Here is a 113,678-nt window from a genome sequence, read left to right on the forward strand (position 1 = left end):
TAATGATTCATTTTTTAAGAAGAACTAAGGACAATGTATAGGCTTTGTCCTCACGATGTCATTTAAAGACCAATATTTAGCAATTAAGGTTTCAGTTATCTGTGACGTCTCTGATAGAATTCTAAATGAATATTTACACTATCGTAGATCTAATATTATATCCATTCATATTATCTATTCACTGCAAATGAAAAAATGACCATTTCCATTCTTCTTTTAAATATCAAATATTTATTACTGTACAACAACTCAACTTTAAACAAGCCGATTACCTATTAAGAATATGTAAGTAAGTAAGGTACATCTATAAAAAAAAAAATTCTTCAATAATGACCTCTCCGATAAATAGCGCACAATGTTCAATTTTAACAAAAAAAATCACATTTGAATAATTTATGTTCACTTAAGAATACTAGTCATGTTAACCACAATTACAACAGTAAAGTATGTAAGCATTGCATTCTAGAAGTTGTCAACATTTGATATGCAACAATTTACATTGTTTATATTACTTAATGTCAACTATTAAAATTTGGAGACAAAAATAAAAGCCAAAATCGTATGGGCAAAAGTTGTAAGTTTCGGTCAATCAATTCAATCAATTCCCCTCTACGCTGCTATAACTGAATATTCAATACCTCTTTCTTGCTGCTGTTATGGATATATAACGATACAGTTCGCGTGCCCCCTGGAGTATCCTGGATGATGTCACTGTATTTAGTATTCCAATAACTGTAGTCGTCCCATTTCATGAAAAAAAACATTTTGTGCTATACTTTGAACCAAGTAATATTTCAACTAAATTCTCAATAGTAAACAATAGCAAACTCATATTAAACCGGTCACTATGGTCACTAGGGGTCAACAGGACATCTGCCGCATTCCTGTGTACCGTAACGCCATCATACTAACTGTACGGACAGCTGTCAGGTGTTATCGCCCTTTATCTGTAACTTCTGTCAAGTGTTACGATAGAACTGCTGACTTACACCATTTGTTAGTAGTCCTAAAACCTGTGACAATTTTCCTGTACAGTGCGGGAGTTATTTTGAACTATGATAAAAATAATGAAAGTTCTTTCATGATTTTGTTTCTACAGTAGAATAGATTGAACTATAAATGGTGTTTCAATTTCAACAAATTTTTATTTCAAATAAATTGAAATGGGATCACACAGCAGGCAGTGTCTACGTAAGTTCTCTCCCTGGTAACAAAATGTATATATACAAATGACATGAAAGAGTATTTGAAAGCATTTGAAAGTATATGTTTCAGAAGTCATGACAGTATATGAAATATTATTAATGAGTTTACAGATAGTAATTTAGTTTTTCAAAAAGTATAATTTATAAAGAAATGAGAATGCAGCAGCCATGAAGAAATTACCTTCACCCACCAGATACAGGCAAGAAAGTCGATGTGGCTAATAAGCCGATGGTGTTTCTGAAATATATCCAATGGTAAAATTTAGGTATGCATGGATATCGCATCGTACAAATGCCCATGCAAGATATTAAGTTTAAATAAATTTAAGTTTGTTACTTTATGGAAATGACAATCTGGCTATGAAATTAAATTATTTCTTTGAATTTGTGCAGTCATGCATTAAGTCCAACAGAATATTTTGAATATAATATTTAAGGATTAACTTGTATTCATATGTTTATATTATGGAGAAATAACACAAAAGATGTTAATGTATTCTGCATACAGCGAGAACACTCAGTTTTGTTATAATCTAATTTATTAAGTTAATTTCATCAAAATTCAATTCCGAATTTATTTTAGCACATATTTTTTCTATGAAATTGTTACAGTGTTATATAGCCAGTTAATTGTAAGACAATTAATATATTCATTACAAGCAAACTTGAATTATAATTGAATATCTTTTTCATACACAGATTCAATTGCATTCTCCAGTCTTCCCTCCCTAAATACATGTACGTATAAATTGTAAAAACCTGTGCCGTATGCTAATGTTTCGTACAGACAAAGAAATATGTTTAAAGTTTGACAAAGTTGTATTTTTCGTTAACTTTTCGTTATAATCTAATATATCATATCCAAATATATTTTGTATAATTTAAACAATTGACTATATCTATTTGAAGATTTAGGTAATACGGTATCAAATTTTAAAGGTTGTTTGATAATATATTTGTATTTGCAACATATTTTTCGCTTTCACTTTTGTTTTTTAATTTTATCTGATTTTCTCATTTCCACATATGCCTTTTGTACACAATATTCTGAAATGAATAATTAAACTTGAATCAGATTTGAACTTTAGGATAAAGATTAATAAAAGTTTTAAACATGTTTCAAAATCCTATTTCTTTGTTGTTTATACTTGAAGATACTTTTGTAAATAATTGTACGGACAAAGAAACAAAATAAAAGAAAGCTTATATTAAAATTGAAATTACCAACAAACCATAATAATCTAATTCATAATTTCACAACTCTAGTTATTTTTTTTTTTATTTTCAATACTTTTACGAAGAATATATTCATCATTGTCAGTTATTTTCTAAATTTTGTGGAAGATGTAAATCGGTAAAACATTCTATTGCTTAAAATGATTATATTTTTTCTAGCCTTCATATAATTATAGAGAATTTTCTATGCATATTTATATAGATTTGATTAAATATAACCATACATTGTTTCAATGTAGGTACAGAAAAAATAAATTCATTTTCCAAAGTATTCAATGTATAAGCTTATAATCAATGTATGCATTTTGGTTACTTTCCGTAAATGTCAAGCCCTAACTACATTCGGAGGTATTATGTGTATTAGTACATGATTTATCGTTCCGAGGTGATTACGGAACTCTGCATTCCTCACTGACAACATGTAAACTGAGTATTAGCGAGATTTGACGGTACGGTGACAGTCACTGTGATGGCTGAGTGTCTGGATGTGGGTCAGTGTGTTTCGGTCTGGGGCAGACATTGTCGGCTCGAACTTTTCCTTCTTCATTCAAAACTATAATTTAATCGCCATTCATTCAAATGGCCTAAAGTGTCAGTGTGTACACACGATCGCACTGATTCAATAAAAGGAGCAGTTCTAGAAACATCTCCTAGGATAATAAATGTCATTACATCCACGTCACAATGAGTAGAAATTAAAGAAATTGTTATGTATTTCTTTTTATTTAAAATATTTTGACGACTCTTGAATCGCTGATGATCTATAAAAATGATAAAACAAATTTAAGGCGGTTTATACCACAACGCTTAACTAGCCGTGCGCGTATTGTTGAATTGTTTCTTAAAGATTAATGTTGTCCATTATGTATTATCAGTCATACCTAATAGTGAGAGGTAACGTAAGATAATAAAAACTGAGTATCTTCGCGTCAATTGTTTTTTCTTCAATTGCCTTTTATTTCTGCTTTCACGGAAACATTTATTTTCATTTAACGGGAAACGTCGACCGATAACGCAAAACGTCAACCAGAAATGTAGCTCTGACATTTATGATAACATGTAAAATAACACGACCAACCATCTAAGTCGTCTAAAAATCGTTAAACCTATGTTCACTTAACCTGCTCGTCTTTAGCCAGTCTGACCACAGTCCAGCGCCCGAGGGAATCCGAGTCCTGTCGGCGTTTGTCATCAGTGCCCTCTGACATAAGTGTTACGAAGAGGACTGATACACATAAATTGGGTTCCCTGAGGCACTGAGCTCTCGTTATATTGCATGCATTGTTTGAATTTTTGAAACTAAAAATGAATTTACTTTTGCAATAAGAAATTAAGATATACACAATTTGTATAAATAGGTTTGTATATTATAAAGTGATTCGATATTGCTTTCACAGAAAATGTAATGATCAAAATATTTACAAACAATAATTCGCATGTAGTGATTAAGAGAGAAATTAGATTCAAAGTTTTTGTTACTAGTGTTTTATAATGTTGTTATATCAAATTCAGGTAACGCTTTTGATTAACTTTCATTTGCTTTTAAATGATACCGGTATTTCAAAGTTGAAAAATCGTATTTTTCCATCGCTTTTTCAAAGAATCGGTGTGGCCGTTCACAGAACTCTTTGTTCTTTGTTAGTTTTATTTTTTTGTTCACTGAGAATACTTTACTCACATCCATTTGACCTCAAAAGACAAGAGCTGTTTGCTGGACAAACAAAAATAAATTGAATATAAAATGGGAACATTTTCTTTGTTACTTATACAGCGGCAAGTACAATCAGCTGTGAGACCGGACAAGCGGTTGCTCCCCTACTTACACGCATGCGTGGTTTTAACAGCTGACTCCCTCTGTTGCTGTATTATGTTTTGGCTGAATATATAAGTGACCAGCCGGACCGGACTGTCAGTCGGTCGCACGCTACATCGACAGCCAGCCGAACAAAATGAAAACAATCGCCATCATTGGGGCTGGTTGTAGCGGACTGACGGCCATCAAGTGCTGTCTGGATGAAGACCTGACTCCCGTTTGTTTTGAACGGGAAAATGACATTGGAGGATTATGGAATTACAAAGAAAACCCCAAAGTCGGGACTGGAAGTGTGTATCGTTCCTGTGTAATGAACACTAGTAAGGAAATGATGGCTTTCAGCGACTTCCCACCACCTGAAGATTTCCCAGTTTTCCTTCCACACAGATACGTTAATAAATATTTCCAACTTTACGCTGAAAATTTCGATTTACGGAAGCATATAAAATTCCGTACGGAAGTCACTCGAGTTGTTCCGTCTCCGGACTACGAACAATCCGGGTGCTGGGATGTGACATACTGCTCTTGTTCAGGACCGGACACTGAGAAAATTACCCAAAGATTCGACGGGATCTTGATTTGTACTGGACACCATACCTTTCCAATGATTCCGGAGTTTGAGGGAAAGGACCAGTTCCATGGTCAGACAATGCATACGCATAGTTATCGCTCCAACAGGGATCTGGCTGACAAGAAGGTTCTCGTTGTCGGTAAGTGTGATTTAAGTATTAATAGGGTGTTGTTGTTCTGCTTTATCAATATCTGCATGATTTACATAATTATGTTATTGTAAAATCTTACAACCCCGTATATGAATTTAGTCCTGTGCAATTTCACTAACATTGTGTTTAATAGGCATGAGTGTGTTTTTATATGTTCGTTTTCCTCATATTCCAATGCATGGCCAGATAGATGTACATTTTACAATGTATGATTCAGAACTGTAAAATCGCACTATTCATCTTACATTTGATTACGGTCGGTGGTTTACCCCTTTACTACGTAACACAGTTTTTGGGACTCTGACGCTACTACTTTAACAGCTCTGAACGCGAAATTCCATAATGCATAACTACAAAATATTATACATGTTCTATATATCCAATTCCAAGCTTTTAAATACGTATTCTATAGTTTTTCTCATTGTATAATATATAGCTTCTACACATGCAACCAATTTTTTTTATTATATTTTGTATGACAAACCAACTTACCAAATGCATGTACTATAGATTGTTTAATGCTTTAGAATGTGTACTGTCTTTGTGTTGTTGGACGTTAAATGCATGCACAAAATGTCTACCTAATCTCCAATATGCTGTTGTATAAGCGAGTATAGGAAACTAACTACTCCCATACAAAACGGCATGGATCCTTACATAAGCATACGTACAAACCGTTATTACTTTTATTGAGATGTTCTGTAGTTTCATACGGGTTTAGTATGTCGAAATAAAAATAAAAGGGAGTGATGTAGGTAGTTTTAAGAAACATTTTCAGGTAAATATCACATATGGATCTTAGTACTAGGTTAATCACACCCTCGATACTCCGTCACTATCACTGTCATCGTAATCACAGGGGTTCGAGTTATCTAATAAAGATGTCCCATCGCCGACCGAGTAAAACGATACTCATCATTGGAACAATAACTTGTGTTTAATCGTGTATATATATTTTAATTAAAACAGAAATAATAAAATAATTCATTTTTCTTTTGGTGCATGTGCAATCAGTACTTTATTCTATATATGACATAATGTAATTGAGTTTTTCGGACACAATTAATTATTTTGAATATTGTTATCTTGAAGTGAAATAAGAAGCTCAACCCTTTCAATGGTGGTAATGATGTAAAGTAAGTAGCTTTTGTAACCGAAGAAAAACACATTTCGCCTGCGCTTGTTTTTGATAGAGAAAAATACCATTCGTCAACACCGGAGCATGGTATTAATTTCTGAAAAAATCATTATTGCTTAAAGCGTCCAACACTTTTCAGATGTCAAAACGAAGGTAACCGCTTGTAAAAGTATAGGTTTTTTAAAATTTGGGTGTTGGCTATCATGGCTTTGCTTAGAAAGTTTCGTTTTGAATTGTAAATTTATCGCTTTATACATATTCATTATTTCTGAATAATAATTATATTCATTTCTAAGCTAAGGCCATCGGTTCTGAGATAAGATGGATGGTATAATTCATCAATTTTTAGTGTATTGTTCGAGTTTGTTTTAGTTCACTTTAAATTGTGTCAATGTTCCACATTGAAAATTAAAAAAAAATGAAAATAATAAAGACACTGTAACAAAAACAATATGTGGGATCTTCTTCTGTTTTATGTTTTAAAGACCTTTTGAAAACCGTTTACAATTCTGGTTACGAAACGTGTGGAACATTGATTTAAATGTCATTTAAGATATGAAGACGGTAAAAAATTATTGACTGTCGGAACGGAGTTTTTCTCGAAATTGAAATTTGACTTTATTTCGTTTTCTTTAAAATACTTTGCAAGTACATCTGCACTGCAATATAAATATCATCGCCAGTGAAAATGATCCCACTGTGAAAAGTAACTATAATACATTGAAAACCGAAATTAACCCAAATCATGTATTGTAATTGGATTCACCGTAGACGGTTGTTTTCGCGGAGATGATATTTAAGCAATTTCGTCCAAATTAGGTCCGCGAAAAATGATAAATTGTTGAACGATATCTACCTTGAAACCAAAATCGCGAAAATTCTAAATCAATAATATATGATTTTCTCGTTTTTAGATCAAATCGCGAAAGTTTTTGTCGCGAAAATAACCGGCAATGCGGTATTAAATTTTATGAACAGAATGCTGAACATGCGTTTAAGTACTCGCTATTGTAATGCATGTCATCACAGTGTAGGATCATGCCACTATTAATCACCAGCCACATGGTAAAGTCATGTGTTTATTTTACAAGACATTTATAACTTGAATAACACAAACTGTTATACAGGACCACATTTGTTTGTACTGTAAATAACCCACATGGGATGAGGAAATGGACATCCACCTGCAAATATGCAAGTGGAAATAACAGAATCATACAATCAAAATACCCAGTGAGTACAAACAGCTGTTTTTATGTTTTATATTGATATACTTTATGGTCAATAACACACGTAGACACACACTCGTTACATAAATTAACGCGTTATCCCTAATGTGTCGTGTGTTAAAAGTATCATGACGTTTATTAGCGATATAAAATAAAGTCATTTTTGCAGGGTTTTTTTTCGTTAAAGACTAAGTCAATATTTTTTTTAATTGAAATGATTTTTTTTTATTTCCGATACTATAAAAATAATTATGATAATCGAGTCTTAATCTGTGATCTTGCGCAGTATTCCATACCAAGCGATAAGTCACGCGCAAAAATACAACAATCGCTATAAGTAGTCAAATAGGTAAACTTAATGAAAGTAAAAATGAGGTCCAAAGTACATTAAAAACTAGATTTCGTATTTGATGACATTGTTCGAATGTTTCTATTACTGAATAATGTGATATAATGTTACGTTTTCCTGATACATTGGCGTTAACGCAATTAGCAACATCACTTTTCTATTATTGTATCGTTGTTTTTTAAGCAATATAATGTTATAATAGTTGCATTCTTTATGTGTTTATTTTTAATCGGGATGCAATATTCAAAAAATTACCTTTTATCGTTAACGTTTATGCATTTATAATATATAATAAAGACTAATGCATCACGTTTGTCATTATGAATTAGCAGTTTTAGTCTGACTAACCACCATGTGGAAAAGATGCGTATTACACATCTACTTGGACATAACAAAGGGCAAGTGTGACACAGGTGTTTTACTCGGTTAACGTAGTAAATTGTCATCCATCAATCATCAGAATAACTTACACTTGCTTTATTCTGTATTTAAATATTACAGAGTTATCTATCCTTGTGGTTAGTGTATTGATTGTGATGTCATGTGTTTGCGAGCGTAACGTCATATTATTTGTAGAAAACGACGGAAATTGCGCCCATAAAATAATGACGTCACAATGGATACAGACCCGCAAAGGAGCTAATATTCAAAGACCTATTAGACGGTTATAGGTTATGAGTTATCGTTAATTGGCAGCTTTAATTTGTGTTTTTTTTTCTTATATCTGTTTTTTTGTTTTTGTTTTAGGAATCGGGAACTCCGGAGCAGACATTGCTGTGGACATCAGCCACGCGGCATCACAGGTAGGCTTCTATTGTCTTTAATCAACGGTATATCTATGGATGGACAAGATACTTCCTTTTGAGTACGATTACAGAATTATATTTCAATCAGCTCAAACACATGTACACATTTTGTCGAACGAATATTATAATCACTTTGTCGTTTTTAAAATCAGTATATCTTTATTTTTTATCTTCGTAACTCTGAAAAAACACATTTCCATGTTAGGATTTATGACTTGGATCTGAAACAATCTAAGCCGTTGACTGGAAAAAAATCTGATCAATAAAGTATTTTTTAAGTTTTCAGATTAAAAATGAAAAAAGATAGATAGATTAGTTTCAGTTGTCTTGTTGTGCTATTATAAGGTATTTCATTAGATTTGTAGGATCACATCATCCTATTACAGTAGTCAATGTGAAATGTTCTATATTTAGAATGTAGAGTCAAAGATAGCATCCGGTTCTGTGATAAGAAAGAAATTTCAAGAAAATTGTTGTACCCAAATAGCATGTATCACATCACTTTTCTATCTTTTTTAAGGATTTCTCTGTATTATCATAACATCACGTCTTAATGGTGCTTACAAGTTAACGTAAAAGAAAATAACAAAATGGAGTATTACGTCTTAACATCTATATCGTAATAAGGACTTGACACACAACTTGTTATTGTTATTCTGTTCGGTTTGAACGCCTTGTGGTTTTCCTAGTTTTTCACTACAATGTTTTTGATGTTTTGCTTTTATTTCAACTTGTTTATGAATAGTTCTCCGATATGTGACATTGTCGGGTACTGTCATTGACAAGATACTCGGAGTATATGTAAACTAAATTTTATTTGTTTCAAGGTGTTTCTTAGCACCAGAAGAGGGGCCTGGATTATAAACAGAAAGGGGTTTTGGGGACTTCCGGCGGATGCCATGGCTAACAGTAGATTTGCGTTCATGTTACCAAAGAGCGCTCTGCAATGGGGAGTCGAGAAAATGTCCAATTTCAACTTCGATCACAAGAAATACGGCATCAAACCGACAAACAGGTGAAAATTCCCAGATCATACACGATGTATTTCCCTTATTACACAACTGCTACTTTTTAAGCCGTCAATTCAACATAATGGATTGTTTTTCTAGTCATAGAAATACACACCATCACTGTCACTGCCGTTAATATCTTGGAATTAACAATGTGCTCATAAATTGGCACATAATTCCCGAATATCACTTACCTCTGGAGCTTATTTTAAGCTTACAATTGTTTATTAATAAGGTAATGACTTTTGTTTTTATTACTATAGAGCGTTGCAGTCACATCCGACTATAAACGACGAACTCCCACTTCGCCTTCTGACCGGAAGTATCAAGATCAAACCAAACGTCCGACAATTTTCAGCCGACAAAGTCTCTTTTGAGGACGGGAGTTCAGAACAGATCGACACAGTTGTTTTTGCCACGGGTTACAACTACACTATACCAATCGTGGACGAATCCATCACGAGGGTGAAGGATAATGAAACGTGTCTCTACAAGTTTATGTACCCCCCTCACCTGAAGCACCCTACCCTTGGTATTATTGGACTCGTGCAGGCGATCGGAGCTGTTATGCCAATATCGGAGATACAGTGTCGATGGTATGCTAGAGTCATAAAAGGTAAGGTTTATTTATATTTAGACTATCATAACGAATCACAACTAAATATTAAGTCCTGTTCTCCCTTATTATATATTATTAAAGTATCCTTTTTCTACTGACTGGAACTTTACATCGGGCTATTTAATTGTTTGCCAAATACAACACAACAATTATTTACTTTAAAGTAGCGAATTGGCAGAAGAATGTAAATAATTTTCACTAATCTGAAGTTAGTAATGTAAATAATTTTCACTAATCTGAAGTTAGTACATTTCATTTTAATGGTCACTAATCTGAAGTTAGTACATTTCATTTTGATGGTCACTAATCTGAAGTTAGTACATTTCATTTTGATGGTCACTAATCTGAAGTGAGTACATTTCATTTTGATGGTCACTAATCTGAAGTTAGTACATTTCATTTTGATGGTCACTAATCTGAAGTTAGTACATTTCATTTTGATGGTCACTAATCTGAAGTTAGTACATTTCATTTTGATGGTCACTAATCTGAAGTTAGTACATTTCATTTTGATGGTCACTAATCTGAAGTTAGTACATTTCATTTTGATGGTCACTAATCTGAAGTTAGTACATTTCATTTTGATGGTCACTAATCTGAAGTTAGTACATTTCATTTGATGGTCACTAATCTGAAGTTAGTACATTTCATTTTGATGGTCACTAATCTGAAGTTAGTACACATTTTGATGGTCACTAATCTGAAGTTAGTACATTTCATTTTGATGGTCACTAATCTGAAGTTAGTACATTTCATTTTGATGGTCACTAATCTGAAGTTGTACATTTCATTTTGATGGTCACTAATCTGAAGTTAGTACATTTCATTTTGATGGTCACTAATCTGAAGTTAGTACATTTCATTTTGATGGTCACTAATCTGAAGTTAGTACATTTCATTTTGATGGTCACTAATCTGAAGTGAGTACATTTCATTTTGATGGTCACTAATCTGAATTTGATTTGTACACTAATCTTCGTTTTGATGGTCACTAATCTGAAGTTAGTACATTTCATTTGATGGTCACTAATCGAATTAGTCATTTTAGTTTGATGGTCACTTATCTGAAGTTAGTACATTTCATTTTGATGGTCACTAATCTGAAGTTAGTACATTTCATTTTGATGGTCACTAATCTGAAGTGAGTACATTTCATTTCGATGGTCACTTATCTGAAGTTAGTACATTTCATTTTGATGGTCACTAATCTGAAGTGAGTACATTTCATTTTGATGGTCACTTATCTGAAATGAGTACATTTCATTTTAATGGTCAATTTGATTTGGTCTTTCATCCCCTCCTGTGACTCGCCTACACAGGGTTATAAATTTGCATCTATTTCATGTTTATTGTATAAGCCCCTAGGTATGAAAGCCTTATTATGATGTCACAATGCTTATATGATTTTTAGTGCATTATAACGTCATTAAAAATGGCGCACTCAAGGGAGGAAAGCGGTTACATATGTTACTGACACTTCGGATGGTCTATCTAATATCCTTCATACCATCATATTAAAGTCATATACTTTTTGTGAATTGTAGAGGGAAAATGTGTAAAATTATGCACAGACTCGCAATAGACAAAGAAATCACATTTCTGTTATTCTTAGGACAATGCAAGTTACCATCAGAAGAAGAAATGATGGCTGACATCGCACGCAAAAGAGAGACGGTTGCCAGTGGTTACTATACAGCCAAACGTCACACAATCCAGGTAAGCTTACTATCTTAATATGTTATATAGGAGCCAAGTTCTTCAATCTGATTTGAGAGCTTGATGCTTAATGTTCTTCAAAGGGCGTGGTTGAAATATGTTGATATGTCATGGGTTGATGATATTGATGTTAAATAATCTTTCCAAAATAAGTCTTATGGTTATAATATGTGTGGCACTTTACTGCTTAACTAGCAGTCATTTTAATAGTTGTATGTTTTCCCATCCTTATATATAAAGATGCAAATCATTCGGCTACTTTTACCAAGCATTTATATTTCAAATTTTATTTTATATTTTAACAGACATTCTGGATAGACTATATGGACGATGTCGCTTCACAATTTGGCGCTAAACCAAACTTATGTCGGATGCTTTATGAAGACCCGTATTTGGCCATCAACTGTATATTTGGCCCCTGTCTACCAGCACAGTATCGTATTGAAGGTCCAGGGAAATGGAATGGTGCTAAATCATCCATCCTTAATGCAATGGGCCGGTACAGTGCCTCTATGAAATCAAAGGTCATGCCAAAGAACCATAACTCCGGGTCCGTAGATATAAACAGCAGTTCTACTGAAACGCAGTCCACTGACATCTGGTCCTATGTAGGGATCAGAAAAAGTTGCTCTGCGTTGACACTAAACAAGAACAATAATTCATCTCTGAGAGCAAATGTCCCTAGCGTTATTTGTATTGGTGGTCTGCCAACCTTTCTGAAATCCTTTTACACACTATTTATTGTCATGTTTCTGTTCTTTTGTATGTGTCTTGTTTGAACGCCAAGTTTTGAAATTCTTCAGAAGAAACTGTCCCTATATTTCTGTGTTTAGTGATTGTCTATGATTTGACTTGATACACAGTTGTGTTACCTATATCAACAGATATAGAATTTCGTTATACCAAGTATCGATAATTTTCGCAGGAATATATTTGCAATATCGCGGTACATTGTTGTGGTCGCGACAATTTGGTTCATAAAACAATAAGTACATACTCTTACATGTCGATAACTCAATTTGAATCGCTGAAATTAAATTTTCTAAGTTTAAATGCAAATAGTGAAATTTTACTCGAGAAAATAACCGACTGTACAATGACATTATTCCTGGATTTGATATAATGCTTGAGATATTATGATTTGATCAGCTTGAAACTCCAGCTCGTAAGCACACAAACAGTATTCATGTGCTTTTCTCAATCTTGTTAAATTCTTAAATTACTTTCCCCTTCATTAACCGTCCTTTTCATGGATTTTTTTATGAACACTATTGAAGTCCAAGAGTGCTGTATTAAAATAATTAACTGTATTCAATTTGTTTTCTTTGAATCATCCCTCTGTATTCCTTTCCCGTAAACTGACGGGTTAATTCATGTGTTCTTTCGTGTTGTAGACATTAAGCAATACAATTGCACATACCTAAAATGGGATAAATGCTCTCTGAAAAAACTCATGTGTTAAATTTCTACCTTGGTGGTGTGATGTATTCTGTAAATTGACAAACATGTCCTATGCATAATTTTACTAGGTATCTAACAACTGTCTGCTTTCAGTATTGTGTTCGAGCTTAAATGTCTTGATGTTGTTAAAGTAGGTATTTTTGATGTGCTAACTAGTGTTTTACATTGCTTAGATATAATAGTTAAAACTATTTTTTTTGTTAAGTTCGGTTATTACTTTTTGTTGATTTGGATGGTTGGTGTTTTCGTTATTGTTTTATTCCTTGGGTTAATATTGTCATTATCACACGCAATGTTGATTACTTCTTGTACTAGGGTTATTTAGGATATAAACACGTATATCGTATTCTTTCAAAAAGAGGGGAAAAAACACATACATTTTATTATCAATGGTTTTCGTATAAATTTGAGAATTGTCCCGTATCAAATACGACAGCATTCTGTACATTATTTTAATTAAAGGGGTCAATTTTTAACGTTACCTCACGCAGCATAATCGAATTTATTTTTTCAGTTCACTTTTGAAAATTTCGTTGATGTTTAAAATTCGCAGGTTTTAGTGAAAATGTGAATGTAACATGTAGTGAAAAATAAACCATCCGCGAAGTGTAACCGTTATACAGTGTATTTTAGAACACGTCGAACCTTATACAATACTCAACAGAATTAAGGCTTTTATCTCATAATGCATCATACATTAATGTTTTTTATACCTTAAAAACTAACGCTATTATTTTTTTATTATCAAACTTATGTTATAATAATTCATATATAAAACTATATTCACGATATTCCACTAGTTCTTACAATAGATATTTGATAAAGCAGCTTTGCTTTTGATACATGTTTCTATAAAGATTATTTAATCAAATTTACATTTTTATGATATTCACGATATCTCATCTGATCTTTCATTATATATCGCTTTGGAATTGTCCTCTCAAAGGAACAAGTAGCTGATGCTGTCCTATTGATTTGTATTACTAAGGTTATCGGAGTTCTCTAAGCATTTATTTCTGTAATCGCTTAAATCATATAACATATTTAACGGCAATAATTGGTGCAACTTATTATCATAACGGTGATCGATATATAACATTTTAATCGCCTTCAATTAAAAGTCTTTTTCTTTTTCGTTTTACACCAATCTATCATGCTGACAATTTGATATACTGTAAACACAAAACTTAGCGCAAAAAAGATTAGCGCGCTGATGAATTTGCGCATAATAAATTGTTCTACAATCACTATAAAAACGATTTCCAGAAAATAAAAATTGCGTATTCATATCATAGCACTAAAATACGTTTCACTAGGTTATGTACGTTAAAAAACCTTAAGTGTAAATGTTAATTAACATAATTTTACATCGCATAATCCGCATGATATCCAGTGATTGTGCCCGTATAATATTTCTGCATACATCACCAGTGCCTCTCTAGTCACTATGACCTGAAGCGATTTTCATTAGCGTTGCTGGGCAGGAAATCCATTGTTACGTCATGAGAGAAACAATAAAGTGACGTCAGAGCTTCAAGGACGCCGGGAAAAGACGACTTGTGGTGTATTTTTGCATAGATTTAATTAACATGAGAGTCATCAAATTGTAGGTTAATTTGTGTGGTTTTTTTTCATATGAAAATTTATAAAACACCTCTCGCCAAGGCTCGTAAAAAACAAAAAATTCTTTATCTCCTAACGTAAAATCATATATGAAATGAACACTCACCTAAGATCCTATGTATCCAGTATATTTTTCTAAGCTAAGTGTATCTGTATTTTACACATTGTATACTGTGCCATATTTACATTAAACTGTTATTAAATACTCATTGGTTGTCTTTTTCAACTTATGTAGATATTTATTATGCAATACAGATAAACGCAAAGCAATCCTTTTGATGTATTTTATTATGGGAATGATGGGATATATATTGTAAATATAAAAAGCACTTTTGGACGGAAAAGGAAGGTTATTTCGGAATTAAATAGTAATCCATTTGGAAAGTCGGTTAGTATTATTCAAAGGCCCTGTACTTTTTACGAAACGACTTTTAATTTTCAAAGTGAGACTGTAAAACGTGAATGATAATTTGTCGAGTTGCAAAAGCTATACTCTTACCGTTAATACTACAATTATCTATACCTTCTGAACAATTAAATCACAATAAATATAATGTCAATTTTTATAATGCGAGTCGCGTTATGTTGTCGGTCGTTGTCCTAATTACCACACGTGAGCTGACGATCACTGCGCCAGACGACAAAACAGCAAAATGAATCTCCAAATCTTGCATTTGTTTCGTGTCATAACCTCATACAAGGGGATCGATATAAGTTTTATTAAATTATATATGTACATGTAATTGCTTTTAAGAAACTTTGGATGTTTTTTTTATCGGAAAAGTAGTGGGCCTTGAAGTATATCTCCCTCATAACTACGATTTTCTACGTCGTAATTACTGTTAACCACTTTTCTCGTATTCAATAATTTCAACGTATTGGCTAACATATAAATTCATCATCAACTTACTTTTACCGATAATTGTGCATTCATGTATAGTAACGTCTTAAAAATTCACAGAACATTTGATTACGTGTTTGAGCTCTCGATAACTAAAGTGGTTTACAGAAATGCAGTAAGTACGATATGGTGAGTAAACATTACGACATATCAAGTCATAAGATACGAAATAAAAGCTACATCATGTTGCACTTACTGGCTTTCGTACTCTATAATATCGTAAGATCCGAAAAATAATATCATTATGAGGTCAGACGAATTATCGATATCATTTGAGAAAAGATCGAATGCATTAATAATAAAGAAAAATGTAACATTGCACATTAATCAACTTATCAAATTTTAAACTACATCGATGGATTATATATTGGTAGCTGCAATACGATCGACTTCATCTCATAAATACATTTATAATAAAGAATAAATGTAACATTGCACATGAATCAATTTATCAAATTGAAGACTACATATATAGGTTATAAATTGGTAGCTGCCGTACATAAAGAATATAAAATGTTATTCAATTTGTATATTATTAAGAAACCTTTCTTCAAACTCAGGTTTTGTCATAGAGGAATAACAGACTGTTTCGTAATTATTGTGATCAAAATGATGACCCTGAAAGTTAGCACTCGTAATTAAAACTTGGGCAGTTTTAGACCTGACACCAGCCGCAAACTTTCCATGAAATGTTGACTTAGGATTGGTTATTTTACTCATCACGTGATCTCTGACGTAGCTTCGATACTTTGGAGAGAATGCATCAGTGACTGCCTTAATTAATGACGCATAAGCTTCGGGATCATCAGGCTTGTAACCAGGACCAAACTTCCAGTACGGAATGAACTTCGGAGGATTTTTTTTCGGAACCTTCACGTTTGCGATTTCCCTGACGTAGATTGCATTCAAATTGGCAGTTGACTGATTGTCAAGGGCGAAAAAGCAGATTTCAAGTAGACGCTCGATGTCCATAAATGGTGTGACTATGTAGACTTCTGTAGACGACTCCGAAAACCAACGCTGGAGAAGGGACTGCCATACGGGGTATATGTCTGTTCGTCCGTTCACAAAACGACCGATAGATATTTCCTCTGGTGTCTTAATTACTCTCGTCTCCTGAAAAAGTATCGAACTGAATTAATGCGTTACGTTAGCATTTTGATGTAAATGAATTATAGTATCATTATATTTTATATTCCTGAAAAATAATCTTAAGCAGATACAAGTTTGATACAAGTGTCTCAGTCGACTAAATGATTGTGAGAAATGGCATTGCTTTTTATCTCACGATTCAAACACTTACAACTCTCAAATTATGTCGAAAAACATCATGTTCCCGATCTGAAGTCCAACGACAACAGTTTAATACTCAACAGAACTACTTAATTGAATTCAATGAATAGCAGCAGGTCGATTGAAACAATCTTCATCGACTAATGCTGATACATCCGTCATATCGAGTAATAGTTTATTGTATATACTAGCGAATCAATCTGCCTTATAAATGTGAATACAGATCTTACATTGATATGAAACGATATTGCGATAGAAGAGAGGTAACTCGTGAACATTGATATCCCGACGTAATGAATGGACATGAAACAAAACTTGATTTGATAATACAATGTAAAGTAATGGAACCTCAATAAGTGAATTGATTTGGTATGGAGAGTAGGGAACATTTCATTTGCAGGAGGCATTTACATATCAATTAATTTGTGATATGCACAATTTCTAACCAAACTTTTTCTAGGGAAAGAGTAACGCCAGGACACATTGGACATTTGTGTAAATGAAAGGAAACAACATTCTTAGTTACCTGGATGGACATATTTACGCTTCTGTTACCATCAATTCTGAAACATCCATTTGACAGACAGGTATACATTTAAACGAAACAAACTTACTTCCGAGGAGGCGTTGTCTTGTGTTTCTCTTTTCTTCGATTTAACCACCACCTTGGTGTCAGTGGTATCGTCTGCTTTCCTTTTTGGCGGCCTGATAAATTAGGTTTATCGAATTATTAAATGAGATAAATTAGCGTTATGATAACTCGTAGCTACGTAATATGGAATTTATCTATCTCATTAAATAATTCGATAAACCACTCGCCTAAAGGCTCTTGGCATATCAAATTACTGAAGTCGTTCAATAAATCTCATATAAAATAGCCACTCATGCAAGGTCCTCTATATCTATATCTTAATAATGGCGAAAGATTCTACTTCTAATTGCTGTTTCATCGAATCTTTTGTCACATGATATAATTCAAATATTTAAATAAAACGTGGTATATTTGATTTGCGTGTGAGAGAAAAAAAGGGTTAAAATCGTAATGGTAAAATGGGTGTACCATATAAAAGGCATTTAATGAATTACTGCCTTAGTATTCAAAATGTCAATTCTAAATTGATATCATGAGAAAACTGCCCCATATTCAATATTTATGTCAAACATGTATCCTTTCAAAGTCACGTATAATACCTTTTCAGCAAACCCTTATTCAGTGCCAAGTACGTTTTCAGTGTCAAAAATGTTTTCAATGGAAACGCATAAGAATATATTATACACAAAATGTAAATCAATAAGGACAACAAAACACTTTTGAACTGTGTAATACTGAAAAGAAAAGTATTTGTATGACGTAAATGCCGATGAATAGGTTGAAGTGAAAAGAAAAAAAATAGAAGTGAAAGAAAAGAGTTTCTATTGACTTGTCACTTGTTTACTGTGTTGAATATATTATGAGTGACTGTATTAAATCATTACATGATAAAACTTACCATACTTATGATAAATGCTTAACACAGACTGAAACATTATACATTGTAAATTATAAAGACATGGTATCTAGTCTATTTTAGTTCATTTTAATTTGATTCAGATATTGATGTTCGTCTTAAAGCACGAATTCATTTTCCTGTTCAAATTAAATGAACTTAACATATGAATTGATTATTGATTAGCAAGGCATACCTGTACACATGTTTCAGTGTATCTTACGGGAAAGAAATGATGTCAAGAATTTAGTAATTTTGTTTCACAGATAATCTCGAACTCTCGTTATTCTATTTTACACTGTATTACCCTGTCAGGATTTCTATTTATTTAGACAAAAAGCAAATTTGCGTTACATGCTATTATTGTCACAATAAATGTCCATTTCTTTAATATAGATACCAATTTTGTAAGATTTAAGTATTGTACTTACCCCATATTGTGATAACGTCTGCTGCCTGCCTACATTTAATAATGCAATAAACATACTCACATCTCTATACCCCTGTACAAAACAAACGATCGAACATGAATGAACATGTTTTGTTTACAAACACGGTCATATTTACTTTCAGTGGGGGCGGGGGGATGAAGAAATATTTGATATGATTTAACTTAGATCGATAAGTTAATAGTTTGCCTATTACTACACGATTCAATTCCAATACATTATATTACAGATACAGGCATCTAGTCAATCGGGTACTGACCATAGGCACATGCTGGTCAACATTTTATCAGACATTCCTTACGATGGTGTCAATGTGGATGTGAATTTGTGGTCAGTTTTGTGTAACATTTGATAACAGTAAAACATGAAAAGTATCAATATTACCGTTTATAACGGGTTAGTTTCGCCACTCGGGTGTTTTCGCAACTTGTACCCGAAATAGAATATGTAATATACGCCACATGATATTTTCGCTTAAGAGGAAAATGGATTGAAATTAAAATATGTACTATATCATATATCATATTTGGCAGGTGTTGTATTTATCTTGTTTAGTAACGTTGACGTATCGTAGTAGACGTGTTTATAACGCCTACTGACGTCAGTAATAAACGTATTACACAGGCGAGATTGTCTTTAATGATCACTGGTGAACCGCCATGCTTATTTCATACAATAAAGACAACGTAGTGATAAAAAAGTATTCGTGTTTTATTTTTTTTCATACTGTCCACAGGTAGACCCATTAAGTAATATCAGCTAATTTAGACTTACTCTTACTAAACTATATTCGCCAGTTAAAATATGTTATGATCAAAAAACGAAATTTAGACACTGGCGAATAAAAATCTTATCTTACCTCAAATCTCTAACTAAACTTTGATTGATAACAAATCTGCAAGTTCGTTTAATTGGTATTTTTTAATTTTTGTTGTGTTATAATGTAACAAACCATTAAATGATGGACAGAGTTTACATTTAATATCGATACAAAATCATCAACATAATAAGGTAATTATACATCAAAAGTTTCCACATTTATGTATAGTTTATATTGTAAATTACAGTTAAATATGAATAAACATAAGTAATTAGAACATACACATGATCATAGAATCATATATAACACAAAAAATAAAATAAAAACAATTGAAAACCGTATTCCGAAAACAACTGAAAATTGATCGTTTTAGCGTTATGATAATGACGCGATACATATGGCCGTTATGTAAGTCAGGTAGAACGTACATTCAACATAGTCGGTATCAGGTACATGTCGCTTACACCTCATAAATTACCCTGACAGTAATAAAATAAGTCAACAAAGCCCAGCGGTAATCTACACCACGGTTTAAAGGGCCAGTATGCCCCGATCCATTAGGATCAGGATTTGGGTTAAGCTCTGATATACGGTCATTAAAGTATTTTTATTACATTACGTTCCGTGCATTGCCTACTGATGATATTTACCTGATTGTATAGAACATCTATAATATATTGATACGATTATTCCTTTGTTCTAATATGCAGCTAATGTGTTTCTCCAAAAAAATCCCTTTAAGACCAAAATATACATACGTTGTAGGCATAACTAACTAAAGTCGTATGCGATTCTATATTGGATCGTGATCAATTATACAAAGAAGTGCGTTTTCTGATATTATGCTCTACAATCTTTAAAATTGCTCAACTGCCAACAGAGCATACACGATACTCATTATTTGAACAATTTATATGCCTAATTAACACAAATTTTTTTTTTAATATTTAGTTTTTTGCTTTTTGTACATGCACAATCAGTACTTCATTCCATATGTGCCACACATTTTTTCGGGATGCAATTAATTATTTTTGATATTTTAATCTTAAAGAAAAATTAGAAGCTTAAAAGTTTTAATGGTGGTAATGGTTACTTTTGTAACTGAAGAAAAATACTCATTTGTTTGCTCCTGTTTTGATGGAGAAAAATACCATTTTTCAGTAATGCAGCATTTTTAATTGTAGTCTAGTCCTTTACTCTTCACAATGAAGTTTCCTTTTAGCTAGAGCGCTGACTTGAATGGAAGGGATTTTCTAGAAACAGACATACATAGAGATTTGAAACTACATACCTCTTTATCTTTTATGACAGGAGTGGTACCTCCAGTTTATAAGCATTTTCCCTTGGCTAACTAGGTACATTATACTTGGGGAGGGTTTTGCGATCCCGAGAGTAGAATATTCCTATCCTTCATATCCACTTATAAAGAAGTATTTTTCTCTCATTTTTGACGATTTATTGCAATTTTACAACTATGATATTCCTCCATCTTGAAATAGGTTCGAAGGAAACCACGACTTCAAGTCAATTCTGCATACCTGAAAATTGTGTGAAATTGTCAACGCAAGTACCATTGATTGCAACCCCGCCTAGTTTCTGAAAAAATGATAAAATGGTACCGAGAGAGTAGTAATTGTGTTGATGCTGTAATGTCAGGCGACATGAGTGTATTGCCCTGGACCAGCCAGTGTTACACCCGTAGGTATAAAGTGTTGCAAAATAGAATATACACAAATTGGCCAATATATTAATTTAATGCAGACGATTGAGTTATCAGGTCTGCCAACCACATTCACGACTCTTATTATATTCTGATGTTCAAAACGGCCGAGGTCTAAATATAATACACTAAAGGAGAAAAGTAATTAAAATCATATAGATGACAACAATATTGTCCTCTCAGATGTCCTATTAAAAAAACTACAAAATATCTTAGGCATGAAATGAAAATGCATTTATAACTGATGTAAAAGCTAATTAACTGGTATATTAAAACAATACATACAGTACCAACAATCTGTTCTGTCATTGGGGCGGCTTAACTGTATATATAGATGTAGAACTAGAACACAAACTGATCAGTGCTTAAGAGTACAAAGTACGTACAGTACAGGCGGGAAGCCATCTCAAATCTCAACTAATATGAAGACCACCATGGTCGTAATAATTTGGGATCCAAATTTGTAAACCCGATGTCCTCAAGACGTCATATACAAAACATTTCGTGCTTTCGGTCCACTATACTGATGCCTTGTCTTACACCTTTTACTTTTATACATTTTCAATATTCATCAGTGAATACAAAATACACTTGACAAGACAGTAGAATGACATCGATCTTCATTCAAATTTACAGGATATATAAAGGTAGAAAGATAAAATGACAAACTCATCTGAAAATTACATATGTTTTGATATTTCTGCAATGGTGAAAGACATAGTGAAAAGGGAGATAAATCACTAGATATGGATCCATGGGTTGATCATGTATACATATCTGACAAGTTAACACTGTGATTTAGGCTACAACGAGCTGGCACTTGTATATATAGTGTATATTTAAAGAATCTTAGTGATCATCACAAAATCATTTACACTTCAAAAAGTGTCTTGAAAGTTTTTAAGAATAAAAAAGTAAAACAAGTATCACTTAATATCATATCAACACGCCTTTTATCACAAAATCAAAATTATCAAAGCAAATCAAACCTGTGTTGAACTCTGATGTTAGGTAAGCATATGATTTACTGCTGATCCGGATCCAACCACAGTTAGGATTTAAATGATTCTTTTTTATTGGATGCATCCTTTATCCCGTCTGCTATGACTGTTTGACCTATTTCTGTCAATGCTTCCGTCAATGTGTCAAGTCTTTCTTGAGGGTTACCACTTGCCTTCTGCAGCCAATGTAACAGGCTGAACATCTTATCAGTTTCAGCGCGATTAAGAGCCAGTCTGTCAGCATCCGCAGAAGGTATTTCTAACAACACAGCCAAATCTGTGTAATCTCCAACGGGAATTTTCCTTGCAAGTCTCATCATGCTTTTCTCGGAGAAAACTGCTGCAAAGCAAATACACACGTACGTGTCAACATACTCAATGCACACACTGACCATAAATGCAAAGTTAACGCGGATGGACTAAGTGCGTTTCAGTTGGATAAAATAGTTGGCGACCTTCGGTAAATGAAGTGCGGTTTTATAATGTGCGTTGCAAATGATACAGTGCTCGCGGATGACAGGTTACGAGGATTTGGATATTATTATGTTATATAATTATTATTTTCCTAAACGAATGTTACTGATGAACAGACATTTGCTAATTGTTATATTTGTAGGAAAAGTATGCAGATAGTCTTCATACGACCTTCTAAAATATCATTAGATACGTTCGTAAACCATAATTGGTCTACAGAAGTTGTGAAATTGTTTTGAAATAGGCGTGATATTTGCATATAGTTAAGTGGTTTGCAGACAAAAATAAACTAATAAGCAGATGTAAGTAAAATGATATGTAGTGGAATGATTTTAATCGAGGGGATAAAAAAGTGTTAAAATAGATAGTTAACAAATGTTTGGGATATCGATTTCTCATAAACTTAATAGAGATACATGTATACATATTGTAAAGTATTTCTGTATATTATTGTATTTACAATTAAATTGTGGTTTGGTTTCAATTAAGCTATTGGTTTTTATTTTCTGCTATTATCTCATATGTACCTGAATGACATGGTTGTTTTGGCTTCTTTATTTCTTTATGTACATGGAAGTCTGCTTTATGGAGTAGCCTTCGATTGCCGCTGTCCAAGTCATATTCCAGAGTTGCGTAACTTCCGGTGCCGAAATCTGTGTTTACCCTAACAAAATATGAGATGGAGTTGTCCTGGTTGTGTCGGTCATATCTTATGAATTGAGTTGCCGGTGTAGTGTGAAACACTACTGCTGTATTATTTGCCAATGAAACTCTCACTCTGTCCAAATTCTTCAATTGTATCGTAGGCGACGTACATGCAGACAAAAGATCCATTTCCATGGTATTAGCTCGTTCTGTTTCCTTTTCTTTTCTTTCATCTTGGCTTACTATTTCTGAGCGAAGACGAAGTTTCCCTTCTGGTTCTCTTTTTAAAAATAGCAGGATATTACACCTTGGGTCATCAAGTTCGTAAATATATTTGACTGCGGAAATGTTTGATGATCGACGACGACGATTCGATCGACATCTTACACAAACCACTCTGAAATCAAATATGTAAATAAACTTAGTCTATGTAACAGCAACTTCGCTATCCAATGGTATGCAGTACGATACTCTCCCTGAAACACTTGGCAGATATTGGCAGAGAAGTTTCTGTTTTCAGATTCTGATTGAATGCAGTTAGGTTCAGCCGACCAATGAAAGCTCGTTTTCTAAATTGTTATGTATGGCACTAAATACATGTAGTTATTAAATAAGGGAGATAACTCCTATAGATATATCATCAATACATCCTAATTATATATATAGGTCATATCAGTAATTTAGGTTATAGAACTTTCTAGAATATTATAATGTATAAACATAAATTTGTAAATATGTTGATTATAAGTAGGGATCTAGAATGATCTACTTTAAAAGAAAGTTCTGTGTGTTTATTTGTTTACTGGTTTTAGTTAGAGATATTTCTAGAAGTTAGTTAAAGATTCTCCAATATTTTTGAATTAGAGTTAAGCTATATATACTCTAGCTGTACAAGGCTAATTAGAACTGTAATGAGACCTGTAATTAGACATATTAAGAATTGTACAGTGCCATATTAATTTTATTGGCAGAGCTATTGTAACTTTGTCTGTTGATTGTTACAACGCATTGTGTGGATTTATTCATATTGCCTGGAACTTTAAAATTATCTGTTGACATTCATTTTCCTCATCGAATTATGAATATTATCAATTCGGAACCTGGAAGGAATAAGGATTTTACCAGGACATTCACAAAAAAATAAGTAACTCTTTAAATTCTCGTATTACTTTTGTACCACCACCAATTACTTTTGATACTGTAAACAATCTCTGTATAATATTTTATATATAATAAAATTGTGTTTTGAATTAAGCTGCTGGTTTCTCATTTCTGTTATTCTTGGTCGTAATAATGGCAGTGACTATTGCGACATGTTATGTCTGTTAACAAATGCTTCAAGCGAAGTCAAATTTACTATTCCGTAAATTATTAAATGTTAAAGATCAGCCAATTGAAGTAATTGGATACGTTTCCAAACATATAGGAAAAGTCAATACGTGCGTGGTTTCTGTTTTGCAACGTTAAACAAATTATTATGCAAAAACATACTCGATCTCATGATAAAAGTGATCTCTGAAACACGAGATACAAAACTTGGTGTCCGAACATATAAAAAATAACTCACAAAATGCTAATCTGTGGTATTTTGAATCAGTTATATACAACATGTTTTTCAAGGGGTAGTGCCATTTTTTTCAATTCAGATATCACGAATACGAGTTTTTTCATTGGTTGCTTATTACGAATTGGAAGGGGCGCAACTGTGGTCATCCAGCAGGTGGCGCATTGCGGGTACTTCAACTTTGCCGTCAAAACTGCCAAGGGTTTTAGGGAAAGTCTCGCTCGTACTGCATACCCTTGGTTAGCGAAGTTGATGTAAGAGTAACATAGCCAATAGCCAATAGTCGCAAAAATATCTAAAGAAACAAACGTCTAGTGAATTATCTAATTGAGTAAACTACTTACGAGCTGAAACGATCCGTAGTAACCTCATAGAGGTTCTCTCCTATTCCCTTGATATGCGCTGTCTCTATCTCATGTATGTCATCGTCATCTACATGCAGGGCAAGTAAAGTAGGCTGTTCGCCTTTAGGAGTAGGCTGTAGAGGTGGTATAGGCAGGGTCAGGCGGATAGGGACCAGAAATGGATGATAATGTGTTACGTTCACCAAGTCAGAGACCCCTAGTATTCCATGCTCATTTCCAAGTAATTTTGTTATTTTCTCTTTTTTTAATGAGTGATACAAAGTGGTTACCTGTAAAAAAAGAAATCTACATAAACGACAGATGGATGGTTTTGTTTCAAATCCGTTGTTTACGTTAATTATTCACTAGTTTTAAATCTAGTATTGTTTTATTAGACAATTCTATTTTGGATGTAAATTCATAATGTGATCTATATCTTACTTTACACCTTAAGTTAACTTAGCATCGAAAAAGGTGACTATTCACGGAGATATATACCCAAGTTGAGACGGAAAATAGATGTGAGACTAACTGATGTACTGGCATTGCTGTAAGATATAAATGGTGGGCATGTTTATCTTTATTAAGCAAACAACCTGGTTCGTACATATCGCCATATCCATTTCTTTCTGCTTTCAATATATTTTTATGCAACTGAGTAACTACAAATAAAATACCTGTTAGAAATCGAGATCTGGTTATTCATTTACAAGGTGTATTTCCTAATATCTCTCCACAATGACGGGTTTGTTCAAATGAATGGCCTTGACCTTGACCTTGGTCACATTTGTCAAAATCTTTTCATGATATCTTATGAATAACCAATAGGCCTACAGACCTGATATTGGGCCTGAATCATGCTGAATCAAAGGCCTACCATGTTTCTTCAGATAAATCACCTGTACCTTCATTCAAGGTCACAGGTGTTAAAAAGGCTATGAAGGTCGTTTATTGGGTAAAATGTGCTACCTTCTTCATTTCATTCCATTTATGACATCATTTCTGTGTCACCCAACTAGTTTATAATTTTATAAAATATATTTGTAGATTATATGGTTTCAATTATTATTAGATTGTTATTCATTTAAAGCATTTTTCGTCTTTCAACTCATTATTTCGTAGTAGATAATCGTAGTAATAAAGAAGGTAGTTTAGAGATACGTACCATTCATCAGATTGCAGATAGGTTCATCACACGTGCGCAATATAATGAATTTCATGAAAATACTTTTTTCAAATCGGAAAAGTCATATGATAATAATATCTCATATGAAATGAACACCCATTAAGATTCTATATTATTTTATATTCTATGTTTATATTGCTGATAAACCGACCTGGATAGTGACTTTCATTGTACTCAGTACACAGTTAGGTGGGAATACGATCTTCATGTCCTTGTTTTCTGGATCCAGATATATCGTACATCCTTCCGTCGTAACGTCAATGGCATGGGTATCCAGTTGAGACGTTACAAAGACAGCATCGATATCGAACGGGTCTGTGTCAATGCTCACGGCCTTCTCTCCATCCTATGATAATATATGAGGATACGATCATTAACAAATTTTTGTAAGAACTGACAGATCACCATCATATTTTTGAGCCCGTAATTTGTCCTGTCAGTAATATCATAAAGTAGGCGTACACTCATGAAGCATAATGTAATTTGAAAGAGTTTAAACCCACAACCGATGCCACTCTGTCTTTCAATAATTGTATTCCGCCTTTGCACATTACCGACCGCTTTTCCCTTTCTATGTATATATCGATTGTGGCATCATTCATTTGTGGGCAACAATTGCGCCGTTAACAGGACGTAACATTCAGCACTTTCCCACAAGTAGAGATACATCTATGACATGCAAATTTAGAATACAAAAAGGAACATATTTTATCTGTATTTATAACAAAATGTTAAGAAGCGCCTCTACTAAATACATTTGTTTTATTGATAGAAATTGTCTTTAGACTACCGTTATCCTAGAGGTATACTGAGCCCAGCCTTCTTTCCCTTTATGCCTCACATGGAATGTATATGTTGCAAGTCGCGTTGGAACAGTAGGTCTACAGGATATCTCTATTTGGCCAGCGGAGTTTTTCATTGTGTAATAATCTTCCTCCTTCCGACTATCCAGGCCAATAGAGGACTGATAACGTTTATCACTATCCAAACATTCTTCTTTAGAAGATGATGGACTAGTTATCTCGAGATCAAACACAGTTGATTCGACGGTCATTTTGTCACAGTGAATATCGTCTAAAGGAAATTCTGAGTTCCTTCTTTCGGAGCTCCATGGTTTGGTTTTCACAAAAATTTTGTTGTCGAAACGAATACTTCTGAAATATAATAAACAAGTTAATCATAATTTGTATGCTATTTCAAATATGATTACATTTTGATAATAAACATCAACACTAATGTATTGTGAAATATGAAAAAAAACATCTCCTACCTACACGTGTAATATGGGCTGGTCTGGGACACTACACTCATATTGCATATAATAAAGCCTTGTGACGTCACTGTGTCAACAAAATTAGTATTTTCTCGGTACTGTTTTAACAATTTGTTCAGAAACTATGCTGGGTTTATTTGAAAGATACAGGATTGGCGTTGAAAATATCTCGCAATTTTCATGCATGATTTGCAGCTGCGTTTATTCTCTCGAATTTTTCAATTTCAAAATGCCGGAAAATCATAGTAGAAAAATTGCAAAAAGTATCGAAATGTGAGAGAAATATACGCTTCAATGTGTGGATATGAAGGAAAGAGATCTTCGACCTGAGGGTCACAAAATGTTGTAAAATCCGTGGTTTTCCATACACGAAAGAGCATTTTTCTCTCATACTTCGGTACTTCTATGTTTTATTGTAATTTTAGTATCATATAGGCCAGAAATTGACTTTTGAAGTCAAGTTCTCATGCAAATGTTCCTTGTGGCATGAAAACACCATCCAACATTTGAAACAAAATTATCGAATAACACACGCTAGATCTCTTTTTACCGGAACTATATATAGTTTTTATAAGAACGTAAATGATATACACATGATATTTTAATCTCTTCCTTTCCAATGGAAGATTAAGCTATGTTGACGATACTGTCAAAATGAACATTTCCAAACTATTTTTAATTCATATTTAAGTTATGAAAACTTAAGCGCCTTTTACACATAGACAAATTGCGCTAGCAAATGTATATTGAAAGAATTCCATAAAACTGAAAATAACCAAATGGCGATACTAAAAGCCATCAAAGGGAAAGGTAATGTTTGATGTATCATGTACATGTACAACAGAATGTCGATGGAAACGGAAATTATGGGTTTAACTCCAACAATGTTAGAGGTATAGTACAACGAGATACTTTTTAAACATTACGTCGTGTCTAACCCCTAACTTCCAATCGGCGATTTATCCGAGGCTAAGGGTCACGTTTTCAAAGATGCGATTGTGACTCTATAAAGCATTTTAATGGTCGAAGGTGTCAAATGCATTCCTCTTTTTTTTTTTTAACAAATAAACAAATCTTTGGACAATTTACATCTAACGTACACTTTCATGACCGAGACAAAACATGTAGGTGATAGTGGTATGTCCGGTAATTAGAACAATAGGCCCATGGACCTTAATGGTCATCTGACAAACTAGTCATCAGTGACATAGGAAAAAAGAGACATGTCCGATGGCAATTTTGGCACATCTCTAGGATTTGAGAAAGAAGCTCAATTTGTGTTTACAAGATAGCAGCTCTTGTATTTTTGAACAAACCGTAAAAAACCATACTTGGTCGGGATACTATCAGGATAATTTCAGGCTACATCCAGTAAATGAAAAGAAATGAAAAAACTTGAGAAATATTTCAAAATATGTTTTCAATGTTGTGGCGACTTTTTGGATTTCGTATCGACCTGATTAAAAACTTGGTCAGGTCTATGTCGGGGTCATTCGAGCATGTTTCAGCTAATTCACAGCACTTGGATTTCGGATCGGCCCAAAAAATAACGAGTCATGTCAGAATCAGTTCAGGCAAGCTTCCAAAAATCACACTGGTTGAACTGAAGATGAACTTTACAAGATGGGGACCATCTTGTATTTCGAATCGACCGGAAAAATAATGACATTAGGTTGGGACCATGTCAAATATATGCCTGCTTGTTGTTGATAAATTACCGCTACTGAACTATATTCTAGTATCCAGTGCTTGTTCAGAGCTTGTATCGGAACTGGACATATTTACGAAAATTCTACTTCATCATTTCTGCTTTTACACTTGTGCTTCTACCAAAAAGTCAACGTTTTAAACAAATCATACATTCAAAGGTCTGCACTGGGCCAAATAGGCGACGTGATGTGATTGTTATAAGTTTGGACTGATAGCAAGTGGAGGATTTCAACTGAATCACCTGTTTCACGTCATTTTATACCCAATAACATCGATGTGCATAGTTCTATATGGTGTTTTTCTTCTTGTGTGACGTGGCTAAGAGAACCTTTGCATGCGAACATGTGCTTATAATTAATATTATCTTGAAAAATGCATACACAGTGGTTATATTGAAATCCTTGGGGAATGGATAATCTTTTCAAATCATCCTGATTTTAATATACCAAAGGTAAAAAAGGTAATTTCTACATCTGAACAGGAATAATAATTCATTTTAAATTAAACGTTATTTCTCTATATTCGATTTTAATTGAAGTGAGTTGCACTGTATTTCCGAAAGATATAATGTGTCTTTGCCGATAGGTAATTTTTTTCTCTAAGGTCATGCGGTACATGCATTTAAAGGCGGATCTCTGCATCAGAATATGAAGTTGACGAGGTATTTTGTGTTCGTCACTAGTCTCTTAAAAGGGGACCTTTGATGTGTCATATTTAATAAAGATTGGGCTTTTTAAACATGAAAATGGTTATTTCTAATGTATATTGAATGTTGCAAGTCATGTTTCTCAGTTCCTTTAAACAATATTCATAGTTCTGAAAGTCCGTTGCGAGTATAATTCATATATCGTGTACCTAACCAGAAAATTAAAATTGAATACTGAACAGACCTTTCAAAACAAGAGCATTGAATTCTAATCATTCATATGATTTTAAACGTTAACGGCTTCAGAGTCTTACATGATGTTCAACCTCTTTCATATCGCCTTTAAACAGAGGCCATGCTTTCTAAGGAAGTTGGTAGAAATGCTTGTATCTTAGTAACCTGTAATGGTTAAGTCGTATCAAATAGGTGTTTATTTGAACACTGAACACGCAAATGTACACAGTACCATTCCGGCCATTCCAGTGTCTGTTAATTATATTCGTAGGAACGGATACTCCAAAAGCAAAATACAGACAAGTACGTTAAAAGGAGACTTGGAAATACATTATCCTGATAGAATATAATGATGACCGTGTAAGTTTCTTAAATCACACTTTGTTTATATCACATCAGCCTGTACTGCTTTGGTACATGTATTACATGAAGTTGTCATTTATCGTTCCTTGGTACATTACTAGAGGTAACATATATAACATTTAATAAAAACAATAAAAACAGATAAGTAAAGGCTATGGTAATTACCACCTATATGCATTTAGCTGGAAACATTACTATTTTGTTTAATTAATATGTTTAACAATGGTGTTACACCAAAGTCATGTGCTCAAGTGAATCAGAACAATGATAGGTGTACAGGCCTAATTGTTAATCTGATCATCATACTTAGCGTGAACCAGAAGCGCATAGACACATTTAAATGGCCACATTTGAAAATTTGTGAAGACGTAGACCAAACTGCTCCCTTTATAATTGTTTTATTTGTTTTATTTCTAAAGACATTTCATAGGAATGCTACACAAGAAATAAACTTACATAATATAAACAGTGTCATACACATTCATCCACACAATCCAAAATGGTTTTTTAAACAGATATCATTGACATTTAAAAAAGAAAAACAAAAACAGATGATAAGAGAGAAGAGAAGAAAAGATGACGTGAACATCAGAAATAAAATGGTGATGAGGATTTATAGAAAAATATATATATGTGAACATGGTCCGGGGAGACGGGAGAAAGACTGAGTTCACTTTCTATTTCAGATGCTCATCTGATTTTCAATAAGGATTTTATAGAAATGTTCTGGTGTTAGGAAGACCCTCATGATATTGTATATCATGTGGGTCTTTGTGGCGGTTTTTGGGTCAACCCCACATAGGCTAACATAATTTTGATAAAATTTTATTCTTTAGTTGTAGTGATTTTGATTTTGTATTGATAATCGTCATTTCTTGTTTTAATCCACATGGTGGATCATTAACAATAAATTTAAATGTCACCCTTTTTGGGGTGGCCATTTCAATTTCATTTAATTGTTGAGTTGTTCTTGATATGTGTGGAGGGGCATAAAAATATATATATGTGAACATGGTCCGGGGAGACGGGAGGAAGACTGAGTTAACTTTCTATTTCAGATGCTCATCTGATTTTCAATAAGGATTTTATAGAAATGTTGGGATCACACTCGGAAGTGAACTTTATTAATAAAAATTCACTATACTAGGGTCTCTTTCAACACAGCCTACATATGATTAAAGAATTGTCGAGAGCGTAAACACACCTATAACATGAAGCAGATATCTTGAGGACAACAAACCCGACACCTTGCCATATTATAACGTTTAAACGACAAATTTACCGGTCCACATTTATTCTGAAATTTTCATAATATTTATCCAGGTAATGAGCCAACCTTTAAGAAAATATTTTTGGTGCACTCAAACCGGAACTGGGTGAATTACCATTGTTAATAATTGAAATGGCCGAAATTTCGACATTTTCTGTCTTAAAAATGTAGCCAAAATTTTATTTGTTACATTTTGCCTTCATATTTGTGATCATAATATGTAATTATTTATACTCTTCAGAAAAAAATATAGTTTTATGACATAAAACGTTATTTTGGTACCTTTTTGGATCAAAAAGGGAACCCTGTCATACACCTCTACTGGGCAACTTTAATTTGGCCATAACACAGGCCCCTGGGACCTAATTTAGTCACCGTTTTTGCAATAGGGGCAGCAGGACACACGGGTGAAAGCACTACGTACGCTACAGAATTACATCGTCGCACCCCATAATTGTTTGCACTACGCTAAAGAAATATTAAGTTAAATGTCAGGTGAAGAACATGATATGATAACACCAATAACAATAGTGTTTTTTGGAGTAAAGAATAATAAAGCATAATGGAGAATCATAATATGCGTCATCTGCATTGATTTATATGATGGCTTTGACAAATACTAGAATGAAACCAAGGGTTTTGGAAAGTATTTACGGCTTGATAAAGATAAATAAAGTCAGCACATATATAACAGTCCCATCATAGTGCCAAGGGGCAAGCTAATATGAATCACTGGACAAGTCTATTATCAATTATCCTGATAAGGCAAAATATCTGGGCGTAACAATCCAACACGATTTCAAATAGGACTCCCACATCAGCAACATCACCTGCACAGCCAATAAGACCCTTGGCTTTATTAGACGAAACCTCAAAATTAATTCAAAAAAGATTAAAGAACAAGCATACAAATCTTTAGTACGTCACACACTTGAATATGCCTGTACAGTGTGGGACCCATACCAGAAGGGAGACATTAATAAGCTAGAAATGGTCCAACGCAGAGCTGCTCGATATGTCACTAACAGATTCCATAACACCTCAAGCGTTAGTGACATGCTTGAACACCTAGAGTGGCCTAGCTTATCGGCTAGAAGAAAAAGCGCACGGCTTACTATGCTTTTCAAAATCACTCACGGCATAGTCGCTATTAAAAAAGACCAATAATTGACCTCACAGTTACGCCCTACCAGACACTCCCATACATTTGCATACCAAATACATTACTGTAGAACTGATTCTCGCAAACACTCCTTCTTTCCCCGCACTATCCAAGACTGGAACTCTATTCCGCAAGATCTTGTTATCTCAAAGTCACTTGACTCCTTCAAAACTCGTCTTTCATCTCTAATTTATTATTTTCTTCTCTTCCCCTGTTCATAGTCACACCTTCAACAATATCGACATGATCTTCAATATGATGAAGTAGGTCGATTATTTGGTAGATGTAGATGAATTTCTAAAGAGAAAAAAGTAAAATTCAAGGAAGCATCTCCGTGAAGTGGCAATCATTAAGTTCGTTTTAGTGTATAGTGTATTGGAGGAATGATTTTTAATCATGTCATTAATGATAATAACACCCTTTTGATCTAAAAAAAATTGACCCATTTCCTATCTTTATCTTATTGTTATACCAAATAGGAGTTTTGAATATAACATCCAGCTGGCCATTGAGAATTTAATTTCTTCCATGTAAAGAAGTCGTCTTTCCAAATTAAATTTGAACATCTTTGTTGACAGCTGGAAATATACCCAGTTCCACAATCAATCAGATTATCTTCATAAGCATATAAACTTAAAAAAAATACCTGCTTCATGTCGTGTAAAGTCTACGGATCTGTGTAAGTTTCAATGCATCAATGAATGGTTTTATGTTGATTCCTATTTTCATTTTCTCTAGATTCATAAACGTGTGTTTACACTGAGGTGAATACAAACACGTATTATATTTAGAACACGTTACAATCTGGTGCTACTATTGCACGATTGTAAAAGGCGACTAATTTAGGATATTACCCTTTCTCTCTAATAACTTACTACTTTGTTAACCCTAACGTCTCCGTTGACACCGCCTCACATTTGGCATTATGTTGAGCGCTCGCCCCTGTGATTTACGAGGGATGTTCCAAAATTAATGTTACTTGCGCAATATCTCGTGGAAATCGTGCTAAATGGGCTTAAAACTACCTCGTGGCGATAGCGTGATATCTGAAGCGTGATATAGGTAAATATCTCGCTCACAATTACACTGACCTTGGTGCTGTGTACATTGTTTTGTAGCGCACTCGTTACAATCGGGAGGCTGAAGTTGGTTCCGGGTTCCGAGTTCCGAGTTTCGTTTAAGGAAATTTTCTGAATGATGAATAATGTTGCCTGTTGTCATTTTTATTTTCATATGTCTTAGGCATATTGAATGATTTTATCAAAAATGATAGAAAATTTCCTTAAACGGAACTCGGAACTGGTTCCGTGTTCTGTTTTACTTAAACGGAACTGGGAAATGAAAGTCGATCGAAAACTAAATTAAAGTGGATTTTTCACTAGTAACCCATGAAAAATGACAACAAGCAACATTATTCATATGTCTTAGGCATATTGAATGATTTTATCTAAAATGATAGAAAATTTCCTTAAACGGAACTCGGAACTAGTTATGATGAATAGATGTTATTTGATAACGTATTTAAACTAGCTCTATCACAAATTATCTATGGCAAATTACAACAGAGAACATTTGCAATATGTTCAAATAGACCATTTTCAGGTACATTTGGTCCGCATCCGGATCTGTGCTTAGAATTTGCATAGTCACGTGATACCCAAAATCACTCATCATAGACCTTTTCACGGTTATTTCTGCACATGCACACAAACGCTTCCGGAAGGCAACTAATACTTCCGCATTTCTTGACAACTTATAAACAATATGGCGAGCCGCGAACATTTGAATAAACTGAGCGTTGCCGTATTGAGGTCGTTAGCTGCAGAATATGGAGTCGACGTACTAAAGAAGAAAAAAGCTTATCTGATCAACGACCTGATATCATGTAAAGCTCCTGTTTCTGTGTTAATGCCAGTAGTCAACAGATCAACTGATGAGATATCGATACAGACACCTGTGTCCCGTGAGGAAAGTTTACCCCCATTCAACCAGGTCACATATGTCAAAGATGCGCAATACCCTCTGGTTACTTTTAGTGACATATATGACTTTATGGTGGCCCGTAGGAGGGACAGTGGCGAATGTGTGAGCAATTTTAAGGGTCTGGATAGAGCTGTGAAACACTTCAGCGCAGGAGATGTGAATCTTATAGGCACAGCAAAGGTACAGTACTGTAGGCATAATTATTTTTCGTATTCCCATTTCATAGTCTGCCAAAGGCGATGTATTGTTCTTTTTTATGGTATGAGCTTCCTGGTTATGTGTTTAAACTTCACTCTGACTATAGTTTCATGAATATACATTTGTATATGCATGGCTTGCTCTCTAGTATGTTAAAAAAAATTAAACTCTATATGGTATTCTATATGCAAATCCACTAATGCCTTTGTTTGGTCCGTGTATACTAAATAGTCTATATTCTTTCTTATAGGTGACCGATAAAGTCATATACATCAAAGGAACCTGTCAAGCATCTATGAAGAAGCATGTCTATGATGTATATGTGTGTCTGTCCAGCACAGGAGCTAGCTCTGCTTCCATAGATTATGGATACTGTCAGTGTCCTGTTGGGTAAGCATTGATCTAAGGACAAAAATGGGGATTCCGAAATTATTGGTTTTAAAAGCTGACATGAGGTTATGAATTAATATTTGTAAATATTGGTTTGCTTTATGATGAAATTCAAATTAAATAATGCATTCTGTTGAAAAGCAAAAGAAACTTGAAATATTTGCTATAAAACTTATCAAAGAGGACATGTAAACTGCAGACATTTTGATTTAGTTTCTACTAGGAATATGTTATTTGTTTAATTTTAATTTAGTTAAGTTATTAAAAAGTGTTTGATATGATTCCAGTTTAGCACAGACGTGCAGTCATATGGGGAGTATGCTGTTTGCCTTAAGCAATGCAACAAGTGCAACAACTGATACATGCAGTTCAACTTCCAGGCTGTGCGAATGGAATATCCCTCGCCATTCTGTTAAACCAAAGCCAATGAGTGAACTGAAAACAGGTATGACTAATTAAAAAAAACCAATCTATTAAAAACTCAAGTTTGATCATTTTGAAATATTAAATATTGTACTACGATAGTCTTTTATTTCACATGCTTATAATAATTGCATGTGTAACATTTAATATTTTTTTTTACATAATCTCTTTGTTAAACATTTTAGTGTTGTTAAATTAAGTTCTATATCATGGCAATTTTAATTTGGTAAAATGATTTTAAATTTGTGTAAATTTCTCTGGAGAACTGTTAAAGGCCATCTACCTTTCCTGAACAAAATATAAAAGTTTCTTAAAAAAATATAAATAATATCAGAAAATACATGCCGATGGCCTAAGATGTGGTTACAACACCAAACATATGCAATATTTCTGGTGTAATATATGAAATCAGTGGTGATTTGCCGTCAGGCACAGTGATACTCAACTATCCTGTGGTATTGAGGACGATGGAGGGAAACATAAGATGACTCGCGTTATGAGAATTAACATTTGATTTATTTTACTTAAATTGTTCAGAAGGTGATAATAGGTGTAGTATTAACGGTAATTCTAAGTTAATAACTTTCGCGACTCTACAAAATTATCGATCTCGTTTTACTTTCCCATTTTAAAAATTAAAAGTCGTTGCGGAAAGCTAGTGGGCCTTTAATGGACCATAGAATTCCATAAGAAATCCACCCTATACATGTATACTGGTACAGTGGTAATTGTACACAGTTTAACACAGGATGTACCAGAAGATATTGTATGGATTCTTAAAACATGGCCTTTAATGACCTTTTTTAACTTCACAGGAAAACCAATATTGATGCCTGCAAGCATGGATCTTGTGCAAACAGATGACAGCAGTGCGTTGCCTTGCATGTCAGCATTTGACCCGAGACATACATCAACCCGTGGCAATGATGATGAAAGAACACTAAAGCACTTGACAGATTTAAAAGCTGTATTTCCAAATACTGGTATATGTCAACAAAACAACAGTAACAATAACAGTAACTTATGATAATAAATAGTATGCATTGAAATAGCTTATTGTATTAACATCAATAAAGGCCAATTAAAACTAATAATTGCACTTCTTCATTTCTCGAGATGTCAAAATCTGATAATTCAGTGTTAATATTGTTAGTTTCTAGATAAGTAAGAAAGTACTGATTAAGAATCTTAATTTGTATTTTTGTGCTGACAATACACACTGGGAAAATATGTTTTTGCATGGAAAGCGAAAGATTAATCTTAAATGGCCTCAATATTTTACAATTGCATGACTAGACAAAATCAAAATAAAAAAAAATAATACAGGTAGAAAACCTTAATTTATAAAATAAATTAGCAATATTTTGGGTAATATCTTATGTGCATATTGCCAAGAAATATCTATACACAAAATTACTACTCTTGAAAGTTATATCATAACTACGGTGGCTGGGAGCGGACATGAAATAAATAAAATTATTGCGTGGGAACGAAATATTATTGCGTGGGAACGAAATACTATTGCGTTCGAACGAAATATTATTGCGTGGGAACGAAATATTATTTCGTTCGAACGAAATATTATTGCGTGGGTACGAAAATATTATTGCGTGGGAACGAAATACTATTGCGTTCGAACGAAATATTATTGCGTTCGAACGAAATACTATTGCGTGCGAACGAAATATTATTGCGTGGGAACGAAATATTATTGCGTTCGAACGAAATATTATTGCGTGCGAACGAAATATTATTACGTTCGAACGAAATATTATTGCGTGCGAACGAAATATTATTGCGTGCGAACGAAATAATTATTTCGTGGGAACGAAATAATTATTTCGTGGGAACGAAATAATTATTGCGTGGGAACGAAATATCAGCGGTTTACCTTTGGCTATTTCAAATGTGGCAGTCTGCAATTTCATATCAATATTCTTTGTAATTGGTCATTTAAAGTGGTTTTGTGTAAACCTTCTTAATAAGGTATATTTTATAAAGTATATTTTGCTTCGAAACCATTAATTTAAAGTTTATTGCATGTATTATTTGGATTTGTATTCTATTTCAGTATTTGCCTTCAATGATTTGCATTAAAATTGTAGAGAAAGTCATGTAAATTCATTGTTTTACTTTTTAAAATAGTTGACTAAGTATTGATACAAAACAACTTTCGTTGTAACACAATTGCACACATTCAAATGGAAATATTGAAGCATAATGTATTAAAGTCATATACACAGTAATATAAAAGCACATATACTGCTTTTATTTACGGCAGCGTGTTAGGACCAATATATAGTTTTATTTATCATGTCCATACAGATTATTATCTTGTACGTTTAACTTAGTATCTTTTTAGTATCTTTTGTTACAGTATCGTGTACATTTGTACGTACGTATGCACAAACACTTATCTTGTACGTCTGTACGTACATCGTTGTATCATGTACGTACAGCCTAGTATCTTGTACCTGCAAATTATCATCTTGTACGTACAACTTCATATCTTACAAATTATAACAATATCTTGTACGTACAAGTTTATATACTAAGTTGTTCATATGTACAAGATACTATATATATATATATATGCTGTACGTACAAGATAGATACAATTATAGACATGTATAGTGTCCCCTGTACGCCATCATAGGTACGTGTATTTCATTAGATATATAAAGTATAATACAATAAACAAGACTTTAAATAGTTAAAAATAAGGAAAACATCTTTTTAGATAAGGTGCCGTTTCATAAGTTGTAGGCCATATCTTAATCATATTACTACGGTAGCATGATTACTGTCATATCATCCATGTATGATAATGAGTTCAATAGTTATTTCGTTCGCACGCAATAATTATTTCGTTCGCACGCAATAATTATTTCGTTCGCACGCAATAATTATTTCGTTCGAACGCAATAATATTTCGTTCGAACGCAATAATATTTCGTTCGAACGCAATAATATTTCGTTCGCACGCAATAGTATTTCGTTCCCACGCAATAATATTTCGTTCCCACGCAATAGTATTTCGTTCGAACGCAATAATATTTCGTTCGAACGCAATAGTATTTCGTTCCCACGCAATAATATTTCGTACGAACGCAATAGTATTTCGTTCCCACGCAATAGTATTTCGTTCGAACGCAATAATATTTCGTTCGAACGCAATAGTATTTCGTTCCCACGCAATAATATTTCGTTCGAACGCAATAATTTTATTTACTTCATGTCCGCTCCCAGCCACCGTACATAACCTTTAAAATGAATGGCTTAGCATTCCTATATTTCATCTGTGAAACAGCCAGGGAATTTTGTTTACCAAGGCTAACAACAAGAGTGACTCAAATAAAAATAAAAAATTTGTTTTAGGGTTAGCACATTTGTGGAATATACCAGACACTGCCCCAGATGCTTCTATTGAAATGGAGGTCAGTTCCACAATAGACCCAATGTTTCTGGAGATGGAAAAAAATGCTGTTTACAAATGCCTGTAAAGAAAATTGTAAGTCAAAAATTGTACATCACAAAACCTTATCAGAATCACTCAATTAAATAAATAACAACTTGAAGCTCATAATATTTTGATTTACAAATATAACTTTACTAAATACACCAATTCATATCAATTAGTGCACTTATCAAGTAACAATACTGTAATAACAGTTTGTTGTTGACAGGTATATGTACTGTACATGTACAATTGACATAATTGACATGAAATTTTTACTGAATTACAGTACCCTCGTTGAGCATAAGTGCAGAACTGGTCAGTTTCATAGAGCATCACACAAGAGACCAGAGGGTATCACAGATGTGGAAAGACCTGCATATTGGCCGCCTGACCAGTTCCATATTTAGAGATGTCTTGAGTGCAGGTGACAACCCAAAGTCTTTAGTAAAAAGGATCTTAAATGGATCAAATCTTGACAGGTAGATATTATCACAAGGGATTATGTATTATGCATGCAAGTTTACGATAAGAATTACCTTCATTCCTTAAATTTTGGTAAATTTATAGATCATTCATTTTCAAGTGTTTGTGTACTAAAATCTATGATTAATGCACAGGAGCCTCAGTAGCCATTAGTATGGTCTGACTTCAACAAACAAGTAGCACTGATTTATCTCCTCCCTCACTTTGCATTGCTCAGTGTTATTATTCTCTTGAAACACTGGTCTCCCACCACATCAAAAACTGGCATGTCCTTAAATGAAACTGAGTATTAATATTTAATAGGGCATGAAACAAAAAACTAATAAAATAACTAAATGGGGGCAAAGGGAGATAATTTAACTTCATGAAATTGGATAGGTGTATAAACCTGAATCAATTACACTTTATTCTTCAGCTATGATGCACTACCAACTGCTGTACAGTGGGGCATTGACTGCGAAAGTAAAGCTAGAGAGCAGTACACACACCTGCAGATAATGGTCAACCCCAACATCACTTTCGAGGTGGAAAATACTGGCTTGACATTGTGTGAAACTCATTCATTTCTGGGTGCATCCAGTGATGGCAGAGTAATTGAAGGTGACAGAAGTGGGGTGTTGGAAGTGAAATGTCCATACTCGGTCAAGGGGATTAAGGTTAACCAAATGGAGGTACAGGATATTGTTGCCTTGAACAGTAATGACTTCTGCCTTGAGTGTGTAGAGGAAAAGGTACAGTTAAGGCGAAAACACAAGTATTATTCCCAGGTACAGGGGGAAATGGCAATCATGTCTTTGCCATTTTGTGACTTTGTTGTGTGGACAGGTGCACAAAAGAACAACATCTTTGTTGAAAGAATTAATTTTGATATTGATTATGTCAATGCAATGATGCCCAAACTTGTGGAATTTTATAATTAGCATATTTCCCCAGTATTTTACCAGTAATTATTTTGTTAATATTCAGAAAGCAATGTGTTCAATCCTAAGTAGAGAATAATTATAATAAAGATGGCTATTGATGACATATTTTTTATGGCATTCAAAATGTTGCCTGAGTGAAGGCACTCCTTCCTAGTGAGAAAGTGGTCCTAATGTTTTTCACACAAGGAAGAATGAGCTTTTTTTATAAAAATTTAGAACTAATTCTTATTTACAAAAGTTGTCACTGTTTCCTTAATACATGGTATATTTCAACCTTCTTTTGTACCACCGGTGAGAGGAGCTTTAACTTTTCTCAAATGATACTACAATGATCCTTAATATAGAATATTGTAAGGTTTTGAGTTGATCCAAGATTAAAAAAAATCATTTTGATCTTCACCAGTTTCATTTTTACAATTCAAGTTAGGAAGAACACTTCAGACGGTAGTGGAATTCTCATAACATTAATTAACAGCTGCATAGAAATGATTATTCCTAACTGTAATTTGATCAGAAAGTACATACATATGTACACATATATAATTGACGCTTTCAAATTAAAGTAATTGAATATCAAATTTTTAAAAACTTAATAAACCTGTCTTTAATTGTATTCAATAGTTACAATATGTTTGTTTTGTATTCCCTTTTTCTTAAAAGTGAACTATTACATGTATGTATGAAGTCAAACAGGGATTTAATTTATGTAAAGGGACAATAAATGAGCTCAATATTTTCTGTAATCTGTATTGAAAATGAAATCTTTTTTGAATGAAAAAGAAATGAATATTACAGAAATAAATAAGTTTTAAAGTTTGTACTTTTTCTCATTATGTCCATTGTTTGTATGACCATTTTCTAAAACTCTTGGGTCATAGTATCAACTACAGTGGTTAAGGTGTAAGTGCCTTTATCTTGATTTTGTAACCCATGTGGACCAGTTGGAAAGTGCTGACAGTTAGTTTTAAATGACCAATAATATAAATTGAATATAAAACAATAGTTACATATACAAAACCAAAAGTATTCTTTAACCTGTTTACAAAACTTGAAAAGTCTGTATCAATGTAGCAGTAACAGGGATCACCACAGGTGAAAATTTTATGATGGATGAAACTGTGTAATGATTATTTTCACTAAAAGAATTTATACACAAGCTTTTTGCAAAAAGTTATTTAAAATTACACAATTAATGATATTTAAGTATTTTTCTTTTGCAACAAAACTACTTAAAAAAGGTTCATTTATTTCTTGTATCAGAGTTATTAGGACAAAAAACCCAACAATTGCTAATTATGATTGGTCCAGCAAAGCTTTACCATAAGTGATCACATTGAAGTCATGATTGGCATAAAATGGCAAGTCCCTAGTCATTAAACAATTATCAAGACAACAGGCATGACGATACTGTACTTAATTTTCTAAAGGGACGTCAAAATTTGTCAACCAACAGATGACTTTAAAAATGTGTGTTGATAATGGTTGCAAAGTAAGTGGCATGACTCCATCAAGAATATGGAAATTTTTTACTCTCCCAATGCTCCTTTCAACATGAATCCTCAATGATGCTATTTCTTGTGTCTCAAAAACTTCATCTGTGGAGAACTGTCCACTAGCACCTTTAAAAGGCGGTATATTCAATTTACATTTCTTTTTTTCTAATACATCTCTTATTGTAAACCCTTTGTCTGCCATGATGCTGTCATTTTCATTAAGTAAATCAATTAATCCTGATTCAATAGTTAATTGACGATCAGATGTTTTTCCTGGCCAACCATCAGAAACAAATGAAATAATACCAGATGGTGTAATACCTACTAAAAATTTGATAGTGGTATGATGCTTGTAATTGGAAAATGTCATACTTTGATTAAGAAGACTTGATGAACGCTGTATAAAAATTTCAGTACAATCGATTATTACTCGGACAGAGGGATATTTCAATCTAAAAGAAGTTGGCATAATCCTATCAATGATATCTCGTGAAGGAAAAGGATTCAAAAAATCTAGTTCTTTCCGCAGAAAGACAATCCAAGTAGAAAAGTACTTTGAAAAAGTTCCTTCTGATATGAGAAATCTATCTGACAAATCAGCAACTAAAAGACCTAACCGCAACCTCATCAGTACAGCAAACAGTTGGTCTACAAGCTCCAAGGATCCAGTAGATGGTCTTTGTCGGTCTGTTAAACTTGAGGTCTTCTGCCCTACCCAGTACCTCATCTTCTCTGCCTTTGGTTTAAGGAAACTACAAGAGAATCATTATTAATGTTATTCAAATAACCATGCTGACCAAGTTCACTGAATCAAAGATAACATGTGGAACATAATAGTACACAAGAATGAACCTTGGTTATTTTTCATAATAATTTTACTGAAACTACAAATGCATTGATAGATACTGACCTAAGAAATGTACATCTCAAAAGTAAGGTTCAGTATTAGTTCATAATATATCCACCCTAGCATTCTTGGATGTAGTTTATATGCACATACAGTATAACACAATTATGGTAATAATATATATTACATATAAAGACAACATACTTGAACAGCCACAAGAAGACAGTAAATGTAGGTAGCCCAGTATAAAAACGTGTCTTCTCATCATTATCTTGGATCTTGTGAACCCCCCATTTGGACTCCTGGACTTGTTCTTTGGTCTTTTTCAGCTCTTTCTTCAGTTTCCTGTTTTCCTCAAACAGTGGATCAGGATCACACTGAACTCCTAAAAATGAAGGAATAAAGATTGCAATAGCGTTCACTTAAAAATAGACAATTGAACTTTTATTGATATAGTGCTAAAATCAGAGTTCATACATTTCTTGTTTACAATCGAGACACTACAATGTTTGTCTGCATTTTTAAACACAATAAATGTATAGCTATGTTTAATATATGCCTAGTGGGTTAGATTATAAGTTAACAAACAAATTTAAAAGTGAGATAAGTACAAACCTTTATCAACAAAAGTCTTTGGTTCAGTTGGCTGTACCGTCTGATGTGTCTTACAGTAGTGGTGGGAAAACATGCTGAAGTTATAATTGCTTTCCTCCTCACGTCTTTTCTTAAACTCTGTCTCATTAATTTCCTACAATGAAAATACTTTCTTTTTCAATAGAACAAATTGCTCATAAAAACATACAAATTAATCCCAGCTTTCATGTTCAGATTTTTTTAAAAACATAATTCAGATATGTAGAACAGGAAAAAATACACACGATTCCAGCTGTTGAATGCTCCGACCATGAATCGAACCCGGGTCTTTGGTGTGAAGAACCAAGGATCTACCGACTGAGCCAATGAAGCATGTTACCAGCTGAGAAACCATATTAAAACTGTATAAACCACACCGACCCGCTCCTTTTACAGATAAGATATTTTCACATAACAGATGTACATATCATGTACATAATTTGAATATGATATGTTAACATAATATACAGTACTGTAGCCTATGGAACTTCAGAAATTCTTAATAAAGCATTTAACACACTTTGACTCCTTCAGTTTAGTCACAGGAGCTTGACGTTTTGTGAATAATATATGGTATACATATATAAAAAATACCCCTATATACTAGATATAGGGATATTTTTTTTTTATATATTTATACCATATATTATTCACAGAACTTCAAGCTCCTGCGGTTCAGTTGACCATGCATACACATACGTGCACAATTTGTTAAATCTGTTTTATGTTAAACAGAACTCATGTCTAAATAACAAATATTACCTGCAGCAGGCTTCTCTTTGCCTGTCTATCTGTTCTCGTCTGATCTGCCACGGACGGCGTCTTTTCTTTATACGAGAATAACGTCGGCCGGTAGTTTTCGTCTGCTGGCTCGTCACTGTGCCACCCGCAGTGAAAATGTTCAGAACATATCCGACTTTCCTCATTTGGCAACCAATTTGCTCTATTTACTGCAGTTACCCATGCCTTTCTTTTCCTCGAGTCCTTCGGAAAACGGAAAAAACTGACACCTTTTTCTTTGGCCTCCTGGTTTTGGCGATTTGAACATCGGTATACAACACAGTGATTCACCATCTTTTTGTAACTAATGTAAACAACATTGGAATGCCTTCCGGAAGCGTTTGTGCGCAGGCGCGAAAAGCAGGACCGCGGTTAATGTGAAAAGGTCTATTGTTTACATAGAAATAACATAGCGAATGCGGAAGTATCTACGAAGAAAGTACCAGAATTACAGCTGTTTCTTAAGATTAGAGGTATAACTACAACCAATTTGAAGAAAACCCATTTGATAGATCTGTGCCAAGCTGTTGAAGCTATAAACTTGCCCATAGACCCTGATTGTGTGACATATAACGGCGACAAATTGTGTACATCTGCAACGTACGGGATACCAGATCCATTTGTTTTAGACAATTATACATCGGATTTATCCAATATTCCAAACATCAGCTTATATGACGTGTTCAACTTTCTTATAAATAAGACATCAACATATGGTAAACGTAAACTGAAGGCATACAAGTCGTGTGACGAGTATATACTGTATTTTGATGGCCATGTTCAAGACCTGCAGTTCAGCGAAGTCCGACCTTCCAGCGATATTTGCGCATTTAGGGCTACAGTCAAGCCGACTCAGAAGGACGTGACTTATTTGTCCAAGTCAGCATACGACGTGTGAATTGTTTGTGGGAAGGATATTGGTGACATCAAGATGGCTTACTGTACTTGCATAGGAGGGTAAGAAATTTTATAATGTATATTTTTGTAATATATGAAATGTAAATCAACAAGTATCCCTGAATTTGAAATGTGTGGATTCATTGTGACAATGCAGTTAATATTTGGAGGTTTACTATATTCTTAACTTATATTATATCATACTGACAATTCCTTAGCATAAAGCTATTTCAGTTCCCTAAATAGGCATTGGAAGACCATTTGTTGTCAATTTTGTGTGCTTGTACCAGCAGTGTACAAACAATACAATGAAATAATTTTCTTCTGATAACAGAGCTGATGGTGCATGCAGACATATTGGGGCTACACTATATTAAATTGAGGCATTTGAAGTAAAGTCGGTAACAGATGGTGACAACATTTGGGTGAAACGTCCACGACAACATGACTGTCCAGTTCCAATAAAGCAACTGAAGGTTATGAAAGCAAGGTACATTGATCATCGCTTGATAAGTATCACAAGTTAACTGAATGTGCAATAATAATTTTACAAGTTTTATGTATAGTGGAACTCGGTTAATACGAACTCGAAGGGACCGAGATACAACTTCGAGTTATCCGAGTGTTCAAATTAAACAAATTCTCAATTAAGTCTAAAGACAATCTCTATACATGGTTTTAGATCTACTTGCAAAATTATAACAATAAAACCGAAATTATGTACTACATTTGTTGATGTATGTAAATTGTTTTTTTTTTTTTTTTTGGGAGGGGGGGACAAAAGTCTATAAAATTTGTTCTGTAAGCTAATGATAGTACAGTATAACTTACAAAAGGAAATACAATAAATGTAAATTTAAAGAGCTTTTATAGCTTAATTGTTTATCAGGTGATTTATAACTTGTTCCATTTTTATATATTACCATTATTCACTTAGTACCAAAAGTTTTTAAGCCATTCAGAGTAATTTAGTTTAGTTGATAAAGATAATCTAATATTTAATAGACTCACTTGATAATACCATATTTTATTGACAGGTATACTAGTACAGCCGATGACTATCAGCAGTCCAGTGCTCAACACTTTGACCCTCGTTGTTTGGACCATAGACAGAGTTACACAGAGACAGAAATCAGTGACATAGCTCAAAGCCTTAGAGAGGTACAAAATAAAATAAAATACTTATATTAAGACTGTATAATTTTTGTATAATCTTTACGTGTCATCTGTCCATGATTTAATTGTTCTATCTTTACTAATACATTTCATTCTAAGTTTAACATAAGTTTATGATATTCTAGTTAGTCTAGTATTATAGAGGATTATAATCCTAAGGTAATGTAGCTTCTGATCTGCAAGTAAATTAGATTCATAATAAACTACTGAGTGAGAAAACGGCTACAGTTTGTCCAGGCAATATTTCATATGTAATTTGTTAGATATGAATATGCAGTAAATGCAATCAAAATGTCTACTGTGATATTGTGGTTTAATCAATTTACCGATACCAATGTAGTCTTATTTTTATAGATACCTATATCTAGTTTATTTTCATTTTCAGATTTCCCCAGACATGCAGGTTTTGGAACTTCTAGATGTCAATACACCTAACACTGATGTTCATATGGAGGAACAATGCCACGAATGTCCATCTTTGTTTGTATCAGATATACTAAGGAATGTCAATACCGAGGAGGAGTTTGTGGAACTGCTCTCATTAACTGAGGAAAACATATCTCATGTTGAAACATGCACATTAACACAATCAGAGAACAACAACTGGAAAGAACTCAGAAAGGTCAGAATAACTGCATCCAACTTTTCCAAAGTGTGCAAGGCTGTGGATAATAGCAAGTGCCCCCCTTCCTTGATGAAGACACTCTTAGGAGACTACGAGGAATGCTCAGCTCCCCCTCTGCTATGGGGTAAGAAGAAGGAGAACACAGCTATCCAGCTATATATGAGAGTTTGTCGTAAAACTCACATACATGCTCGTTTATCCAGGAAGGGCTTACGGTTACATTCAACCATGCCATATATTGGTTGTTCTGTTGATGGGTTCATTCAGTGCAAATGTCATGGCAGTAAAATCATCGAAGTGAAGTGCCCTTTCACCAGAAGGGATGATAATCCAAAGGATGTATGTTTACAGAATGGTTGTACTTACAATGAGAATGATGAACTTATAGTTACAGAAGACTCTGAATATTATCATCAGATCCAAGGCCAAATGGGAATTTATAACTTGCAATGTTCTGACCTTATCTTGTATACTAAAAAGGGAATTTGTGTGGCTCATGCCAGTTTTGACAAGGCATTTTTCATAGAATGCTCAGCAAACTTGATCAATTCTTCAGAAATCATGTTGTCAAATCATTGTTTGAATCAAAACAGTAATTACATGCATCTACTTAGATTTGCCACCAGTCTCTAAGAATATTGAAAAACGTCACTAAATTTTGGTTTGATTGTTTTGTCTCTATACTACACATCTGATTCTAGATTTCAAACCAGGGGAGATAATCTAGTGAAGAACCTTTGCTGAGAAATTCTTATCAATAACTAAGGGTCTGGTGGCCAGTGAAGCATCTACTGAAATGTTACAGGACTTAACTGTTAAAGGATATTGATCAGTAATCATTGAACAATTTATATAAATGTCATGGTGCTATTACATTTACTATAATTATTAAGTTAATTAACTTTCATAAATGATAACACAAACATTCAGGTATATCCTCATTCAATAGTTGTTTAAAAAGAGAATGCTCACAAGTAGGTACATTGTTTAGGCTATGGCCATGGTTATTATAAATTGATTTGTTGTTACATTGTAGAATGATGCATGTCTTATCATTAGATCCGAGTCATTTGACAAAAAACTTGTCACGATATCAATTAAATACATCAAGTCAAATACTTTGCTAATATTGTTACAATTTCAAAAAAAATTGCAGTTTTGGCTTTTGAGTAATGATCTAAACCAATTGACACTTGAAGGGATATGGTCAGATACATGTATATCTGTCTTCGACAGTTATATTTAGAATTATGAATATGTGAAAGGAACATGTGTACAAGATAACAACCCATCTCAACTGCTATTCCGGGACCGTGAAATGTAATATTGGTCACCTCAGCCCAAGCACAGGGGCACGCAAATTATTCATCATGTAGAATAATTGCTATGTACGTCATGTCCACATGACTGAAAATTGCGAAAAATGAATTATATATTATGTAAATATCGGTTAGCTTGTTAACTTAAATTATATATTATAATGATAATAAAAATACTGTAAGAGGTTTCTTCATAATTCTAATTGTTCTGAAATCAGAACCATTTTTAAGTGTTCCAGCAAAATTAATTTAGTGTAACTTACTTACTTTTGGAGGAAATCGACTTTTTTTGTCCCTATTTCCCTGATGCAGATATTCACTTTTGCCATACTTGGAAGGTCTTTTTCACTACGGTGTTTATTCCCGTTGAAAACAAGCGTTCTGACGCCCTTCGCGGGTTAAGTTCATTTTAAGAATTTAAAGTCAACAAAAGAAGCGCAACAATATCAAGAAACAATGAATTTTCAGCACTAATATCGACATTAGTCGGGCATAGAACTCGATATCGGATAATAAGAATTTCCTGTAATAGTTGCAATAGGAAAATATTACGATGTCAGTAAATAAATGTTTAATTTCTTTCGTTTGATTCAATTTCTAAATTTGATGACTTGATCCTGAACATTCCAGTGACGTCACTTTTAGTAGGAGTGAATGAAACGGCAGTCAGACCCGCCAAACAGTGACGTCACAATCACTGGAATGACGTCGCTTACATATTTCCCACGGTAGTCAAAAGGAGTACACACTCATTCGGTTTAGTGAATGCATCTTTTCTTGATCATCAAAGAAGCGTTTCGCTTTGAGTGAAATCGTGTAAATAACAGGCAATTTGCTTTCGTTTTAAATACCATCTTCTGTATGTATAATGAAAAAGTTGCAGGATAAACAGAATACACGGTCACTATCTTACAATACAAGTTTTATTTTGGTGTCGACAGGGAAAACCGAGATGACTCGGCAAAACCTCTTCATCTCATCTCCTCGCATAAACGATAGCAGCATCGATATTAATTATAGCAAAATAAAAATGTCCAACGTTGGAAATATTGCAAGAACATTCATTATTTACATAAACCAGTAATTAGAATAAACATTTATTTCATCTAGACTAAATAATTTGCAAATCCCATACACCGCCTGCAAGGAGATGTCCTTGGCCTATCGCTACAAACGATACTTTCGATCGTGGTCTTATATTATCTAACTTTTAATGGGATATTAAATCTAGATATATCTGTTTTCAACAGTTAAATTTCTATGAACCCGTGTAAAACAAGTAGTCTGAACTGCTATTCCGAGACCGTAAAATGCAATCTTGGTCACCTCAGCCAAAACACAGGGGCACGAAAATTATAAAACTCGGTTAGCTCTTTAATTGTCATTATTGTTATATACACTGTATGTGATATTTAAACGAAAACACATATTTTACCTAAGAAGCCAATGATATATATAATGTTAGTATCGGTTAGCTTGTTAACTTACATAATATATACTAATAGTAATAAAAATACTGTTATAGGTATCTTCATAATTCCAACTGTTCCAAAATCAGAATGATTTTTTTAGTGTTCCAGCAAAATTAATGTATTTTATTTTTCTTACTTTTTGAGAAAATCAACTTTTTATGTCGATGCAAAAATTAACTTGGAAGGTCTTTATCACTACGGTGTTGATTCCGGTTGAAAACAAGCGTTCTGACGCCCTTCGAATTTGCGAATTCAAACCCAACAAAAGTAGCGGAATAATATCAATAAACCAGATATTTTCAGCACTAAATATCGAGATTGATCAGGCATAGAACTCGATACCAGGTAATAAGAATTTCCTCTAACAGTTGCGATATGAAAATATTGCGATGTGAGTAAATAAATGATTAATTTCTTTATTCTGATTACCATTTCTAAATTTGACGATTTGATCCCGAACATTCCAATGACGTCACTTTTTAGTCCTCTATGAGCCCGGGTGATTCGACCTTGCAAGCTGACGTTTTGAAGGATTGAATAAGCACTCATTTGCGGTTTTATGGTGGCAATTTGCACTCATATACAGCTTAATATAGTTTAAAATAATAGTGTTACTTTATCTTGGAACATTTCATTATTTAAACGTCACTTTGACAAAAAGAAACAGTAGGCCTACGTAGGCTACAATGTAAATCTTACAGCGTTTGTGGATACAAGGCTTCGTTTAGTAGATGAATTTCATGAAATATTGCATAAAAAACATCATTAACATGCTTCTGACACATATAAGTAATGAGTTGAATTGAATATTTTTGACATTGTATGTAAAAATCTATTTTGGTCTTTCGCCGTCGAAAACCGATGAAACCGCGGTACCACTGGGTTGCGAGCAGCTATCGTGATTTTTTCGTGTTTATTTTTTCTTATTAATTGAAAAAGCGATCTTTGGCTTTCTCTGAGTCCAAAAGGTTTCGGCCATAGCATTCATTTTTTATATTTGAGTTGAATGCATCAAATCGGATCTGTTCCCGACATCGACTGTGCATTGTATATACTAGGCCTACCTGTACCTGCAGTTATCGTGATTTTTCAAGCAACTTAGTAGAATTTTACGATGCATACGCAGTAGAAAGATATAATCTAAAAAAGATTGTATTGTACAATTTCTCAATGCATAATACAACTTTGATATTCCATGGTATAAAATAAAAACTGTCGTTTTCTCCGTATCAACGGAACATGAGCGTGTGCTTCGTCTCGGCGAAATCTAACTCATTACTCTCAGGGGGTGTCTTAACGACGTTCGAGCATATCAGAAAAAATCAATAAAATAACAAACAAAGATTATCGTATACCAGGTATAGTAAAGAACAACTAAAAACTGTGATCAATGTGTTATTATCCTTTTTTCACTTTTCTTCATGCTGAAACAACAGCTACATGTACATGCACATTACATTTACAATTTTTTATTTTTCCTATAAGTAAATACTCTATCATACAACAATGTTATCTGCTTCTTATAAAAAAAATCACTGTATATAAAAAAGCAGAAATCTGGTTTAGTGTTAACGTGCAGATCTTCTGATCTTTCGATTCTCACCACCGGCGGCAATTTTTTTTTTTTTTTTTTTTTTTTTTTTTATATCATGCAAACATGCCTATTCAAACTATTCACAATATCTGGCGAGGGCTACATGTATCTCTATTACTCTATTACTACAGAATGAATAATTATATATCTGAGGATTTACATCGGATATATACATGGTCAGTATCTTACAGTAGCTAGGCCAAGGACGTGTCCTTGAATAGGCCTGTTAGCTTTATTTTGGTGTTGACACGGAAAGACGAGATGACTCCTGTCTCCTGGACATTAAAACAAATCATTTATTTTATCTAGGCAAATTATAATTTGAAAATTCCATATACCGCCTGCAGGGAGACATCCTAGGCCTATCGCTAACCACAATTCACTCGATTGTGGTCTCATACATATGTATTATGTAACTTTTCATTGATTATTTGATCCAGATATATCTGTCTTCGACACTTATATTTAGAATTATGAATATGTGGAAGGAACGTGTGTACAAGAAAAAAACAACCCATCTCAACTGCTATTCCGGGACCGTGAGATGTAATATTGGTCACCTCGGCCCAAGCACAGGGGCACGCAAATTATTCATCATGTAAAATAATTGCTATGTACGTCATGTCCACATGACTGAAAATTGCGAAAAATGAATTATATATTATGTAAGTATCGGTTAGCTTGTAATAATAATAAAAAACAGAACAAAAACAATAGGTCTTTTCACCAAATGGTGAAAAGCCCTAATAATAATAATAAAAAAAAAAAAACAGAACAAAAACAATAGGTCTTTTCACCACATGGTGAAAAGCCCTAATTAAGGAACAGACGAAAACTCATCAGATAAGATGAAAATGATTCATTTCAATTTGATTATGCACAAACAATCAAAAGATACACTGTAAACCAAAATTAATTATCCTTGCATCTATATAACATATACAACATTTTATATGTAGTTAAATTGTCAGTCTATAAGTGTGACACATTAAGCTTTCAACTATCTATGCCTTTTGCCTTATTATTTCAACACTAGATTCACTATTGGATATCAAAGTCCATTTTCTGTCTCCCAGTTGATATAAATGTTCAGTCTTTTGTTGTAGGATAAAAACACTTTTTCCTACAAGTTGCTTGCCTCTTTTCATGTTTTCTTTCACTGTAAAAATCAAAATGGGAAAATATAACAAAGGGTAATATACAATAATCAATTAAATTTCACAGATGAACAATAATTACCGGTTACACAAAGGCATGATGCTTTATCCGTCAATACGATCACGTGAATTTGTTCCATATCTGACGGCACTTTTTCTAACTTGACCCAGCACTTGAACCTTCCGGTGAATGAAACGTCATTCAGTCCCGCTAAAACGTGACGTCACATTCACCGAAATGACGTCATTTTTACGATATCGAAAATCTCGTATGGCGGTGCCGTCTTTTTCTTGGCTTATGACAAAGGTATGTATTGTTAAGTAATTCTTTAATCGGTATTTATTGTTATTTGAGTATTTTCATTTCCTTTCAGTGATATATCACACTGAATAGAATTACGGTGAATGTTTGTGAATGCGCTTATTTATTTCCCACGGCAGTAAAAAGGAGTGCACTCTCATTCGGTTAAGTGAATGAATCTTTACCTCCGCATCAAAGAATCGTCTCGCTTCGAGCGAAACAAAGTAAGGAACTGTCAATTTGCTTTCGTTTTGAATGCCATAATGGTTGCAGGATAAACAGAATACACGGTTAGTATCTTACAATACAAGGTTTATTTTGGTGCTCGACACGGAAAGCCGAGATGACTCGGCAAAGCCTCGTCATCTCGGCTTTCCTAAGTCTCGCACCAAAATAAACCTTGTATTGTAAGATACTAACCGTGTATTCTCTATATATCAGACTCTAACTTAAAGGGACAATTCAGTCTTAGAGAACATTAAAATTTGTACATATATAGGAAAAAAACCCAGTTCTAATGGAAATTAGATCAGTCGGTTTTACTGTGATATGCCAGAAAAGCCCATAGTGGTGAAATGAGTGTGAAACGTTCAAACTCGCTCGCTGTCCGCCATTACACATTGTGGTTGAACATCTTGTATGCCGAACTCTGTCCCTTGCTCGCAGAGTAATGCTACTTTTGTCTAGAACTGCTCAAATTGCTCTGACAATAGTGTGTTTACCTTATTAGGTGAATTGTCTTGCCTAAAAAAATCATTTTATCACCTTCTCAGTGGTTATGTAGTTCATTTGTTTGACGTGCGTGGCTTTGTCTCTGGTATGGGTACAGCGTACATATTGTACCTGTTTAATCGTATTGATCAACGATTTGTAATTACAACGGTATCAATTGAAATACTAAACAATAACTGGAATTTGTCAATATTTTATGTTATATGTTTCATACGAAATGTAGAACAATATATTAATGCCATATTTTGATCTTGGTTATATAAAAGAATTAGCCTGAGTGAATTGTCTCTTTAAACAGGGCCCCATTTACCAGTTAGGCCTGATTAATTCTGGCTCCAGATTTATCTCATGTAATCATGGTATTGTATTACTTCCTAAACATTTTGAGCATAAAAGTTTTATTTTGCATGCCTATATTTATTTTGTAATGTTGCAACGACACCCTCTATTTTTTAGTTTAACTGATGCCGATCGCGAGTGACAGTGGCTTATCACTGACTGCATGTTCTGATCACCATGGTGGTAAATTATAAAAAAACAAGCATCGTGATTCTAATTAAAAACTGTAAAGCTGACGTACAACGGGTTAGGCCCTATATGCCTTAAGCACAACTTACCATGTATTGTTCAGCTGTTATTCAACTGCTGTCAACATTCGTCAAGTCTGTTTGTCAGCGTCCTTCGGTACCGGGATGGTGTAATTTCCAAAACGACATAATCCGGATAGGACATTACGTGAAGATATACCGACATTCTTCAATTATTAGATTAAAAAATATTAATCCTTTGCTTCTCATCTTAAAGAATTATTTAAAAAAAAAAACAACCTAACTTTATTGGCTGAAATAAAATCAGCGAGTATTAGTTTTTGCTGTAAATAGATATGTACGGAATACACTTGTTGTTAGAATGTATAGTGACGTTATATGTCCTTCTGATGGAGAGATCCGCTTATATATGAAGGTATCTTTAAGGTACCTTCACATAAAAGCGGATCTCTCCATCAATGACAAAGATTTTGACAAAGATTTAATTCTCGTAAACATACAAACAGTAGTGTAGAGAATATATATAAACAGGACATATACATGTAAACAGCATTAACAATGAAATAGTGCAGTACATATTACACATCTACTAGAATATACATATATAATATACTGGTTATATTAATGAACTGAATTAAGTCTGTCTTGTATAATAATTATAAATTTTGTAAGTGAAATAAGTTCATTGTTAACTACATAATTAAATAGAGTTTCAAATTTAAAAGTATTTGGTCTTTCATAATAATATCTAGACATAAATTTCTTTCTATTGGATACTAAGTGATCATCAGTACAGTTAAATAAATAATGGAACTCATCTCCAATTTCGTTTAAGTTACACATGTTACAAAATCGTTGTTGTCTTGGTATATTAATCCATCTGCCACATTCAACCGCTAGTTTTACATTACATGTTCTAAATTTACAATAAGCCTTCGCCAGACGTGGAGGAAGAACAATCAAATAGTTTTCAAAAATCACATCATGCTTATAAATTCTATAATTGGTACCTTTCGGAGAGTTGAAAACATCATTTTTCCAACTATATATAAAATTACATCAGAATCTGAAGTTAAAGGGGTATATTGTTCACTTACCAGGTCTATTAAATTAACAATTTTCTTTTTATTCAATTGTTAACCACTAACCGTTTGATTGACATCTTTAATAAAAAATATGTTTTAGAAACCAAGAGAATGAACATTTGTCAATGTTTGAAAATATGAAAGTCCGTAGTGAGTATAATTAATTCAAATATCGTATACCTGACCAGACATTACAATGAAATACAAAACAAACCCTTTCAAATCAGAAGTATTGCATCCTGATAATTTAAATCATACATTTTTAACGTTAACGACTACACACAAGCTTATATAATGAAGAACAATTACAAAAAAAAATAAAAAAAATAAAAAAATAAATAAATAAAAATAGAAAATAAAAAAAGACAATGGGATACTTACTCCGCCATTTCGGTGTCTGTTATTAAAAAACAAATACTGCAAAATCAAAATGCAATCAGGGACGTTGAAAACAGACTTGTTGATATTATCCAGATATAAGTAATTGACGATCGCGTAAGCTCCTAAAATCAAACAATGTTTTGTTAGATAAGTCATTCATTTAGTTTGGTACACAACTATAGATAATTTGGGTACTTTATCAATTTGGGTACAGCACCAATGTTGGTAAAAAGACGTTACAAACATAGCATTTAATGAAAACACACATATATATATAATAAGCTTAATCAGTAAAGGATACTTAATGCATCTATACATTTAGTTGGAAAGATAGTATTTGTTTAGTTATTAATTGTAATAAAATCAAGATACTTAAGGAAAACATTTTCATTTTGTTGAGGTCATAAGGGTTACACGTGCTCCATTATCATTATACCCTCATAATCTCAACAAAATAAGATATTTTTCTATATTATTTTGATTTTATCACAAGTAATAATTAAACAAATAAATCTTTCTAACAAAATGTATTAGAGGCAACCCAGTCGTAGCCGGGTTACATAACACTGGCTCCATTATCATTTCACACTCATAACCTTAACAAAATAAAAATATATTCCTTATGTTTACAGTTTTTAACGCAAATAAATATTATCTATTCTCACGACAGCTGCATATTTTTTTTAAAATACCCATATGCCTAGTGAGGAGAAACACTCCGATACCTGTGGGAAATATTTGTATGTGTATGGATATAACATTGGTTTTAAAAGATAACCTTGTCAGGTGCGTAATATCTAGGTGTAAAAATTAGTGTGTTGTTATTAATTCAACAAATACAATTATGACACGTGACGTTTTGTTTAGATGAAGTGTAATGTGAATGACTGTTACATGAAAAGTTAGGAAGGACAGTGAGAATTACGATGAAGGATTAGGAAGATATGTTGTGTGAAACTTGTTATCATTTTACTGTAAATAAAGTGGATTTACTCTAAAAGTTTCACGAAATATCATAGTCAAGATTTCTTCTGAGGATTTCATAGGCTGATTTCATGAACATTGGGAGAAGTGATTTGTTGTATTTTTTAGTTCTCATGACTAAGTGTAATTCTCGTTTAAGTGATTGTTCTAGATTTATTGCTTTTTGTTTACAATTACTTGAGTAATAGACTTTATCAATGACGTAGCATATATATATATATGTAAGTAAAAAAACAACTCCGCCATATTTTCCATAGTCAATGTTATAGCCTCACACTATATCGCTGACATGCGCAAAAAATAATTTTACATATTTACATTCTACAAAAAAGTGTTCGTTATTTTCTTCAACTCTGCATGCACATGTATTACATGGGCTACCTTTTATTATCCATTTATAAAGTAGGTTATTATTTGCCAGAACTCTGTTAATCAGCTTCCATTTAAATATTTTATTCTATTGTCTTCAAATTTTTTAAAAGTGAACTGAAGGGATTTTGTTTTCTATCTCAGAAATGTTTTAAATGTTTAAATGTGTGTTCCCATTATAAATACGAAATAGGATTGAATTATATTTTTACAATCAGGTTGTTGTATTTTATTTTATTTGTATCAATAGATATTGTTTTAGTGAGGGCGTCATAACATCTGACCGTTCATACTATTTTCCATTTATGTTGTATTTTGATATATCTGATTTAAATTTTTTTCCTGACATATTTTAGGTATAACATTATTTAAGTTTATATATTTGTGATATCCAATTGTTTTTAATTGTTAATATGATCATCATACTAAACGTAAAACAAACGCACATAGACACATCTAAACGCACACTTTTAAAAAATAATTGAAGAGAAACAGGCCAAACTGCTTCCTAAATGGTTTTTTTAATTTTTTTTAAAGACCATCTTTAAAGACAATTCATATCAATGTTTTACAAAGAATATTACAAATAAACATAATCAATATAGGCAATGTCATACACGTTCATCCACATATCCACATTTAAAAAAATAGAGATAGCATTGCCCTTCTAACGAAAGACACAAAAAGACGAGAAGCAAGAATAAAGAAGATGAAGTGCATATTAATAGAATCTTACATAGGTCTGTCTCAAACAGAATGGAAGATTTTTGCCAATTTTTTTATAAGGTTTGGGATATCCCTGTCATCTTAAGAGAACCATTTTTGATTATATGCTCTCACATTCAGCTCTTTAGAGTTATCTTATAGCGGCGACATCACAGAGACATCGACATGCATTTAAGTTAATGAATCGATGACATCAATGTCAAGCCCGCGTTAGCTGTCTTTTCCCTATCAAGGTAAAATACATGTACTAATAGGATCTTTCCTACCTTGAGAGTAGGGCTGAACAATCTCTCTTCGAGAAGATTCACGACTGTCCTACCGTGAATCACTTCCCGAAGAGGACAGTACAATTGTTAACTGAGAATTTTAACACAGCCATTTAATCAATAATAATTTGTTCCATGATTTAAGATATATTTGAATTTTTTTTTTAAATCTTTTCCTTACAACGTTTCAGTACTAACTGCCATACTTGGCCAATAGACGAAAATATTGATATTTAGTTTATGTACTATAATTTTGTTTCTTACTGATTTCTTATTCGTTATGACCACATACAGTATGAAAAATTTAAAGTATACACAGCAGCTAAATTCAAAATACAATATAATTATATATACAATACTATACATAGATAGCTTACAATATCTAAAGTAATCGGTGGTGGTACAAGAGTAATACAGGAATATAATTTATTACTTATACAATTACACGCATGTGACATGCATCACAATTGATATATGTCACTAAGTAAACCATGTTCAGGCCACCATTCAAATATCATCTGGTAATTACATTTCTATGATTTTTTTAAATGCCACTATTCCACAAAACAATTGAAAAGGATTGAGTTCATCCGGATTGGGTAAAGAAATAAAAGGTGATTCGACTAACCCCGATATATTTTACTCAAGACTGCTTTCATGCTACATGCAATTGACCAAGAAGAAATTTTATTTAACAGTATCTAGTAAACAAATAAGTCACCAATCTCTTAATAAAGCTAAAACATTCAAGTATTTCGAATTCAACATTATTAATGACAGCTTTGCCTGTCCGGTTTGATTTAAACGAAATACAATAACATTTGTAACCCATTTTATTACACATCAAATCTTCATTTTTTACGAGCCACGTATGTATCTTGTAAGCAATAAACACGTTTTTTAAGATGTGCAAAAATGTCTATGCTTTTAATTGTATCTGCTAAACCTTGATCATTTTTTCGTTAATATGCTAATTTTATGCCTTCTCATAATAGATATAAAATCATGAAAATAAGGAAAATATATGATGAAGAGAAGAAGTAGGAGTAAAGTCATACGAAATTGTCTGTGTAGACCATAACCTACCATATAAGCTATCATAGTTTCTAAATCTCCATAATGCATTCATTGTGCGTACAATATACCACATGACATTCAGAAAACAATGCGACAAACACCTGACCTTTCAATACAAAATAGTTCTCAGATAGAAAAGGTCATTCAAATGTCTGTACACTTTATTATTATTAGCTAAAAGTTATCTGAATTACAGTTGTGTTTGTACAAGTTATATTGTTTTTTTACCAAACAAAACTCGGATACCAAGGCTATGAATATTCTACCCGAGGGTAACACACTGTAGTAATACACGAGGCTTGCCGAGGGATTTACAATATTTTGTTAACCCGAAATTAGATCATCTCTATTCCTCATATCCGCACACAAAAGAGATTCTTTTCTCCTATTTCTACGTTTTAAACACAATTTTAAACGCGTTAGTGTTCAATGCTTGTTTGATTTACGATTTAAGATAACTTTTGTGAACGCAGTGACGTCACGAAGCTATATTGCATGGATAGCCATGTAGTGTACGAGTACTACACATGTAGGTATGAGATGGTAGTAAAATTAAGCTAACTTGCATAACACCGAATTATTGACGATGGTCAATATCGACTGATGACCAACCCTCACTAAAGAGCTTGTTGCTCAGATTGGCCCAGAGTAATATAATCAGTTTTTCAAAAATGGGATATTGTAATGACTTTAAAAAAATTTGATGTACCGCACAGAAAATCTAAATTTCATTAAAAAGTAAAACTTAAATAAATTACATACCTCAAGACTACCAAAAAATGTAATATCTTCAAGACCGCTATATCAACCAAATGATATACAATCCCTTTGTGTATATGGATGCTTAGTGATTTTATCACGTGATTTTTCACAAGGGACATTAATCCGTCATATTAGATAACAAGGACGTAAATGTTAGAATAAACCTAATTCTACTTCTTTAATTTCAGTGATATTCATATTAGCATTCTCTAAGAATTAATGTGTTAATAATGTATTAAAAATGATGGTAACATTTCTTCTGACGTTAAATAGGATACGATTCATGTAGCAGATGTTCATGGGATTTCCAAAATGGTCAGAAATTAGAACGAAGAAAAATTTAAAATCGGTGTGGTACGTATTGGATCTTTAAAAATCAATACAATTTTTTTTGCGTACCACATTCTCAAATAGCGCTTGTTGACTACGCAACTATGCAATGTGATAGGGACGCCACTGTATCTATTTTTTTGAGTGAATGCTTTTATCAATTTGATGTCAGAAATGAAGGCTTTTCCTGGGATATAATTACCATTCAGTCAATTTCACAATCAATGTAATAGCTATTTTAAGTTTCAGTAGAGGCCAGGTCGTTTCCTTTGGCCAACCGACTGAGTGTACATTGAGTGGACAGGGTTGTCGACTATTACCAATTACCGTTCATGGAAATCTCTCAGGGTACACGTGGCAATGATATCGTTTGGTGTTTAAGGGGTTCCGGGTGCCCCCACCCCGGGAAAATACGATTTAGAATGGCTGAAATGAGTTTTACGATATATTCCGATGATTTTAACTACGCATTGTTAAAAGTTTTATGCACAAATAGGACTACATGGAAAATTAAATAATCAAATATAGTCTTTATTTGCACACTTATTTTACATTATCAAAGTTCAGTGTTGTAACATATCCTGTGCTTAGCCCATCGAATATGTCAATAGCGGTATTCACGTCAGTAGTATAAGAGTCTCTTTAGACCCAAACGTGACCTACATTTTACCGAGGGCGCGACCTACTTTCGCAACTGTGTGGCCTAGGCCTTTGGACACTAACATAACCTACATCTTTAGTCATACGTAACCTACTTTCGCACCTGTGCGACATCTGCTTGACCTACGCGGTACTCTCTTTAAAGCAAACGCAACCTTGACACCAGAGCAGGAACACTCTAAACCCCAACCCCCACCAAACACCTGTGTGACCTACTTTACATCCCAACAGGACCTACTTTACCTAATAAACGACACGGGATTTATGTGTTTCAGCATCACATCTCTTCGAAGCATAGAACAGTACAGATAGTAAAAAATAAAAAATAAAAAGTTTTCATTTGTATTTTGTATTGTATGGATAGCCATGTAGTATAGCCTCAGACGACACGATCGTATTTTACGAGTACTACACCTGTAGGTATGAGATGGTAGTAAAATTAAGCTAACTTGTATAACACTGAATGTATTGACGATAATCAATAGCGACTGATGACCAACCCTCACTAAAGAGCTTGTTGCTCATATTGGCCCAGAGTAATATAATCAGTTTATCAAAAATGGGATATTTTTATGACTTTAAATAAATTTGATGTACCGCACAGAAAATCTAAATTTCATTAAAAAGCAAAACTTAGATAAATTACATACCTCAAGACTACCAAAAAATGTAACATCTTCAAGACCGCTATATCAACCAAATGATATACAATCCCTTTGTGTATATGGTTGCTTAGTGATTTTATCACGTGATTTTTCACAAGGGACATTAATCCGTCATATTAGATAACAAGGACGTAAATGTTAGGATAAACCTAATTCTATTTCTTTAATTTCAGTGATATTCATATTAGCATTCTCTAAGGATTAATGTGTTAATAATGTATTAAAAATGATGGTAACATTTCTTCTGACGTTAAATAGGGTACGATTCATGTAGCAGATATTCATGGGATTTCCAAAATGGTCAGAAATTAGAACGAAGAAAAATTTAAAATCGGGGTGGTACGTATTGGATCTTTAAAAATCAATACAAATTGTTTAGCGTACCACATTCTCAAATATCTCTTGTTGACTACGCAACTATGCATTGTGATAGGGACGCCACTTAATCATCTATTCTTTTTGAGTGAATGTTTTTATCAATTTGATGTCAGAAATGAAGGACAGGGTTGTCGACTAATACCCTAAATCTCTCGTCTCTCTCGCAATGATATCGTTTGATGTTTAAGGGGGTCCAGTTGCGCCCCCCCCCCCTCATCACCCCCCCCCCCCCCCGGGAAAAATACGATTTAGCATGGCTGAAATGAGTTTACCAAATATTCCGATGATTTTAGCTACACATTGTTAAAAAGGTGTATGCACAAAAAGGACTACATGGAAATTAAATAATCAAATATAGTCTTTATTTGCACACGTATTTTACATTATCAAAGTTCAGTGCTGTAACATATCCTGTGCTTAGCCAATCGAATATGGCAATAGCGGTATTCACGTCAGTAGTATAAGGGTCTCTTTAGACCTAAACGTGACCTACATTTTACCGAGGGCGTGACCTACTTTCGCAACTGTGTGGCCTAAGTCTTTGGACACTAACATGACCTACATCTGAAATCATACGTAACCTACTTTCGCACCTGTGTGGCATCTGCATCACCTACGCGGTACTCTCTTTAAAACAAACGCAACCTTGACACCAGAGCAGGAACACTCTAAACCCCAACCCCCACCAAACACCTGTGTGACCTACTTTACATCCTAACAGGACCTACTTTACCTAATAAGCGACACGGGATTTATGTGTTTCAGCATTACATTTCTTCGAAGCATATAAAATTACAGATCGTAAAAAAAAAATAAAAAATAAAAAAATTTTCATTTGTATTGTGATTTCTCGAAAATTGTACACACTGGTGTACGAATAGATAATTGACGACTTTATGCCATTACTCGTTGGTATGAAGTGGTCAATTGTGGGAAGCATTATTTCATTTTTGAATTAAACATACGAACCCCTTTTTTATAAAACAGTTGTATTCTTACCTTATGAATCAATAAAGGACTATACTATACTTCTAAGATGGATTTAATACTACAAATGGTATGTCTGCATAACAAATGTTATGAAGTTTAAAATTCAGATTTTCATAATCGGTTGACTGCAGAGCAGCACGCGATGCAACTTTGCATAATGAAATGGTTGACAGATAATTGTAACAATCGATACATTTGTATACATCTAACGTGTATACATGTTAATAAGATATCTAACGAAGAACACAGGGATGTGAGAATTAGTTTTTACAGTATAATTATGGACCCACGAGAGTGCCCACAACCATTTTAGAAGTATTAGGGGTCTAGCTCAAAAATCGGTTAATATCATAAATAAATAGTATTATACAAGTGAAGGATGAAACGCTCCCCCACCTAGCTTAAGCGACTAAAACACATTTATTGCAAGTCTTCACAAAAATGATTACTACGTTTGGAAAGAACGATAATTTTCATTTCAAAATCATCCAACACAACTATACAAAATGTTGTCACTAAGACGACAAAAACACATGTCAATGCAAGATAATCCATTACACGCCATACTAGCATTGACAGAATCCGCCACTTTTACGGTGCTTTACTACTGCTGCCATCTGGTGGCAAACATTTTCATTACAGTTCCTTTACTGGTCGATGACGACATACAGACAGATAGACGTAAATTCTGACCAATCAGAACTCTTTTTTCCGGATAATTCTAGCTAATTTTAGAGCTACTTCTGCTTTCAGACAGCCACTCTGTTAATTTGTAACGGGCACTCTGATTTCGCTGTCGATTCTCACTGCAGCCAATCAGCGCTTTGGTTTCCCAGGCACCGGCAAAGCGGGTCAAAAGGCCAATAGATCATCGACGTGTGTCGGTATCTCTTGTTAGGCGAAGTTGCTAAGACGATAGCAGTTCAATTTGGGAAATAGTTATGTTTTAGTTATCACCAATATTGTACCCCCGTCGCCCACATCATGAAAGAATACGACAGATATTTCCTATTACATTACCTGATAGACAAATCCATACGACCAAACAACACCATATGAAATTGTTCCTAAAAGTTGCTTGCATGTGCAATAATGTAGTGACGGACTTGGACATCGGAGCCGTAGACAATCTTTTCACCCAAGGAATTGTCTGCATTATCAATTTTTTTGGATTGAAAGAGCTAAAGAAGGCTGGTTTCTACACTTAAGAAAAACCAAATATATGGAGAACCTTATCTTTCATTCAAGCCATTGGAAGTCGTTCATGGAATTATACACTACTACAAAGGGAGAACATTTTGTCTTTCCTGAACAGATATTGTCTTACTCTCGTAATGATGTTGACATACATGTATCTTGCACCTCGAAATTCAGAGACCTTTTTGAAGGGTCGAACGACGACGGACAGAAGAAAAGACAATTAATTGGCGCCATCGATCCGTTAGAGTGCGTAACCATTCCTTTAGTGTGTATGGGAGTCTATAAAAACATCTATGGAAGGGATTTAGCGCATAAAATTAAACGATGGTGACGTCATATCGGACTGAATGAAGAAAAGTTATTGGATGACACACTTTCATGTACAGTACTTAATGCGTCTAACATTCCCTCGAAACGAGCGCGAAACGCAAAACGCAAACGAAATGTTAAACGAAAACGAACGAAAACGCAAACGAAAAACGAAAACGAAAAACGAAAAACGCAAACGAAAAACGAAAAACGCGTTTCGTCAAGCGCTAAACGCAAAACGAAAAACGCAAACGAAAAACGAAAAACGTAAACGAAGTGAAAGCGTGACCGGAAGACTAGAATGCAATCATAAATGTCGATCGGGACTCCGGTAGCTTAGTGATCCGGATTCTGAAAGCGATGTCTATTTTACGTTCTATACGGATTCTGAAAGCGATGCATATTTTTCGTTCGCAATTTTGATTTAGCACTATTTATCATTATGAAAAATATATCTTGTCTTAGAAAATATGCTATTGTTATAAATATATTACCAATAAGTATGTGATTACGTATATATATCCAAGCATTAATACATTTTTTTTAACTTAAAGAGAGATTTTAAAAATAATTATAAAACATACATGTGTACAAATAGTCTTCATTCAATGCTAGGATATATAAGTCTGCTCTGAATTTGTCACATATACTATTACTGTTTTATAGAAATTATCAGTTTCAGAAAAGACAACACTTCAGAAGAATTTCTTATTTTAGTGTAGGTATTGTGAACATGTACATTTGACTACTGCAAGTATAAACCCTAGGTCTAGCGGTTAGGTAGTCATATATTTAAATACATAAATATATATGACTCCAGAGGAGGTCCCCGTACCCGTTATATAGATATCAATGTGGACACTCACCTGTAGCATTTACCCGACCCATTTGGAGGTCTTATATAAATTTGCTTTATAATTCACGGACAACGCATGTACAACACTCTACCCCTCTCCATCCCCACTCCCCCTCTCGATTTACCTGCTTTCATTTATACCATTTGTTATTTGACAGCGGCATATTTTGATTTTGAGTCAACTTGTATCACACCTGGTCAAGTGCAGTCACCCATGAACAATGGCTCACTGATAGCGGCCCCTCACATGTTTGTTTAGGCTACGAGATGTATAATACGCATACGTGACCCCGTGCATGTACATGTACCAAAGCATACCACAAAAACAACAATGTTGTGTTATTCTAGTCATTACAGAAAACCAGCTCTATGGTGATTTTATTCCTCGTGTGTTTAGTTACATCAACATACCAATAAAATACATGATCAATTATATCAATGGCGAATACGTGTAAATCATATACGTCCTTGGTGTAAATACAGAGATACAGTTCAAATTCAAATTCTTTATTTGCATTAAGTTTTTCAACTTATTTGCTTTTTACAAAGAATACTATCAAAATACAATTTGCATACATACAGGATAAGTGGAGAATGGACAAAGCATGAATGCATCAACTGTCAGTTATGGCAAGCCGTTTTGATATTTAATACATAATAGCTTAAGTTAAAAAGTTATTTAGCTTAAGTTAAAACGATTTTAGCTTAAGCTAAAAAGATTTCAACTTAAGTTAAACAAGTTTTTTTGCATTATCACTTTTTTTCACTTAAGTCAAAAAAAATCTTTTTGACTTAAGCTGAAAAAAGTGATAATGCAAATAAACCTTATTCAACTTCAGCTAAAAAAATCCGGTTGTAGATAAGTATATCGTATTTCCAATATTCCACCTGCCATCCCCTTCTATTTATAATGGGTTAGGCTAGTCCATTTGTACGTTCCCGACAAGCTTAAACAGCCATATTGCATAAAACAAAATGGCCGACGACGTACTATCTGCAATTCAGATTAATATTTGAACGGTTTCAAATCAACTACTTCAAGGTAACCCCAACAAGAAATGTTTTCTGCCTAGAAGACATTGTAAATATGGCGCCTTCCATTATTTTTCAAGATATCCATCTTGCTAGTAAGAAAATAAAGGTGCTGGATTTGAATAATGTCTTATAAATAATTTTTCGTTAAAAAAACCTGGTGTATATTAAATAATCTTTTCAGCTTAAGTAAAAAAAACTTTTCAGCTTAAGTTAAAAAACTTTTCTACTTAAGTTAAAAAAACTTTTCAGCTTAAGTTAAAAAAAAACTTTTCTGCTTAAGTTGAAAAAAAAAATTTTCAGCTTAAGTTAAAAAACTTTTCTACTTAAGTTAAAAAAAACTTTTCGGCTTAAGTTAAAAAAAAAACTTTTCTGCTTAAGTTGAAAAAAAACTTTTCAGCTTAAGTTAAAAAACTTTTCTACTTAAGTTAAAAAAACTTTTCAGCTTAAGTTAAAAAACTTTTCTACTTAAGTTAAAAAAACTTTTCAGCTTAACTTAAAATCTTTTCAGCTTAATTTAAAAAAACGTTTCTACTTAAGTTAAAAAAACTTTTCAGCTTAAGTTAAACAACTTTTCTGCTTAAGTTGAAAAAACTTTTCAGCTTAAGTTAAAAAACTTCAGTTCATGTTGGACGATTATGTATATACAGTGGTATATATAAGCCAATTATGATTTGATATCTATTGACTTCGGTACGTTCTTAATTTTACATAAAATATGTAAAAAAAGTATTCGTTTTAAATACTGTATTAAGCGATGGTTGAGATATTATTAATTGTGTTATTTTATTATTAGAATAGTGTGTATCACTAGAAAATAATGTGATCAAATGCTAGCAGTGATGAGTCGGATATAATTTTTATAATGCATGCACCAGTGAGTTATATATATATTATGACCAGCAGTACGACGTCCCGTGGCGTGAGTTCACACCTGTCTGTAATCCTTCAGTCCACTTTATCGACCCCCGAGGGTGTTACAAGTGTATATTGTACCCGTCCCTCTGTAGCACATACATGTACACATATATAGCTAGTACTATATAAGACCTTGCAGAAAGGTATACAAATGATCCTTACTATCAAACAATGTGTGTAGGTTACATGTATCAAATGTAATTAATGTCTAGATACAAAAGATTTTTTTTTTAAATTTATTTGTGTATATTTACTACATTGTCCAGAACACGTAAATATATCGGCCTACACCGTCATTTGACTCCACTTTTAGTTTAGCCAACACATGCGCAGTAAACCATTCCTAATCAAATATCAATGAATAACATCCGGTAAACGGATTGGAACGCAAACGCACGCAAACGCAAACGAACGAAAGCCCAAACGAATCAAAACGCAAACGAACGCAAACGAAATCGAATCAAAACGCAAACGAACGAAAACGCGAAATGCAAACGAAAAACGCTCGACGAAACAAAACGCAAACGAAACTAAACGAAAGAAACGCAAACGAATCTAAAACGCGTTTGAGGGAATGTTAGACGCATTAAGTACTAGAAGGATAACACATTTATTCTATAGAGTTTGTAAAGAGCCCGATAGCTCTTGTTCCCTCAGATGGATGAGAACAGAAACAACAGTACAGTATCAATTCAATGGGATGTGTGGCTAAGATGTAAACGGGAACAAACATTCGGCATGTTTTAACTGGCCGAAAACAGAAACTGTCAGGATTTCGTTATATACTCGACGGGTATTGTACAGCACGTTGGTTTACACCCGAAATACAAAACAAACATCTTTCTGATCGTGTTCATCACGACTGTATCAAGTTATTGACTCACACTCCATCTGATCTGATTCCATTCAGAACTTGCATGTACACTAGATTATTGCTACATATAAGTATTTCAATACGATTGGATTGACACTATACCTGTATAAACACGAACCGTGAAATATACTTGGTCGTTGCAGTGTGTGACACAGGTACGTATGATGTAAAAAGTAGCACATAAAAGACATATTCCTCTACATTTGAACAAATAATTATTTCGTCCCCTGTTAAGTTATTACAAAATGTAGACATCCGTGTTGATTGCGAAAAAACGTCAAGGGCCTTTTGTAAACCTTCAGAAGTATCCGACATAAAGATGGTCTCATCAGCATATAAAGATACAAACATTAAAAATTTCCACCGCCGACAGAGCATAAACGATACTCATAATTTTAACAATAATTTGTATCAAATCTTGTATATATATATATGTCTAATTAACACAAGAAATGATATAAAATATATTTTTAACATATTGTTCGCTTTCATTTTTGTTTTTAAATTGTATCTTTTGTCCTGATTTCCAGATATACCATTATGTACATAAGATTCTGAAATCAATATAAAATATTCATTAAAGTTAAATTTAAGGATATGGATTCATATAGGTTTTTAACTTTTTCGGGATACAATTAATTATTTTCAATGTTGTAATCTTTTTGTAAAATAGGAAGCTCAAACTTTTCTATGGTAGTAATGGTGTAAAGTAAGTAACTTTTTTAACTGAAAAAATACGAAATCATCTGTTCCTGCTTTTGATAGAGAAAAATACCATTTGTCAGAGGTGGAGCATATTTAAGTTTTGACTGGAGTTATACTTGTAAAACTGGCTAAAAGTAGTACAGTCTTATTTTCAAAGACAATCACAACGTCATTAAGGAAACCAGAAAATAGGGATGACATCAAATTCTACCCATGTCGAACTCCTACTAAATAAGGAAATAAATAAATACAAATTCATTATTTTGTATCCCACAAAATACTTGATATTTTCATACATATTCTTTGTAATAGAAATAGAGGATCTTACATGAGCTATGTAATATGAAATTTATCAAATTAGTTCAATAATTTGATATACCACGAGCCTTTCGGCGAGTGGTATATCAAATTATTTAACTTTTTTTTATATAAAAACTGCAAAGACAAATATTCTAATATTTCATTAATTTTAATAATAAATTAAGACTTAAAGAATGAAAATGTGAATTTTCACCTTCTGACATTTGACCTCTGATATTACTATGAGCCCAGAAAAACTCCGTTATTCTTATTACCGTACAATATGCAGCTGAACCCTAAGGTATCTTCATACAAAATGTTTTGCTTATCACTGAAGGACCGTAAAACGGCCCAAAGTGATATCCCTCCTTTTGTTTGCAAACTTTTAAGAATCCGCTACACAGGTTGCGAACAAAATTTCCTTCATACCCCGATGAAATTGAAAACTTGTAACATTCATGTTTAATAATTGCCAACTGAATGCTGTTCAAAGCTTAAGTATAAAGCAATCAAAACAAAAACAAAAATAATGATAATACACACTTTAAAACACAATTGTGACATAAGAACAGCTTTAGCGACTGACAAAGATAGAATCACATCATCATTTAATAGAATAATGTAAAAGAAAATAACTGTATAGGTACTAGCGATAAGCATAGCAGTAAATCAGTGACACTCGATAATACCAAAACTGTATATTTGTTTTAATGAAAAGTCATGTAAGTATATAACTTTCATATCTGAAAAGATATCTTCATATCTAATTTTGTATCAAACGCGATTAACGAAAAAACCGTGTAGGCATATTTTATGAGAATTTACATACGCAATATAATGAGAAAACAAACTTATCAGGGCATTGATGGCATGTACGTGACAAGAATGATAATAGCAGGAAAAGGCAGGACCGTGCATTATTTTAACTTAAGCTATTGTTGTTTAAATATAGGGGATCTTACATGAGTGGCTCGGTAATATGATACTTATCAAATAAGTTCAATAATTTGATATACCACGAGCCTTTAGGCCAATGTCATGTCAAATTATTTAACGAGTTTGATAAACTGCACATTACATAGTCACGCGTGTAAGCATAACTTTTATTCATAGAAATATAAGTGAAACTTATCATGCGACGTCACATAAAGATGATGACGTCAAAACTACCTGTGACGTCACAATAGTGTTATTACACATGTGTCTTACGACATTTATGACATGGCCGAATGACATGGCTCGACAGGCCAGTTATGTGATAAAGATATTGTCATAGAAAGTAGTTTTGTATATTTTACATTACAAATGACAAAGTTTTGACAATGGCATGTTTTAATGATCCACTGTTTTGGTTATATCAAGATATTACTTATGTTGTATTTATGTTTATGCAGCATGGCTGACATTGTTGTTTCCATGTCTGCAATGTTACTAGTCATTTAATAGAAATGACATTCTCTGTTTTTATTGATATGATATATCCAAAAACTTCAGTCGTTTCCTTTAGTCAGAGTGATGTAGATGTATAGCAAAAAACTAGTTATTTTGGCTTTTGTAGTGGCTCTCTGTTGTTGAACGCTTCTTCAAGACTTTGCGCTACAGCAGTATGGTCTATTTCTTTTAATGCATTCGTCAGTACGTCAAGTCTTTTGAAAGGGTCGTTACTTGCGTTTTTCAGCCAACGTAAAAGAAGTCTGAGTTTTAATTGATTTCTGTCATGTGGATGAGGATATTGCTGCTGTAGTCGATCAGCTTCCTCCATGGGTACATCTAGGTGAGTTGCGAAAATGTGGTATTCGTTGTCGGGAATATATCTTGCAAGACAGGCCATGCTTTTCTCAGAGAATGTTTCTGAAGAAAACGAAATCATTTTAAGTTATTGACTTGTTATTTTAAATCAGTCAGTAGACATGAAATACATTGTATAATAATCATTTCTTCTTTGTTTTCATATTAAATCATACTTTCTGATAGGCCAATACCTTTTTTGCATACCACTATGAAAAAAAAAATCACAGAATGGCGCGAAACCTCGACATAGAGACATTGACGTTGCGTATTGATTCGGAAAACAATCCATTGAAAAGTCACTAGAATGGTACATTTAAACATATTTTATTTTACAAAATATGTATAATTCATTATAAACACTGTTGTCACTATTTCTTAATTTCATCAGATTATGAAAAAAATTGCAAACTTTTGTGAGAATCCGCGTAGATTCACGCAGTTTGCAAACAATATGTTTTTTTTTCATACCTCGATGGAATTTTAGAAAATGTGACATCAATGCTTAAATGAAATTCTATATGAATAGAAAATAAACGTCTCTCATAGTCTTGACAACAAACATATATGTATATATAGAAACAGAAGATAGGTTGTGATATTTTTGCATATGTCACTAAAAGTCATTTTGACGTCATGACAGAAACAATAATTTCGGACTCACTAGACTTTCGCAATACATTTTCAAACGAGGTTCCTCGAAAAGAGGGTTGCTGTAGGTACATTTGTATGTGATAAACTTCATCTTAAATCTTTGTTCAAATGAGATTTTATGAAATTAATACCGCCAAAAAATCCTATATGAATTGAAAGCAATCTACTGTCAGATTTCCATGTATATATACAGGATTAATTTGATAATGAGGTTATTTATATAAAGAGTAAAAAATAACAGTTACCTGCGTATTGTTTATAATCCTTCTTTGCACTAAGTGGTTCTTTTTTTTCAAATTCTTTATGAGAGATGTTTCCGGGATTAGGAGTTGTTCGAGGGTGGTTTTTTTCTCCTTTAGTCATGTTTGACTTCTTTTTAAAGACTTTTTCTGGCAAAAGTACTGATTTTTGTTTTGGTTGGTTCTGTAGATTGTCCTGATTAGCATCTGGTTGTGAAGACTGTATACTCAGACTGTCTACGTTGACCGGTATTTCGTCTTTATCTCTAGAGCGTATGGGAGGGCCATCCATTACCGTTTCACCTCCGGCAGAAGACGGTAATTGTGGAACGGACATTTGTTGTTTATAAACAACCGTTTGTAATCCTGAAGGTCGATCTATTGTCTCCGTCGATAATGACAATGAACGACCTGGCACTCTACGTTTTCTTATCTCATTTAATATATGGAATGATGCCGTATGCAATCGCTTATGATTCCCACTCGTATTTAAGTCGTACTCAATGGCACCGAACTCACCAGCTCCGAGTGACTGATTTTTCTCGACGTAGAAAGAGAAGGAGTTATCGTTATTTAACCGGTCATAAGTAATGAACGGATGGGTCGGTACACTGTTCCTGGGAAACTGTATTCCATTATTATTGGCCAGTGAAATTCTCACTCTATCCATTGGTTTTAGTATTATCGTTGGTGATGTACACGTGCGAATTGGAGTCATTTCCATTTCCTGTCTTTCTATCTCCTTTGTTCTTCTCTCCTCTTGGCTTACTATTTCAGAACGAAGCAGAATGAACTTTCCCTCAATTTTAGAAAGCAGTAGGATGTTACATCGTAGAACATTGATGTCGTAAATACCTTTAGCTGCCGATACTGCCTGTGATGAATGGACATTTTGACGGCCTTTTGCACAAAGGACTCTGAAATAAACACGAATAAGCATTTTATTAAACATTATGAACCATAATAACAGTACATCTAAACCATCAACTATTGATCACACACACATGTCACTGTAATTTAAGGCTTGAGAACCTGTTTAAGCCAGGGATATGTTGTATGCTTATATATCACTTCTTAGGTGTACCTGGACATAACTTTGTTGCCAAAAGTGCATCCATTCTAACATTAATCAGTACTGTTGACTCGTAGAATGTTGTGTTTTTTTCTAAATTTTGGCAAAGCATGCCAAACATTGTATATTTCACTTTAGTAAGTCCACAGAGTTTGGTACATAATTCTGTCCAACGAGAACGGTGAAAGGATTACACCCAATATATGTTTTTATCACACAATATGCCTGATTTCCACTGATTTCCCTTGTGTTATATTTTTGCATATATTAATAGTGTAATATGACCTGGAGCGATTTTCATTGGCTAGAAATTCATTATGACGTCAGACAAAAACAATAAAATGACGTCAGGAAAAATGACGTGACGTCAGGATTGCGAGGACGGGACGACAAAATGGCGGCCTCTGCTGGACTTCCGAAATACATTTTGACGTGACATTCTTTGTTATGTAAGTATTTGTATTTGTGATAAAACGTATCTTAAATTTGTGTTCATTTCATATGAGATTTCATAAACTTCGTCTCGAAGTTTTAATTTTTGCTCGCCATGGCTCGCAAGAATAAAAACGTCTTAGACTCGTTCCATAAATTCTCATATGAAATGAATACTCATGTAAAATCCTATATATAAATTAGCAACATATAAGTCGGAGGCAATCATTTCAACCCATTTACATAACGTTAGAAAACAAAGCGTTGACGTTTGGAACAAAAGAACAAACAAACAAACATTTGGAATGACAATACAAAGGTTTTCTGCAAATAGCATTTTCACAATATCATCTAGAAATCCGTTATTCGATATAAACAGTAATTATGTTTTGCTAGTGTTTAAGTCCCCTTATGATTCTTTATGAATGCTCTACAGAATAAACATCGATGATCCTTATGAATTTATCTTTACTTAATTTTGTTCAAATAAGTACAGTTTCGACAAAAATGCATATTAAAAATATATATGAATAGAACACGTAAATGTTTGTCTGAAAATAGTACGTATCTGGATGATCACCAAGTAAATCTCAGCGACACAACGGGGAAATTTAGAACATTTTTAGATTTATTAAATGTTCATTCTTATAAAACTGGTTCACGCACTTGCACGCCAAAACTAGAAAAGAGCGAAGAATTACTAAGTAGAGAACACCCCTCAGTTACCTCTTAATCGAGCGCGTGTACCCGCATCACTCTTACCTGTGGAGAATTCATTGTATGGTCTCGCGAAAAACTGTTTGTTCGCTTAATACTTACTTATTCCCAAGTTATTGACTTTCCGGGTTTTATTTCCTTACTGTTTCCATATGACTAATCTCTGATAATAATTTTAAAGGATTTAAAGTTGAAGTAGGATTCAAATTAATACTTAAAGAAGCTCATTTATAGAAACGAGGAAATTAAAATGACAATGCTTTTGCGTCGTCTGTCAACATATTTCAGTTGCCGAACATACCTTGGGTCAAAGTTTATACAAAGCATTCTCATATGTGATATATTCACATATCATTGCTACAGTCCGGATTAACTACGACATTCTTATTTAAGAAATATCGTCATAAGGATCATTTGGCAAAATTTGGTATTTTCTAAGATTTAATATATTATGAAAACATAATAGGACTTTAATGTTTTTACGGTTCTTCGCCTGCGTCTATAATCGTCCTGTAATAATTCAATCAAACTCCCATCAACCACACTTAATCTATTTATGTACGAGTTGTTCATGTGTACAAAACACATGCAAATTTCAATAAAGTACGCAGTCGATATTCCAACAGCGACCATTTTGATTATAAATAGACAAAACAGTTAAACGAAAATACCCACCTGCAGAAATGAATTGTCTGAATTTCAAAGAGGTTTGGTTCCACCTCCTGTATTGTCGCTGATTCCAACTCCTTAACTTCACCGTCCTCCACACGGAAGACAAATAATGTAGGCTTATCACCTTCCGGAGTAGGCTGTAGAGGCGGCATAGGCAGGGTCAGGCGGACAGGGACCAGGAATGGATGTTCATGTGATACGTTCACTAAGTCAGAGACTCCTAGTACCCCATGATCCTCTCCTAGAAACTGAGTTATCTTCTGTCTTTTTATCGTCTCATCAAGGGAGGTTACCTTCAAGTCAAATGAATATGTCGATATTATTTTTTTAATATCGTCATCAAATTTTTATTGATTCCTTCATTCGTTCATTCATAAATTGAAAGTTTCATGGCATTTATATACATGAAGTGTATATCATGTAATTGCAAAAATGTTATCATTACCGGTCAACATGATGATGCATAGATTCAATTTCATATATTAGAACCTAAGTTGAGAGGTGGGTTCCAAATCTTATTTCAAATTATTTAAAAAAAAAAACAATAACAATATCGTATAGATAACAGTAGGAAATCTCGCTAATAAAATTGTAGACATTGACACGTTTCGTCTGATTATCCATATTTGGCCAATAATTTAGAAACAATCTATTCCGCTACCAACCTGGATAGTGACCGTCATTGTATTGTGTACAGCATTTGGAGGGAATTCGATCTTCATGTCCTCATTGTCCTGATCTAGCATCATTACACATCCTACATTTGTAACGCCAATAGTCTGTTTTTCAATTTGTGACGTTACAAATACAGCATCGATATCAAACTGGTCTGTCACAATGCTCAACGGTAATCTCTCCAACCTACGATATAGTATTTACGTTAAATATGATTGGCTAAGAAAAACGGGGTCAATTTAGTTTATCTATAATATCACCTTCGTCTTAAATATTTTTAAAATGCATGGAAATGAATTGTCATAATAATTAAGACATATCCTTCTCCCATACTTGACAGTTATCCCGCGGTTGCTAGGGAAACGATAACTCTGTCTTTTATCGGGGTAGGGAAAAGGCAACGTTCATGTCGACTGAATTGTCAATATTTCTCGTTAAAGTATGGCAGAAAAGAATCTTACATGGACCAGTCAGGTGGACAGCGATATCTCAACCCTCGTGAAAAATCATGACTATCAACCCTCTTCAAACCTCGGGATGACCAGCCAAAATCTTTAACTCGGTTGAGATATCCCTGTCCACCTGACAGGCCAATGTAAGATTCTATTATTCTCCCATACTTGACAGGGTTATCCCGCGGTTACTACGAAAAAGATAATTCTGTCTTTTACGGGGTAGGGAAAATACGTGAAAACGTGACGTAATCAATACGTCCATATGATGACGGCGCTATGAAATGTTTTTCAAACAACTGAATTTTCACCATTTCCGTTAAAGTATGGGAGAAAAACAATCATACATGGATCTTTCAGGTGGACAGGGATATTTCAACCCTCGTGAAAGATGTTGGTCATCAGCCCTCGGCAAGCCTCAGGCTGACTAGCCAAAATCGTTCACTCGGGTTGAGATATCCCTGTCCATTTTGTCATTTTTATATGATATTTAAGTAATCTGTTATTGATGATAATTGTACGTCTTCTTACACCATCATTAAAGTATACGGTAGTTTGATTACCTTCATCCTGACGTCATGATGATCCCAGGCTTTGTCATCCCTTCGTCTGACATGGACGGTATATATGGCAGTGCGTGTTGGAATATTCGGTTCAAAGGTCACTTCTATTTGACCATGTTTATTTTTCAATGTATATATTTCTTGCTCGGTTTTACTCTCAAGCGTTATATAAGGCATAGGATATATGTCTTTTTTAGCACATTCTGTCTCGGTCAAGTTCGGACTGGATATATCGACACCAATCACAGTTGATTCAATGGTGATATCGTCACTCTGAATTTTTTCGAAAGGAAATTCCGTATTTCTTGTTTCAGTATCCCATGGTTTGGTTTTAACAAATACCAAGTCTTTGTAACGAATACCTCTGAAATGGGAGAAACCCGAATCAATGTGCATTCATCTCATATATGATTGGAAACATTATGAATACAACGCTAATTTATGTATTTGCGAATATGTTGAGAATAACGCACACTTGAATATAAACTGGTTTGTAGTAGATAGACGTGACGATTATTGATGACTCTTCATGACATCTTCAATGTGTATGAATCATAGACATACGATTATACATTAGTGTTCATGTAACACGAGATTTTATGGGACGAGTCTAAGAAGTTTTTAATTTTTGCTTGCCTTGACGTGCAAAAATTAAAACTTCGAGACGACTTTCAATGAAATTCGCTCCAGGTCATAAAACACAAGTGACTTACACAAAAATATTACACAGGCAATATCAATGGATATCAGGCTGTTATGTGATAAAGATAACGAGTTGTTATTTGAATTAGTTTTATCAACACATATTGGAATTTAAAAAAGACAGTGTCCAACATGTGAATTACGTAAAAAGTAGCTTGATTATATTAGATAGTTGTTATTATCTATCTGCGATCCAGTTTGCTCATGTTATCGATCATAAATGAGTGCACTTTTTAAATATCATAATTACTTACTCATCCATTTTGCTGCCTGCTATGTTTGAAAGTGAACTCTCGTCCAAACTGAAACAGGAATGGTATTGTATCTATAAGACAGGAATCTCATATCAAAACCTAACAACAGCTTGATGTTGGAAATATATTGTTATGGACAGTGTAAACACCTCTCTCTGTACATTAAGCATTTTTTCATTGATCCTGACGAGGTTTATAATAATTTCTTATTTTTAAATGAGCACATCAAACACATTTTAAGTTACACATAATGACACGTGTCATTGATATAGCATCTTCATTATTAACTCTATTACTGTGATCTGAAAGTCGTAACTATACTGGGTAACACATTATCAAATGAACGCCTTTCTATCTTGACCATCCTGGTGTATATTTGAATTCATGAAAAATTAGATGAACTGCCTTGTAAATCTTTTGTAAAACTTCTAGATACATTCTAACAGCACAATCTAACAGATAATGAATTCACAACATTTAATATTTAAGTAGCAACGGGTTTATAAAAAATATTTCCACTTTATTGAAAAGTATCGAGCTTTATCGTAAGATTATTTGCATATACATGATATGATCTTAACTATACTATGTAAAATTCGGGCCAGTTCTGAGAACAAAGAAATTTACAGTTAATATTCAATTCATTGTGTTTTCTAAACAATTTTCGTCTCAATTTTACCCCTCAGATAGTCATGATATCATCTTGACTATGGGTCACACTTGTTATTTAAGGTCGATATACTAATATTTACCAGAAAATGATAATTTTAAAGAAATGCGTATTACCTGCTTGGCTTGTTGCCCATTTGTTTCGTTTCATCTCAAAACGCTCACAATCTCCGATCTAAAAAACAAAGCATACAAGATTCGTTTCTACTTCATTTATTATTTGTTCCTTAATTCCGTTCTGTTTTTGTTCAAAACATTTGGTAGTACACACCAAAATCATATAGCATGTGTAGCACATGAAAAAAAAACAGTTCTTCGTTTAAGCTCTATAATATATTCAATGAAAACATTATTTTTTTCATTCTTAATCAACAGTTATGCTTTGCAAATTGACCGACAAATATTTCGGGGATATTTGCCTTAATTTTAGTTTATTGTCCTTTTAACATGTTAAATAATACTAATAATATTAATAGCAGTAGTGTGTCTTGGAGGTTGCCGAGACAACCTAATCATTGACGTACGTCTGTATATGTCAGGGATGCCATCAATACTTTCGCACAAAAAGACTTATAATTTTTTTTTAAATCTGTGAATAGTTCTATAGTAATTCAGACATCCATAGGAACTCATTCCTACTACCGTCTGGCGGGCCTTCAAACCTCACATCTACATTTTCCGACACATGCCTGTCAGCTGGTTGCCAGCTGCATTTTTGTATAACATTTATGATACCGTCCGTAACATCTTTATGACGTCACTTCCGTCCGCCATTATATTTATCGCACGTACTTAAACCCTTTCACTTGCTATCGTCCCATCATTGTAAAATTGGAAATAGAAATAAACTAAAAAGAGATTTCTTTTCTAACTAACATGAAGATATCTTTTACTGGAAGTCGCATGCCAATATCTAAGTACACCCATGACAGATATTTATCTAGGTCATTAGCTATTGTGTCTTGCATATGCACATATCCGAACAAGGACTCCAAACAATGCTGATTGTTGTTAAATTAAGCATAGCCTGTAAGGTGGGAAGCGTGTGGTCATGTGAGGTTTATTGTAAAAATGTGCAACGCCATTGTAAAGTTTAAATACAAAGTCAATGGTGTCATCATATACACATTTACGAAACTTACCAATAATACTAATATAGACAAAGCAATACTATTTTTCGCTTTAATTAAATGAGATAAGTCGTGTGATAATTCTGATAACAATAAGAACTGGTCGAGCATTTATTGCCTTAACATTGTACAACTAGATAATGCATTAGTATCTATAGGCACGTTAAAAATACAAACGTTGAAAAGTACATCTATCTTATTATCATTATTTATAATTGATCAAATAGTGATAAATGTCGACGGCGATATATATTGCTAACGGTTTCATTAAATGAACAGAAAATAAATTAATTCATAATTCATAGTTCGTTTTCATTCAAAATAACGAGCTTCAAATCTATATATATATATCGAACAGTGTCCTAATTAAACTCTGCACAATGTATACACGTAACTATGTTAAATATCTGTAAAACAAGAAAATATTTATAACAATTATGTAACAAAAGTGTTGGCTATTATTTTATATCTGATAAACACATTTATGGTAATTAGTTACAAAAGCAAAATGTCAGATACTTACGTTTACGGCAACAGAACTCAACACCCCTCCTTCATTATATCGGGATTTTTATTATTGCTTCCTGGTTCTGGTTGTTCGGATGAAACACATAACCAATGTATATATTCGGAGTTTCTCTGTACTTATCGACTAATGACATTAATCTTTTATGTATCACCAATCACAGATTTATCATTGTTAAACCGGGTAATCATCGTTGTTCATTCGAATAAGGGTTCACAAAAAAAAAAAAAAAAAAAAAAAAAAAAACGTTTTTAAGCAAAATAAACGTTTATTAAAGTACAACAATGATTGAAATATATACAATTTATTTACATGATAATATTTTAGCATTAATCGAATAAAGATTCACTTTCAAAATTTCAATAAAAGAAGTTTTTTACCTATCACCGTTCCCTGATACTAATTCCAACTAGCAATACGTTTTTAGGTAAAAATCACAAATCAAATGGGCACAGCAATGGCAACCATCAGGATCACACAACATTGCTTCACAACGGTGAAGATGAGAGTCATTATTAGCTCAAAAAGTGTTGTTGTTAATGTCACGAAAGTCAGGCGTTCCATTTAGCCATAAGTAGTCACGCAGGCCATGCGTTTCACATAGACACAAGTAGTCAAGCAGGCCAGGCGTTCATATAGTCATATGTAGTCACGCAGGCCAGGCGTTCCATACAGTCATAAGTAGTCACGCAGGCCAGGCGTTCCATACAGTCATAAGTAGTCATGCAGGCCATGCGTTTCACATATACACAAGTAGTCAAGCAGGCCAGGCGTTCATATAGTCATATGTAGTCACGCAGGCCAGGCGTTCCATACAGTCATAAGTAGTCACGCAGGCCAGGCGTTCCATCTAGTCATAAGTAGTCACGCAGGCCAGGCGTTCCATATAGTCATAGGTAGTCACACAGTATGTTGTAGTTTAGGACACACAGGCCAGGAGTTCCAAATTGTAACATGTAGTCACGCAGGCCAGGCGTTTCATACAGTCATAAGTAGTCACGCAGGCCAGGCGTTCCCTATAGTGACCCAAGAATAAAATCTAGATAAAAGATAAGAAAATATTCTATTAATCTGAAGCAGGTTATGTCAAGATCCTTATGCAGTACTAAACATCAAATTAAGCTATCAAATCTTTGAAAAATCTTATTTTTCAGCAAAAATATTTAAATAGGATAAATGCCTAACTAGGTCAAAGTGACCTACTTCTTTATTTTTTATCAGTTTTCTGAACTGAACCTCACAAAGCCAATATTTACAGGCATAACCTGCAAAAAATGTTATCTCTATTCTCATATCAATGAATTAGGACTTAAACATTGGATATGTGAAATTTCACTCTATGGCCTTTGACCTCTGAAATTACCATGAGTGCAGAAAAATAGGATATTCTGAATAGCATACAATATGTATCTCACTCTACTGTATCTTCATGCAAAATATTTCGCTTATCACTGAATAGCTGTAAAACGACCCAAAGTGATACCCCTCCTTTCACCAACAAATCATATCGAATCCAATGACACTATCAGACTACACATCCATTTGTAACTTATCATAAATCCAGAAGAAGCAGTTTCTATTACCTTTGTCCTTCATACACCACAATCAATGTTTGAATTGAAGGTCAACTGATTTTAACCTTTAGCAAAGGATAACGGGACTACCCTAATGCTAACTGTAAGCTTGTTTGATTTGTTTCTTTGACATCTTTGAATTAAAAAGTGAACAATCTTCAGGAATATTTATCTCGTCATTGGTTCTCCTAATATTATAAATATGGTTAAAACTTCTTAATTGTTGGATAAAATTTGGCAAAAGCTCGTTTTCAAAAGTAGATTAACAAAGTTGGCTTGCTAGTGCAGGGTCCTGTGTCTTTCATCTCAAATCCATCGTCAAACCACTCTTTCTTAGTATTGGAAGCTAATCAAAACTAATATGGCATTATGCCATGAAGAATTTCCGTCTGTCTATAACCTGAATAAGCAGTGATAAGAGGGAGGCATCATATCAATGTTATAGTGATTAAAAGTAATGTTAATGAATGAACAATAGGGACGCATGCAACAGACCTCACTAGTGATTGGAATATAGTCAATTATCTAATGGTGTCGGCTAAATATTTATAGTTCTTCAGGCTCCGATTTCTCGAAACAAAAATTCAGACTTAAGTCTAAACTTAGATTTTTCTCTTTCTGTAATTCATAAGAAAAATTACATTGTACGACTTAAGTCAGATTTGTTTCTTAAGTTTGATTCGAGAAATCGGGGCCTGGCTTCTTTTAAAACCCACGTCCACTCATTACCTCCGTTAGTCATTGTAATCATTTGTTTATTTCAATGTATATTTTATGATTAGTAGAACCGTGTGGTAATCTACCCCCAAAAAAGCTTTAGTCAGAATTTCATACACATCATCTTTACTCTTTACTATTTTTACATTATTAATTTACCAGTCTTTGCATATGGTGTTAGTATCATTTTCTGAGATTGAGCAGATCATTATATGTTGAATATTTTACTTTTAGATTAATTACGTTACAGAAATAAATTTTTAGAAAAATATCAAGAGCAAGTTCAATGTCAGTATGTCTATATCGAAGGTTTGAGATGAAGTTACAACACAAAAATGTATTATAATAAATAACAATAAATGTCCATATCAATGTTTGCCGCGTAGTACAATTAGTCATTTACTGCGCGGTAATTAGGCCGGTGTAACGTTGAATATTGACCCCCGTTAAAAACTGACCTTGGGTCATTTTTCAATGTTTAAAAATAACCCCGAATGCCGTTGAAAACTGAACTTTAAGCGCAATTTTCACACCCATCGTTGCAAATGGACCCCTTTGAAAAGTGACCCCACAAGAACTCGCTTATCATTACTTAACCCAACGCCACAAACTAGATCTTGACAACGCTTTTCCAAAGACTCACCAAAGTCGACTCGATGTCGATGGAAAAAATGAATGTCAAAATTCAAGGTCATAATTTTCAAACGCCAAGATTTTTTTGTTGTTATTTTTATTTTTTATTATTTTTAACAATATAATGAAGCAAATAAGTGAAAAAATGCAAAGAGTCATCTGTCCAAGGCCTTACTTAGTTTGGAGTTTTTTTTACGTCCTATTAACAGCCAGGGTCAAGTAAGGACTTGCCAGGTTTATTGGTGGAGGAAAGCAGGAGTTCCCGGGGAAAAACCACCGGCCAGTAGTCAGAACCTGGCAATTGCCCCACATGGGAGTCGAACTCGACCCAAAGGTGGAGGGCTTGTGGTAATATGTCGAGTCATCTTAACCACTCGGCCACCGCAGCCCCATCAATACAGCTCATGTACTACGGTCAATTTTTAACAGACCATCTATTTAGAGTTTGCCACGGTCATTTCTCAACGGTTATTTTTCAACAGACCTGCCGTTGAGAATCGACCCTCGAAGCTGTCAATTGTCAACGGCATGTTGAATTTTCAACAGCATTTGGGGTCAGTTTTCAACGTTGAAAAATGACCCGAGGTAAATTTTCAACGGAGGTCAATTTTCAACGTAACACCGGCTACTCTGCATTGCATTGCATTTGATATTTATGCACCAGGTTTATAATCTACTGGGTAAACAATTTTTGATTACTCTAGATATTTTCGTCTTCAAATAATCTGCAAGTAAATATCTGGCGTTTGCGCTTTCATGCGCTTGAAAACGAAAGTAGGTTTCTATAGTCGTCTAATGTGTAATGCTAGCTACTGTTGCATAATCGATGGTCGATCGTACCTGATTTGGTTTACCACACTTTTATAGAGAGACATTGCAGTAGCGTAATACATATGGTTCTCGGTGAACAGTCTTTATCCAATACATGTATTGGTAATAGGAAAGGATTTTTTATACGTTGACCTTATGTTGACGTTATACGCTGTAGTGAAACTATAGCTTAATCTTGATTTGATAGGTTCTAGCTATGGAAACATGACTCATGCGAGATATTTGTAATCTTAAGAAACCGGACACCAATTGCTTCTTTGACTACAACTTTATTTGCTTATTGTTACATATCTGCAATTGGAAATGGATGCAAGGCATAAAAGGCCTACTCGAAAATCTTAGATATAACCCAATGTGGAATATCTCATTCGGATCTATGCGATCGACGACGAATCGATTGTGGTCACATCTTCTGCCTAAATTGTCTGAGCAATCAAGTATACAACAAATGATACCCAACATGCAAGCGACCCATGAATCCTAATATAGGGAAGGTGGAAAACTATCCTGTTGCCGAGAAAATAGTTCATCTACTGCAATCTCTACAAAAACTCGAACTTCAAATCGATGGCAACACAACGAAGAAGCTATTTATGAAGAGGTGGACAAACAGTTATCAACAGAAAACACGTCTCTGATGTCGGGTGATGCGATATCCATTGACAAAAGTTGGTTTCCGTTTGTTTGACATGTGATGAGCTTATCTGTGTCAAATGCAACATCATGCTGCCCACGAGAAAACAGGAACTTCAGATTATACAACAAATCTGGAACAAATTCGTGATGGCCAAATAATGAATTAGTTCAGAGGGGAAAGATGAGGCCGCTGAAGATGAACATCTACAGAGTATGATAGAGAAAAAAATTAATGGAAAAAGATTCCATAAGAAATGAAATAGAGAAAATGCCGAGGAAATGCAAACATCAATTCATCGGAAAAAGGAAGAAACCATTCATCCTATCGAAACAAACGTAGACGTGTTTGTAAAACTTTTGACAGAACGACAAGGGCAAATAAAAGGAAGGTTATCAAAATTTAGCCGTATTTGTGAAAAGATTGAAACGCTTAGCAATGATGGAACAGTGGAGTATATAAGAAAGACACAAAGGCTGGTAAAAAAAGAAAAGATTGCACTAGAGGAGGACGAAAGTACATTCCTGCCAGAATACCAAACCTGTACATTTATCAAAAACCAAACTGTCAAAACTTGAGTTAGGAGACGTAGTTGTCCCAGTCCTAGAAGAGTTAATATATAATGATAGCAGCGATGATTCCACAGAATATGATGACGCAAGTACAACATACCAATCATTTTCGGAAACGGAGCAAGATGAGAAGAAAGTAAAATCAACAGCTAAAAGTAGGGACGCTTATTATGAAGTCGTCACTCTTCCCCAACCTTCTGGATATGCATGCTCAAATGGATTCACGGATCATGGATATACAAATGCACAGAAACACAACGACCGGGATAATCCGCCACCAATTCCCCCGCGTCACGATCTAACGCAGGCTACATCTAGTGATGCAGACAATGAGTATCATTATGTGAAGCCTTTATACGATAACACTCTTACAAGAGAAAACAATGAGAGAACTGTTTTTCTGCAGCAATCAACAGTAGCAACAACCGAATCAGCAGCAATATCAAAAGCGGCAAAAGCAGCAGCAAACACCATTTATAGGTCACTACAACCACCACCGTTACCACCATTTTCAGGAGCATTTAGAAATTCAATTTCCATAGCAGCCACCAATCGCATATTCCCACATAACGTTATTCATCGTGTTTATCTTCCATTCCGACCCTTAGGGTTCACTGTTGTCCGAAATGAAGCAGCGATATACTATGCTTTTGTCACAACACAGGATCATAGTATTCAAATATTTAAACAAAATTGAGATTTTGTCAGGACAATCTCTGATCTGACCAAGCCATTTGATATAGCAAGTCAGCAACACGGAGATTTCCCAGTGAACATTTACGTTACGGATGCAGGTATCATGTTTTATCTATTTTATTAATATAATACACGTTATATAAACGACGTACGGTCACACCTGACAGAAATAGATTTATTCGTTATCAACTATATTTATTTAAGATCAATTGCGAAACAGGCTATATAACATGTCCAAATAGTGTTAACATATAAACTATAATACTAATGCTCTCATTACAGGAAGAAGAACCGGAGACGGCTGTGTCAGAGTCTACAATGCTGAAGGAATATTCGTCAAGAGTTTAGCTGGAAAACTCCGGAAACCTCGAGGAATCTCCGTATCACGAGTTGGACTGGTATACGTATGTGATGAGGCAAACATTCTGGTGTTGTGTCCGGATACAGGCAAAAAGAAGAGGGTCATCTCTAGCATTGAGAAAGACCCTCTTTTTACACTACCATTGTACGTCATGGTGAGCGCCACTGGAAAGATCCTGGTCTCCGATGTCGGTACCAGACAACTCAAGATCCACCATGAAACCTGGAAGTACACAGATAAGTTCCAACCTTTCGATGACGACTAGGAAGAGCTCTACACCAGTTTCTGCCAAAGGATGTGTTCAGATGATTCCTCGTCTAATTACTATGTCGTTGACCGGGAGAGGAATTCGCTGTACATGTTAGGCGGTCGGGGAAAGTATGAAAAAATGGAACTACCGGATAAACCTATAGGCCATGACGGAATCCCTACAGCGGTAACATTCGACGCTAATACAGGAGATATAATAGTGTTTTAACATGGAATCATATTCTAAGAACTGTCAACACGCATCATAGGGTAGGAAGTGTATCTTACAGGCAACGACAACATACCAAGTAAAACTACATTGGCAATGATAATTAAGCCTCTGAGCGAACTTGAGCTGGTTTTACCCCGTTTCTTTTTGAAGACCTCTGTTGCTCGCGTAGCGTACTAAAGGTTTCGTATTGCTATTGCATAATCTATTTTGCGATAATTCCGAAACCATGGGTTCTAATGTTAAAAATAGTGGTATAATTTCAAAATGTTTTCATACAGAAAATGAAAAGAATGCGAACCACTATTTAATCGGTGTTTAGGCAAAACACTTCTTTCCAATTAAAATCACCTTGGTATATTGACAGCAGAATTATTTTATGCACTAATGTTTGTTAAATATATTCACCTTTTTTTTTTTTTTTTTTTTTAAATAAATCAAAGCTATTACATGTTATCAGGCGACCAAATTTTCTAGTTTACGCCATTCTTCTCTAACTGAAATCTGTCAAAGATATTCTTTGGACGATGGACGTTTTTTTAGGTTTGAAAAAGATAAAATGTATCAATAATAGGCCAAAAAATATGTCTGTTTAGGGTAACATTGGGAAAAAAATAGGGTTGGTAGGTAAGGAGGATTTTTAGTGCCTTTCACTCTAAAATAATTGCCGGAACCGGAGTCTGAGATCGAAATCCCGACTTTCATTTTTTTTCGTAGAAAAGTGTGGAAATATTGGGGTCGGGGTAAAAAATAAGGGTCGGTCGGGTAACTCTAAACAGACATTTTTTTTTTTTTTTTTTTTTTTTTTGCTTTTACTATATTTTTATATAACATAGTCACAAGTATAATACTTTTAGTCTTTATTGAAATATAAGCATTCTGGTTTATACATTGAGCAGGCAAATCCAACTAGTATAGGTCGTTCCCGTCAACCTGGACATACCACTTTACACATTGAGTATGTCGTCATAATTACTTATTACGTCACAATTGATTTCAAATGTGTCTAACGATATTTATGCCATGGCCATATGACAAGGTTGCATATACCAGTAATGTGATAAATGCTTGTTTTCATTTTCAGTTTTGCATATAAAATCTACATTAAATGCCGTGTTCATTTTGTGAATATTTGTATATAAAAGTTTGTGGGTGCACCTCCATTGGAATTGTTTGATTCTAAGAAGTGTAGATATCACGACAAAATCCAATTCTATTCATGTCTATAATTTAGCTGCTTTTCATACATTATATATGTATTCGCCTTTAAGATTGGATTTAGTATTGCCGTATAAGAACAGTACATGCCGATTTTACAATAACGTAAGTTATTATCATTTATAATGATACATCGCCATATTGTTAAATATCTAGCTGGTATATGTTTAAGCAATAGAAATTGCGATACACGGATTATTTGATCCCCATATAAATCCGTAAACATTGTAAATGTTTGTGGGTATATTAATATTGTAACCACAATACGTCGTGTTATTTCACTTTTGGGCCGTTGTATAAATGTTATGGATGTTGTATAAATCATTTTTATTCCACTAGTGAAATATTACCTTTCAGTAATTTGAATTGACGAATATAATAAACGTTTTAGGGGACTACAATTTTCTCATCTTAATCGTGTGATAAAATATATATCCAAAATCCTCTAGTTTACACCAAATGTTGAATAATTATAGGATGAATGAATACTAAGAGGACACTTATGTCACAGGGTGCAGAATTTACAATAAATTTAACACTGTCTCTGCCAGGGATCGAACTCGAGACCTCTAGATTAGTAGTCTGACGCTCAACCAATCGAGCTAAAGGGAAGGTCTCTGTAGTCGAGCGATGTTGCGGCTATTAATGACCAGGGTTAGTTATATGAAAATTAACAATGTGTTTGCTTTCGCTTTACATGTATGATTGAGTTTGTTTCGATAATTTGATATTTTTAAAGCTATATGTGCCGTAACTGAGATATATTTATTTATCGGTGTATTTTTTTATTGGAAATTTGATGGAATTGATAAATATTAGTTTTTAAATTATTCGCCCCATGTAGTCTACCTATAATAATTCTAAAGATGTAATTATAACGCTGCGAAGAAATGGTACGGGAAATGCTTAGCCCGCCTTCTTATGAATATTGAAACAGAGAGGTACCGAAAAGTCACTTGATCTTCATTTGGAACACATCAAAATAGATACCGATCGTAAGTGCCATGCTTGTTTTTGTTTACCTTACTGCAAAGTGAAAGTATGCTTTCGATAGGATTTTCCCGTAGAAAAGTTGCAAAATGTTTCGTAATGTGACTTATCAGAATAAGCATCAGCTAAGAGCGATACAAATAGTGTCGTTTGTTGTAATCGTCACGAATAAAATTACGACGAATGGCGGGGCACCATAGGGGTAATTCTTTACGAAATATAAAGGAACTTTAGCTGTCAAACACACCAACTATTATATAATTTAGTGAAGCTGTTATGAATCATTTAATAAATCTCAGTATACCGAGGTATACAAATGCCGAAGTCACAATAAACTTCTATGCTCATCTGGTAGAAAACTAAATGGAGACTTATCCGACTGTACAGTGCATGTAAATGTTACATCTGTATGCATTATAGAGTTATATGTATATATTATAATTACCGGTAATAAGTGTAAGCGAGCACACTACACACAACTATACATTCGCAGGAAATTCGGCCCCATTGTATGTCTGGAGACTTATTTTATTATATGTATATGTGAGTAGAGGCATTACATATATACATATTTATTATCATATGCTAACTGATGTTTTACGCAATTCCATCAAAATGATCTCCCCCTGAATGTATATATGAAAAGACAAGATATTATGTTATGCCATTTATTACATCAACAAAGCCTGTACATTGTATTTACAAAGAAATGCCCTTTCACCCCATGGCTACATAAAATTTGAGTTACAGTTCAGATCAAATATATAATATATTATAATATTACTCTAATACAAAAAGGGATGAAAGGGCAATTACCAATATACATAATACATGTATAATGAATCTGTATTATAAATACAGTGTTGTATATGAATTAATTACAGTGAAAAAATAGCAACACTATATACATTTACATGTACATTGTATATATAGTTATAATAAGCAAGTTCTACTTATAAAAAACATAGCAGCTTGTGCTAACCACATCCTAGATATTTATAGTTATTTATGGGGAGGGATGGGTTGGTGCAGAATGAAATAAAATCTCCGTGAAAAAAAACACCTGCAGTCGTCATTGGAATCAGAATTGGACTGAGGCTGACCAATGAAAAAAGATACGCAAACGTATCGGTCAAACTTGTGTCAAGGTTGCTGAACCGTGGGGTGACCACAACTCGGGCCTTGGCCTACCAGGCAACAAATATAAAAGCATACAGTACCGTGTTTATGCAACGAAATATACATGTTAATTTATGTATATATACATACATGTATGAGTATATCTAATTAACCATTTCGAAACAAAATATACAAATCGATTGTTTTATTGTAGTGGATTAGCTGTGGTGGTGTGCTCATGGTCAGTTAGTGAAGTTGTATGGTGTTTGTCTAGTCCAATAATCAGTGAGATGTATAATTTGACTATAGTGTATATATATGCCACATGATGGTTTCAATTCGACGCAGTGGCTGAGTGGTTAAGATATCAGCATATTACCACAAGCCTACCTACTGTAGATTTCTAGTTCAATGTGGGGCAGTTCCACATACTGACTGTTTTTTCCGGATACTCCAGCTTTCCTTCGTTCAACTATAACAACCCAAACCAAACCAAATCCATATGAATGAAAGTAGAATGCAAAAGAAAAAATGGATTACCAATTTTAGGTATGTAACAGGAGAGCGACCAGACCGGAATTCGAACCTGGGACTCTCCGAATACTAACCGAGTGCTCTACCGACCGAGCTACCTGGTCACCGATGGTCAACCCAGACCAACCCTGCTACAGGTATATATATATATATTGCTGTTCCTTGTTTTCTGCACCCATTATTTTTACATTGGCTGTCACCAGTCTTTTTGGCAATCCTTTTCACTCCATCTGAATTATCATCGACATCAACTGTTTCATCTCTTTCGAATTCTGTCTCATTTCACTGTTTTCGTACTCAGACCAATTTCCAGGAACCTTTTCGAAGATATTAAACGTAGAGGTCTTGATACATGTATTTCATGAACTCCGGATATTACTGGTCCACTGAAATCAACTTGGAAAATTTTATGAATTACATATATTTTCAGAACAATTAATGGATGTAATCTTATTTCTCATACATTAAGATAGCATGTCATATCAGTACTTAACATAGGCTGGACTTACACAATCTCTGATTTTGGTAAAAACAAGCAAATTCGTGGAATTTATATCCCAGCTTTCGTTAATCAAAGGCCAATAACTCTGCCAAAAAGGGTTCGATGAAAGTGTCAATCAAACTTGGCCAAAGCCCTGAGACATTAAACCATGTTACAAAGTTTTCGAGAAAAGCAAGTAATATTTGTGAGAGTTACTGAACGGAAAAAGACGAAAATGGCATTTTTCATTATTCAAATGGCCATAACTCCGCCAAATAGGGTCCGGCCTAATCAAAGTCCTGATCGAATTTAAGCAAGGCCCTAAAATATGTATCCAGGTTCCCAATTTTAAAGAATATTCGGTAATATTTGTGAGAGTTATTGAACAGAAACTGACAGAAATGACACTTTTCATTAATCAAAGGGCCATAACTCCGCCAAATACGGTCCGATGAAAGTGCTGAGCAAATTCTTTCAAGCCCTTGGTACATTTGACCATGTGACCAAGTTTGAAGAAAATCAGTTAATATTAATTACAGTTATTGTACCGAAGTGGCAGAAACTGACCTTTTTTATTTAAACAAAGGGCCATAACTCCGCTAAATAAGGTCCATTGAAAGTCGCGATCGAACTTGGCCGAGCCCTTAAAGTATTTAATCTTGTCACCTAGTTTGAAGAAAATCGTTTTACATTTGTTACAGTTATTGCGCAGAAACAAAGTGTAACAGACAGACAGACAGACAGACAAACCCAAATTAATATCCCTGTTTCGGAGAAAGCGGGATATAAAAAAGTATCAATATATACCTTAAGCTATGAACTAATTGGTGCTAATGAATCTTCTGATGAAATTTCCAATTTTATACCATACAAAGACACGTTAGGTGGTCTGAAGGTAGTCCCTTTGTCAGGTGTTGATATCATATTGGATGCAGGGGCCTGTCTCACTTTACTATAGCTATCATAGCTAAAAGAAAAAAAAACATACATGTACATATACATGAACAACTATATAGTATTGTAACAGGCTGAGAGTAGTGTGCTGCAGCAGGACTTGAACCTGTGACCCCTGACTTACTGGTCCGCCGCTCTACCGACTGAGCTAAAGGGAAATTCCCCCTAACGCGAAGGTAGAAGGCAACCGTATCACTATCCATATGTACAATAAAATCTGCTACAGTATTAAATATGTACATAGATATTGTATAAATGTAAATGAAAAGATGTAGAAACACATGTAGCAAAATATATGACATTCAGTTGAAGTGATTATTACAGGGACACGCTAAAGATTTTAAGCATTCTATGGCTATATTTTACATCTAAGAAAGTGTCATATCAATCACATTCAAACTTTATTGACATCACCATGCTCACTGTACGGTAGATTACCCCTAATCGAGCCCCACAATCTCTATCAATACACTGGTACTCGATGTTTTAATACACAATCTACATTGTCAGAGTCATTTCCACTCAAAAAGTAAATATATGCCCACACTTATCGATACACGAGAGCGAAAAGCGATGATCACGTTATATATTTGCTATAGACATCTAGGATCTATGTCACTGTTAACGATAACGATACTCACATGGCGAGGAGGAAAGCTGCTAACTTCATGATGGAACTTGAGGTTCTCTCTTTCTTTCACCGAATTCCAACGCTAGATGTTTTCGCCGATAACCACTTTGCTTTCATGGCGCTGTTGTTGATATTCTAGTTTGATTTCCTTCTTCTCAGATGGCTATAGGTATGACGGCCTTCCACGCTTTCGTTTTGAAGTGGGGGAAGCCATATTGTTTTTGTTTGTGGCCTGCTGCTTTTGTCACGCATGCGCTGACAACATTAAGTGGGCGGAACCTATGATTTTTAGCAGTACTGCCAAAAATCGAATTATTAATTTTGTAATTTAATTACTTTTAAATCAGTAACTTATTTGCATCGTAATTAACGAAAAGTTCATAACTTTTAATGTTTATTAATATATATAAAACTCTGCTATATTCGCGTCAGAGCTAGTTACGGCACATATAACTTTAACAACATCTAACTTCATTATTGTGGAATATTATTATTCTATTCGTTTTATATTACCATAAGATATTATAATCAAATAAATGAAAGGTTTGGTTTAATAAAATTAATGTTTTACGGAGCATTACAAATGACAAAGGAGGGGTATATCATGCATTGATTATGACCTACTTTATCTCCGTCATTCAATCCATGTGACCTTGGAATGTAGCCATTTTAAACATGTCAAGTCAATATCCAAATGAAGTACTTAACAAAAATCGCAAACTATCCAATCCTTATGAAATAAAAGTTGTTACCAAAAGCATTAAATTGTTAAAAGCTAAAATAGAACAAATGCTTAACGAGATCATTTAACTGAAATTCACAACCCATGTTTACAGGCAAAACCTGCCCAGAAAAGATGAGGTGTTCTGAATAATTATTTACGATTATCTGTTGATATTCTGCAATATTTTACATTACATGATCATAAAATATAAGCCGTCGGTTTGTTTTTGTAATCATATACTTACACACATTTTCTAATTAAAGCGTTTTAAAGTGAACAAAGCTAATGCGTTTGTTATCGATCAAAGTTAATAAGAAGGTATTAGTAAGAAGGCAGTCAGAAGGTAGTGAGAAGATCTACTATTGAGATTATAACAAATATGTTCATCACCGCCCTCACTGATAGTAAATACGTCCGTATTTGTTTATGGCGGCCATGCTACTATCCACCAAACAAAGGGTGACACTACGGCAGCACGACAATGCGTTACGCGACAGTGAGTTTCTGCCGTATGGCGCATTGTCGCATGGCTCGTTGTCGCTCTGTCGCTCTTCATTTGGCGCATTGTCATTCTTTGCTTGGTACATTGTGTCAATGTCGTTCTTCGCATGACGAAATGTCGCTCTTCGCATCGCGCATTGTCGCACTGTCGAATGGCGGGGTCGTCAATGCAACATGTCCGAAATTAGCCACCATGAATTTATGGATGTTATTAGGCTTTATCCAATTTCACTACGTTTATAGCCAGGCAACGGATTCACTAATGTGAAAATTCAAACTGTATCAGTCTTTCATTCACACACGGGAGGTTTAATAGTAAATAATATCTTAGACGATATGATTTAGTGTCATCATACCTTTACGTGTCAGCTATGTAATCGTATGATATGTCGTAGTTATGAAAGGATATATTACTGTTAAACATATGAATTTGGAAGCTAAACCATAAGTAATGACATCGTTCATATTCTTTGTAAGGATCATGGTAAGCGTGATGGTGGATGGTTCAAAGAAAAATTATAATCTGCGTGCGCATCATAAACATAAATGTATCAATTAAAGTGATCTGATAAGTATGGACATTATTGAACAGGTAGCAGGATGCAGATCTTTCAGGTTTCAATCTCGTTGAAGTCTCGTGACGACGTAGATTAAAGACATGTTAAGATTTTCAAATAAAATATCAATATCTGAAGCTAGTTGTTATTAAGAAATTTTGCCCAAATTGGACCATATTTTACTTTTACATGAAGTTTCAGAAATTACCTATTTGATATTGAAGTTAGATGAGTTACAGAAATTGGCCGTATATGATAAAAAGGAACGTAAAACTATCTGTAGAAAGTACGTGTTGCATTGGACGTGGCGTTTTTTTCAATTAAATAACTACAAGCCAGAGATTAAAATTGTTTCTTAGCGTATACACCTACATAAAATTAAATGAATTAAGTATATCCATACATTTTTATTAGGGATGGGAGTTTGGGTGGGCAACTGGTTAGCACCAAAGGTCTACTTTCTTCATCAAATACCAACATCTGTATACCTATTGCTGCTATGAATATTTGTATAATGGCCTTTTTTTAGCTTTGTGGGAAGCTACCAAATTTCATCAAATTCCGAGTTGAGTTATTTTAAATGTCATGCATCGACACCATAGATCAAATGATAGACAAACTGTTACGGACATTTCATGCAGCAAGATTTGTTATAATGTTTTCTTTCTGCAAATGAATGAATCTTAAAACCCATTTTTGTAATGAAAAAATATTTTGATGATATATTTGGAAATCTCTTTGTGTGCATTCCTCAGAAACACTTCACTTCCAGTCTCATATTCTACAGAGGAAGCGCGATTCTATTGGGTACTATGCTACCATATTTGTGGCAAAGATATTATAAGATGTATGTATATAATAATTAACATGTTCCACTAAGTTTTACATTTAATTTTAATAACATTGTCCTATAAATTTTGTGTTTTCTTACAAATATTGCAAGGGAGGTAACTCGTCTGATCTTGGTCCATGTGTTTTGTCGGTATCGTGATTAAAAGTTTAGTATAGATACTTATGTAAAATCAAATAAAGCTACCTGCCAGCCCCTGCTTGTCAGTGTATACATTCATATCAGAGTCAAGCTAACGTAATGAGTACTTAGTGTGACTTTTATTGTACTGGGCATGTACCCTTTCTTTCTCTCATCAGAATTATAGAAAAGATAAAATGTGGAAATCACCGACAAAAATTACAACGGCGTAAACTACTTTATGATGATAGCCTATCAGATTATGTGGTTGTATCAATAATATTTTCTTCCTTCCAAAATAAAGCATCAGATATAAAATATATACATAAAGATAGAACGCTGGCGAAATAGGACAGACAAGAACACCACCAGCCATTAGTCCTAGTAATACAGAAGACATATATGAAGATTTGTAACAATTTTCTTGGAGATGTACAGTATATCACGGGGAAATGGCCATGATGGATGTTTTTGTGACAAATCAGGATAACAAACAAAGAGGATTATTCACTAGTCAAAAGTTTGATGACTATAAGAGTCTGGTAGCCTTTCGGAACTACTATTGTTATGAGGTTACATACGAGAGGCTAATCTACTTGTAATCAAATATGTCTGTTAACAACTACCTGTATATGTAAATATAAAACAACGGATGACATGCAATTAACAAATACAAGTTCTAGAAGTGTTTGCAACCACTAAAATATAGGTGAAGAGACAAAGGGTGGATTAGAGAACATTATCTTTCTACGTCTTATAGCGTTTATCAATATTTTAAACCAGTATTTTTTATCATATATCATATTTCTTAGAGAGACCCTATAAAGCGGCACTGATCTTTTTTATTTTTCAAAATAAAAATTGATGGCATTGAAATCGAAAGGGAAATAAGTTTGAAATATTAAATTTAATTATCATCATAAACATAAAAATGTGTCAGTACTTGTAACCTTACGTTCAAGGTGATATAAAAGTGAAATGTTTGAAAACTTTTCAAATGTTTTGCATGGATCAACATTTCAAGTAAGACATCGGATCTGCCATCCTTAATAATGCAGGCAGGAGTTACCACCTATAAGTTACAAATAGCTGATTAAGTTGTCATTCTGCATCGTTGGATACTGTCTAACATTTCATTTTTAACCAATGTAAACAACATGTATGGATGTATCTCCATGCATTTCAGCACACATAAATCAAAACACAACTAATACAACTGATGATTTTATTGATCAAGATAATTTATGATATTGTAATGTATAATGTTGCGGAACATCAACAGATAATCTTGAATAATTATTCAGAACACTTCATTTTTTCTGGGCTCCTGGTCAAAGGCTAAAGAGTGTTTTCAATATTGATTAATTTGATATTAAAATTGAAATGATATTTTTTTGCAGGTTTTGCCTGCAAATCATGGGTTGTGAATTTCAGTTAAATGTAGCATTTAACACTTTAATACTTTTGGTAACAACTTTTATTTCATAAGGATTGGATAGTTTGCGAATTTTGTTAAGTACTTAATTTGGATATTGACTTGACATGTTTAAAATGGCTACATTCCAGGGTCACATGGCTTGGGTGACGGGGATAAAGTAGGTCATATTCAATGAATGATATACTCCTCCTTTGTCATATGTACTGCTCCATAAAACATTAGTTTAACGTCTTATGATAATACAAAAACGAACAGAATGATAACATTTCATAATAATAAAGTTAGATATTGTTAAGTAATATTAAATTACCGAAACACACTCAATCCTACATGTAAAGCGAAAGCAAAAACATTGTTAATTTTCTTACAACTGTAACATTGGTCAATAATAGCCGCAATATATCGCTCGACTAGAGAGAACTTCCCTTCAGCTCGATTGGTTGAGCGTCAGACTAGTAATCCAGAGGTCTCGAGTTCGATTCCTGGCAGCGGCAGTATTAAATTTATTGTAATTCCTGCACCCTGTTGCATAACTGTCCTCTTAATATTTATTTAGAAATTTAAAATTTTGAATCATTCATACTATAATTATTCAACATTTGGTAAACCAGTGGATTTTGGTTATATATTTTTTCACACGATTGAGATGAGAAAAATGTAGTCCCCTAAAACGTTTATTATATTCGTCAATTCAAATTACTGAAAGGTAATATTTCACTAGTGGAATAAAAATGATTTATAAAACATTCATAACATTTATACAATGGCCCAAAAGTGAAATAACACGACGTATTGTGGTTAAGATATTAATATACATACAAACAGTTACAATGTTTACGGATTTATCTGGGGATCAAATAATCCGTGTATCGCAATTTGTATGACTTAAACATATACCACTAAATACCGATATTGTAAAATCGGCATTGACTATTCTTATACGCCAATACTAAACCCACTCTTAAAGGCGCATACATATATAATGTATGAAAGGCTGCGAAATGGGAGACATAAATAGATTTGGATTTTGTCGTGATATCTACATTCTTAGAATCAAACAATTCCAATGGAGGTGCACTCACAAACTTTTATATACAAATATTCAGAAAATGAATATGGCATTTAATGTAGATTTTTTATGCAAAACTGAAAATGAAAACAAGCATTTATCACATAACTGGTATATGCAACCTTGTCATATGGCCATGGCATAAATATCGTTAGACACATTTGAAATCACACAATTGCGACGTAATAGGTAATTATGACGTCATACTCAATGTGTGAAGTGGTATATCCAGGTTGAACGACCTATACAAGTTGGATTTGCCTGCTCAATGTATAAACAGAGAATGTTTATATTTCAATAAATACTAGCTATGTAAAAGTAAAATATTATACTTGTGACTATGTTATATAAAATAAAGTTAGGCCACAAAACCAAAAAAAAAATGATATGTCTGTTTAAGGTTACTCGACCGACCCTAATTTTTTCCCCAATTTTCTACGAAAACAAAATTAGAAGTCAGGATTTCGATCTCAGACTCCTTTTCCGGCCATTATTTTACAGTGAAAGACACTAACAACAATCCTCCCGACCTACCGATTCTGTTTTTTGTCAATGTAACCCTAAACAGACATATCATTTTTTCGCCTAATGTTGATACATTTTATAACCACTCCCATACTTTTCGTTTTCCTGTTTCCAAACCGAAACAAAAACGTCCATCACCAAAAGTATATCTTTAACAGATTTCAGTTAGAGAAGACGTGTTGTAAACTAGAAAATTTGGTCACACTATAAAATGTAGTAGTTTTAACTTTTTTTCTGAAAACAAGGTTGTAAGGTGGATATATTTAGCAGACATTAGTGATAAAAATAATTATGGTGTTAATATGCCAAAGTGATTTTAATCCGAAAGAAGTGTTTTGTCTAAACACCTATAAAATAGTAGTTCGCATTCTTTTCATTTGCATACTTTGAAGTTATACCGCCATCTTTTACATCAGAAACCTTGGTTTCGGAATTATCGCAAAATAAATTATGAAATAGCAAAAGGAAATCTTTATTTCGCTACGTGAGCAATAGAGGTCTTCAAAATGAAACGGAGTAAAACCAGCTCAAATTCGCTCAGAGGCTTAATTATCATTGGCAATATTGATTTACTTGGTATGTTGCCGTTGCCTGTAAGATACACTTCCTTCTCTTTGATGCGTGTTGACAGTTCTTAGAATATGATTCAATGTTAAAACACTATTATATCTCCTGTATTATCGTCGAATGTTACCGCTGTAGGAATTCCGTCATGGCCTATAGGTTTATCCGGTAGTTCCATTTTTTCATACTTTCCCCCAGCGCCTAACATGTACAGCGAATTCCTCTCTTGGTCAACGACGTAGTAATTAGACGAGGAATCCTCCGAGCACATCCCTGGGCAAAAATTGGCGTAGAGCTCTTCGTCCTTATTAGAAGGTTGGAATATGTCTGTATACTTCCGGGTTTCGTCGTGGATCTTGAGTTGTCTAGTACCGACATCGGAGACCAGGATCTTTCCAGTGGTGCTCACCATGACGTACAATGGTACTGTAAAAAGAGGATCTTTCCCAATGCTAGAGATGACCCTCTTCTTTTTGCCTGTATCTGGACACAACACCAGAATATTTGCCTCATCACATACGTATACCAGTCCAACTCGTGATACGGCGATTCCTCGAGGTTTCCGGAGTTTTCCAGCTAAACTCTTGACGAATATTCCTTCAGAATTGTAGACTCTGACACAGCCATCTCCGGTTCTTCTTCCTGTAATGAGACCATTAGTATTATAGTTTATATGTTAATATTATAGGGACATGTTATACGAGTAGCCTGTTTCGCAATCTATCTTAAATAAATATAGTTGATAATTGATAAATATATTTCTGTCAGGTGTGACCGTATGTCGTTTATATAACGTGTATTATATTAATAAAATAGATAAAACATAATACCTGCATCCGTCACGTAAATGTTCACTGGGGAATCTCCGTGTTGCTGACTTGCTATATCAAATGGCTTGGTCAGATCAGAGATTGTCCTGACAAAATCTCCATTTTGTTTGAATATTTGAACACTATGATCCTGTGTTGTGACAAAAGCATAGTATATCGCTGCTTTATTTCGGACAACAGTGAACCCTAAGGGTCGGAATTGAAGATAAACACGATGAATAACTTTATGTGGGAATATGCGATTGTTGGATGCTATGGAAATGGAATTTCTAAATGCTCCTGAAAATGGTGGTAACGGTGGTGGTTGTAGTGACCTATATATGGTGTTTGCTGCTGCATTTGCCGCTTTTGATATTGCTGCTGATTTGGTTGTTGCTACTGTTGGTTGCTGCAGAAAAATAGTTCTCTCATTGTTTTCTCTTTTGAGAGTGTTATCGTATAAAGGCTTCACATAATGATACTCATTGTCTGCATCACTAGATGTAGCCTGCGTTAGTTCGTGACGCGGAGGGATTGGTGGCGGATTATCCCGGTCGTTGTGTATCTGCACATTTGTATATCCATGATTCGTGGATTCATTTGAGCATGCATATCCAGAAGGTTGGGGAAGAGTGACGACTTCATAATAAGCGTCCCTTCTTTAAGCGTTTGATTTTACTTTTTTCTCATCTTGCTCCGTTTCCGAAAATGATTGGTATGTTGTACTTGTGTCATCATATTCTGTGGAATCATCGCTGCTATCATTATATATTAACTCTTCTAGGACTGGGACAACTACGTCTCCTAACTCAAGTTTTGACAGATCTTCAACGACTGTTTGGTTTTTGATAAATGTAAAGGTTTGGTATTCTGGTAGGGATATACTTTCGTCTTCCTCTAGTGCAATCTTTGCTTTTTTCACCAGCCTTTGTGTCTTTCTTAAATACTCCACTGTTCCATCATTGCTAAGCGTTTCAATTTTTTCACAAATAAGGCTAAATTCTGATACCCTTTCTTTTATGTGCTCTTGTCTTTCTGTCAAAAGTTTTACAAACACGTCTGCGTTTGTTTCGATAGGATGAATAATTTCTTCCTTTTTCCGATGAATTGATCCTTGCATTTCCTCTGCAATTTCCTCTATTTCATTTCTTATGGAATCTGTTTCCATTATTTTTTTCTCTATCATACTCTGTAGATGTTCATCTTCAGCGGCCTCATCTTTTCCCCTCTGAACTAATTCATGTTTTTGGCCATCAAGAATTTGTTCCACATATGTTGTATAATCTTAAATTCCTCTTTTCTCGTGGGCAGCATGGATGTTGCATTTGACACAGATAAGCTCATCACATGTCAAACAAACGGAAACCAACTTTTGTCTATGGATATCGCATACATCACCCAGAGACGCGTTTTCTGTTGATGATTGGTTGTCCACCTCTTCATAAATATTTCCACTTTCTTTCTTTGTTGTGTTGTCATCGATTTGAAGTGCGAGTCTCTGTAGAGATTGCAGTAGATGAACTATATCATCGGCAACAGGATAGTTTTCGACCTTCCCTAAATTAGGATTCATGGGTCGCTTGCATGTTGGGCAGAATTTGTTGTATACTTCATTGCTCAGACAATTTAGGCAGAAGATGTGGCCACATTCGATTCGTCGTGGATCGCACAGGTCCAAATGACATATTCCACATTCGGTTATATCTAAGATTTTCGAGTAGGCTTTTTTATTCCTTGCACCCATTTCCAATTGCAGATCTGTAACAATAAGCAATAAAGTTTTACCCAAAGAAGCAATTTGTGTCTGGTTTCTCAGGATTACAAATATCTGGCATGATTCATGTTTCCATAGCTAGAACCTATCAAATCAAGATTAAGCTATAGTTACACTACAGCGTATAACGTCAACATAAGGTCGACGTGTAAAAAAATCCTTTCCTATTACCAATACATGTACAGGATAACCAATGTTAACAGAGAACAGTGTGTTAGAAAATACCACATGCAACTTCAGCGCAACGCAATAATAATGACGCACTTATTTCTTCCAAAACAAACGTTGTATCCGTTAATTGAGTCCTGTCAGTTATATCCTACTATAGATAAAGGACATTGATACTGGACGGTGCTTGTATATACATACGTGATTTTAAAACTTTAAGTGGTAATTTTATATACTTCTTCAACTTAAAAATAAATAACGAAAGTATTACTGTAATGAGTTTGCAAAACTACACTCAAATTCAGTTCAGCAATAGTGTATAAAGATATATTATTCAATCAGAGTAGAATATTTCCTCCTATCCTCCTGACTAATTTGACTACTAGGAAACCGATTGCAACTAAAACATCCAAGTGCAGTATGAACGTGCAAACACGCACGTCATCAAAGTGAATCATGTTACCTGGATTGTATTGATTTATTTCAGGTGAAATAGGTATATCTGTTATAGTGTACGTTGTATTCTATAATATGCATTACACTACCTTCTGTCGTAGCGGAAAAGATATCACCTTCTGACTGACTTTTACGCTACTGCAATGTCTCTCTATAAAAATGTGGTAAACCAAATCAGGTAGACCGACCATCGATTATGCAACAGTAGCTAGCATTACAAATTAGACGACTATAGAAACCTACTTTCGTTTTCAAGCACATGAAAAAGCAAACGCCAGATGTTTACTTGTAGTTTATTTGAAGATGAAAATATCTAGAGAAATAAAAAAAGTTTACCCAAGAGATTATAAACCTGGTACCTAAATAACAAATGCAATGCAAAAACGTAGACGATGCAAGTTTTAACATGCAGAGTAACCGGGTAGGTTTCCAACAGTTTACAGTAAATGCATGTACTTCTAATTTGGATTTAAAAAGAAATTTCGTGATCACCTAAAAATCTATTAATACATTTCTAATTTTTTTCAGTTTTGTGTTTTTGTTTGTTTTTATTATAATTTATACTTATTCATATTTTCATATCTTTTGCTTTACAGCAAATAAATAATTGTAAATACGAGTAATGTACATATTTTGTCACAATAAATCTTCACAACGTCATCCGCATCTGAAATTGGCGTTATCCGAGCCTGCCCGGAACTACCATCAATGGTAATGATAATTTATCACATGTATGGGCTTATGGCAAATTTTGATGACAAAAAAATCAACTTATTTTCCCCTATTTCATCACATGATGATTGCTCATAATGTAAATAAGAATTTGCTTAAAAATGTGTTAATCAGTTTCCAGAAATAATGCTAAAATATCTGTACATTTTATTATTACTAACCAAATAATATCTGCATTGAAGTAATGGTTGTGCCAGCCATGTTGGACAATCAATGCTTTAAGACCAAATTCTAAGAAAACCGTGTTTACATGTCTCTTCTCAATGTTCATTTGATTAACATTTTAAGAAAAATCCCACTTCAATGAAATTAAATGCAGTTTGTTTTCTATATTGATATTTCAACTTTACCGAGAAAACATGAATTTTGTGGACGCAGTGACGTCATGAGGTTGTATTACATGGGTAGCCACGTAATATAATCCCATGCGACACGCGTGTATCGAATGAGTACTACATCCGGATATATGAGAGATATGATAATAAAATGAAGCTAAATTTCAACACACTTTGTTAAGAATTTATTGGAGATACATAAGAGACCTGTGCCCAACACTCACTGAAAGTAAAATAGTCAAGTCTACCAAAAATTGGCGTTGTTATGAGTCCAGATATATATCATGTATCACACAAAAATCTAAATTTCATTAAAAACCAAAACGTAAATTACATACCTCAAGACTATAAAAACATCAATGATCTCTTCAAAACCGCTATGCCAGCCAATGATACAGGTATACAACCCGTGTACATGTATATCGGTACCTAGTGATTTTATCACGTGATGTTTGACATATGACACTAAGCAGCTCTCAAATAAGATAAGACGAACGTAAATGTTAAATGTAAATTTGAAACATCGTTTAATTCAGTGGTATTCATATTTAAATGAAAATTATGTATTAGAAAAATGAGGCCTAATTCTTCATACAATATAAAAGATGGATTTTATGTTCCAGATTTTAACGGGATTTTCTAAAAAGTGATTAATTAGAATGAAGAACCATTTAAATAACGGTGTTTTACGCCTTGTATTTTCAAAAGTCAATACAAAATTGTTAGCATACCACATTCCCCAATATTGCCCTTTGCAGTAAGCAGTTGTGTATTGTGATAGGGACACCACTTTATTATGTAATGTATGTGGGTGAATGTCTCAATCTATTTTATTTGAGAAATAAAGGACATACCCGTAATGCCATAGGGTATAACATACCATTACAATTCAGTCCCACAATCAATGTAATATTGTTAAGATAACATAAGAATATCCACTGTATTGTCTTGAAAACAATCAGATGATGAGATAATGACGATTCTGGATACACTATCGTCTCTAGTGATAGGTTGGTTTTTTTGGGTACAAAATAGCGGGTTTTAGGATAAATTACTATGTTACTATATTTTTGTCAGCATGTCAATATCCCGCGAAACATATTTCACAATAAACATAAATGACCATTTTGTATGTATTCGATGTAACATTTAAACGAGTAGAATGTGTTGCTTTTATATCCCCATTATGCTTCTTAGAATAATGTGCGAGAGAAATTAAGGCTTTTTTAATATAGGTATTCTACCAGGAGAGTAATGGTGTATCACAGATGGGCATTATCACCACTGATGTCCATTTTTGGATCTTTCTGTTGTCTATCACAAAATTACAACCACTTTTTGTGGTAAATCCTGTATTATCGTTTTGTTGAATCGCGTCATGAGTGTAGGATAATGTCAGTTGTTTTTGAAGAAATTCCCTGACTTTGGATGGCTTCCCCGAGGTTCTGAAAGCAGTCAGTCTCTTCCTGTGGAAATACTAGAATATACTTTTGAACTGGTAAGAGTCGAGGTTTTACTTAAACTAGCTGATGTAATCGAGGAAACCAACACTGAGTTATCCATAGTGGTACGATCAGTATTACCTCTGCTTGTTTCTTCTCCACATTTCTCAGCAGCACATATCCTAGCAAACAGAACGAAGGAATATATATGAATATTCATTCCAAATGAACAAGAAAGTATCAATGGCTATATCTCCTGGGTCTTGCCTCCGGGACAAATATCGTTCAAGTTGGTGATTTAACCGCGATGCAAAAAGGTCTACAGTTGGCTTTGTTTAACATCCATTCTATGTCTATATTAAAATGCCTTGACTTATGGTCAGCTAAGGTGTTGTCAACACCTGGCAAGTGAGTGACAGTCAGCAAGTTGTTGTTATGTTCTGTCCACAACCATATCTGTCTCGTCATGTCATTACATGTCACAATGGTACCCCCTTGCTTGTTCAAATATGTAACAGCAGTCATATTGTCCACAAACAACTTGATATGTGCATGATGAATGTCACGACAGAAAGTTTGTAAGACCAATATAACAGGTTCAACTCTAGTATATTAATATGTAGGTCTGTCTAAGAATCTGACCACATACCGACTGTAGATTCTGTAATGTCAACTACTGTAGCCCCCCATCCATATCCTGAGGCATCCGATGTCAATGTCAATTTAGGGGGATTTAATGGGAAATCGCTGAAGTTGGTTCCGAGTTCCGAGTTCCGAGTTCCGTTTCAACTAAACGGAACTCGGAACCAGTTCCGAGTTCCGTTTAAGAATTTTGTTTTTTAAAATGAAATTAAAAAAAAGTCAGTTTATGTAATTTGAACATATTACAAATGTTCTCTCTTGTGCTTTGTCATATTTTTTTCTTCATTTTTTTTTTGCAATTCCAAAGAACATCTATTTCCGTTTATGAAAAAAAACTTCCGTTTAACAGAACTCGGAAAATTTCTAATCATTTTAGATAAAATCATTATATATGCCTTAGACACAATGAGAAATGTTGCCTGTTGGCTTTTTTAATGGATTAATATTGGTAAATCCACTTTAATTTAGTTTTCGGTCAACTCCCATTTCCCAGTTCCGTTTAAGTAACACGGAACTCGGAACCAGTTTCGAGTTCCGTTTAAGAAAATTCTCTATCATTTTAGATAAAAGTTATCAGTGTGCTTCGCACATATTAGAAATGTTGCCTGCTGACTTCCACTTTAATTTAGTTTTCGATCAACCCCCAGTTCCGAGTTCCGTTTAAGGAAATTTTCTATCATTTTAGATAAAATCATTCTATATGCCTAAGACATATGAGAAATGTTACCTGTTGTCTTTTTTCATGGGTTACTAGTGATTAATCTATTTTAATTTATTTTTCGATCAACTCCTATTTCCGAGTTCCGTTTAAGTTAAACGGAACTGGGAAATGGGAGTTGACCGAAAACTAAATTAAAGTAGATCTACCAATATTAATCCATTAAAAAAGCCAACAGGCAACATTTCTAATATGTGCAAAGCACAACTTTTATCTAAAATGATAGAGAATTTCAAAAAACGGAACTCGGAACTGGTTCCGAGTTCTCTTTTACTTAAACGGAACTCGGAAATAGGAGTTGATCGAAAACTAAATTAAAGTGGATTTACCAATATTAATCCATTAAAAAAGCCAACAGGCAACATTTCTAATATGTGCAAAGCACATTGAAAACTTTTATATAAAATAATAGAGAATTTTCTTAAACGGAACTCGGAACTGGTTCCGAGTTCCGTTTTACTGAAACGGAACTCGGAAATGGGAGTTGACCGAAAACTAAATTAAAGTGGATTTACCAATATTAATCCATTAAAAAAGCCAACAGGCAACATTTCTCATATGTCTTAGGCATATAGAATGATTTTATCTAAAATGATAGAAAATTTCCTTAAACGGAACTCGGAACTGGTTCCTAGCTCCGTTTTACATAAACGGAAATAGATGTTCTTTGGAATTGCAAAAAAAAAAAATGAAAAAACAATATGACAAAACACAAGAAAGAACATTTTTAATATGTTCAAATTACATAAACTGTTTTGTTTTAAATTTCATTTTAAAAAACAAAATTATTAAACGGAACTCGGAACTCGGAACCAACTTCAGCCTCCCGATTTAATGTCACTGCCTTGCTAGTTGACTCAATATTCTCTATCCACCACATTATGTCCTCGTTGGAAATATGTGCAATGTCCATGTAAACATTATAATTTCCTTTAGATTGGTTAAGATGAACGTTTTTGGAAATTTCATAATGCTTGTAATGTAAGGCAGCATATTTCACTCCTTGCTCACAAGCCACCAGGGTGCCTATCAATTCAAAAAATTGTCTAATAGTACAAGTTTCTCTATGTAGAAATGACTCGCACAGCTTCTTAACTTTAGTTGCTTTGTCAGTCGCTGGTTTGACAGTCCTGTCCACCGAGTTCAAAACAACTCCTAGATATGTTATACTCTGAGAAGGTTCCAGAAAGGACTTGTCAGGGTGAACTGTAAACCCTAAGGAATCCATAAGAGTGATGGTGTCAGTCACATTGTTCATAACCTATGAATCGTCAAATATAACTAGTGTTGATATGTTCCCATTTTCTTAATGTCGCAAAACTACATTTCATGATTTTTGTGAAGACACGTGGCGCACAAGCTAACCCATTCGCGAGACATGTAAATTGGTAAAGTTGTTTGTTTCAATAAAATCTCATTAATTTCCTGTCATGTTCATATACCGGAATGAAATAATAGGCGTCTTTTAAGTCAACTGAGACAAAGAAACAATTTTTCCTCATCAGCAGTATAGCCGACTTTCAAGTATCCATTTTAAAGTGATGATGTTCAACAAACTCATTCAGGAAGCTTAAGTTTAAAATAATACAAATTGTTTCATCTTTTTTTCATGCAAGGAAAAATGTTAGAAATGCATTCTCTTCTTGTGTGATAGGTTAGTTCTATAATGTTCTTATTAATAAGTTTAGGAATCTCTTTAACCAGCAGTTCTCTTTCTTTAGAAAAAAAAATCAGAGGTCGTGGAACTCTGTTCTGTTCTGGATAATGTTCAAATTCAATGAAATACCCATTAATACAATTCAACAGCCAGTCATCTGTGATCTTTTCCCAATTATAAAATGCTGGCTGTTTTACCCCAAAGGAAATTGTCCGGCGTGTTTTGGAGTTGAGACATCAACAGGGATTTGGAGCTTACCTTTAGCTTGGAGAAATTTAATCTTTTTGGTTTTGTCGATCCCTCCTCTGGAAAAAAGCCCCCGAGTTTGACTAGCGTGTTTTGGATAGGGGGAGCTTCTAAAGTGCCCTCTGTTGGAGTGAGAGAAACCTCTACTTCCAAAGGAGTTCTGGTGGTAACTGTGTTTGCTTCTCCTAAAGTCACCTTGGTGACCATGGTTACCTGGAGCCTTGCCCCTGATAAACTGAGTCGATGTTCTAGAAAGACCCACTTTGTTAGACAGAGTTTTACGGTCGTGAAATTATCTGTCCGGATTTGTCTCAGTTGTGTGAACATCCATGCCTGCATTTTGATTGCATCTGTGAGCTTAGCTACGTTTTCCTTCACAGAACGTCCTGCCTTACCTCCCTTGAACGCGGCTACCAAGCTGTCTGTAACTTCCAGAACCGGAATAGTCGCTTTAGCCACCATAGATTGAATTTTCTGTAATATCGTTATCTTTGCGAATGGTTTGGCTTCTGTCCAAACCTCGATGTTGACTTTAGGCATAGTTAGGTGAGGGCCTGTTTCAAGGTATATTATACTTGGCTTTAGTGTCATTTAGGCGGTGTGTCCCTATCACTGTATGAAAAGCACCGTTACACGAACTGGCAAGTTTATCATTGATAGTAAGCCCACACAAGCCTCCTCACTACTCGGACCCGGATGTTGGTAGCTCCGCCCACTATCCGAATCTCGATCACATACGGGGGAGTCACCCCTCCTACCAGAACAGCAACACTCCGGCAAATTTGCCGTTCCATTGAATCAGTTCCTGTGTGTATGGCTCCAGAATCGATCTGTTTGCGAATATCTTTCACGAATACACTAGTTTATCAATGCTCTGCAGCCATGAGGATAATATCAATGAAAGTAGCAAAAACGTTCCGATCACTTCTTAAAGTCATAATATCGAAACACTATAGTTATAAAGAGCACACACATGACGAATCTAATAGTTTGTTTTAAACTTAGACTCTCAAGTCGTAAAGACAACTGGCACCTAGGCCTGACAGTATGTAAACAATGGTACTCAGACCCTGATCGTGTCTATTATAGGCACTCAGGCCCAATCAAACATTGTTCAGAACAGAAATTCCATAATTCCCATGTCAAAACAGGTGTGTGTAACAATATTACTCCATGATAACTTCTTCACAATCTAAACAAGTCTTAGAAAAAAAGTTCAAAAACGTTGAAAACTTCATTGTGGTAAGGAACGTACTCTCGCTGCAGAAATTGACTATGTACTGACCATTCGCACGACTGTGTCATCTCACGTGATCACTCAGTTACCATAAATGGAAGTGTTGAATACGTCCGTATTAAGGGTTAACGCTGTGTATGGCGGCCGTGCGACTATGTACCAAGCGACGAGTGACAATATGGCAGCGCGACAATGCGTCAGTGAGTTTTTGACGCATTGTCGCATAGCGCATTGTCATTCTTCGCGTGGCACATATGGACTTGGTGACGGGGATGAAGTAGGTCATATTCAATTAATGTTTTAGCCCTCCTTTGTAATATGTTAAGCTCCATAATACACTAATTTTATTAAACCAAAACTATCATATATTTTAAAATTAACTTCTAATGATAATAAAAAACGAATAGAGTGAATGTATTTCCAATTATAAAGTGATATTGAATTATCGCAACAAACTCAATTATACATGTAAAACAGAAACAAAAACAATATACAATAAAAAAAATATTAATATATGAAACAAAACATCTTCACGTGTGCATCATAATCTTGATACATTTAATATCCACAGCCATACTTCTGAATGTCCTGTTTTCCAAGACGAATAAAAACGTCCGTCACCCAAAGAATAAGAAAATTTGTCACGTGATGAAACCTGGAAGCTTTAATTTTTTCCTGAATACAAGGTTGTAAAGCGAATGTATTTAACAAACACACATAAGTGAATGAAATATGCTGTTAATATGCCAAGGTGATTTTAATCGAAAAGGGTTTTGTCTAAACACCGATAAAACAGGTCGCATTTCATTTTCTGTATTAAATTATTTTTGAAGTTATACCGCCATTCTTACTGTAACATCAGAGCCCTTGGCTTTGGAATTATCGCACCAGTTTCGGGCATAACATATCGATTTTAACTTAAAATTAACTTCTAACTGGTTCTGGTTTAGCGTCAATGAATAGAGTGAATGTATTTCCACATTATAAAGTGAACATGAATTAGAAAAGTACACTGATTCAAACACAAATTATTTACATGTGACAATATAACAGTTGACAAAGACAATTCCTCAATAAGAGACTTCCTCAGGTAAATATTAATATATAAACATAAGACATCCTTCCTTGCATTTATAATATACAATGGCAATGATCCAATGTTATTTAATGTAGTTCTACATAAAAACTCCCGTTATTATAAAAAATCAAATAGACCTCATTTAATTTCCTTGAAATGAAAAGTTGTTAAATAATATATAAGTTAACACAATTATGTTTATGTAAAATCATGTGCTCTGTTAAAGAAACGTTAGACCAGGGTATATAGTTCTGATCTAAAACAACCGATATAAAACATTCTATATCACATTCAATGTGATTAATGATTATGACTTGAGCAGTTATTTTTCTTTACAAACAACAGTCTTCTGGACGTCCATGGACATATGGATCTGTCTTTAATAATCAAAATGTTTGTTTTGTCCTCTGGTAGTGATCATCACCTGATTGCATATGATAACTCTTTTTTAGAGACATCATAATCATCAAAACCATTATAAAATAAACAAGTTAAAGCTAATATAATAACACATAAATAAAAACAATAATACAGAAAACATGATATATTTAACACATAATAAGTAATACCAATTTTAATTAATACTGTATTTAGACAATTGAGTCCCGTGTCGTATGAGTTTGCTCGTGTTTCTCTTAGACACACATAAATAATAATTAATGCGAGGTATACGTCAAATATGCACTTCCGGTTTGAACGGAGGCAGTTATCGTTCAGTCTTTGTTAATTCACTTTGAAAAATATATTTTCTCACCTTGTGCCACGTATGTAAACTGATTCATGTTAATATTGCATACACAATTTGAAGATAATTACTGGTTCTGGTTTATTGATGACAATTTACACATATTGGTAAATGTAGAGAAAAACCAGATTCACCTGATGTATTTTGTTGACAGAGACTTCCTCAGGTAATTAATATATCATATAATGACTCCTTCCTTGCATTTATAAATATTGGCAATGAAAATGTTAGTTAATGTAGTTCTACATTCACATTTATTAAAAATAAATAGATCATTTAATTTCCAATGAAAAGTTGTTAAATAATATATATAAGTTAATAATTATGTTTATGTAAAATCATGTGCTCTGTTAAAGAAACGTAGACCAGGGTATATAGTTCTGATATATGCATATATATTCTATATCCATTCAATGCATTCTGATCATGACTTGAGCAGTATTTTTCTTTACAAACAACAGTCTTCTGGACGTCATGACATATGGATCTGTCTTTAATAATCAAAATTGTTGTTTTGTCCTCTGGTGTGATTCATTCCTATTGCCCATATGATAATTTTCCTTTAGAGACATTCCATCTTTAAGTTATAAAATAAACAATAACAGAAAAACATGATATATTTCACATATTTCACATCATGTAGATATAGGCTTAGATGCTATAAAAATCATGCTATGATATAAACATGACCCACTTAGTGGATGACATGAAAGTGAAAGCAAGGTTCCAAATATAGTAACATTTCTCTAATTCTCTGTCCAATAATTTAAGACCACAAGTATTATTCGCTTCGATTTCATTTTATTCAAGTTTTATTTCAGAATTGTATATTGAGATCAGGATTTTTTTTACATTTTCTACTTAATTTAGAAAAACTGACATAACTGCCTCCAGTGTACAATGTGAGTTAGTTATCACCAGGTCCATTTACAGCATTGAAGTCGCCCGGATGTACACAGAACACTAGCCAATTTAGCAGACGCTCTTGAACTTGTCATAGATTATGTATATTTTTGAATTTTGTTTTACGATTTTGATCTCTTAAGGTAAGTGTGTTTGACTGACCTTATCCTATCACGTAAGACGACCCGAAATACAGCAAGGAAAACATATTGAAAGAATTGAACATCAAAATACAAACAGACAAAGCTTTTCCTGAATGATGGTAGGGTCAGAAAAGTTCCAAAAGAACAACGTTTTACTTTGAAAAAAACTATAGCAACCTGACTCTACCATTTATCAAAATAATGTTAAAGTAAGGAAAACTGGTGATAACTACGGCCTGGCGATAATACCCACCATTGCTCTAATATAATATACTATGGCTATAGCATCCTAACTGGGAAGAGTAGATTCCTAAAATTGGCCTACTATTGCAGGCAGGGCTCTGTGGCTTTCACCTCAAACGTCAAACTATACCCGTACCTTATTAGCATTGAAAGCTTGCCAAAGAGTGATATGACTTGACGCTATTGAGCTTTTCCATCAGTCTCTAACTTGAATATACAACAGTTATCACAGAGAGGTAAATCAATGTTATAGCATTTTTGAGGAATGTTTTATGGATGAACACCAGGGACGCATGCCAACAGAGGCCAGGCTTCACTGGTGATTTGAATATAGTCTATTATATAAGTGATCCTCAGGTTTCTTCTAAACCCCACGTCCGCTCATTACCTCCGTCAGTTATGTTTGTTATATGTTTATTTCAATATGTATCTATTTATTAGTATAAGAGTGTGGTAACCAACCACAAAAAAAGCTGTAGTCTGAATTTATTACATTCGCGTTAACACGCGAATATCTTCCTCATTTTTTTTATATTAGTTATCATTACATGTTGCCGATATTACAATCTTGTGTTCTGAGATTGAGTAGATACATTGTATGTTAAGTGTTTTACTTTCATATCAATTAAGTTTCAGAAATAAGAATTAAAAATATTATCACTAGCAACTATAATATCTGAATATCTATTTTTGAATTTCAAAAATGCTTTATTATTTTCAACGCGAAGTTCATTGCAAGTGCGCGATAGTTAACAACAACGAGGTAATTAGGCCGACACCGGGAAACAAAGGACGGCCCGCGTTATGGGAATGCATGTTGAATTTATGTATTGAGTGTTGTCCATGAATATAGTGTAGTACGATACTAACTATTGGCACTCTACAAAATTATCAAATTCGTTTTATATCTACATTGTCAGAATTTGAAGTCTGGGTTAGGTGTGTACCTTTAAAAGGACATTTTATTCCAGATGACCGACTTCAATGACATTATTGTGAAGTTATCTATACAATGACTAAAGAAGCATAAATCGTATGTGATTTATAGGATTAAAATGTTAAAACGTTAGTTTTACCTTGTAAACTGTAAAAGTTTATCTATACATTGTTAGGCCGCCTTACAATACATATCGGGGGCTTACATGAGAAAGCTTTCAAATTAAACAGTAGACATAATGTTGCCAAATGGTCCATAAATTATTTTGTTTTAGGTTGTAAAATGTTCTTTATTCTAATTTTTTGCAGCCCAATCGTAAAGCAAACA

At 34.0% G+C, this 113,678-nt stretch overlaps 7 protein-coding genes and 1 long non-coding RNA gene across 8 annotated transcripts; 2 read left to right on the forward strand and 6 right to left on the reverse strand.

Annotated features, from left to right (window-relative positions):
• The first annotated feature begins 4,359 nt into the window (after positions 1-4,359).
• Positions 4,360-13,156, forward strand: LOC138332191 (flavin-containing monooxygenase 5-like). Its single transcript, XM_069280195.1, has 6 exons — positions 4,360-4,964; positions 8,440-8,495; positions 9,326-9,513; positions 9,772-10,124; positions 11,740-11,843; positions 12,149-13,156. The coding sequence occupies exons 1-6, from the start codon at positions 4,391-4,393 to the stop codon at positions 12,620-12,622; spliced, it is 1,749 nt and encodes a 582-aa protein (XP_069136296.1). The 5' UTR covers positions 4,360-4,390; the 3' UTR covers positions 12,623-13,156.
• A 2,041-nt stretch (positions 13,157-15,197) lies between these two features.
• LOC138332192 (uncharacterized) lies at positions 15,198-24,045 on the reverse strand. The gene is made up of 4 exons (XM_069280196.1): positions 23,600-24,045; positions 19,040-22,938; positions 17,736-17,826; positions 15,198-16,944 (listed from the first exon to the last, which is right to left on the reverse strand). Exons 2-4 carry the CDS (start codon positions 19,042-19,044, stop codon positions 16,345-16,347), a joined length of 696 nt encoding a protein of 231 aa, XP_069136297.1. The 5' UTR covers positions 19,045-22,938; positions 23,600-24,045; the 3' UTR covers positions 15,198-16,344.
• LOC138330740 (uncharacterized) lies at positions 22,649-56,701 on the reverse strand. Its single transcript, XM_069278263.1, has 6 exons — positions 56,370-56,701; positions 27,602-27,965; positions 26,963-27,157; positions 25,626-25,915; positions 23,600-24,114; positions 22,649-22,938 (listed from the first exon to the last, which is right to left on the reverse strand). The coding sequence occupies exons 1-6, from the start codon at positions 56,375-56,377 to the stop codon at positions 22,649-22,651; spliced, it is 1,662 nt and encodes a 553-aa protein (XP_069134364.1). The 5' UTR covers positions 56,378-56,701.
• On the reverse strand, positions 41,298-45,508 carry LOC138332193 (uncharacterized). The gene is made up of 4 exons (XM_069280197.1): positions 45,065-45,508; positions 44,285-44,417; positions 43,874-44,054; positions 41,298-43,574 (listed from the first exon to the last, which is right to left on the reverse strand). The coding sequence occupies exons 1-4, from the start codon at positions 45,374-45,376 to the stop codon at positions 42,743-42,745; spliced, it is 1,458 nt and encodes a 485-aa protein (XP_069136298.1). The 5' UTR covers positions 45,377-45,508; the 3' UTR covers positions 41,298-42,742.
• Positions 45,899-48,413, forward strand: LOC138331062 (uncharacterized). The gene is made up of 4 exons (XM_069278521.1): positions 45,899-46,039; positions 46,314-46,469; positions 47,017-47,140; positions 47,541-48,413. Exons 2-4 carry the CDS (start codon positions 46,459-46,461, stop codon positions 48,411-48,413), a joined length of 1,008 nt encoding a protein of 335 aa, XP_069134622.1. The 5' UTR covers positions 45,899-46,039; positions 46,314-46,458.
• Positions 56,702-69,987: 13,286 nt separating the features above from the next.
• On the reverse strand, positions 69,988-80,773 carry LOC138332194 (uncharacterized). Its single transcript, XM_069280198.1, is given in 9 exon segments — positions 69,988-71,621; positions 72,458-73,368; positions 75,348-75,637; positions 76,010-76,186; positions 76,188-76,205; positions 77,035-77,398; positions 77,991-78,038; positions 78,777-78,834; positions 80,313-80,773. Coding segments are annotated over 8 exon segments (2,139 nt in total). The 5' UTR covers positions 78,797-78,834; positions 80,313-80,773; the 3' UTR covers positions 69,988-71,310.
• An 8,823-nt stretch (positions 80,774-89,596) lies between these two features.
• Positions 89,597-93,158, reverse strand: LOC138330966 (uncharacterized). Its single transcript, XR_011209636.1, has 3 exons — positions 92,749-93,158; positions 91,961-92,120; positions 89,597-91,068 (listed from the first exon to the last, which is right to left on the reverse strand). It is a non-coding gene; the product is annotated as an uncharacterized lncRNA (long non-coding RNA).
• A 3,605-nt stretch (positions 93,159-96,763) lies between these two features.
• LOC138330741 (uncharacterized) lies at positions 96,764-101,063 on the reverse strand. The gene is made up of 3 exons (XM_069278264.1): positions 100,672-101,063; positions 99,917-100,554; positions 96,764-99,728 (listed from the first exon to the last, which is right to left on the reverse strand). The coding sequence occupies exons 1-3, from the start codon at positions 101,061-101,063 to the stop codon at positions 99,175-99,177; spliced, it is 1,584 nt and encodes a 527-aa protein (XP_069134365.1). The 3' UTR covers positions 96,764-99,174.
• Positions 101,064-113,678: the final 12,615 nt, after the last annotated feature.

The sequence above is a fragment of the Argopecten irradians genome, chromosome 9 (assembly GCF_041381155.1).
Source record: "Argopecten irradians isolate NY chromosome 9, Ai_NY, whole genome shotgun sequence".
In the NCBI taxonomy this organism is placed as follows: Eukaryota; Metazoa; Mollusca; class Bivalvia; order Pectinida; family Pectinidae; genus Argopecten; species Argopecten irradians.

What these genes read in the sequence shown, in the direction of transcription:
- LOC138332191 (XM_069280195.1), top strand. Translation starts at nt 4,391, where the DNA reads ATGAAAACAATCGCCATCATTGGGGCTGGTTGTAGCGGACTGACGGCC. An exon ending in TCAGCCACGCGGCATCACAG is followed by an intron (nt 8,496 to 9,325) that starts GTAGGCTTCTAT and finishes ATTTGTTTCAAG; the next exon opens with GTGTTTCTTAGCACCAGAAG. An exon ending in CCAAACGTCACACAATCCAG is followed by an intron (nt 11,844 to 12,148) that starts GTAAGCTTACTA and finishes ATATTTTAACAG; the next exon opens with ACATTCTGGATAGACTATAT.
- LOC138332192 (XM_069280196.1), bottom strand. An exon ending in AAGACAACGCCTCCTCGGAA is followed by an intron (nt 16,945 to 17,735) that starts GTAAGTTTGTTT and finishes ATACTTTTTCAG; the next exon opens with GAGACGAGAGTAATTAAGAC.
- LOC138332193 (XM_069280197.1), bottom strand. Translation starts at nt 45,376, where the DNA reads ATGGTGAATCACTGTGTTGTATACCGATGTTCAAATCGCCAAAACCAG. An exon ending in AAAGACTTTTGTTGATAAAG is followed by an intron (nt 44,055 to 44,284) that starts GTTTGTACTTAT and finishes CTTCATTTTTAG; the next exon opens with GAGTTCAGTGTGATCCTGAT. An exon ending in GTCTTCTTGTGGCTGTTCAA is followed by an intron (nt 43,575 to 43,873) that starts GTATGTTGTCTT and finishes ATTCTCTTGTAG; the next exon opens with TTTCCTTAAACCAAAGGCAG.
- LOC138331062 (XM_069278521.1), top strand. An exon ending in TAGCTCAAAGCCTTAGAGAG is followed by an intron (nt 47,141 to 47,540) that starts GTACAAAATAAA and finishes TTTCATTTTCAG; the next exon opens with ATTTCCCCAGACATGCAGGT.
- LOC138330740 (XM_069278263.1), bottom strand. An exon ending in CAATGAAAGTCACTATCCAG is followed by an intron (nt 25,916 to 26,962) that starts GTCGGTTTATCA and finishes CTTTTTTTACAG; the next exon opens with GTAACCACTTTGTATCACTC. An exon ending in ACTACGGATCGTTTCAGCTC is followed by an intron (nt 24,115 to 25,625) that starts GTAAGTAGTTTA and finishes ATTTGATTTCAG; the next exon opens with AGTGGTTTGTGTAAGATGTC.
- LOC138330741 (XM_069278264.1), bottom strand. Translation starts at nt 101,063, where the DNA reads ATGGAAACAGATTCCATAAGAAATGAAATAGAGGAAATTGCAGAGGAA. An exon ending in GTTGTCCCAGTCCTAGAAGA is followed by an intron (nt 100,555 to 100,671) that starts GTTAATATATAA and finishes AAACGCTTAAAG; the next exon opens with AAGGGACGCTTATTATGAAG. An exon ending in CATTTACGTGACGGATGCAG is followed by an intron (nt 99,729 to 99,916) that starts GTATTATGTTTT and finishes GTCTCATTACAG; the next exon opens with GAAGAAGAACCGGAGATGGC.